We start from the raw sequence: 144,179 nt of genomic DNA, 5'->3' as shown, positions 1-144,179 counted from the left end.
GTTGACCTGCGCTGTCAGGGCTGAGCTATGACCGGCTCGTTAAGTTTCAGCCGGGCTTACGGGGCCTTCTCTGCTGATGCTTATCCCTTCTCAAGAAGACTGGGAGGGGGTATTCATCCATCTTTGGTCCTTGAGAAACTGTTATCCTTTATCTTATAGGATTAACGGGATTGCCTGGACTGGTGGTCTATGTGTTCAGAAGAGAGGAGGGGAAGAAAGCTGCCCTCTCACAGCCCAGGAAGATTATGGCTTACAATAAACATTTTTTTGACAGTTATAGTGTTAATAGAACAGCCTGTTTTTAGTGATATTAAATACCGTCACCTTCTCTGAGGAAATATACAATATACTATGGCTATTCTGTCCCAAACCAGTCACCATACATTATATGTATTTTGCATTATGTAACTATGTATATTATTTATTTGTTTATTTATTTATTATGAGCCCCCCATACCCACCCTTGTTAAATAAAAGCAATTGTGCATCCAAATATATGACAAACGCATTAGTCAAATCACTTTTACTTTGAACACTTTACTTTGTCTGTCAGAATTATTAAATTGTTACTTTATTGTTTTCTTCTTCTTCTGGCATGAAAGCATTAAGCAAAACGTTACATGTAAAAGTATAATTCCACCAGCAATACGGATCACATGGTTTTGTTTTAATGACAATAAGCCACCTTAAGAATATCAAGTTTCCCAGTCCAAAGTCGTGCCAATTTTGGTCTCATTGTGTTGCACAATAAACCTGCAAAATGATGCCTTTCATGGTGGCGTCAATAACAAAGCAGGATACTTTCCATTTTGAAGGTTTAACTATACAATCTTACACCCTCCAAACAACAAAGTGTTGTGTGTCGTATCATTAACACTCCTATACCACACATTTATCACCACAAGAAACAGAGCTGCTTCGATCCCTAACTTAACCCCATGTATAAAAAAGTCTAGAATAATACTGGAGGGTAGCCGAGTGGAAGCAGGTAAAAATAGTGACTGGATTTACAGTACACTTGAGGACCCCTTCCTCTTAGCGGGGATTAACAAGTTCCTGCTGTGATTGACTCTAATGGACCACTCGGCTGTGATCATTATGGTTGTGGTTGACTTGTGAAGAGGAAACAGCTCAAAGTTACTGACTTTTTAAACGCTCTCCCCTTTTCAAATGGCTCAGATCGTTTCAAATTTAATACACAATACGTTGTCTGCGTTTCCATATGGGGCATAAAACGTTCTTGTGATTCATTACCCAATCATGTGACATGCTTTTGTTTGCATTACAGGCCCAGACGTCCAAACCATATGTGCACAGTACTCTTTTATTAAGACATGCTGGCGTATTGGAACCTTAACCCAGATATGTCAGTTTGAACATCTAATACCCCTCCGTCGATCCTGTATGTGCCTAAGTTCCAAACTTGAGCAGTGCTTCACCTGTTGGGAGGTCTGCGCCCAAACCAGGGACTTTGTTTGATCTATCTCTAATAGTTACATAACAAACATAGAGCTTTACCCAGCCTGGGACAGCGTGCTTTGCGGAGGCCTTGCATTTGTTTGGGCAAGTGCAGCTGCTGCCCAACTAAGAGGTTAAGACTTTCCTCCAGGTCGTTTTTTTGCAACCTCATCCTGTTAAGGAAGTGAGAAGATAGGTTTTAGCTTCAAAGGATATTAATATGTCTTCAGCTTGGTTTATACAACATCTAAAGTGTCGTCTGGTGTTTAGAATGATATTGCTTAGAGGGTCAAATATCCTGTTGTTTCCAAGTGACAACTGATTGAGATTTGTTTGGGCTTTGTTCCACCTGGAATGCTATCAATTACATTATACTTTTGTTTTCTGATACTTTACTTTGTATTACTATACTATTGGTGAAGCATCTTAACTTGAATATGTTTTGCATGTATAATATGTTTCTTCAGTCCAGAATTTGACATCTTGTCAATAAATACGAATACTTCTAGATAGATAGATAGATATGTGTGTGTACGTGTTCTCCAGTACGATGATTTCTGTAACTTTTGTAATTCCTCCAAGAATAATCTAGGAGTTCGACTGTCAATGGTTTGTTTCATTGGTGCCACCTGAGTCAATCCTCAAGCCCTATAGACATGCTTCACTACCCAGCTCTTATGGCTTTTTAGGATTTCTGCCAAAATTGCCAACAGCAAACAAGACTGACTTAATAAAGAAACAAAATTCAACTAACTGTGCCAGTTATTTAGACAGTTCCCCAAGACAAAGTGTACTTCCATCAGAAATAAGTACAAAGTTGCTGAGCACATGCTTTTTATTGTTAAATATATAAAATAATGAATGGGAATTGAAACTGGGGCTTGAAAAATATGATATAGGCCTATATATAGGTTTAAATACAACTTTTGCCCCTCTGGTTGAAACTTCACAAGTAGGGCAGCAGCAACCTGAGAAAATATGCTGAAGAAGCATCTGGGAAAATCTTTTTAGCTACAATTACTGTCATTTGGGAATACAAGGAAGATCACTAAGTAATATAATTAAAGAGAACTTCAAAAGGGTGGCAGTAGAAGTTCCTGCAGTGTCAGGCACTGACTCACATTATACCGCAGAGCACACTGTAAGACTGGTACAGGACAAGCACGGCTTATTAAAGGCCACAGATTATTATGTTGACTACCTTGGAATGAAAGAACGTGTTGTGTATGTGTTGTGGATAACCTGATGGTAACCGACAAATACAAGCACATCATTACTTTAATGAACCGCTAAACTGTGATTACATCATGGTGTTGATAATAGTGGTAGTAGCCTAAATCTTATATTCATTTATGCAAGTCAATGGGGCTGACTTTTTTGCTGCACTGATGATTTAATTGTGTTACACGTTAATTTACAAATATTATTCAATATAACTTTTAGTCACCATTTTAAACTTTTTAAGCCGTTCTGTGTACAACTGTCTAGAGAGAAAAAAAGTAATTATCCCTGCAGCTGCACCCTGTCTCTCTGTGTCAAGTGTGTGCAGATCCTATCATCCTATCCGGCAGCTGTGACTGCAGACAGTAAAGAGTTCAAATGGTTTTATTTGCCTTTTTACTTTGGACATTGCTGTGAGGAAATGACTCTGTTGGTCATTATAAACAAAGTCGTCCGAGGGCGGGAGACTGATGGCGGCAGAGATATGGAAAATGTTGGGAGAGTCTTTTACTCATCAAACTGAGAGAGCAGGTCTCTTTATCTCGCTGTTTCCAAGGCTGGTGCTGTGGCGAGCCATGTGCTTGATAAGAGAGTCCTTTGGTGCTGTAGTTCACAACAGAGAAGATGGCATGTCAAATAGAAGACCATTCAAAGTAGATAATTATTAAATTGCAGAGCAGATTGTTCACTCTTCACTGGTGTCCTCAAAAGGAGACATTGAAAAAGTTGCTACCAGACCAACACCTTTCATTTGTGTACAGAACTTGTTACATTTGGTTATAGTCCACACCTGCAAAGTTGAATTCATTGTTGACGTTGCGATGAGTGGTGAAATATGGTTGCATTCGTTTTAACGCCTTGCCTTTTAATTTGCTCATCTTTTAGTACTGTGTGAATAGGAGGTCATCCTTTCCTTTATCCATTCGGACGGATTGTCTCTTCTCTAAGTTGGTGGGTGGCAGCAGGTAGCAGACCTGTTTATCTGAAAGTCTGGGCGGGGGTCATTACCTTGCAGGCTGCGTTGCCTCCTCTAACTCAGGAAAGTCAGAGGTCAAAGGGAGGGTTTAATTCTTTGTTCTGTCTGAGCCAGACAAAGATTGAAGGATATACGTTAGCCAGTATGGCAAAGGGTAAAGGTCATTACATGTCTACCTGATGGAATTTCCCTTAACCATGAGCCCAAGACACTGACTACTCTGACATGTTTAATACATACAACACATGAGATTTTTGTCAGACACTATATATTCTGTAAGATTTGTTTTTTCTTTACAAATACCAAGATGGGTATACAGAAGACTTGCAGGCTTTAATTAACTTCAGCCCATTTTGAAATGTTATGACACAAAACAGTGTTATTGGCCTTGTTGAACTCATAGGGAGTTACAGGGAGTGCAGGGAGTCTTTAGAAGTCATTACTGCATTTGACACCTATAAATGGCCACACAGGACACGTAGTGTGGCCCCGTTAATCAACTGAGTGTGTGAAGGATTGCAGAACAGATCCAATTTCACTCTTGGACAATGGGAACCTGAAGGAGGTGAAGATTATCTGCCTACAGACTGGTATCGCAGTCAACATCAAAGTGCGTTCCACCTGTGTGCTTACGCTGCCGGTGATGTGAAAGAGCGAACATGGGAAACAGGGCTGTTCTGACACAGCTGGCATTGTAAGGCTCAGACACATGAGCACACGAGTTGTCATGTCTGAAGGTGTAATCAGCTTAATGAGTTTAGCAAAAGATTGGATGAAACGGCCAATCTGGATAGGATAGACATTAAAACGATTGTTTTATTGTAAGATTTCAGTGGCTGCAGCTGCTCAACACATTATCTGTCTTTCACTGTGATGATTGCCCTAAAATACTCTGTTACCTCTGGAAAATCCCACAGTAGTAATCTATTACTGCTTATGAAACACATATAAAACAGTTACTAACATCCTGGCAGTAACAGGAACAATTTCACTTTTTGACCCATCAGCCAAAGAGAAACTGGGCTAATTCACTCTAATTAGTCATCCCCTGGTAGTCAGAAGGGGTGGGTGATACCTACTTCCTCTTGCGGTCACAAATTCTAATTAATTGTGGATTACTTTGGTAGAAGTCGGGCTATAGGCAGCGTACCTGGTCAAAAGTTTTTAATCAGATGGAGCGGATTAAACAACACTGCACCTTCTGTGCATTTCGCTTTCTGCTGAACCCAGCAAATGTATTATAGAATTGCCTCAGTCCACATTCAGCAGGGGTCTGGTTCAGTCTTTGTATTGACATTCCTGCGCTGTGACTAAAAGAGGAGGGGAGAACTGAGAAGGCCATTGTGCCCCGAACAGACTCACTGCACCAATATACTTAATTGAAGTATAGCACCAGAACTGGATACTGGCGATTTGGAGATAATAGCACAAGCAATTTAGCAAAACAATGTCTTGGGATAAGTGATATACACACAGGGAATTCCTACATATACATCTGAATAAGGATGCCAGTGCAAAGGGGTCAAGAGTCTAAATTGATTTAATTAGCTGCTCCTGCTGTTTCAAAACCAGTAGTGGTTTGTTTAAATTGTCCTTGTCAACTGGTAAAATGCCAGAAATGTGGTAAAAATATGCCAGGGGATCTCTATTACATACAAGGAGTGTGTGATGAATTTACACAATTAATCAGCCATTCCAGACTTCTCAGCTAAATGATTGTATACGATCATGATGTTAAATTGCTAAAGAATAGCAAAGAGTAGTTTATTTAAAAAGTCTGCAGGCAATTTTGGAAGTGACGTGGCTTTTTTTATCTTGATATATATTTTTCCTTTTGTCAGTTGACTGCATTTATGACTTGTTCAACTGATGTGGAGAAGTTGGGGGAAGTTTCTTAATTTAATTTAAATATTGGAAACACTTGCTGTCTATTTATCATTGCCTATGTTTTCCTTCAAGCTACTATAGGAAACCAGGCTGATAAGAAAATATTTATATGGGATGTATTGCTTACATTTTTACATATTATTAATATTACAACACATTGTATGGTATACATATAACATTGTACATACAATTCTAATCTAAGCACATTTTTATGTGAATATGTTGAGTCACTGTTTGTTAAAATACTGGGTTTAAACATATGTTGTAGTATTGTGTGGATTTTTACTCGTGTTTATCTTCAAGTTGATTTTGAGTACTACACAAAAACCCTTAATTAAAGTGAATTTTAATGTTAAGACAGTACTGAACGTAATGTCCTTTGACTTTATCAGTCATCATAAAATCATACAATGCAGCCCTTACTCCCACAAACATTTCATTGCAGGTCAGTCAAATTCTATCAATGCCCCAAGGGACGTCTCTAATTAATCATATCCAACTGTCACTTTGAACTACTTCCTCAGCCTGTTATGATTAGTAGCTGAATACTGAATTACATTACATTACACATAATAAGCTAGTAATCAGTTCTAACAAAAAAAAGTCTTTTCACTTTTCATGGATATTCATGGAAACAAGATCATCTTCCTCAAAGTTTGTTTTTCCAGCTTTTGAGTAAATAATTCCTTCAAAATTAATACCATGTTTTAAGGCAAAGATGAAAAAAACTCATCAGGGATAATATACTGAAATGTATCCATTCCAGCAGTTTACCAAAGGTGGTGGCACAGGTTATGGTATTTAATAAACCAGACAAGGTTCAGATTTATTACACACCTACGTCAGTCTCCTTGAGGAGAAAGCACACACTGCTGCTACTCTTTTGATTTTCATTGTACCGTGCCGTCCAACCCACTTAGGTCACATGACCAACCAATATTGTATGCAAACAAACTCATACAGTACCCACACAAACCAATATTGTACGCACACAAACTACTATCGTTTGCAAGCAAATCTATACTGTATGCACACAAACCAATATAGTACACACAAACTAATATACTATTAACACAAACCTTTAAAGTTTATACTTGGGAACCAATGTATTTTATTGTCCTTACATTGTTCTTTCAGCACTGCAACAGATGGTATTGAAGTGGAGTTTATTTACTGTGAAGATGGATCGAAGGCTCAAAAGGTTATATTAAATATTTACAATCCATGGTATTAGAAGAGAAACAAATAATAATAAATCCAAAAACACAATCCAGAATTAGAAAGGCAAAGACACAATACCTTGTGCACGTTTCAAATAAAGGTACAAACACAATTCCAGTCCCACTTTGCAGGAAATATGTAAATTGTTGCTTTGAGAAGATAGAAGACAAAGCAGCATGTTAGTATGTAATTCCTGCCATATTGTGTGCAACTGTGACTTTACAAAACCTGTCTTTTAATCATAGGACCAGGCTAAGAGGCTGCTGAGGATGCCTCCCCACTGAGAAGCCTGGGGACACCTGCACAAAAAACCCTGTAATCAGGGATGGGTTAACTGCGGCCCTCAAGAGATATGAGATATCTTCGCTTTCACTCCACCTCAGCTAAACTTCCTTTAAGGAATTATTTACTTAATTGGTCGAATCTGACCATTCTTAAAGGTTTTAAGCACTTACGAATTGAAAGGCATCTATAAAACCTGAAGGATTCCACCTTCAATCAATAGATTACCCATGCATGCCTTTAATTCAACTTCTGTTTGCTTCAGGCTTCAATGAAGTTAAAGCACAGATTATCTACCTGCTCTATAAACACTAGAGCAATGTGGCATTCATGCTTTTTTCTTTTTCATAAATTCCCCTCCAAGAAACACATAGTCCATGGTGTCAATATAGCTTCTTGGCCACCAGTGATTGATTGGAATGGAGTTCAAGTTATTTTTTATCCCAGTGGGCTTTGTTTCTTCACCTCAAACTTCATACCATTTGGAAACACCGTAGTTTATCACAAAATGTGTTGATAAGAAACATAATTTGGTAATTCCATATTGAACTCAGCGTAAACTCTCATCTGTGAATTATTTTGTTTTATGGCTTGTCTCACCCCATTCACAGCAACTCAGTTAATGATTTTACTCTTTTAAATGCTGATGATATTCAAAATTGAATGGACGCCATTTTTCAGCTCACTTCAGTATTAAAGCAAAAGTGTCGTTTACTTCTTTTGTGTTTCTTTAACAAATAAAAAAAGCAGTTAAATATTTAAAGCCTGTATTTTTAGTGGTCCTTGTAATGAAACCAGTGATGCACATGAATGAACTAATGGTTCTCAAAACATGGTACTTACAAGGAATAAAGCAGGCCAGTTAGTTTGTATAAGCTGACAATGCAATGCTTTCCCCTATCAATAGACTTTCACCAAATCTGAATGCCTATTAGCACTAAACCGTAATCCTTTGCTTTTTCTTAATCTAAAAAGCCATTGTGAAAGCATTTGGTTTGTAGCTGCTCGGGCTTCTCCGGGTTGTGTTAGACCTCTGTCCTGATGATTGGAAGTTTCTTTCATGGTTAATTCCAGAGTGCGGCATTATCCTGTTTTCTCATTTACCCCGAAAAACTCCTTTGTGGTTGCATTCTTCTCTCCTTAAAAAATTGCCCCCTTGTTCACAGAACAGGCTGCACATGTCACATTTTTAGGTGATAATTAAATGAGAGTTTTAACGAAGAAGCAAAACAAAAACAAAGACTCAAAGGGGGAGGTCAAAGGGTGTCCGTTGGTTTTCATTTCCACTTTGAGAAACTCTAGATACAGAATACCTCTGTTACATTGTATATCAGAAGTTCTCAAAAAGCATACCTTCCAATCCACTGCAATTGTTTGTTCGGAACAGCTGCTTCCCCAAATTGATAGTTTATCCACTCCATTACTCTGTCAAGCTGATAGGTAAAGCAAAGTTTGGCAATGATATGGATTGGTTTTGTGTAACCCTGCAGTCTCCGTATATCAAATGTTAGCATGTAAGTGTTCATGTCTATCTAGGCACCATTGGAGCTAGATTTGAAAAGTTTATTTTGTGAGGGATTGAAACATCTGGAAATGATAAATCTTTGATCAAAATATATAAATACATTAATAATTCCTCTATACTTGCAATGCACACCTGGAATTTAAATAATGTATGGGCAGAAAATACACAACTGGGTTCAGAAATTGTCCTGGAAAGGCAGGGGAGAGCAAACAAGGTTCAAAAAAGGTCTGCACTCAGTGTGACATCGAAACAGAGAGTGAAGCTCCCAAAGGCTGGGAAAGATATTAAACACAATGTAAAACTTCCTCCATTAATCATCTCTGATCATCATGTGGTTTTCTGACTAATTATTCATGCAGCATGGGACTGGTAGTAGTTAAGTTGACCTAATTACCCCTGCTTTTTTTCTTCTATGTACAATATTTTCTTCCTAATATAAAGAAAAAACAGATGGGGGTTGAATTAGAACAGCTATGTTACATTCTGTTCCTTGAGGGGAAGAATATGTCTTGTTTCTTTCCTGTAAACGACCAAACTGAACTAATTATTTGCTTAATAATCGTATTTCTGCATTTTTCCCAGGTCTTAAGTCGTTTACACTTTAAAGAAAACAAATAAACTCGCAGGACTGTTTTTCCCCCTGGGACCAGACCTTCACACTTCCCGACTAAAGCAAAAATATGAAGTGGAATTCTGAAGGAACTGCTTGAACCACTTTGCTTTCTGTAGGGTTGCTATCTCTTCAATTAATGTCGTTGTTGTTAAAGTAAGTCATCATAGTAGCTGTAGTACTAACTGTAATAGTGATGGTCTCCTTCTAATTATAGAATGCTATATCTCTGTAATGGTAGGTGGTAGGGGGGCAGATAGGCTGAGTATGGTGCTGGGAATGTCAAGGTCTGGGGGGTAATCCATGTCTGCTCTCATGGCGTGCTGTTCCATTTGATTCTTTAAATACTGAAATTGTTAACATGTTAATCAATGAATGCCATAGCCTGATGTACCATCTAATGTAGTCTGATTTGTATGAATGTAGTATGTTGCACAGAAAGATAACTTTTCACCTGCATAAACAATCAATGCACAAATATGGTATATTCATGAATTCATATATTATATAATGATATATATACATGGACTGATCCTGTTCCTCTATCTTATTTTAAGACTGTGAACAGGTATCGCAGTTCTTGGATGTTGGCCTGAAGCCGGTTCATGCTACGACGATGAATGTAAGTAAAAACAACAGGACTGAAGAGTTGCTTTCTTAGGAAAATCCACCGGCCACTAGGCAGGCCTCCTTTTCTGACATCAATGAGCTGCACAGCCTGGGAAGTTTTGCATGTGAGCTTCCCAAAGTCATTAGAGGAAGGCTTGAAAAGACTGTCACCAGGAAAGAGATAAGCTGTGAGAAGCAGAGTAATAAGAGGTGAATAATAGGTCTTCTGTGGAGAGCCACCAAGGACACAGATGGACGGATTAAAGATAGCTGAAAGGAGAAAGTCAATAGATCTTGAGAAAATATTAACTCTGGCACATACTGGACTTATCAGTGCTCTACAACCCGTTCCTTAACCTGCCGGCCACCGCTTTTGAGAAACTCACCTTGGCTCACAACTAGGGTTTGCTGGGTGCTATAGGGAACCCAAAGGCATATTCCCCTTTTCCTCACACCTTGCCATATTTAGGAATAGTGCTTATATTCCCAGATTGTAAATGATTAATCAAAAACTTTTTAATTTGCAAAATGATAAATTGTTTTTGTGTTTTTTTTTTTTGTCTTTTGTTTACATTTGTAATCATTAAACACTCCACATAGCTCAGTGACTACAAGACAGATTACTCGCAGAGTGTGCGGACTTTGGTTAATGCGTTTGATCAATTTTTCCCAAGAACAAAGAACACATTTAAAAGAATTCTGCACTTTTTGTAATGTGACAATCGAATAGGAGTACATTTAAAACTGTTTAAGTAGTTTAGTTTACTTCTTTATTGCTGTAAACATCTGTAGAAGTGTTTTTAAGGAGCTTTCGATGTTTCTAATACTGCATCCCTGCCTCTAATGATAAAAGTGTATTAATGCATCACTTATTATGACTGACATACATTGTTTAATCACCAGTGTAAGAGCATTTGACTTAAATATGTGTGTGTGTGCGTGTATGTGTGTCTTGGGGGTGGCGGCAACCGAATCGGGTGATATAGGCAGTTAGGCAAGGCAAGGCTGAGTTCCTTCCTATAGGTTACTTTAGATAAGATCTTATTCAGATAGTTGTCCTCCACATCCTGGTTCTTTTCCAGACTGTGTAAATGGAATTCTTTTACATGCAAATCCCCCCTCCAGGGCAGGAACCACAGGCCTGGCTGTTTACTAGCCCGACTGCATGCACAGGCCCAAGCAATAGTGAACATGGCTTTCAATATAAAATTGATGTTACACCCTTATCAAAATTAGTACTTAATCTGCAGCTTGAAGGCTTTGTGTGAGGAAATCTTCTTTTATATTTGAATATATAAGAAACCCTGGCACCGGAGATGGTGTACGCTTTTTAGATTTGGGTTTTTAATCCTGTGCTCTATTTTTTTAACCTTCAAATTTTCATGTTGATTTTTATTTGAATTTGCCGCCTTAGTGAAAATCTGGCATACGTTTGAAAAGGAGATATGCTCTTAACTTTATCGCAATCTGTGCGCCGTGTAATTTATACTGCTTTGAACAAACAGGAATAATATAATGCGGCCTGACTTAAATATTCAACCAGTAGTCAAGTTGATCAAGGGGTCTTCAGTCATCAATCTTCACATTCTCTTTCCACCAGTGTTTAATTTTACAGCATAACTGTGTCGAGCTTCAGCAGAGTGTAGGCCTGATGTGTCACTGCTATTAACAATCACACTAAACTTGATCATACTGGAAACCTGAGGAAAATGTCACATAGGGACACAACACAGTTCCCATAGTAGTATCTACTGTCCAGGAAATTGCCAATAGTTTGGTTTATATAATTGGACCACTTGTTGCAATTGCTCTAGTAGTGTTGTGATTTTAATATTGTATTTCATAACCATGTGAAATGCACATGTAGGCTTCAAAATAATTTTTATTGAAAGAAACTGTTTCCCATGAACTCATCCGTGACAGTAACAATTAAACCAGCTCTGTATTACTGTGTAGTAATTGACATGTGTTCTGCACAGGTGACAACATTTTTTTAATGTAACCAATGTCATGGCTACAGGCATGCTGTTTGTTCATCTCCATGGGGAAGTCAATAAACAGGAAGTCATTGATGCTCATTTCCTTCTTTAGTGCTTCAGAATTGCCATATAATTGCCTGTTGTATGTTTGAAATGTATTAATTTTGTAACCCATGCAACTCACGTCTGGTAGCTGCAAAGGGTTTTGAATATATTCCGTTCTTGACCAAAAAAATATTATTTTAAAACGTTGCACACATATACACAGAAATACTTGCATACATCCTTCTAAATCAAAGGGACAAGTAGAAATAAAAGGTTCCACTTGGATACTTTAAATTCTGATTGATAATTGAATGCAACTGAGAAAAATGTTAGAGAAAGTGTACCCCTCAGTATCAGTGAGTTTTTTAATTCGAGCTATGATTAACTTTGCAACTTTGCAACACACTGCACCGAACACATTATGTTCAGAATAATATAATTGATCTGTTTTTTAGTAATTTCAGCTGCATGCCAGCAGCTCCTTTTTCCCACTGTTTTTCTAATTCTGTACCATTGAGTAAGATGTTCACTGAAAACCGAACACATGATTTTCACTGATCAAACCAAGGAATGTGATTGTTGTTACAAATTTATATCTGTTCCAAATCATATATAGGGAAACTAAGCACATATGGTAGGTCATTATGAACAGCACAGTTGTCTCCCTTTCACCGATACAATTGCTACTATCTATTTAAAAACTTTTCACTGACATTTTTCCCCCCAAATGAAATAGAGTGAGAAGAAAATTTGGTAAGTAAAGATTTTGTCAGTAAAGGAACCTTGCAGACACTCTTCGGGGGGTAATTTTGAAGTTATTCATTTTCTGGGAGTACTGGTCTTGAACAGGGGATTCATTGTTATGTCCGGAACCAATTGCAGGCGATAATGTTCACTTATAATATTATATTCTCTTAGAGTGAAAGTTATTTTTCTTTAAATCGTTCTAGTGAATCTTTGGTTGGAATTTTATATGTTCATGCGAACCGACACAAAGTCAAATTCCATTGCGTGGAATCAGTCCCCTATTGTTCATTTGTTTTTTACACTTTTTGAAAAACTCTTGAATGTAGATGCAGGTAATTTAGCAATAGATGATAAATGTTGTTTTTTGCTTCCACAATGGAGTCCACCTAGTGTTTGTTTGCTGGATTTCTTTCCAATTCAGCTTCCGATTACTTATAATTATCAATTTCACAGAAGATGAGGTCTAAATAATCAAACAATTTAAGTTGAAAAGCTTCAGCTTCTAATAATGAAATGCAAGGTGAGTTGAATTGACATCCAGACAACACTGGGCTACTGGGGATGGGGGCTGATTAATATTGCTGTGATACAATCAATACTCATAATTGGATTTAATTAAAAAGCATCACAAATACCACCAACAGCAGTACTCTCTGAAATATACTTCCCTGTAGTTAAAGGACTTCTATAATGCATGTTTGCGTTGTTTTATTAGATTTAGATGACTGTTAACCATCTGCAAGCCTTGGATTCATCTACAGTACATTCAGATGGTACCTTATCTGATTGAGGAAATTAGATTTTGTTTCGGGGGAGGGGGCCAGGAGGCAGTAACCCTAAATGCAACAAATAGGAGCCCATTTGTGAAGACATTAAAGAAAAACTGTCAGAGATAAATGGCCAAGTAATTAAGTCATTCCCCTCAATGCATACTATCTAAATCAATTTCCGATCTAACTGCAATATTGCTTCCCTTAATGTGAACCACATTTGCAGACATCCACTGCAGTAATGCCTGTTTTAATACGAACCAGACATGTGGCCTTCCACTCAGGTGGGCCTGTTCACATTAGCCATGCAGGCTGCGCAAACTCACAAGGGTCTCCAATCATGATGTCATGACACAAATGCGACTGCCATGGTATTGTTCGGAACCTAACAGCGCCTCGACGCCGGGTATGAATATGCCGCGGCCTGTTCTCACTCAAACAAGGCTCGAGTTCATTTGTGGCCTTTGTTGCAGCCGAGTCGATTGTTCTGCTACACAGGGACGGGGTGGTATGGTGAGCCAAAGCCTTGCTCTTACGCCACGGGAATCCCAACCTTCAATCTGGCTCTTGTGAAAGCTGCCTGCAGCGGACATAGTTCGCTTCTTAAAAAACGTCAGTACAATACGGCTCTTTGCACAAAAAATGATAGGCAGAGTGGTGAATGGGCTTGAAGACTGAATAGCCATCTCGTCGAAAAGAAGAAAGGGTGGTCCCTGGAAGTCAGGCTAGTGCTGCATGGACAGGGCGCTGCCAGGAACCACAGCCAGCCTGTCACATATAACAATAACTTACTTTTTTTCAATCCACTTGATTATGAGGCTCAGGTTTTAAACATAACCACCTCTGACACGTTATTCTTAATTTTTCTTTGATCTCCGACTAAACTGTTTTGTGATTCTCCTAATATATGACGCTAGACCTGATTTTCAAGAGAGAAACTGAATGTTGAGAAACATAAATTTTGGCGCCATTGTATTTTTTCATCATGCAGACAAATGTTCACTGACATTATTATAGGGCTCGGGAAGTGCAGGGTTTGATATTAAGACCTTAATTTGTGATAATTTTTATGTGAACCTATTGGATTTAGACAAACACTTCTGTTCTGTGCTTTTTAATCCAGGTTCATCCTTATATTGTGTTGATCATATTCACAGTTAGTAATCTGTATTTCATTTTTTATTTTATAACACTAATATGGTCTCTTGTTGAATGGCTTTATGAGTTACAAGTTGCCTATCCCAATGCAAGACTTAAACCCACCCAGCAGGGGCAAATTTAAAACAAATGAATTGACGCTGGGTTTGCATCTGGTACAAGGACTAATCCTTAATTAAACAAAACGCTACCATCACGTATAAGGACTGGATTTTGTGATTGACGGGTGAGACAAAGTTGTGGCCTTAATGTTAGAGACAACAGCTCAGGGTGAAAGTAGTCCTGTTTCTTAAATATTTGAAAGCATCTGTGATACAAAATGAGTCTTATATGGTTATACAATAGATTTCAACAGTTTCTATGCGGTTCGGTAATAGGCTTATATCATAAATGCATCTCTGTTAGGTTATACAATAGAAATAAACAGATTAAAAAGTGGGCACAACCCGCCAGCTCTCCCATAGACATTCCACAGTAGCAGTTTAATTCCCCTTTAGAACTTTCAGGGCCTCAGTGGGGGTTCCTGATAGGTTCTCAGAATCTGCACAATGATGTCATCACTTGCCCCTCCACTGCTATGTCACCCTCCTTTGGGATATTCATGCTGTGCCAGAAAGCCCACTCGTCTTAAAGCCATGTTTGAGGTACAAATTGTGTGTTATTTCCTTCTCCTCATTGTGTAAACAGAAGGCTGTGAAACAACATGCCTCGTTGGGAAGCGGATTTTCTCTCAGATGTCATCGTTTTGCGATCCTGCTCTTTGAACGTTCTGCCCAGTGGCAGTACTGTCACTGCCTGTTGTTATTGCTCTAGCCTTTGATCAAACACATCTGCAGAGCCTCTTCGTTCCACAATTACCTATCCACCTTTTCATACTGTAAAACTGTGTTATTGTTATTATTTTAAATCAGAGGATTTTAGATATGGGTGGTATTGTGTCAGACTCTTAGAAAGCTCTTGTGCTAGGGCAGTATTTGCCACACATTTCTTCAGATGGATTAAATCATTGTTAACTGTTCGGAAAGAGAAAGCAGCAATAGAGATAGACAGAAAAGCACTGGCATTAAGGGTGGATAATATGATATCTCATTACTGTTGTTTTGATTTCCTATTCCTACACAAAAAAACAATACAATTAGTGCAACATTGTGTTGAAATGAGAGCTAACCAAATCCGTTCTATTGAGTACCACTTCAACATGTGAGATCGGTAGCCTGAGGGAAATATGTACAGATAAAGCTCTGCTCAGGTAGAAGCCTAATTTGTAAGACAGGAAAACACTTTTTATTGTGTCCACCTAACTTGAAAAGGCAAATTAGCAACTCAGTTCCAGAGATCCATTCAAGAACGTCTTGAAAATAATATTTATACATTTTCTGCTACTTTTAAATGTGTGAACATTTTGCCAAATACATTCTCCACTCTTGTTGTTAGTTATTTGTCAGTAGGTGCTTAGTGTGTCTCAGAACAAAACACACTGATATGGTCTGTCATCCCATGAACTCATCGCAATTCTGGGGTTTCACCGCTGCCTCTTTTGTGTCATACTGTGTCAGACCTGACATGCTCATTAACTTTGAGGAAGCGAGAAACAAGAAGAAGCTTTTATCATGTTTTTATTGAATTCTCATTGAGGACATGAAAGGAGCTCCCCTTTCACAGGAGACGCTTTAAAGCTGAGGTTCTGAGATCTGCGTCACTCTGGTTTGGTTTGATGTTTTTATCTAGCTTGGTGCTGCTCCCTAGTCATGTTGTCCAGGTGTGGGGTTTTCCCTGCTGGAAACTGAGTTCATACCAGGAGATAGAAATGGTAGCATGCATGGCTATTTTGAATTGAACTCTGTTGTTCAGTGTTTACAACTGTTGTTGCTTTCAACTAACAACAAAGATATTAACAAACACAGGCCTGTACATTCGTATTTTTGTATTTCACACATTAGAGATAAAATATGAAGCTTTCTCCTTACATTACCAAAGACTTTGTATTATGGACAGTGTTTAAGGATCAGAAAACTGACAGCAAGTATAATATGAAGTAGAGATAGACTGCACATCATAAATACAAAATATGTCTCATGTTAGTTTGATTGAGTTTGCCTAGTTTTTGACACTGTTGACTCCTTACCTCCCTTACTAACCTTGGGATCCCTGACACTGCTCTTGCCTGTTTCTCCATCATAATTCATCCTGTACCCCAATGATCTGTGACCCTCTCTTAATCTATCTCTGCACCCCCTCTCTGGGCTTCTCATATGATTGATATGTTAAGATCTTCTTCTCCTTTCCCCACCTGACCCCCACATCCCCTTCCACACCTTTCCCTCTCTGTCTGCTACCTCCTCCTGGAGGCATTGCATCATCTCATACTAAGCGTTTTTGGATCTCTCCTTCTCCATTCCCCTAGAATCCACCACACTCTCGCTCTCTAAAGCTAAGAGTCTTGGAGTCACCTTTGACCCCTTGCTCTCCTACTCCAATCTAATGCACCTTCTTGAGCAACACATTACCCTTCCTTAACAGCTACTCCACAGCTCCTTGTTCAGACTTTCCTGCCTAGACTACTTGTTCTCAAGAGCCCACACAGTCTCCAGTCTCACCCCTAAGTGGTGTCATGTACATGAATGCATAAATGACCTCCTGGGTCTGTATATAATCCTCAAAACAAGGACAAAGGACTGGGTTTTACAGAATGGTGTTAAACTATTGTCATGGGTTATAAAATAATCCAAACATAAACAATGAACTGAAACGTTTTCAAAACCGTAGGAAATGTATTTGTTTTGTCCTTTTCAGGGAGAACCTTTGTATATTTTGGGAGAATATTGAATATGAATCACCAATGGGCTAATTTCAAAGTTTATTAAGACAAAGTTGATACATTTATTTCCCTAATATGTATTGTGAGAGCTTCCACGCATACTCCGTGACAACAGGTCTGCTTCGGGGAACATTCAATCTATGTTTTGAATTTGTATGACACACGTTAGATGAGAAAAGCACCCAGTGTGATTGGAGAAATGTTTAACACTCATTGGTGGCTTAAGGGATAATCCTGTGGCCAGGAATGGGTTTTGTCTGATGGCTCAGTCTGTGGCTGCTGGAGGTGGTAGAGGTGAAGCTAATGTTGCACTCACTCTTTTTTAAGCCTCACTGAGAACGATGTCAAGATAAAGGCTGGTATCACCTTACTTGTTTTACTTTGCAGGTACAAAATGGTTCTTAGTCAAGGTCCACATGGATATGTTGTGACATGTGGCAGAACTAAACTTTTTTCTGTCCATAAAAATGAACTGTTGCGAAATATAAATGTATTAAAAACAATGATCTAATACGGTATTTAAATGTTGAATTATATTATCCAAAGCAAACTCAGTAGAAATAGTAGTAGTGATACTCAGATGTATTAGTGTTTTGTATATATATTTATGGAGAAATGTTAGTTTAATTATTTCCTTTTACATATACGGTACCTAATAGAATCAAAATAAGTTTGATGACTAGCATGTGAAAATGTTCATGTGTTCTGACGCTCTCAACACTTCCATAAGTGAGGTTCCTTCAGAAAAACATTTCAGCTGAACCAACATAAATCTGTGGGGATTTCAGACAGTTCTCTATTTCTCATTTGTCCTAAGGGGCTTTTATCCAGACGCAATACTATGAGTCAAATATTAGCCCGGCACTTTGTAAATAGTGACTTCATGGATGATGAAATGTCTCACACATCAGAATATGGAAAAAAAAATATGGAAAATGGTTGGACTTTCCCAAGGTGGTAAAGCAAATGCAAATTAATAAGGGAGGTAGGTATGTATGTATGTTTATTAGAGCTACAGTCACATACATACATACATCTTATTGTCTATAGAAAAAAAGTAATCTGAAAAACTAAAAATGAGTCAAACGCAATTCAAACTACTCGTCTCTTTCATGAGTAAATAGTTTACCAACTTTGGAAAAGTGTGATGTCAGGTTGCTGTTGTACTATAATCCCTCCACACCATGTCAATGTTGAAGAGCAACTCTCCCCCTTTGTTACCCCAACTTGATTTCCATCTATAGGGAAAGAATAATTCAATACGGTTTTTTTTTTAATTATGATTTCCTCATCTTCATGTTGAGTCTTAAAATATATAAGATAACAATTATGATCACAGGCTTTAGTGACATGTTGGACTCACTGTCTTATTAGCTAGGCCTACAATAAGTAGTGCAATGTGAAATAAATGTCACTGGCAAAGATGATGCTTCGCAATAAAAAGCTTTAAATCATTATTTGTAGCTGTGTTTGTTCTTCATGTTTATATTTTTTTCATAATTGTTACATTTAGCTAAATAAGTAATCAGCTGATTTCAATTTTTATAAAGGACAACTTATTTTTGTATTAATTTTCAAACCAATACTTTATTTTCAAAGAGGACCCAATTATATCAACAGTCACATCGAAAAAATGCTCTTGGATTCACATGAGACCCAGATGAAAGGCCCCTGGAGCAAGTTCTCTATTCGAACTGGCTGGAGTTGCCCTTAGATCTGTAACTTGTTTTAGATGTAGAACGTTGGCCTTTTGTAGCAATTAAAATATATACACGCAAGAGGCTTCAAGGACTGGTTTTGATAGTGCTTTTATTACGGATTATATTAAGAAGTTGGCCACTGTCTTTAAACAGTACGGCATAGATAGTACGGAAATTATACAAATGTTTTAATTTATGTATTACTTAAATTTAAAATATAATAAATCGAAGGTTTTATCAAAATATCAGAATTCACAATTAGTGTGTTTATACAGAGAGCTTGTTAATATAGAAACGTACATAGATATATAAATAAGTAAACTATTACATTGACTATTTTCTACATCAAGCATAGACTTGACATTTAAATCAGTATTTCTATAGTTTAAGGATTATGTGTGACTCAAGGCTCAGTTGAGGGCAGACTTTACCCACATGCTAAAGCTTCCCTGCATCATTTTTTACTGTATATGCCAAGTATGAATTGAATAACTGAAGACTTAGCATTGAACTGTTGTCAGATCTCAAGAGTCGCTGCAGCTAAAAGTTCACAGCTGCTAATAACACAAATACACAACAGCTGTTTCTTGGTGCCAGGCATGGCATTTGTCACCACAGGATTTCTCATAATACATGCGAGCACGAAAACACAAAACCCTCTTAATGAAAAGGTCACACAATTTATTTTGTAGTACACTGTAAAATAATTGGTCATTTGTAATACTGTGTGCACATATCGGTCACCCAGCTGCAAAATAAACATGCTGTTTTCTGACAAATGTATCTTTAAAAACAATAATCAACATCACATTTAAGTCTTTGCAATTCATATATAAAGTAGTGACAATGAATTTGTAGCTTAAGTTAGATACAGCGCCTATAATCCAACATGAATACTTGATGTTAAAAGTTTTACAGTAAGATCCAACATTTAAATCTTTAAAAAGCTATACATTTTAGTTTAAATCACGACAGCTTGATAAAATATATTCAGTGTTAGGCATGAAAGGATAAGCAGTTGAAGCTAAAATGGAAAGGAACAAACACAGACAAGAGGGGAAAATGACATAAACTGTGGTGTGCCACTACCAACATTTATTTTACTTTTAATTTGTCTTTGTCTATAAATGTCTTTGTTTTGGTGTTGCACAAATTCTAAGCAACTGATACTAAAAAAAATTCAAAATGGCAGTTCCTCAGTTCCTGGAAAGGGGATGATTCCTCTTGTTGCATCTGGACACAATTAAAATATGAGATTTCTGTATTTTTCAACCAAGACACCCAAACCCCACAATAAACACTGATCAATACATTTGACGCAACAGTAGCTGGGAAGGCACTGGTGAATGAGGGTTGCAGGTATCTCAGGGATATCTTTAGGGCTACATTATCTAAAACTGTTCACCCAATCAAAGTAACCCTTCAAGGGCATGTGCTTTTGCAGGGCGTGATCGGGGGCTCGAAATGCTATAATGCAGCTGCTACTTGCCTTATGTTTCTCTATGAAACCTGATAATGCACAAAGTCAGGAGCACTTAGATATATCATATGGCCAACAACCTGCTGGGTGTGCATGCACAGGGAACGGGACTATGCCATACATGCATTTTTTTTGGATTTGGGCCATTATTACAGGACGGTGCAAATGTGATACACATCTCTGAACCGTGCGGAGATATTATGTTTATTTTAGTTATTAAAAATAAATGATTGTGAAACGTCTGTTGCTTGAGCATCCTCTTTGGAAGGTGTCTATAGTGTGAGATTATTAGAATTAGAATAATTCATTATTAGGATTCTTCTGTCTATTCACACTAACGTAGCTGGCATTTCATTTGCCATGCATTCCGATTTTAGCAGGGCTTGACTACAGCTTGACTATAAATCACTTAATTTCTTAAAGCATACAAGTCCTTTTCCCATCAACCCCTTTGAGTCTAGGGACTACAATTATTATTTCAATGTTTTTCAGGTAAATTAAAAAGAGCTGGCATCGTGGAAAGTTCATACACTGTAAACTGATGCCTGTTGTAAAAAAAGGCAGAGGGTCCCTCCTTGTTTTGGTGACAATAAAAACATTTTCATGTGGTGTCAGCAGGATTTAACTTAGTATAAGCATGAGGTGCTAAAGGTCTATCATAGTTCTTCTTTTAAATTCAGTTCTGCACTTATGGAGAAAAACTGCCATTTAAAGGAGCAGTTCTTTCCTTTTGTAGAAGTGTTCTGTACAAGACCTCTATTATTTGGATTGTAGAGCGAATTATTTGTTTTTGACAGTTTTCCTTTCCTTCACTGAAATGAAAAGCTGGCATTCAGACACACAATTGCATTTGGCATTGAAGCGATGTATTGTATTGTACTGTATGTATTCTTGGACCAATACAAGTATATTTTGTAGTATACTACTTTACAGTTTATTACTTTAAAAACATATGAGGATGTCCTATTGTAATATTTTGTTTATAGAGGAGTACACTTCTGATACAAATACAGTTTCCTGTTATAAAGCTATGCTTGTCAAAACCCTCCTTTCCTCAGAAACAAAGAGAACATAAACCTTCCTCTGTTTCACAATGTACCTGGATAGCAGGCATCAGAATTGTGACAATACTTGGTGACACTTCTGAGAAGTGCTTTGACAGCATTTAAAGCTGTCCTTTGGCAGGTCTCCAAGACACTGCTGACAATAAGTTTTCCCAGTGAATAGCAAGAGAGATGACAGATTATTGTGCTTCAGATGCTTTGGAATTCGAAGCTTCAAATACACTGCACCGAAGTCTGAACAAGCTTAGTGCGTAATCTGGAGCACAAGCTGACACAAGTCCCACTTGGCTGTGCTTCATAATTTCAAGTACATGAGCACAATTCAATCTTGGATGAGTTCATCCACTCTCAGCTCCGATTTTAAAGGTTCAGCTTGGTAAGAGCGTTAGTCTGGCCTGTGACAGACAAAGATGGCCATTTAACAACCATTTCCCAAAGCTTGTTTTGCCTCTGCCTTTGTTTTTCTTCCCCGTTATTTATAAATTCACAGCTTTTCAGGTCCCTATGAATAAAACACTCTCGATGTCAAGGAAAACAGGAGCTGTGGATGTGTTGCAGAATATTTAAAACACATTTATGCTTCTCTCAGAGATGATCCTTAGCTCACAGCCCTGTATTCACTTGGCTGTACAATTGTGTCCCAATAGAAGACATTTGTGAGCATTAAAGCACACGTCTACTTCATACTACTTCTGTGTGCCACACTGCAGCAATATATCCTGCTACCCAGGAGACAACATTAAACCACTCATTTGCGGACAGACAACAAAAGTCAGGGCACGGTAGAAAAAAATAATGTGTCCAAATATACACCAGCTTTGATGTGGTCTCTCACAAGTCTGTATCCAAAAAGAAGTGGTTCATCCCATCTGAAATATGCCTTCTAAAAGGAATAGTTTATATTAAATGCATTTTCTTGTTTATTGAATGTCTTACTCCTTTCATGTGTGATAGCACATTTTCTGCATGATTCTTACTTGTGGTTTTCCCCTGAATTGTTATATGCCATGCTAATTTACTATTCCAACAACAACAACAACAAAGGCTTTTGAAAGTCCATTCAGAGGTAAAGGAAAGCAAACAATAAAGGGAAATAGATCAGGGACCATTAGTGTGCAAAGCAAGGTGATTTGATTCCACCTGACATGTTTACAGAAAGCTTTGAGATGTTTTAATAGGTTGGGAATCTGCATTGGGAATCGATTAGTAGCATGAAAAAATAAATATCTAAGCAGCAATAATAATGAGAAGAACCAGAATGCATCAACGGAAATAGATGTGATCGTAAGGGATAAGATAAAAGTACATTTTTGATACTTATGATTACTTCAAACATGGAAAAAACTGTGGTTTACTATTGAGGTTTTTCCAATGTAGAAAGGATACAGATAAAGAAGCCAATTTGACCTCACCCAATTCACACAGGGTTTGCAGGGCATGCAGATGCTTGCCAGGCTTAATCTTATGATGTGGATATCTCTATATATTGCGCAGGAGCTCGTAATGGTTTCTGACCTGTAGGTTAACTCTTCGGTTACAGATTGATTGGGATGCTGGCTGTTTGCTGCAGTCCAGTGCACTGTCCTGCGATCTTGTGTCAGTCATGGCAGAGGACAAGAGGATTGCATTGGGTCACTAATCACTGCCTGACAAGATAGGTAACATGTGGAACTCATAGAAACACACAGTAGTTTGTTGATGTAATTAGCATACAATCTGTCAAGAAATTATCTCCATATGTAAACAATTTATTGAGTGTGATCCTGAGCTTCAGTGTTCGTCACAGAATTAATTTCAGAATCTGGAGGCTAAAAACCTGCAATTTTGCTAATGGATCAAATAAAATGAGCACACCAGCGCCACCTATGTTAATGTGGTCCACAGCTCCGACTGCAGTTCACTGGCATATCACCCTGTTCCACAATGGGGAATACATGTGAAACCACAAATCTATATAAAACAGTCCCAGGAATACAGAGCAGGGTGAACAAGGCAAAAATGAAAGTTTTCCTTGTGTGAAAATGATACAAGAGCGAAGATCGCAGAAGCAGAGGAACATATTTGTATTGAACAAAAGTATAACCTCTAGTGCTATATTGCTCAGTTTTGTTAAATCTTTGTCAGTTTACCTCAGGACTACTCGATTTTTGCCACTGTAACTGGAATTATAAGCAGTACTTGTAGTCCAGTGTTGGAGTCGGGAAATATTTGCTCAGGTCTTTTTGAGCCTTTAGCACTTGGAAACAAAAGTCCAGCCATCAGGATTATTTGTTTAACTGTGTTTAAACAATGTACTGTATAGTCAAGCAATTCCGTCATCTCACTGCTTGGTAGTTTTCATTTCTCAACACTTCTGGATGACAAACAAATGGTATGCATCCTTAACTGTGTGCATTCTTCTGTTTCAATCAGGACTTTTTCCAATAGGCAGTTAAAAATCAGGACTTGGGGGATCTCCTGACCAGTTTGAGTTTTCTCCTGGGAATTTCTCATATCACCATCCAGTTTTCAGGCTAGCATCTTCATTTCCCACAACACTTTACTGAAGGTATTCCTTAATTGTCCAAACTGTGCATTTTTTAATGCAAGATGAAGGGCTCTAAAGTCAGTCAGTCACACAACTGATAATCCAAAGCATTACATTTTACAGAACATATAATTAATGTTGCAACTGTATTCTTATTTTAGAGTTTATTGTAAGAGATTTCCTCAATCCATTCTTTTTAGCACGCATGCATGTATACACACACACACACCTTGCACTTTCCTAAAGCTGTCACTAAGCAAATAAGGTAGGGATTCACCTACCTGCATAAACTATGTAAAATAAATACGCAGTGTAAATATGTCTAACTGAAAATCCCTGAAACTTGATCCCTCCCTCCCTTCTCTGCCAGAACCACACGTGTCCATCAAAGCATCAACATAAAATGTGAGAAAACAAAAGTACATGAATCGAGATGATGGATTTGTTTTCTCGCTCTTCCATCCTGCACAAGCATTGTCCACTAGACACTGTCCAGCTCTCCTCCTCTTTACTAAGCAGCACACTAGTAAGAACAGGGAAACAAATCCCTGCCACACCTGCCCTTTGTTTACGTGGCTGTGATTAGCTGCAGGTGGGTCCCCTCTCCCCTGCAGCTGGGTGCTGTGGTTGACACACACAAAGGTTGCAGTCAGGAACACAGACCACTAAATACTCAATTTACTGTCATTTAAATAGTGATGCACTGACAGAGGGGTTATTTTTAAACCATCCAAGGAGTAATTGTACTTATTCACGCACACACCAACACACACACACACACACATATATATACACTCACCTAAACAACCATGGTTGTTGGTGCCAGACAGGCCGGTCTGAGTATTTCACAATCTGCTCAGTTACTGGGATTTTCACGCACAACTAGGGTTTACAAAGAATGGTGTGAAAAGGGAAAAACATCCAGTATGCGGCAGTCCTGTGGGCGAAAATGCCTTGTTGATGCTAGAGGTCAGAGGAGAATGGGCCGACTGATTCAAGCTGATAGAAGAGCAACTTTGACTGAAATAACCACTCGTTACAACCGAGGTATGCAGCAAAGCATTTGTGAAGCCACAACACGTACAACCTTGAGGCGGATGGGCTACAACAGCAGAAGACCCCACCGGGTACCACTCATCTCCACTACAAATAGGAAAAAGAGGCTACAATTTGCACAAGCTCACCAAAATTGGACAGTTGAAGACTGGAAAAATGTTGCCTGGTCTGATGAGTCTCGATTTCTGTTGAGACATTCAGATGGTAGAGTCAGAATTTGGCGTAAACAGAATGAGAACATGGATCCATCATGCCTTGTAACCACTGTGCAGGCTGGTGGTGGTGGTGTAATGGTGTGGAGGATGTTTTCTTGGCACACTTTAGGCCCCTTTAGGCTCCTCTGACCTCTAGCATCAACAAGGCATTTTTGCCCACAGGACTGCCGCATACTGGATGTTTTTCCCTTTTCACACCATTCTTTGTAAACCCTAGAAATGGTTGTGCGTGAAAATCCCAGTAACTGAGCAGATTGTGAAATACTCAGACCGGCCCGTCTGGCACCAACAACCATGCCACGCTCAAAATTGCTTAAATCACCTTTCTTTCCCATTCAGACATTCAGTTTGGAGTTCAGGAGATTGTGTTGACCAGGACCACACCCCTAAATGCATTGAAGCAACTGCCATGTGATTGGTTGGTTAGATAATTGCATTAATGAGAAATTGAACAGGTGTTCCTAATAATCCTCTAGGTGAGTGTGTATATGTGTATATATATATATCTCACCACTCCTAGTTACTAAATATCTGGACACCTTAAATATAAATTCAATATTAATAATATGCCTATTACTAATATTTTGTGTGAGTCTTAAGCACACTTGCATGTGACTATTGAAAATCATTGTTTGTTAGTGCTTGAATTATGTCCAACAAACTATTCTTTAAAAAATAATGAAATTATCAATTGCTCAAGTCCATAAAATCAAAGTTAGAGGAAATTATTATTGGCAATTTATGGTTCAGAAAACGTAATTTTAAGTTGTGTAAGTATGGACAACAAGAGCATCATACTAAATTTCTCCATTTAACATTTAGCAATTATTTTAGAATGAATTGCTTAATCAAGCAGAAATATAGTAAATGAGATTGAATATTTAAAGTCTTGAATGGGACATTATTATTGGTGTTGCTGCATTATCAAAATAAATATATAATTAATAACTGCAGAATTAAAAGGGAATCTTTAAGATGATGGTATGATCCGAAATGAATGCAGGGCACAGAAGATGGCATCACCAATTATTTGATTAACTATCTCTGAATAACACCATAGGGAAGCCCCACATAAGGGACCAGAATATAGAGAGATATTTAAGAATAAAAGAAAAAAAGAAACTGCACTGCTTCAGTCCACTTTGATGCATTTTGATCAGTCTAGAAAATAGATTTGTTACTGCTGGTTACTAAAAATATAACAGCCCATTTCATATTTTACATGCTGTAAAATTGAGAAACGCAGAGGTGATTAGGTCATTGTAATTTAATATGGAAGTGTTGATGTGTTTTTTTACATGAGACTTGACAATGGTTTATTTAGGCTCGGTTATTCTTTTGCATAAACCTGCGACCTCTGTTTATAGTGCAATATGTTAATTGTCCGACACAAAAAGCAAAACAAAAACAACAAGAATATTTCACGTCACGTTCATGCGTAAGTCATACAGTTGCATTTCTTGGATACATTTAACAACATATTTAAACGGTTAGGTACACAACATATTTTAATCCTTTCTATTAGTTTAAAATAGTATTGTATGGCCTTATTGTTGTTAAAGTTACCTACCCAGTCAAGAAGCAACAGGTGCACTACAGAAAGCGCACCAGATACAATAACTAGGTATGAATATCCATATGAAACAGATTCTCCTTACAAGAACTATAATCACCATCATCATCCCCAAGTACTAGAAGCAGCAGCTGCATTGAGTTGCATAATAACAGATATAGCTTTGGAAACCGACGGGGGGGGGGGGGACACATCTGAGCCTGGAAAAGAGGTTTTCCGGTGAGGTAATGCCGAATCTAATGAGTTTACTTCTGCACCAGATAGGGGGCACAATCATTTGACACTTGCATGCATTGCAATGGAAACAAAAGCCAGGGGGGGGGGGATCTGGGCACCCTTAAGTGATTTACACCGTGGCACAGTGTCGAGACGCACCAGCAGATTCAATACAAACGGGGGGTGGGGGGGGGGAGTGTGGATTGAAGAGGCTTCTTTTGCATCACGCCAGACGGGAAACGACGGGATCCCGGGAAAGACCAGCGCTGCAGCGTGTGCAGACGACCAGGACACCTTAGCTGCGGAATCGCACGCACACTTAAGCAGATGCCCGCGCAGTAAAGCGAGATATAGTAACGGATTGCAGTTGCATGCGTGAAAACACCAGACTCCCATCTCACAGCCCCACGGACACCACAGTGCTGGCGATATAGTAACACGCCAACTTCATGGCCACCTTGAGCCCCAGCAAGACTGCAACAGTAACAGTCGCGCTGCGCTGCCGGCGGCGGGGAAGACACCCGACCCGCCCGTGATTGGCCGCCCGGGCCGGGGGCGGCGCCAGCGTTTGATGTTGGCTCGGGGCTGCGGGGCTGCTGCATGGACGCTCAGGAGCAGCTCAGCTGGCACCGATCCCGTCCGCTACAAGTAGCTCCCACAGGCACCGACTCTTTGGGAATGTATAGCAAAGAGTAGTTTGTTGTTTTCTTTCCTTTTTCCCGTTTTTGTGGTCTTCCCCCCCCTTTCTCAAGATCTCGGGTGCCGCGATGAGGGGATTGCACTGCCCGAGACTAGTGCTGCAGAGAGCCGCCGCGGAGCCGACGACCTGCCGCCGCCGCCGCCGCTGCTGACAAGCCGGGAGAGGAGGAGGGGGAGAGAGAGGGAGAGAGGGTACTTCCCTGGAGACGGGAGAGGCAGGAAAGAAAAGCGGTGCTTCTTCGCAGAGGAAACCATGCAGCTTGCAGTCCGGCTGGTTGCTCTACTGTGTCACCTCTCCGCGCTCATTGGGACTTCACTGCAGTACCGGTTGCATCCCAAACAAGGTGAATGTCTTGGGGATTGGGGTGGGGGGGTGCACGGTTTGAGCAGAGTGTTGGATTTTGTTTGGGGGGTTGGTGGTGGTGGTGGTGGTGGTGGGGGGGCAATGGCGCTGAGTGGAAAGTTGAGAATTAAAATAATGTGCACATACCACCATTGCACATGGTTAAAGTCATGCATACACCCATTCCGCTCTGGTTCAAATGCATGCAGTCCTTGGTGTGTCACGCGTGGTGCAAACACAGGTCCGCACACACTCGAGTCCTGTCCCATTGATGTGGATTGTGCTCGTCACTCTTTCGCAGAGACCTTCATCAAGCAGCTGTCATCCTACGAGATCATCACGCCTGTCCGTGTGAATGGGTTTGGAGAGACCTTTCCCCACACGCTGCACTACAGGCGGAGGCGCAGGAGTGCGGGCGCAGAGCCCTGGGGCTCCCGGGCGCACTACAGGATTGATGCTTTTGGGCAGCGCTTCCACCTCAACCTCACCGCCGACTGCGGATTCATCTCGCCTTCCTACGTGGTGACACACTTAGGGGAGAGCCGCGGCAACTCGTCGGAGACATATGAGGACACTGCTGATGTCAGGCACTGCTTCTTCCGAGGGCACGTCAATGCTCAGGATGCACACACTGCCGTCTTTAGCCTATGCACTGGCCTTGTGAGTAACTTTTGATTATGTTTGACACAGGGCAGTGGCTGCATGACAGATGGTCAAAATGTTATACTAACCATGTTAACTGGAATGGACATCTAGGGTGTGCTGGCTTTGCATGCTTCAGGCACCTGGAAGCAGATGGTTAAGGCCATTTCATGTGTGCAATGGTGCCTTAATGGGAAGCCAACACCAATCCTACTCTTAGCACCCATATTAAACTAAACTCTACATATTTCAGTATCACCCATTCATTACTAAAGTTTTAAGCACGCTACACATGCATTCATTGGTAACTCAGAATCTTTCACTTGTTCTTAGTTTGTTTGGATACTGATAGCAGCATAGACTAGAAAAGAAATAGGGGATCTCATCTGGTTATTTTCCCTGTGAATATTATAAAGTATCAATGGCTCGTGTAAAACCCCACGTGGAAGTGCAGCACTGTATTGTGCAGGTCAGATAAGACTATTGAGACAAGGTCACACACAGCAAGTTGACCTCGACCACATTGTCTAATGTATGCCCTCCTACTGGCTCGGAAATGTTTAGAAAACACCTTAGCCTTGTTGAACAGAATATTCCAAATCAACACAACCCACTATGTAATACTTGTTCAGATATATGTGGTTTGCAGTAATGTGAAAGTTGTACAGAGCAAACAGTGTTTGACTACAGACGGTTTGGGTTTCCCTGTCTTGGTGAACATATGAATCCATAGTAATCTGCATTTGAGATGTGCTGTATAGTTTGTATTCAGTCTGGGCTGGGTGGCAGTGTCCATTTCCAACACACATTTGTATTTTTGTTAGATTTTGGTATATTGTATACCAAGGACTATCTTATTTTGATTTCTTATAACACCCTGATTATAAATTCATTTTATCATATATATTTCATGATTGGTTATTCTCTAACCTGATGACCTAGATTTTGTTGTTGCTCATCAGACTCAAGTTACTCCCATTTGACATTTCTCCACACCACAAAAACACAACACAGTTTGGTGGATTTGGGTGCTTTTTGATGGTATCCAAAAAAAAACCCTGCAGTGTTACAGTTTAGAGCATTACAAGAGTGCAGTAATATAACCAGGAGATTAGGCTGCTGTATTACAGGTACAGTCTGAACAGATGTGTCTTGAGTAATCACACCAAAAGTGGTCAGGGACTGTGTGGTCTTGACCTTAGTGGGAGGGTCGTTCCACCACTTAATGGCGTGGGTGGAAAAGGAGGAAGGGGAGCAGAGAGGGGGTACAGTGAGTCTTCTGGCACAGGAGGACTGTGGAGGTCTGGAGGGAGTGTAAGGAGAGATGAGGGTGTGTAGGTAGCTCAGTACAGTCTGGGCAAAAGACAACAGTAAGAGTTAGACAAGGAATCTTCTGCTGCTTTACATACTATATGTATTGATTGGAAGGAATAATTATCTAATACTACAACAGTACAACAGCTATACAAGATGCTGATTAAAATAAACAGGCAATGAATATCATAAAGCTTATTATGTCATCTAATTGGCAGCTCCAAACAATAATTGCCTTATGTTTATAGTAAATATTATTAAATAAACACCATCACAAAAAAGCACCTAATAAACTTTAAATTGACAGCCTTACTACAGATGAAATGTACAGTAGTTTATTTATTTTGTTATATATGTTAATGTAGTGAATACACTGCTAGACAAAAGTAGGGAATATCATATTTCAAAATTACACATAAATAGAGCTGGGGTGTAATTGTGGGATGAAATAGACATATCAGGTTGTCTTCACATCGAAGGGTTTGGGTTCAGTGGAAAATGACAGGATTTCTGCCTAAGCTGTCAGTGTACTACTTTCATCCAGCCAATACCTTTATTAGTGTTTAATTGTTGTTTTAAAAAATAAAAGACCAGGTATTGGAAATGCATTTAGTTCCTTTTGCTGTCGAGACAATGTAACATTTAGGGCAAATTAACAGGTACAGATCCATTGGAAAACTCCACTGTGCCAGGGCCTGATGGCAAACAGCCACACACTGCAGTGTGTTAAAGTTGGTGGTCAATGTCTTATGGCTTCAATGACAGTAGAGCTGAGATGCTTGAGAAGTTGAACCCAATGTCAGTGATGATTGCCAGTCACTAGGGCACTGTGTCAGAGGTAGAAAAATGCAACACAAACTGAGAAATCACTCACATGTTGGAGATCTCAGATCCCATTGGCCTCAAGTTGTGCTACACAAGCTTGAATAGATTGGTTTAAATGACTTGAAGTATTGTCCATAGTCCATTGCTCACAAGTTATCAGAAGAGCCTTGATGTCACTGTCAATCTTGTTGTTGTATTAGACAGACAGCATTATCCAGGGTGACTTAGAGTTGTTACTATATATCACATTATTTTTTATATACAATACTCCTTTATCCAGCTATGGTTTTACTGGGATTTAACTCTTTACCCTCCACTCAGGAATCCAGAGCCATACCCACTACTCCTCATTGCTGCTTTGCTGTGAAGCCATTACTGATGCCATTTGAAAAAAAATGACTTTCACCCTGCTAGTGCTACTGATGTCATTGGGCCCCAGAGGTCGTGTAAACGAATGCTGGCAATTTGAAAAGGTCGTGTTTTTACTTCCGAGGACACATGGAAATGTGGCGTTTCAGCACCCATAGCAGAACAGCAGCCGTAGACTTAAGAGTTTTATTTGTCATGTTCTACAGCGTCGGGAAGGACTTGACAAAAATATTAAAGATGATGAGTATAATTATTCAGTATTAATTCAATTTTCTATATCATTAAACAGATTAAACACATTTTCGTATTCAGCTGGGTTGAATTTCCCATATGAGCTCACTGCAGCTTAAACAACATTAAGTATTGTTTGTATTCATTTTGTAGTTTTTGTCATCATGTGTTTCGCCTTCCCCTGCTTATGCTGTTTAGAAGGGAGGGTCACATCGAGTGCACGGCGCTGCCATCTGCTCAGATGCACTCGAGGTGGTTTGTGTACATTGGCCTTCTTACCTTGAATCATCTCCTCTTGAGAAGAGAAGCTAGAAAGAGGTCAAGGAGCAAGTCACCCATTACAAGAAGCAGCCACATTAATTGAGTTACTGCATCAATTAATGTAAGGTTTTTATTAACATTTATCAGACCAGGGACAGGCATTGCTTGAAAAAAACAAACTTCTTCATATCATTGTAAAACTATGCATTGGTTTGTTACCATGAGAGATTTCTGAGGGGTCTGAACACACTTTTTAATTTATTGCTACATTTATTTTTATTGGCAAATAAAACCTCATGGTATAGAAACCTGTTTTCCTCCCTATTAATGCATGTTGTCTCTGAGCAGGACACTTGTACTAAATTGTGGCGAAGACTATGTTGATCCAACGTATTGCATTTTACTGTAAGGACGCATAAAGCACAGTAGGAGGAATTTTCTTAATAGAATGAGAACATTCTTCCCTTAAAAGAAAGTCTGACTCAAGTCAATTAGTTGTAGTTCATATAGTGGAATGAATGTTAATCCTGTTTGTGAGACAGTGAGTATCCTTTGACATTAATTTTAAATAAATATATATTCTCCACATGCTAGGAATCATACTATTTGTTAAGTAAGGGCTAGGCTTCATTGTGATTCCCGATAGTGAGAGGCCGTGATGGAAAAATGAAAAAAGTTTACAAGATTATACAGGTGGTGATGTTTTTCTTCCAGCAAGCAATAACTCTTTTTATTGTTTTCACTCAAAAAAGGAGCAAAGATACACACTACCTGAAATAGTTATGGAAACACCCAAACAAACAACATTCCTGCTTGCTATTTCCCATTCAAGCACTCATTTACCGTACATTCACTTTTTAGCATTTTTGTCTGGTGCTGAGTGAACCCATGCTGAACTAGGCAGCTTTATGATGGATTTGACTGACAGATCAATATTTGCATTTTCCCGACAGCAGTCAGCCCATTTCACAGTCTGAGTGTTCACTCTGGATGACTTCATACTTTTATGAATGCATGTTTCATGCTGGACATTACATGCTTCTTCCTCAAGTTCAACATAGTTAGGAAACTATGAGTAAATAAAACAAAGTTCAAGATTTTTAACAATACAAACACCATTATCTACTGTGTTATAATAATCCCTCAGCTGGATGGAAAGTACTACTGGCATGGCATGTCAGCCTGCACTTACATGGAACGGTCCAACACCAAATATTGAAAGAACTGCTTTGTTTGATACCTCCCTATGAGAAAGTCCTCACTGCTGTCAGAAAAGCTTAAGTCTATTTGTGTAAGTGGCTGCTGTTTGAAAGAGTCAAGTTGAGTGGTATCCTTGGGCTGAAGGACTTTTCTTGTGCAACTTCTTCTTATTTTTGTACAAATTTAAATATAAATATATACCCAGTTATTTTAATGTATTAACAAAACCGCACAGGTAGGTAATTCAGTGTTTTGTTAGATGTCACCTCACTCAACAGGGACAGGTTTAGATACGTCATTGTGTGCTGTCATTTAGGCAGGCAGTCAACAGTCAGTCAGCCCATCAAACAAATCAGCTCCTCATTTAACAGAAAATATTTGAGGAAAAAAGTAAAATAAATAAAACTACTGACACATATTGATACATTTATTTAAATCTATGTTTTGTTGTATAGTCTTGACTTTATATAATTATTTTCACTATTAATTCTGATTTAGGGTTTGTTATGACATTCAGTTTTAGGTAGGTCTTCTCAAGCCTGTCCTAAGTTAAAGACACTTTTTAGTTTTGTTTCGTTTGAATGGTGAAAACAAATATTTGCCAGTGAACTTACCATTACCTCTAATGGCTAATTCGTTCATGAATGGTTTTTACTTTGTAGTATGTGTTCACTGTATACAGGATCAAGTGTGTCTTATCATTATTTTACACATGTTCATTTGTATTTTGGCCCCAGCTTCTTCTTTTGTAAATGACAGTTCGTTGCCTAGTGGTTATGCTCACCTTCAAAGAGAAACATAACAACTTAACAATAGAGTATATTTACATTGGACAAATCTGCAGTGGGAAACACTCCAATTTGCGAAACCGGGCTTTTGCTAATTAGGGATTGGGATTTATATATAATTCTTCAGCAGGCGGATGTTTTTCCGATTCTTGAGCTCCCGTGTCTTGTTTGAATACGTTCTTCTGAGTCTTTTTTGTGTAGTTAAGATGCATAACCTGACAGGTTATTTATAAAGGGTGAGCTCTGAATGGGGCAGTAGAGCTTATGAAAGCCTTGTCAATGGGTGTGGAGATTTGGAATGGATGAAGACTTTACAGTTGATCAGCAGCCGTGGGGAACACAGCGCTGGGTATTGTACAGAGTTTGGCCGTCACAATTCAATTCACTCTACTCCAAAATGTCTGCCCTCGTGCTCTGTATTTTCAGTACAGGGGTGTGTGGCCTCCCATAGTTTGCCCTTTGACCCTTCACAGAAAAAAAAATAGAACAGGGTATGTGTCACATACATGATACGTGGTAACAAAGCAATAATGGAACAGAAAACCCAAAACACTAGTACACATATCTGTCATACAGGTTAAATTATAGCTATTGGTGAATAGTCAAATGAGACTAGTGAACAAATAAAGGCAAACGTATTGAACATTGTTTCCCTTCAATCATTTTATCTTAAAGCTGGAAGCAAATGATAAATGGATTGCTACTAGATTGTGCTTACTTTCAGACTTTCAAGAAAACATTATTATATATTATAGAGAAGTCTATTATTTTAATGTCAGAATTCCCACATACCTCCTCTTCATAAAGCTGGTTTGTCACGTGGGATATGGTGGAAATAGGCACTGTTCATTAATTTATAGCCATGTAAGAGTGGCAAGTTAAATTTGGTTATCTAATGCCAATGTCACCTGGCTGCAAGAGTCTCAGAGCACCTGGTTGCTAAATTAGGAGTCTTTCCAAGAAGTGTTTGAACTCCAGGAACAGAATATTATAAGTACAGTTTATAATTAATGGTCTGCATCTCATTCATGTCCAGAGAGTGTTCACCTCAGGTTAAATTTAGTTTCAGGTACTTTCTTTTGGTCCTCCTGACCCACATCTAACATAGTGTCCTGGTCTCAGAGAAACGTGAATCCTTAATATAGGTTTAATGGATACTTTTTAACTTGCCGCAAAACCACAGTCCAGTGGCTTGTAATCACAATTTTGTGGATGTCAACCTCCTTCTGTATGATTTAAATTGATTAATTAAAAAGCCAGAAATTACACACTCTCTCCTGAGTGTTTAGCAGAGGTGCAAAAATCACAAGAAAAGTCCAGTACAGTGTAAGTAAAATAAAAGAATGACGACACATTCAGATATATTTTTGTTTCCCTTTGAGAACATGAAATATTTTTTCTTGCTGTCCTCTTAATTCACATTTTTTCAAAGTACTAGCATCCAATATTAATCTGCTCGACAGTCAAGTAAAGCTAAAAAAAACAGATTATCTATTTTGATGAAGGAATGGAAACTTCATGCACATGTTCCGTCAATAGGTTAAATGAGGTAAAATGTATTGCTTTACATTTTGGATTCAGTAAAAACTGAAAGTGGCATTCCAAAACTGGTGTCACACCTTTCTGGTCTGGTGGGGCCCAGTGGCAACTTTACCCACACAAATATAAGGGTTTTATTCACGTCTTTGTAATGTTTACTTTTGTTGTATGCCTTCAGCCTCAATTGAATTAAATCTGAGGGAAAACAACTACGCACCAGCCTATCTATATATTTTTTTCTGTCATATCAGGTGTATGTTTACTCATGTTGCTTAAGCAGTTCATAGATATTTCGGCGACCTTGTAGTAGATCTGAGCCTCTTAAATCAATAGAAAATGACGCTACCTAGTATTTAACATACTTGCAGATAGTACTGTAATAAAACAAGTCATTACAAGAGATATATGGGTTTGTGTAACATATAACCTCTTTTTAATAAAGCTATTTTCCTTCATTAAGTACATTTTAATAAGCCACATAAAGTATTTTAAAACTCCAACACCTAAACTCGCTGTCTTATGAACACTGAATCGAGCGGTTCGTGTATTTTTTTCTTTTACAGAGATGTTGGTTTTGAAAGAAGGTTGACAGGTTCCTGTTTCTTCCCTCGCAGGTTGGGACATTTCGAACCCACGATGGGGAATATTTTTTGGAGCCTCTGATGAACTCGGGCGAAGAGGAGTATGAGGATGAGCACAAAAAGCCTCACCTAATGTACAGACATGAAGCCAAGAGGGAGAAACCAATCACAGGCAAGTCTAAACCATGTGCAGCGTCAGGTAAGACTGTTTGTCTTGGAAAATGTCTGAAAGTCACATTCCACTTGCTAGTTCTCTCAGTAAAACATTATTTTGGTTCCTTTTTTTTAATTAATAACATTTGCTATGAATGGAGAAGGTTCAGGCAATTTTGTTAATGGGAGTAGTTAGTACCATTTAATTCATGAACTGTTCAAATGAATTGAATGCCCCCTTTTAATCAACATCTACAACAACTTGACCTCTTAATGAGAGAAAATCAGTCCTGAGTTGTCTGTCAAGAAGAATTACAGTGAAATCAAACAGGATTAGGCTATAGATCCACTGTCATCTAGCTTGTTTTTTATTATATTTTATTTTTTACATTCTCTAAGTAGGTGCCTAGTCTTACCTGAATATGTATCTTTGAAAATGTATACTTTTGTATACCAGGAATTAATATGCTTGAAATATACAGCAGATTGCAGAGTCCTACTCTCCGCTTTTGCGAGTGATTTACTGCTCTCCATCAGTAGAAGTATTTCCAACAACACGCTATTATACCATCATGTCTTTCGTTATTAGCTGAACTGTTAATCATTCCTTTGCAGTTCCTTAGCAGTACAATGCAATGCAGCTGTTTTGAATTACATATAATGATATAATGCAAATGATACAATAAATACAATTTATTGCTGTTTTTTTCCTAATTGTCTGAGGTAATTGAAGGGGCATGGATATAATTTGAAAAGAGTGCTAGTAGACTGATTCTACTATGTACTGAATCTGTTCTGAATGATATACTGTAATTTTCTCTAGAACACATACAGGTCGCTTTTACAGTTGAAACAAGTTTCCCATAATTGGAACAAATGCATTTTAACCAGCTAGGATTATTTAAAATAACCAAGAAAAGTTGCAAGACCTTTTAGATCCGGACACAAAATCATGTATGTAACTTTTAATATATAAGAAACTATAATGCTAATGAATAACATAAATGCTTTTGGGAACCATCACATGAACATTTCCAAGCATTTGTAATCTGGTGGCGTCTCACTTGGAATATCCAGACAATGTGTAAATGAATGGCTTTTAAGGTTGTATAAACATATTTGGTTAAATGGGCTTTTGGAGTAATTTATTTGCATTTGGGATTGTTAGCATTCCCCTCCATGTATAGCAGTAGGCCACAAAGAGAATTCCCACCCTGCAAAGGTCACTGTGGCAAAAACGCCAAAGATCACCAGAAGTAATCTTAGTGGGCGGCCTTTGTGCAGATACCATAAATCTCTAATCAGTGGGGTGCTTGATGTATTAGTTTGTGTGAATTCGTCACCATGCATTGTTACCTGGCAATGGCAGAAGTCAGCAATAAGGGTTGGAGGGCTGAAGTGACCGTTTTAGTCCTGGCAGAGTTTCCAGAGACTATGCGAGTGAAAGAGTTTCCCAAAGGACATGGTCCTGCTTGTGGAGTAAGAGTTCAGTAAAATGTCATTGCCAAGTTCAACAGACTGAAATAGTTGTGTGAAGGCAGTTTAGTTTAGTAAAACTGAAATTGGAGATGGGCTACTACGCCTCAGCGGTTTCTTTTTTAATTCATTGAAGAGGTTATGATAATAATGAAAAAGAAGACACCTGCAGCCATCATCAAAGCACAAAACACAGACAATGAAGCAGGATTAAAAGGGATTGAGCCGGAGTAGTAGGTGTCCAAAACTATGGTTCCCAACTCCATCAGATACCATCTGTTTTCAGTAGTAATGATAAAGAGGCCCCTTTGAAGGGGAGGCCTGTGTAGCACTCCACTTAACCCTCAGCTATTATGACAGGGCCATGCAAGAAGTGTTTTTCTCCATCCAGCTTGACACAAGAGGACTAAAGCTCTCTCTACAACGTGTTGTGTTTCTAAAATACACGGCTGCTCCAGTAAAGAAAAGAAAAAGGAATGTTATTGTAAGTCTTGGTGTTTTTCTGTCGTGGTTAAACAACTGAAGCTGAAGTTTAGTGCACTCTAACAGTTTTTATTAAGCAGTTTGCCAGGGCGTGTCCATAAAAAAAATCACTTCTCTTGTAATATGTCTACTACTCAGTCAAGCATTTAAAACGAGCGATACACCAATTCTACCTAGAACAAATCCTCATAAAAGCATATGCCAGATAAATAGGTTTGTGTGCCATTGTCTTTGAGTTTAAGGTTACTGTCCATGGATGAAGTTGTTCCCTCAGGCAGAACTTAATTAGAAGCCAGCCTGCTCAGCCACTACTACAGAGGTGTGTTGCAGTTTTTCTGTAGGTTTAGTTCTGGTGTAAGCAGGTATATTGTGGTGCTTCTTGAAAAGTACATAATGACCTTACACCCAAAGTCATGCAATGCGTGGTTGCATACTGTACATAGGCAACGTTTCTCGTAATCTTTTGGAAATCGGCTCCATGCACGAGTCTTAACTTTTTTCCCTCTGAGGCTATTGGAGCAGGGTCTCTCTTTCCTGTGGTCACTCTCTTTTTAATTACTGCACCTGGTAGTCTGTCAGGCAGATTGCTCGCCTTAGATCTTTTTGATCATGACTCACAGCCCTTCCCCCCCTACCCAAACTTTTCAGACCATGACAAGCACCACTGTGATGCCGTGTTATCTGACCATGGAGCTGCTTGGAAATGCAATCCATACACAGCACGCTTGGCCTGCTTGGGTTTGCCGAAATATGGAACTGTTTTGTAGCACTTTAATTGCTGCAAATCAAAACGGTTTATACAGTATTTGGCCACCATCAGGGCAACACAGCAGGTTTGATAGTTCAGAGCTGCAGGAAGCTCTCTGTGTTTTCATAAAGGATTTTATACTTGTTAAAGATAAAAGCCAGGCTTCGGTCTAGACCTGAGTTTCCTCTGCCACCCTTCGGGCCAGGTAGATGGGGTAAGAGGTCCTGCCCAAAAACTAGGGTTTCCCTGGAGCGCCCTGCCAGTGTGCATTACTCCCCACCGGAGGGACCACCCTGGGAGATGAGAGGGTAATTTAGCCCCTTGCGTATTCAGTCCAGGGAGAGTTTAAGCAAACACTGCCAGTTGCAGGGAATCCCGCCAAACTGTGTGAACATTTTTATAATGTGAACCTAAGTCCACGAAGGACCACCAAGATGACTTTGCTTGTAACCTTAGCAGGGTAAAGAAAAGTGAATAATTATGTAGTGTAAATTTCATTAACAAAATCCCATAAAGCCTTAATAACGTACTATCAATGAATACAGAACCTGAAACGGAGGCAGATAGGAGCTTTCCCCTGTATTCAGCCGGTTTCCTTCCTGACGAGGTATAAAGTGTTCTTTGTGGAGGTCAATGATCTCATAGCACTTGCTCTCCACTCTTTATGTGAGACTGAAAGAGAAGTCTTGTCTCATATTGAAGTTGGTAGGTTCAGTTCGATTGCAAAGGATGTTGCAGGCAGTTCCATCCGGCCAACAGTCCCAATTTGTCAGATACATGAGAATGCCTTCAACTAACAAGCCCCGAGACTATAAACACGGCAGATTTAAATGCTGTTTGTTTTGAGACTTTATTCAGTCAGACTGTTTTCTGTGCCATGTACTTGAGGGAAACATGATTGAAACAAGTGAAGAAAGCAATCTGTATTCTCAAATGGTCCTGCAAAAGACAGTCAGCATGTGTTATCATCAAGAAAAATCTCCAGCATGAGATAAAGCTTAGGTCAAAATGCATTGGGTCATGTTACAAAGGATTACGCTTATGTGTATCTGACTTAAATTAAACACATATTTTTTTTTGCAGCTTAAATTCCTTGAGGATTGACTCTTTGTAAAACAATGTATTAACTATATCTTCTTGTCTGTGCTTCTAGGCATTTAAACAATATACACATTCGACTGAAGCTCAATAACAACACCAATACAGAGTATAATTATATAGCTATTTAATATTTTATGTGCTGATTACTACTAAATTAACACTTCTATTAAAATTAGTTATTAGATTAGAAATTAGAAAATTGTAATGAGACACAACATTAGAGAAACAATGTAGTTAGTTGTGGATACATTGTAATGTCCAATAGATCCTTGAACATTGCTAGTTTAACTACAGTTGACTGTCATGTTATTTAGTTCAAATATGTTTCTGTGTTTTTGTTTTTGGGGGCGGTGTGGCTAATATACATATCAGTTTAAGATGGTATGCCTACATAACTAGAATCCCGCCTACATTTACTCAAATGAGGCTCAGCTGATATTAGATCCTCCAGCAACTAGGGTTCATGAACACTCAAACAGAGGTCTTGATTGTTTCTTGCTGTCTTTATATTCTGTCCCTATTTTAAAGATGGAAAATAAATATTATTCAGCATCTTGGGAAAAAAATGAATCAATAAGGACATTTAGGACTATTCCCTCTGAAGATCTCACACTCGCACATGCTACTATGAGTGTCAGTATGTTTCAAATTGGCTAATGAACATTTAGTTCAGTTGTACCTTCAACTGCATGGAAAGGTTAACAGTAAATGTTTGTCCCCTTATGGAGACATTACTGAATGTTTGTAATTATTATTATTACTATTATTAATACTACCATTAGGTAGTTTTCCATAAAGGTCAAAAAGAGGTCATTCCCTGTCACAGATACAGGTATTTTTGAAAGGAATCCAGAATATTTTGAGGAAGCATAAGACAGACAAAATGCTTTAAAGAGAATTTGAAAGAGATGAAACATACCTTCCTGCTGTTAACACAAAATCTGCCTGCATATACCATTAATCTCGTAGTACAGGGGAGGGTATGTGGTTGTTCAGGCATGAGAGATTTGAATACAGTGGAATTTCTCTGTTCTTATTATTAGTCTGTTTGCTATTTTGGCTTTCTTACATACAGATGCTTTAGACTGACTGAGTTTGTCACTCAGAATTTCAACAGCCAGACAGACGAAGGCTAAATGTGTATTTACTTGATTGTGTTAACATAAGGACATTAAGTATTGCGTTTGAAAAGTCAAACATGTTTAGTCTAGCGGTGCAGTTCTGACGTTCTGTGTTCAACCTGTTGTTGTTTTACTTTTATATTATATCCCTGAGGATAGTTATAATGGTGTACATGGGGAGTCAGGAAGTTGTGAACCTGAGACGGCAGGAAACATCAGAGGCCATTGCTGCCGCAGACACTTATAGTCAAGTCACAATATTGCAGATTGCTTTGTTCCTTATTTATGCCTCCTCTTTATATGGTAGACCTTAACTGATACTGAAAGATTGTGCTATCATCCTGTGTTTAAAAGTACAGAACACTTTCAACTCTCACTCCAAAATGTATTTTGCCTTGCTGTTCTCCATCGGCAAAAATAATAATTAATGGCAGCATGAAATGTCTAATCATGAATACAACATGCAACTGTGTTTTGACCTTTAAATACTCAAGTCTGACTTAAGTCATAACATAGGGGCTGTTAATGGTAATCTTAGTGGTTATCTTGAGGCTTGCATATTAATCTATCTCTTATACAGTATTCAAGAGAGTCAAAGGAATGGGGGCTCTCCTGGATGAGGGTGCCTTGCTTTCTGTCGTTTGTAAATGAGTTTGTATTGAAAATGTATTGAACTTCTGTTACATTTCAGACCCATTGAAGAGTCTTTTAGAGTTGTGTACAAAGGTTTACAGGAATACAAATCTGTCATATCAAGCATATATGACCTGTGCCATCCCCTAGGATATCATGCTTAGCTTACATTAACAATGATAAAATGTATGTATTTCCTGGACATGCCGCATAATAAGCACTGCTAAAGATAATAAATTCTACACATACATTCCTTCAAAAAACACAACTTGACTCCTGTCAAAATGAAATGCCCTGGCATTTGTGATACTAAACACTGAACACAGAGCCAAGAATAGCCCATGGCATACACAGGGACACTTTGAGACCAAAGTTTAATTTGGATTCTAGTAGCCTTGAATACATAAAACTATGAGAGGATTGCTCCAGCTGAAATTGTTTGTTTGCGGCTGATCCTGTATAAGATATGACTTCTTTTACACAGGCCTCTTTCCTTATCTGTCTACTGACTTAATGCCTGCCAGAACCGTGAACGATTATTGAAAGCTTGTTTTGTCATGCCGTCTTACTAATAATCCTGTTCATTTTTTATTTTTTCCTCCCAATCTGTCATTTGAACTAGGCTTAGTTACAGGTGTTTGGTGTTGTGTTTTGATTAAAGGGGAGGCACCAATATATTGTTTTTCAGGGCTTTGATTTTCCCCTCATAAGTGTTCGCATTGGCAGCTTCGGGGAATCCACTATGCTGTGTGTGAGGCATCTATTTTTATTATGCTTGGTCTCTGTCTGGGCATCCTAATTCACACAGAGATAAATGACTCCATTACCAGATCCAGCTTAGCAAGAAGGAGACATGGAAGGTGTTGATTAGTGAGGAACAAATACCAGTAATCCAAACCAGCACTGTACTCTTCCATCAACTGTGCCAATGTCATCACCCGCACATAGTTTGAGGTCGCATTCATAAACTAGTATGGTGGAAAAATGTACTCAAATGTGGTGTCTGAGTTTAATTTAACTCCCCAAATTAGGCATATTAGTATCCTATCACAGTATTCTGTGAAATACTGACCTTATGCTGTACAATTAGAAAGACAAACGTAGAGATAACCGCGAAGGACATCCAGCTCTTACATCACTGTTTATAGCAAAAGAAAAAGAAAAAAATAAATCAAAACCAAAACAAAGTTATTAACATTTATTTGAATTCAGCTGGAAAATATACATGGATAATAACAGGTCGGTATTTGTGTACAAACTATAGTCTTTACAATGGCAGAATCCAAAGACTGTACCTACAGTTTTTGTTCCAGGTGGTAATGATAAAAGATTGATTTTCTTTTATTTTTTCCTTGACTAGATTCGTGAATACTGAGAACCTTTGTGAGTCTGATTAGAGGTAGATTCATTAGTGGGATTGCCTTTGGGTTTGGAGTTAGTCACACACATATTCCAGGATGAAAGTTTTCAATCAATTCTTAATCACATGAATCACCGTGAAAAGCATGTCGTAAAGAGAAGGTCAGCACATTACAACAATCTGTAGTGTTGTAAAGGACAAACGTTTACTCAGTCCATGATCTGCAAAAAGTGGGTAGACAAAACATTTCTGTCACACTTTTACAAATGCGGTTTCAAATCATGTAAGGAAATATATAGTTGTTTTAATTGAACAGAAACGTTGTTTTGTGTGACTAATTAGTATGTTAATTAAAGCACAACATTCGATCAAAACGTTTATTAATATATGAATGTTTATGTAAGCTTGGTTATGTTTCAGATTTGTATTAAAGGCTAACATTTTAAGAATATGTTATCATAAGAAGCAGATTAATTTGGGGCAGAATTACCTATGCTTGATGCAAAGTATGCGGCCGATTTTATTGGCACCCTAGTGGCAAAGTGCTTTATTCTCAGGAGGCTATTGTGGTTAAAGAATGTTAATTAATTCAATAAATAAATAGATGTTGCCTATTATTCTTTTTGGCATGTATATGTTTACGTATATAAAAAGTATATTAGAAAATACAACTTTTTGTGTGCCTCATGTTTTAAATTAATCTACCAAGTAGCTTAAAAAAACGACATCTAGCATCAAAACTGCATAACAGATTAATAACTACATTTATCAAATTAATCTTGGTGTGAAGCCCTCTTGCCATTCTCACAGTATAAGTAGCAGCTAATGCCTCTCTGAAGGGGATTTAAATGTAAGGAGATTTAAAACGTTTATGGTTAATCTGGCATGATTTAAATAATGGCATTGCAATGACAGCTAAAGAAAAATTGTTCATGCCACAAAACCCTTCCACCCTGCAGAGATCTGCTTTGAATCCTTATTTCATTGCCACCCACATGAAATAAAACATTGCTTTCCAGAGCACTATTCAGTGTACTGTGATATATAAGAAAGGAATAATCTTATAATGCAATGTTATCAGTATGGGCTTTTCTCTTACTGGTGTAACTGTATTAGTGTTTTACTATTTTGAACATGTTAAAAAGCAAATTAACAATAAACACATCACACAAGGAGACCAGATGTTTTTAGTATGGATTTACACTTAGTGCTATGACATTTTTCTGAACCTTTTTTCATCATTAACTTACAAACTGTTGCATGTTTTACTGTATGCACTTTTTTCCTGTCTTGAACATATTGAAAAAATATACTAATAATAAAATAACTGCTGCATTAGTCTCAATGGGATGACCATACATGCTTTAACGTCACCTCATCTTACAACATCTACAGTCTTCTTTGTATAGAAGCCAGAAAGATGGACATTGGGGTCCCAGTAACTGTGGTACGAGTGTTGTTACAAAAAAATACTTCGCACCATAACTCTTGTGATGTTTAAACTCCTCTCGCTTCCGTTTTAGCCATATTAATCATTTATAAGATGTGAAAAATTCATTGACCTTCTGGGAATGCTAGGTTTTAGGGGGATTGTGTCTAGCAGCACAAAAGCAACAAAACTGCTGCTAATCAAGGACAAAGCTTGTGTGAATGCATACTGTAAATCGACATGTGGCTTTCAATGGTCTGACACTTCAGTCTGCCTCTTGCTCTGCCAGGCCAGGTGTCCATTCACACACGCTTATTATTAATCTGCAGAATACGCTGACCCTGACCCTATCAATAAAACCCTAATTTGAAATCCTCAAATTGAACCCTAAAACAAATTTCAGTCTTGTTATCCTCCCTCCCCCTCTTTTTGAATAACTGTACTGCAGTTATAGAAAACCTTTTCTTTTCCCCATGATTCTTTTAGGGCGCCGTGTGTCTCGAATGATTTCAAAAGCACGTCACACATCAGCAAAGGTACCAGCTGTGTCTGACAATGAGGGCATTGCTTGAATAATTGTAGTTTTCTCTTCAAGCGAATTAAACCGGACACTGTGTATCAGCCCATGGTTTCCGAACTGTATACAGTACATAATTGATGCTCTCATTAATTTCTTACTGGTGTAACACTGTGGGAGGTTAACATGGTGCTGGGCTCGCTTGATAGGCGGCGGTCTTAAGGACATTTACACACAAGGAGGGGAATACAAAAAGGGGAAGTGTGGAGTGTGGTGGAAAACCCTAGCTCTCATTCGAGTCTACCTCCATGTCTTCTCAGTTCCTCTCTAAAAACAAACACTAAACAAACAAGCTATACAAAAATGGGGAAATCGCTGTCCGTAATCATAAACCAAACCCATAGCCAAAGGTCTGTCACCGTATGTCAACCCCAAGTGCACTCTTTGGGTTTAAACCCCCACTAGCTCCTTACTTTCCCCACAGATAAGGGTGTGCTGGCTCTTCTTTAATGTGGATCAGTGAAAACACTCATGGGAGCTCCGCAGGTCAGGTGCTCCCATGCTGTATCACCCCCCCAGGGATTATGGGTGGGGCGGTGGCTCTTGGGATGGCCGGTCCTCGCCCCCCTAGCACTGCGTCACATTCATTATTAGTGCCTTTGTATTGCTTGTAATTTGTGTTGCACTGTAAACACAAATAGTGTATAATCACTGTAATGTAATTATCTTGCTCCTCTATATTTAATTGATAAAGTATAGTGACTTGTCTTGGTAGAACTAATCACTAGCTAAAAGATTTAGCTGTTATAAGAATTTTACATATTTGTCTATTGGTTCAATATTGATTATAATGCTAGCTATACTGTTGAATATAACTATAATATATAATAAGCTGAAGGATCAATGCTTCCCCCTTTTTACAATATGTAGTTTGCAAATAGTATGAATCTAACCTAACATTTTTACTGGATGAGCCTCACCTTAATTTCCACTGTTGTTAATTACATTTTAAATGGCCAATGCTTGCATGTTTTTTCAGTCCTGCATCTTATACAAATACATATCAACTCTTTCATTTCAAAGGATCTGAGAGATTTTGGAATAGCTGATATTTAAGATGAAAATTGAAACTGGGCCACGCCTCTAGCACTAATGCACGGTGGTTTATCAGTGTATAATGACAGGGAGGGTAAGCTGTAAATTGTGTTTTGCAACACATGCTCTAACCACAGACTTGACATTATCCCTCTAACTCCAGAGTCTACAATTTTGATAGTAATAAAATATAAACCTACCAAAAGTCGAAGCCTAATAAAACTTACACATTCATGAATGAGCCTTTGCATCATTGATTTAAGATGCAGTAGATCTCCATTAAAACCTGGATACTGTTTGTAATATTATTTTAAGTAAGGTCCGTATGTATGGACACTCTTCGGCATTCACTTTGATAGTGTCATTGGTGTTGCTTTCTGCAGGCAAAAGACAGTGCTGTGACCTCCGTATCTAAGCCACTGTTAGATGGGTGTGGTGGTGAAGGGAGGGATGTATTTAAAAACATCTCAAATTAAAAACATCTTATTAAATAATTATACATACTGATGTACACAACCATGGATACGTGTTTACGGTCTTCAGGTTCGATTTTGTATGTAGTAAAATTATAAGCATTTTGTTGATTGTATACCTTATAACTGACACTGCCGCCATCTAATGGTGCACCCTAATATTTTCTTTCCCTCTGTAATGACTCAGAAATATGCACTGTTGTTGTCTAGCTTAGCCTATATAAAATTATTATTGGGGAGTTTCAGTTTGACCTCATGTAGTATTCGCCATGTTCATTATGTGTTAGAAATGTGAAGCTTCTAAAAACGTGTTTAAAGAAATGCAGCATGTATAGTGTCATTTGGACAGAGTTGGACAGAGTCCTGTAAATAATGACTCTCAAATAGGCTGAATCACATTGTTTAATTTCCTCCCCACCACATTGGATGTCAGAAGTTAGCATGTAAGATGTGCTGACATTAACCAAAAACAAGTGAGAAAGATATCACAGGAACAGACCGCAAATATTAATTGTTCTTTACGTGTATGAATGATGATTCACATAAGATATTAACTCTCTCCACTTTGTATGACAGTAACTTTCCATCCTAGTAAATCTCCTACCAATTGCATAGGTTTATAACGTCGTGTTCAGACACTGTTGTGAGTGTAATAGCTAGGCGTTACAAAGCAGAAAAAAACATCAGTGAAACAGGTCATAAAAGAGTTCAGATTATGTGCAGTGTTTTAACATGACAGGTTCATTGTCTGTAGTCTTTGGAATGTTTTGGAACAAAAAGATGAAAACTGTTAGCCTTAGTTATAAAGGTATTAATGTGGGCTTATGGGTATAATTAAACCTTTATGATTCTGTTCTAGATTATTGTTTTATTCTGTTGTCTCCTTGACAACAATGTTTACCTTTTGGAGATAAATTGTTCAAAAAGTAGTGCATTATAGTAGGATAATGCATTAAAGTTCATAATATATAAATAAAGTACTGCTTAGTGTGAATGGAAATCTGGCAAAATACTAACTGCTCTGGAGGCTGCTACATCGTTAATTGCCATATAAAAGGTGCATTAATCCTATGGAGCAAACTTCAAGGACCTGTGATCTTAAATCCTTGAGTAATGAAACGCATTATTTAAAAAAAAATTGTGTGTTTGTGTTTTTAATTTAATGTAATCATGGCAGTGCTGCAATTATTTGGTTTACAAATATATCAAAAGCATCTTTATACATGAAGAGCTTGATTTTTCAGTGAAAATCTTTTACATACCCTTAAGTCATGGGCCTGTAAGTTCTTATTTGCTCGGCATCAATGGTGAGTGTTGGTATGAGAGGGACACATTTTTCCGGGGTGTGAAATGTCAAAAAACACCCCACCTACAGTACAGTACATGAATGCATTGGCATTTGGAGGGGAAAAAAGTCCTTTGTTAAACTGTCAGTGAGTGAATGGGTTTTCATATTATTTGTAAGAATGCATCTGATTACATTGTACATGAAGCATTCTGAGTAGACCAAAGATTATGGTTGTTTTTATTAATTACAAACTAACACACAGAATAGCACCCTTTCATAAGCTAATATGTTTATGCCACATTCCTTTGTTGTAGGTATTAGAATCCTGTTTTGTTAAACTGCCCGTACGCTTTCTTCTCCTCAGTTCTGGTGAGTTTTTTGTGTGTGTATTCACAGATAAACAGTTCAAAAAGCATATCACGCTACAGAGAAACAACAGTTTGGGAGAAGATCTGCATTTGGTGCGAGAAGCCGTGCAGTTGGATCAGTCGGCCAGCCGTTCTGCCGACGGCCATAACGGAACCCTGTCCCGGCGCAAGAGGTTCTTGTCCTACCCCCGGTTTGTTGAAGTGATGGTGACTGCTGACGCTAAAATGGTTCAGCACCACGGAGGCAACTTGGAGCATTACATCCTAACAATTATGTCAGTAGTAAGTAAAATTATCATTTTTTTACGATGCATGTCAATGTACTTTATTTATAACAAGACATAGTTTAGATACAGTTGACTAACTTAGTTTTTATATAGAGTGCTTTGAATTCCCAAGCCATGGGTAGTTGAGAAAGTGTTAATCAATTTGTGAAAATGTTTTTTGCCTCCATTAGTATAGTACATGTAGGAATGTTTATGTTCTTCTGCAAATCAATCTTGGTCCTTCAGAGCTACCAGTTCTTTTATTTTGCAGGCCACCATTGCTCTCAATAAGTCAAAATTGGCTAAATTGGTCCACGTCAGCTCTTTACATGCTGTAGATATTGATGATCTGCAGTTACCTATAATTCATAAGATGTGCAGGTCCCTGGCTTTCCATGCCCAGGCATGCATATCACCATTCTGCTCTCCATTGCATGCAGAATTAATCATTTGTGGAAGTGATTAATAATTAGAAAGCCTTTTAGTTTGTACCGCCCTATCTCAGGAGCACAAAACAAGAACAGAGAAAGCTTAGCTATTTTTGCTTTCAGTGGTCTAAAAGGTTTTATTAATTAGTTGAAAAGTTTTTTTTGTGATTTTCCACTATATTCTTTAATGATTGACAGCTGCATGTTGGTGTTTCAGTAATAATTACCTCCCCTGCATTATAGAAAGCGGGGTGACAACACAAAAATAAGAAAACCAGTTGACTTCGGCTAAAATGCATTCGTATCATTTAGGAGGCACCGCAGCTGTCAATATGACGAATTTCAAAAGCCGAGTGTCAAGAGCTCATAACTCAGAGACAAACCTAATTGTTTTCCAGGGCAGAGATTGCCTTGCTATAGTGGGGAGCTCCTAATCAGAGTGTGTTAAAACATGAAGCCGGAATTTAATTTGTTTACTATTAACACAGTGCATTGTGAGCTCAAACTGTTTAGTGTATTAGGAGCCATTATAGATGTTACCAGCGGTGACATGATGATTTATATCAGCTTCATTTCCCACAGAGTGCCTTTCTGAGTGGCCTCCGTAACAGAATCTCCCTTAGAGGCGTAACAACCAATTGTTTATAGTCTGCTAATTAGTTCCTGTCAGAAAGGTGAAAATGCCTAGAGGCACCAAATGACCAGTAAACCTGGGTTAAAGAAAATATATTGATTGGACAGTGTGTGTTTTTTTTTGTTTTTTTTTTGTATGTGATGCAGTTTGTTTAAGTTAGTTTGCAGTATCTAATTATAATGAAGCCGTGACAGTACTCTATAAAGTAACTGGATTTTTGTTGTCCTTTATTGAGTGGGTATATTAATTCATGTCACATCAGTTTAGCATTTAGACAACTAGTGGGTGATCCCTTGCCTTTTCCTGAAATATTTCCTTTCCTTTCCTGTAAAAACAGTTGGTGGCTGTGTTTTACTGCAGTGGGTGTATTGTGAGTTCAGATCCGAGAGCGCTTAGCTGTTCAAACCACTGTTTCACCAACAAGCACAATGACATTTGATTTAGATTTCTTCTTTTTTTCTCCATTCAGGAAATTATATATTTTTATCCATTTCCATGAATGAATTGCTTTGTGCATCCATATCAGATTCTACATAGCTGTACTCATGGACAAATGGTAATACTACTTCCAAAAATGTACACTTATTTTTTGGAGATTTGTAAGGTCTTCAGGTCTTTTTTATTTGTTAAAAGACTGTAGAATGTATAAACCTTATTGTTTTACATTAAAAGGAAACATTGCGTGTCTTGTCTTTGACTTTCTTCGTACAGGTGGCTGCTATCTACAGAGACCCAAGTGTTGGCAATCTTATTAATATCATGATTGTGAAATTAGTGGTTGTGCATCATGAGCAGGTAAGATCCCGGTAAATGTGCTTCACCTCCTTTCACAATAAAACACAAAAATACCTGGTCGTTGCCACTGTCTTTCTCTGACCTGCCTTCTGCCTGTGTACCTTTTGAATAGGAAGGACCGTCTGTCAATTTTAATGCTGCTACTACCCTGCACAATTTCTGTGTGTGGCAACAGACACAAAATATTCAGGATGACAGCCACCCTTTGCACCACGATACCGCCGTTCTCATTACCAGGTACTGCACTGGGCAGCCCAATTATTATTATTTTTATTATTATTATTTGTAGTAAGTAAGGTGTATCAAAGCCAAAATGTTTGTGCTGTGATGATTTAAGTAGAGGCTTTATGCCTTTGACAGCAATATTCTTCTGCAAGTTATTCACTAACGAAAAGGGAGTAAGAGAATTATCACTGGACTGAATTATATCTGTAACTATACCATAGAAATGTCACATTTATGTTTTTGCAGGGAAGACATCTGCCGAGCAAAAGACAAGTGTGACACCTTGGGTGAGCTGATTTAATTATATGCTGAATATTTGTGCAATGGCCATCTCTGAAGAGTGTTATCCACATAAATTGGTTTAAACCATGTGAACAGCTGGTTTGCGCCCCACTTTCTTGGCAGAGTTTGATTTTAAATTAAATTTACTTGGAGGAAAATGATGTAAAATAATATTCCGTGAGATTCTGGATTGTGTGAGTGAATACCACGATTGAGCATATGTCATTTTGCGGATGTTTTAAAACTTTATTAGATTGTGTTATGTCTGAACTTTGTTTTTGTTTTTCACAATCGCTTTCTAATACTTTTTCAGGTTTAGCTGAGCTGGGGACAATGTGCGACGCATACCGGAGCTGCTCCATCAGTGAGGAGAATGGCCTCAGCGCCGCCTTCACCATCGCGCATGAGCTCGGCCATGTGTAAGTATTCCCAAGGCTGTGTAAGTTAAGACACAAAAGCCTTTTTATGTACCAGCATGTCCAGGTGCAAAACTTAATAATAAAAAAAATCCAATAACCTGCCAGGCTCTACGTAGATTCCCCCTAAATTCTCCTTGGTGCTGAATTAACCCTTGTTAAACATTGACAGCTGGTGAACAAAGGTGATGGTGGAGTTGTGAACTCTGGTTTCTGTGTCTGTTGGCCAGGAATTCTGATTTTTTTTTAAGTTTTCCTGTGCAATCATTAGGGTTATTGGTGGTGATGTGACGGAAGGACTGGCTGGTGTCACTGGGACAGCTGTTTGTGGAAATGTCCTCTGTGGTAAACAATCCTCTCGGTGGTATCTCGTGTGTTTCTGCTTTTCACCCTGAGGTTAAGGTGAATTACAAGAGCAAGTTGTGAGGAACAGCAGTTATAGACTCCAAACTGGATTGTGAAAGAGTGATACAGTCATTGTGATTGAAGGAACAATTTATATATTGTGACCTATGTCCAGTAAGAAATTATGCTAATCTGTAATTTGTTGAAATTACTTTAAGCAAACTTTGATTTAACAAATTCTGAATAGAACATACAGACGGGTAACAAATTAAAGGTAAAACCTGAATAAATGAGTGGAGGAACATAATGAATGCAGATGCCTCCAAACCGGTGTACTGCATGATACAATTCAGCAATTAACATTCTATCATGCTCTGTGGCATGTATAAAAATGCTGAGCAGGCCCAGTTGACCTCGATTATTGATCAAGATGGCAAGAGGAAAGGATCTAAGTGACTTTGAAAGAGGGGTCATTATTAGGACACGAATGGAAGGAGTTCAGTCACAAAGATGCTCAACTGGCTCGTGTTCTGGACAAGTGGGCGAGTGCATGCGTGGGACACCAAGAGAACGGGACAGGACTGACTGCTTGACCCCTACAGTGAGGGGGTCCGGAGGCTCTTTTATGCTGCGGGGGGCATTTTTCTGGCATTGTTTGGGTCCACTTGTCCCCTTAGAGGGAAGGGTCACTGCAAATCATGACAAAGTTATTCTGAGTGATCACCTTTATCCTATGGGGACACATTTCTATCCTGATGGGAGTGGTCTCTTCCAGGATGACAATGCCCCATCCACAGGGCACGAGGGCTCACTGAATGGTCTGATGAGTATGAAAATGATGTGAATCATATGCTATGGCCTTCGCAGTCACCAGACACCTATGGGAGATTTTGGACAGACGTGTTAGACTGCGCTCTCCACCACCTTTATCAACACACCAAATGAGGGAATATCTTTTGGAAGAATGGTGTTCATCCCTCCAGTAGAGTTCAGAGACTCGTACAATCTGTGCCAAGAGCATTGAAGCTGTTCTGGGGCTCGTGGTGCCCAACACCTTACTGAGGCACTTTATGTTGATTTTTTCCTTTAATTTGTCACCCGTCTGTATATCATAGTAGATGGAAGTGTAGTCATTTTTGAGGACAATAATATGATGCTTTTAGAATAATCCTGTTTCTCCAGTGATCTGTATAGTGGTGCTCCAATACATGCTTTAAAACAAGTCTGTAACCCTGCATATTTGTAAATAACTTTTCGGTGAACAGAGTGAGCTGTGAAAATGTTGCCCTGTGAAATACAAATGACTGCAACACCTGATTAAATACTTTTAAGGGGGTTATCTGTCCTTCAGATGAAATGTAATTCGATAGTTTTAAATTAAGAACCGCCACAATCTGGCTGCACACTAAAGAGAAGCTGTGTCAGAGAGGAGATAGGAATGACAGTCATTCTTATCCCCCTCATTCCAGCACAAACAAGACCCCAGCTGTAACATTCACTTCAGCCGCAGCACGGAAACATCTCACAACTGATGTAGGTTGTTGGTTGTAAAGTTCATTCAGTGGAATGGGAAAAAATAAACCCTCCAGTGTTACAGAATGCAATAGACATTGTTTTGCTCTAAGGCGCGTCATGACATAAAAATGTTTATGAAATACATTATGCAGTTGTCATAATTGAAACATTTAAGATCATTGATTGTTGTTGAATTTCACATGAAGTGAGTGGGATACCATTAGCAATTTCTTTCCAAATGTGTGCAGTTGATTAAAACCTTGAAATGCTCGAAGCTACAGAGAGTGTCAGGCCTATTTTCATGTTGGTTCTTCACATGTATTTCAGTAAAAAGTATGTAAATATACCTTTGTTAACCTTTCCTTCCTGTGCTTTAAAATGCTGCTATTCTAAGGCACACTATTGACTTTACATTGAAAGACTTTTGTCTTGAGAAGGCAAACCAAACACGTACAAACCCTAAACAACTTAGCTTCTGAATACACACACTCATGCTCGGGGGTATGGAAGGGGAGTTACTACCCGAGGCAATAAAATTAATTAAAAGGCCCCAGTAATTGCACTGGCTTTAGCTTAGTTGGACTCACCCCAGCCTAAAAGAGAAAAGCACTTTTTTTGGTTTATGGTTTATGGTATTTTACAATCACCAGAGATCAAATTCCTGGACGTTTTTACCATTCCACTGACAAAAGCTGTTATCATTCACATTAATCAGTACTTGTCCGATGCTTAGTCTGGGCAGCAGGCACTGAGGAAGCCCCCCGAAGTGTGTCTGTTGGCCGTGGTCTGTAATGTAACTAATGAAAGTTGTAGCGCAATGACAACCGTGGCTGAGCATGTATGAGATAATTATTCATTAATTTGTTTCAGGACTTAGCACTATGTTTCTCTAATTTCAGTGCTGGGTTTCTCCTTACCAATCCAATAGATTTCTATACCTAGTCATTCATTTTTAAAAGGTGCACTGCTTTATATTGTGTGTAATACCAACAGCAGTACTGCACACTGTGATAATTGACTTGAGGTTGTGGTTGTATGTGTGAGGAAATTAGTCTTGTAACGGGTGTAATTCATAGTGGAAACCCCCTCCATGTTACACTTGGGACACTACCCTCCTCCATCCTAAATTGTTGCTCACACTGAACCCCAAAGACCAATCCACCACCAACGGCCCTGTTAATAATGAACAGAACATAAAAAATATTGGCGTTGAGCTGTGTTTCTTTGAACGTGTAGCGGAGTGGGGGAGCTGAGCAAGATTAATGGGCCATGCTTTCCGAATCTGTCTCAGGAATTCCCATTTCTCCTTCTGGAGGTATCAACAGTATTTTCGGAGAACAGGTGAACTGAGACAGAAATCTGCAATCTGATACTCGCTGTTGTAACAGTCAGCGCACTCACTGTTGCGTGATATCTGCTGTATGGTTCACCAGTCTTTTTTTGTATTTGCTTCTATTCAAGATATTTATGACTATAGTCTTTGGCATAAACAGCAGTGAACATAAACTGTACCCATAATGGATTTTCAATTATACTTTAAATGCAGGTGACTCTTAATTGTTTGTTACATGTATTATATAGAGTCGATCTATGAACCAAATGCAACCAACCATCCACATTTCTTTACTTTATTTACGTCCTTTTTAAAATGGTATTTTAATAGCTGGTTTTCATTTTCGCCACAGATTCAACATGCCCCATGATGACAGTTTCAAGTGCCGAGAGGCTGGGATGAAACATCAGTTCCACGTCATGGCTCCGACTCTCAACTACGACACCAGCCCCTGGTCATGGTCCAAGTGTAGTCGCAAGTACATCACTGAATTCCTCGAGTAGGTATCCTTACCACATTACAAAGCTGTGGGCCATGTCCATAAATCATTAACCACAAGGCTCTTTTGGATGCGTTTTTTCAGTAATAAAAAAAAAAAACATGATCGCATTTTAAAGTATCATAAATCTTTTGGGATGCTAATTTGACAGTTAAAATGCTTTCAAATGTTTATTTTTGATTTTGTAAAATAACGAATAAATCTCCAAAGAGGTGCAGTAAACATAATGTGAACATTGACCTTCTCCTGATAGATACTTCTGCTGTTAATCTTAACCTCTAAATAAATTAAACAGACTTCTGGGAAATATTGGCACATTAGCCCTCCTTATTTATTTATACATTGTGTTTTATTATTGAAATGGTGAGACAGTGAAGCTTTGTACTAAATGTGCCTGCCTGATGTTTGAAGAATTAGTCAAGCAATTCCTATTCTTTAATCTCATATTGTTGTGTTAGAAATATACATATTTATATATGTGTGTGTATTTCTTGTGTTAAGAGATGTCTTCCTCTAGCGACTCAAGCTGCTGTTCTTCCATGTTGCTATATTCAGTAGGGTGATGGTTGAGCTGCTGGACAAACAGTCATTGAGCCACTGCATACTTTCCCTGTAAAAATGGTATCTCAAGCAACCAGTCTTTCACTTGTTAGAAAGCCAAGTAGTGACCACCAGCCTCTCTGAAGGGTTTCCATTTAAGATGGGAAATGTCAGTTATAATTAGATTTTCCCTGGACGTGACCCTTTGATCTTTCCTCCCGCTTTGTTGATTGTGAACCTTTACAAGGCCGCCTTGTTGATGAGTGCATCTTGGGATCAGTGAATTCTGAACACGCTATATGGGTTTTAAGGTTATGTAGCCCCACGCATATTTTCCACTGCCTCTTCTAACTTGAGTTGTTTGATGAAAGATTTTGATGAAACATCTCAAAGTAAATCAAATAAAAGCAGTATCTTTTTAATTTCAGTTTTGAATCCACAGCTCTGAGAGAAAATGTAAATTGAACTTTCACACAATTGCTTGTGAATAAAACTCTGATTTGCCTAACAATGGCAATATTTATAAACATTCAGTGCTGAGGAACATACAGTAGAGAATGACGGCGTGGTGGGAAAGACTCATGAAAGAAAGCAGCCTACGGCTTTTGATGTCTATGTTTGTCTAACAATGAGGTGCATTGATCAGAACTGTACACTCTCAAGAGAGGTTACTTGGTCAAGTGCATCAGTGTTTTGACTGGCTATTCTTCATTAGAGCTGTGTAATATTTAACTTAGAACTTCCTTACAATTGTGGTTTAAATCAGATTCCTTTTAAATTGGCCTTTTCCATATTGTTTTTGGAATGTTTGTGCTTTAAAGGCTACGAAACATATGTCAAAGATTCTGTACTAGCTAGGATAATAAAATAATAGATTGTACAAACATTACATTATATATAACATAAACATTCATGTTACTAATAGCAAGTTGTTTGATGTGAATAATTCAAGATTAAAATATTAAGATAATTGCTATAAATTCAAATGATCAGAAAGAAAACATTCATCATTGCCTTTTGTAGGATTTTTGACAGGTAGTCTAACCTGTTTATATATTTTATATTTAAACCTTATAAACGAAGATTATGTGCAAAACATTAGTCTTCTGCCACCCACCAGTTTAAGTGTACACATGTATTTAAGCTATGTAATTACTACTGTCATAGGCCTATAATTGAACTCTTTAAAGTGTATGCTTTTACACAGAGAGCATTCAGTAAATTAAAGAAACTGCACAATCCCTCCATGCAATCAAAGTGTTCAGTCACTGTCAGAACTTAACTGAACTTTTCTTTTTTGACACCGCTTTTTCATTTCGTCTCTGCAAACATTAGGAGACTTCACACTATTTCGTAACGTTTGTACTGTATTTCCCATTTGTTGTCAATTAATGCTGCAGATAAATAAAACAGATTTTTCTGATATGAAGCTTTTAAGAACCTTTTTAGAAATGAGAAAATAAATCATACAAAATATATTTAATAGGGAAATAACTGGGAAGTTCAGACTACATTAAATACTTTTCATGTACACCCACATAATATATAATTTCCTAAAATACTACTAATAATAATGATAATGAAAAGTGATTCTGCACATTAAATAGTACAGAAATAAAGGGTAGAAAACAATAAACTCTTAAGACTGTTGCTGTGCCTGGATGCATGTGTAGTTCTAAAAAGTGAAGGATTCAATGTCATTACCATCTTCATAGGACAGCTATTATATCTTTTTTCATCAAATGTTGAAAGATGAACGTTTATGGTACTCATTATAATATGGCATCACATGTTGAAAGCTCAATGTCTCCTTTTTTCTTTAGAAATGTTAATAAGTATTTTTTTTTTCCTCTTACTGAATAAATTCACTTCTTTTAAATGCGAACGCCGGTGACAGCCAGGTGCAAGTTCTGGAACACGGCCAGCCGGGATAGAATGCTGCGGCCTGAACTTCTTTGGTTTCCTACGGCTCCATAACTGCGAGCGCGCTGCAGAAACACACCATCACAAAGTCACCGTTCCTTTGTCATAGCCATCCTGTTTTAATAATAGACCCATAAAGTTTAGTTAGCCTTTGATTAGCTGATGACACACTGGTGAAAGATATTCAATATGTGGCCTATAGCAGATTTGTTACTGCAGTGACAGACTGTGATTCATACCTTTCATCATTTCTCCTTGTTTTTATTGTTCATTCTAAGAGGGACTGGTTCCATCTTTGTGGAAAATTAATTGTTTCTTAAAATGTCCCCCCCAAAAATAAAAGAAAAAAACACAGCAACCCACCAATAACCCTTGGTAATTATGTTTGCCGCAGACTCAATGCAGCTGGTATAAAACAGGTGTCTTTTGTCTTGGCACATAAACGAATTGTAAAAGCTACAACAACATGTCATGTAATTATACATTATATAAAGTTTTGTTTGATGTTTTTTTCCCCCTATCGCGCTACGGTCTCTAAAGAAAGGGCTTTTGATCGGCCATATTTTTATTTTATTAGTGTGTTGTGTGTGCGGCAACATTTCCGTAAGAGTGAATAAATAGTCTGGAAACTGAGGGATTTATTCCTTGCAAAAATAAAGTAGTTTGTTGAAAAGCCTGGCTATGCTTAGATTGTTTTGTGTTTCCAAGCTAGGTGTGGCAGTAAGCCAGACTTGCTTTGTAGAACCCAGTGTAACAGACCTGACTGACTGGTACAATAAATAACCTACAGTTTTGTCAGATAAACTCAGCTGTGTACTTCTCGCATTTTACAGCCTCTGAATAGACGTTTTCCTCTAAAACCATCAAGTCAAAAGTGTAGATTTGACTGAGATCTGAGGTTTAGGTGGTTGTGTTCCCTTCCACACAACCTTGATTTGTTGGCAAGAATCAGCCAGAGTACTCAGACCCACAATCAGGGTTCCATGTGGAGCAACCAGAAAATAACTTCCTTAAGGAAATAAAAGGGCTTAATTAATAGAAACCTGGCCAATTATTCTTTGTCATTTATAGCTGCTGTTACGAAGCAATGATTGCAGTTGGGTTATTTTGATTTTGAAGTGGAAATAAATTAATGAATAGATTGTTTGATACGTTTTCAGATACTTTTTAAACCTTAAAATGTAAAATAATATTACAATAGGCAACTGATTCAGTAGGAAACTGAGTCAAATACAATACATAATTTAATACAAAAAAATAAGATCTCTCAGCTGTTTATAATATGCATAGTTATTCATTGTTTCTTAATTGACTCCCATGTATATTATGGTATTTGTTCTCCTTTTCTTTTGTGCACAAGCTGAATATACAGAGCTGAAGTAGAGGTAGGGACAGGCCAAAGTATATAAATTGTACATGCCTAAGATCAGAGTGCTTTATCTGTGGGTTGATTCACTTCCACTGTGTTCATCCCACCTCTCGGCTCAGTTTGTGCTCAGAAGTGATATTGTTTTACTGAAAAATATTGTTCACTTTTTTTTGTTCAAGCAGAGCAAGCACAGCAGGTTGGAAATTGAATAATATTTCACACACACCACTAAACTCTTTCATGAACTCATTCATAAGACAAGTATTTCACAAGTTTTATTTCATCTTGCTTTTTTGTGTTTTCTATTGGTTAGTTAAAACCCTGTTTAAAAATAAAAATAAATTGAGCATTATAAGGAAACTGATTTGATTTGGCCTGAGACTTAAGTTTGCCAAAAACTTCAGCTCAATATGTATAAATACATCCGCTTTTTAAGAATGACTTGGTAAAACAGTACTTCACTAAGTAAGGCTCCTTGACCTTAAGACATTCTACTTCCCAAGCTAAGTTTCAGCCAGGTGTACATCAACACATTAACACATGTACAGAATCCAATACCCTACAGAGAATACATTGAAAATAACCAAATCTGTATTATACTGCTTCCTTCAGCTGTTTGGATCAAGCCCACACTCACATCCTAGTCTGTAATCATTTGTTGTTGAAATGTACAGAGCAAATGGGTGCATTGATAATTGATTTAGGATGCATACTTATAATCTGCATTCTGAATTGATTAATAGCAACTAATTGTCTGTGTTGGCTTTTAGCACTGGCTATGGAGAGTGTCTTCTCGATGAGCCTGTCAGCAGAACATACCAGCTCCCGTCACAGCTCCCCGGACAGCTGTACAACGCCAACCGGCAGTGTGAGCTCATGTTTGGACCAGGATCTCAAGTTTGCCCCTACATGGTATTAAGGTTTCCACCTTCCAGTACCATACCATTTCACAAAATGTAGAATAAGCAAAACATGCAAGCTCAACAGGTACGGTGGGAGTTCAACAGAAAAGGAAGTTAGTAAGACACCTGCTTTTCATAAGATTGTGGGTTTGTGCCAAACTTGGCATGTGTGCCTGTGGCATGATTTGATTAATATAGAACTTTCTTCACTCCCTGATAAAGAAATGCTGTATTTTCCTCTGAAGTTGAGTCAGCTGTCAAGCTCTATACATTACACTGCCCTTTTCAATTTAATAAGCTTGATTTTTCCACTACAGGAGAAATGCCAGCATTACAGGTATGGTGCAGCTGGCTATTTGCCTGCACGTTATATCCACAGGGAAATTAATTTGCTTGTCTTTGCGACTTAAAGATTTCCTAACCCTATATTTCACAGATGGTTAAGGTGATGTGTTTGTGGTGGACTAAATTGCTTGTGATTTATTTTACTTTGGGAAAATGAGCTGAAGGTTGATTCCTTCAGTCTACGGACCGATCCATCTTACTGTGAATGTCGAGGCCCCTGACAACTTCAAAACCTGTAAAGCGGTTTCTTAAATATCATTGTGGCTCGTTTTTAACTAGCTGTTTGGATTAAGTGCGGATAATTAAAGGGGGGACGGCTGCCAAGTTGGCATTAAAAGTTTGTATTTGATTTCTGGCAGGCTTACCGTCCAAGTTCATGATGTTTTTCAGAAGGAAAATAGAAAAAGAATGAATCAAGTTCTCTTCAGAGCTGAACATTTCTTACAGTGTATGAAATGCCACTTAGTTAGTATCCACAATATGGACGCTTTGTAAAGGTGGTTTTGGTTTATCCCTGATTTCAATGGCTTTCTTTTCACAGAAACAGTGCAAGCGGTTGTGGTGCACAAGTGCGGAAGGAGATCACAAGGGCTGCCGTACCCAGCACATGCCACTGGCTGATGGTACGGACTGTGGACACAGAATGGTAGGACCTACAGTGGAATACAAATGAGGTCATGCTATGCTGTGTACATGACTCTAATGGTCTTCAAAGGCCAATATTTTAATTGTGTTGGTTTGTAATAACCAACATTTAAGGAGCTTTAGAAAAATAGTTGTTGCTGTGTCTGCCTGACCTAGATTAATGAAGTGGAAGACTGTTCTGTGCAGTTCTTTAAGTATGCTATTGAATAAGGGGTGGTTGAATAATTGTTGAATATAAAATCAGGAATGGGCCATGCACATGCTATAGAAATTGTTCACCAGACACCAGCAAAGCTAATTGTATTTCCTGAAAGTAAGCATATGTACTTCTTCCCAGAGAAAACGGTTATTTTGTTAACCTTCAGTGATGCAGTCATAACAGTACTTTTTTGGATTTGGTTTGTTAGATATGGTGAACACATACTGTGATGCCCACAGCAGCAGGGGTGTCGCAAGGGGGTAGGCATCCTAGGCAGTTGCCTGGGGCCCCGGGCTGAGGGGGGGCCCCCAAATGTGAACCCCCCCCCCGCTCACACGGGAGAACTCCGCCACCCCCCACATACCCTAGAATCACCTCTGCATAGCAGTATGATGTTGGGTGTACATGGGCTTTGATTTTCCACATTAGAACCAGTTATCTTTCAATTCAAGAATTTCAAAGTAGGAGGGTTTTAAAGGTTTTTAAAATGTTTTTACAAGGTTTTGCGATTCTAATCAGAGGTTTTATAAGTCGCCCTGGACAAGTGCGTCTGCTAAGAAATAAATAATAATAAAATAATAATAATAAATAAAGGACAGAGAGACTTTTTGCTCATGATTGGCTAGGTCCACCTGAACGGCAAAAAGAGGGGGAGCTTCTCCACACAGCCTACAAACAGGAAACAGGAAGGGCTGTTTGTGTGACGTGTGGAGCGGCCTATAGGCAGCTTTGATAGAACAAATGTGTTTGTTGGGGTTCCACGGCCACAGGCTTAAGCCCCTCCCCCTTTGCGTAGCACTTTGTTTTTCAGATAACCCGGGTTATTGCAACCCTATCGTCATACTATCCTATTGTTAGACCAGTGCTTAAGGACCAGGGCTTTTGCACGTAGATTCCCAGTTCACATCTTGGCTCTGCAACTGATTCACTGCCCTGTGCTGCCCTGAGAAAAAATCTTAATGTGTTCTGCCTCTGGATGAGACGTGACTCCATGGTCCATTTGCAAATGACCAAGCAGCAGGTGTTGTTGTTGTTGATGAACAATTTCACCCCTTGGCTCTGCAACATGATCTGGAGAAAAACAGTTAGTTACATTTTACTGAGCAAATTGGTGTTCTAACTTAAGCAGTGGATCAGCCATGAAAACAGAGCATAATTAATCTGGGAACTGTTTTTTCAGAGCATATGTTGTAGTTGTAAGCGTTCACACCCTTCATTTGAAATCATAATTAAACTATACTAATTGTAGTATGAACACCGATTCCACCTAGAGAAAACTGTATTCATTCCAGTTGCTTAAACTGAGTAAAGACAGTGTGTAAACATTTACTTTTTAGACTTCCGCTCTGTTGATTTATATGTTAATGGTTTAATCAGCTTGAATCTTTAAAGGTCTCTCCGGGACTCTGTGAAGCTCAGACAATGCATGATGCAACTATAAGAAAGTGCGAAGAGAGACGGAGGCGAAACCTAGTCACCTTCCTCTGAACCCTTGACCTTGACCTCTTTAAAAATAAGGTTGATAGGGTCAGTGGTTAGGGAGGGTAATGGAGCTCAAGGCTCTTAGACAAAGGCCACACTCCAGTGATTCAGCAGAAATGGATATTTCACTTAACCCTTTCCCTCAACTCATTTTTCTATTTATGACAAAAGGACATCGTTCCTTCGACTATATACGTCAAATCAAAGCCTTGTGCAGGCTCTTCTCAGTGGTTATTAAAGCAAATATCCTCTAACAATTCAAATTAAAAGTCATCCTCTGGGAAAGACAAACAAAAAGTAAAAAACTATGAGCAAAATCATGTTATACAGTATTATACAGTGTCCTTCAACACTGTATGTCAAAATTGGTGTTTGTTCAAGGAAGTAAATTATGTAACATTTTGCTATCTTTGTTTTTAGTTCTGAGGATTTCATGTCATTTTAATCTAACATTTTAGAGGAGGCTCACCTGCCTCCACCATCATAATTTATGTAGAGGGGTTTAGTGTGTATCGCTTTAAGACTGCAGTCAGGAGCTTTTCAGTGTTGTTTGCATTTCATTATCACACTCAGCGCTGTCTGCACAGAGCCTGATGATTTTAAGGTGATTTAAGTCTCTCAGGCTGAAGTAATGGGATTTAATTAGTAATGGGCTTTATTAGAAGCACATAGGTGTCTGAATATGTATTATTAGTATCAGTGAGGAATAACAGATTAAAATGACCTTCTGTAGCCTCCCCAATCTATTTCTGAAACATAACAAGAATTGCCCCATGAAATCAAGTCTACACTTTAAAGCATTTTAACAGAACCTGTCATTATTAATTGTTTGCTACGCACTTCCAAGTTATTACTAGGAAATATTGTCTGCCATATATATAATTTTTTTCTTAATTAGGTACCACATTTCTAAAGGATTGCTATTTGCAGATGACTTGTGCAACTTTTTATTTCCAGTTTCCTGAGTTTGGTATTCTTGAAGGTTAATCTAATGCGTCATGTAATGTTTGTTTGAAATGACTCCTTAACAGACCGTAGAATTGAATTGTGTACAATGAAAAACAAAGCTTTTCAGTAATACAGTAATACTTTTGAAAGATGTATTTTGGTGTTTGCCACCTTTCTAGTTTTCAGTCGTAGTCAATAGCACAGACACTTGTACTATATATGAGTATGCATATTCATGATATGAATATAATGGCATTTCAGATGGATACAAAAAATGTAGGTGTTCAGATACCTTTAAAAATAGGTAGAAATATGGAAATTAGCTTCTTGTATGCAGCACTGCTTAGATAATAATTCTGTCATGAAATAAAAACATAATGTAAATGGTCCTGATATATATTCATTATTGTGTGAAAACCCAACCAGTACACTACATTTAAATATCTTTCAGTGGAGAAGGGGAAGCATACCTTATGTTATTTCATCCTGTTTCTATTCTGTAAAACAAAATCTAAACAAATCAAACGAGAACACTTAAAAAAAAGTGAAATGTTTATCCCAGGAAGTAAAACCCAGAAAGAAATCTTATCACTGAGAAGAATCACAGTGTAGCGTTATTTGCACTTTTTGATGAACAACAGTCACGTTTTATCAGACATATAAACTTGTCACATAGTCATCTGTGCTTTTGTCATCCCACACACTGAGCTGTGTCCTAATGAGGGCATCCCATCCCTTGTTGTCTATAAATACCTCCCTCCTTCTCCGGTTTTCAAAGCCTTTGTGAGACTTTGGGAACGACGAGGCATGATAAATCCAGTCTCTTTCATCCAACCCACTATAGTTTTCCAAAGACATTTATTGGCCCATTTAGCACCTAAAGATGTTTTGGTGGAGTACGTGTATGTACTGTATTAATAATATATGCATACCTATATGTGCTAATATGTATTCTTTTTGCTAAGCAGTGAGTCATGGGTAGTGTTTGCAAAAATAAAATGCAAACAAATCACAATTAAATGTTGTGCTTCACATACATTTATATGGTTTATTTCAATGCTCAAACCTTACAAAGTTATGTATTTATTTTGTATTGTTAGCTTTATGACTCTCTAAACCTTTTAGATTGCTTGGCGATACTTCCAGTACAGCTTTAAAATCTTGATCTGCATTTTATCCTTGCTGATCTGGAACATGAGCTACAGTAAAGTGGTTTGGAATTGGTAGATAGATTGGTTGATTAACACTAATTGGAAAGTGGAATACTTTTAGTCACAGGATCACATGTGGACATGAAAAAGATTATGAGGATTTCCAAGGCCTAGGGTGAAAAAAATCATGCATGGAGTGCATGGAGGGACAGTTTCCAAAAATATAGACCTACTTTTTTATTTTAAGCAAGTGAGCCAGTAATAATTATGTAGTTTTAGATATTTTTTTCTTGTATACTGTCCAGGTGATTATCAGAGACTCTACTATGCTCACATGTCAGACATATAGAGATCTTTAAGTCCTGAAAAAGATTGGCCAGCTGTAAACAATTTCTGGCTCTCTGTATCAGTCAGTCTGTTTTGGCTGCGGTTTCTGGCTTGTAGTGAGGAGGCCCTGTGGTTCTGGAGATTGGAGGTAAGGATTGAAGATTGCAGTTTATTATTGCAAACCATTTTATGTGAAGACTTTACAGAAATATTCGTTTCTTGTTTCTGTGAGATATGTTTAACACAGGCATCACTGCTACTTTAGTGTGATTGGAATGAAACTGGAGCAAATTAACTCCAAGACTCCCTTCAGCCACAACATCTTAGTAGTGGGACGAACAGGCATGACCACACTGTCGTTGTGTCTTGGGTCACATAGAGTGATGATCATTGACAAGCATGTGGAAATTGCCTACATTTAAAATGTGTTCACTCCATTTTAATGTGAGTCAAGACTTTTATTATACGTGTCATTATCTGAATGGATATAATTTTTATGCTGTGGTTTTCTGAACATGTGTTCGGTCTTACTGAAATCTCAGAGCTCTGAGATTAGTGTGATTTGGTTGCTGTATTTTATAATTGAAAACACTAACTTCAGAAAACCTTTCAACACAATTGAGTTGATTTGGGGATGTGAGATCATCTCCCTACTGTGATAATCCTGGTGTTACCTACTCTGGATTTCCACTGCATTTCCTTTACAGATAATTTGTGCTGTGTTCTCATTTGGGGATGCTACTGTACTCATTCCACAGACCATGAGTCAGAAAATAAAATTTAAAATGCCTTTTGGTGGCTAATTTAAACATAAACCAAGGAAAAAAGCAATATAGTTGAATACACAACACCTGTATGGTACAGTATTTCCGAGTGTTTCCCATAGCTCTTCCTGATTTACGAAAAAATGTTCCTGACTTTTTTTATTCACGCACAGAGCAAGAGAACATTGACAGAATGTTGTCTTGACAAGACTTTATTCTTATTAAGGGTTCAGTAACCTAGTAAGCCTTGTCTTTTTCTGTGAAATGAGTGGGTAAGAGGATTGCTCAGCTGTACAATTATACCTGAACTTCAGAGAGAAGTTGCCTTTGGTGTTCTGAAGTCAAGCATAACATTACATAAATAGATGTCAGTCTCTGAACTGAAGAATGTGACCTATTGGGAACATATATCTCGTTTTTTGTTTGTGTTTTGAACGTGTTGCTAATATATCCAGTTGTCACTCATAATAAACATGGTCCTGCTATGTCCCCAACATCTCTTACTCTCTCTCTCTCTCACAGTCTTTTCTGATATGTGGTTGCATTTATATACAGTGCCTATAGAAAATCTACACCCCCTTTTACCTTTTTAAAGATATATATATATATATATATATATATATATATATATATATATATATAGTGTGTGTGTGTGTTTGATCTCCACATCCTACCACACAACTTACAAGTGAAAATATTATTCTAGAAATTTGTAGAAAATGTATTAAAAATAAATAAATCAAATATAATATATAACTGAAATAGCTTGGTTGGTTGGTTAGATAAGTGTCCACCCTCCTTGTAATAACAATCCTAAATTACCTCAGGGGTAAGCAGTCGCCTTCAAAATCACAAACCAAGTTAACTGCCCTCCACCTGTGTTAAACTGTAGTGATTCACGTGATTTTAGGATACATTCAGCAGTTCCTGTAGGTTCCCTGTTTGGTGCTACAGTGCATTTCAAAGCAACGACTCAACCATGAGCAGCTTTCAAAAGAACTCTTAGATAAAGTTGTTGAAAGGCACAGATCAGGGGATGGGTATAAGAAAAATATCAAAGGCCTTGAATATCCTTTGGAGCACAGTCTAGACAATGATTATGAAGTGGAAGGCCAAGACCAAGACCCTGCCTAGATCAGACCGTCCCTCCAAACTGGATGGCTAAGCAAGAAGGAAACTGATTTTGCAGGAGCTACAGCCTTCTATGGCCAAGACTGCTCAAAATGTGCATGGGACAATATTCTAAGCACTCCACAAATCTGGTCTGAATGCTAGGGTGGCAAGACGGAAGCCATTACTCAAGAAAGCCCGCTTGAAACATTCAATAGATTCTGTAGCCATGTGACAAATATTTTGTGGTCTGACAGAACTAAAAGAAATTGACATTTTTGGCCTAAATGCAAAGAGTTATGTTTCCCACAAACTGAACACAGCACATCACCCAAAAGAACACCATCCCTACTGTGAATCATAGTGGTGGCAGCAACATGTTAGTGATGTTTCTCAACAGCAGGGACTGGGGCACTACGTAAAGTAGAAAAGTCCTTGAGGAAAACCTGCTGTGCTCTGCAAGAAAACTGTTATTGCTGCCAAAGGTGCTTCCATCAAGTATTAACTCAGGGGGTGGGGACTTATCTACTTATGATATTTCAGTTTTGTATTTTTAATATATTGGTGTTTCATTTTAAAAATAATTTTATATTATTGTATTAATTAATGGATACATAGAACCTATGCCTAATTTAAGTTAAGAAGCACAAAGGAGTACAGTAGAAATGTTCTCTGGTATTTTGTGAAGAGTGAGATTCTTAATTGATTGTGCATTTCCAATGTAACAGATTGGTATGTTTGCATTCATATTAACAGAACCTTGTGCCAGAGAGTGAACTTCACACCCCTCCAAAATGCATGAACAGAATTATTGTCTGTATATGTATACAACATTGGCCACATTCAAGCTAAACAGTGCAATATTCAGTCAAATACTGAATAGCTTTACTCATCGCATTAATAATTAATAATTAATAATAATAATATTATTATTATTATTATTATTATTATTATTATTATTATTATTATACAATTATTAAATTTGTCAGTGTCATCTGCCCACATGGCCTCATTTCTGTTTGCCCACACTCCAGTCTATAAAGTGCTTCCACAGGCACCCAGGTCAACATGTGAGCATTGCTTCACTCTCCGTGTGCTCCAGGTCTCCCAGAGCAGACACTCACGTTTACCCATGACTGTGAAAGCAAACAACACCTACTATCATGGGAGATTTCTCCTTATATACAGCAACATAAGTATCCATCTTCACACTCAATTCACAACAACTGAAACATAGCAAAGCTGTCACGTGTGTATTACATTTTTCAGTCCGAACTATTATAATATCAAATACAATTGTCCGCGAAAATGACTACTTGACTTCTGGTCCCTGCAATCTTTCCTGCCGACTCACAGTTTAGCATCTCACTTATTTTTCAGACTGCTTTTTAGGTGTATTGGAAAAAATTATGTCAGTTGAAAAATGATGATATAATTGATTTCATGCCTAGTATCCTTTTGCTATAGTAGTAGATTTCAGCTGTAGCTCAAATTGAAACTGACAGCCACTCCTTTGATTTCAATGCTATACCAATGCCATACTATTCCTCGTACAATATTATCTTGTAGTGAGAATTCAAGCATATGAGATCAAACCCTATGAATGTATTATGACAGTATTAGAAATAAAGAGTTTGAGGTTATTACAGCCCATATGCCTTTATTTTTGGTAGATGTATGATATGTTTTGTACAAGTGAAATATCCTTGCAATATTAGAGGTTTTAAGCTTTACATAGCAGGTGCTGACAATCTTTGGAAAGGGTATACACTTGCAGAATATTATTAATGTTTCTGGGCAAGTATGGGTGGGATTTCCTGCTTTAACTTTTGCCATTTTAAGTCTTACAACACATCATTTAGAGAATTATACACTGCAAATACACATGCACCTTTTGTCAGAAATAGCAAATGAGAAGCACATGTTCACGACAGCTGGGGGATTTTTCTCTCACTAGACCTTGATACGTCTGAGTGCATTTTCAATTAGGAGAGCGTCTCGAGACTTTCTAGGAAAAGCTTGTTTTGTTTTTTTAGGGAATTTTACCAATCTTTCTGGTCATCCGTTTTCCCAGATCTATATTTATATTCCCTTGAGATCAATGGAGATTAAACATGCTCTCACTATGAGCACAATTGCTCCACATACCTGGCAGATGTGTCTTGTTTTTGACTTCACCTTCTCGACGAGCAGCGGTCAGTGGAATGTGCGGAGGGGTGATATCCTGATTAATACAGTTGTCTATTCCCCTTCAAAATGTGGGATGGAAACAGGCTTTTACTTTGACTGACAGCAAGTCACTCGTGTTTGACAGTCATTCAGGTCGTGTGGAGAAGTACCCAGGTGGTCTCATTTTGTTTCCTAGTGGACAGGAATCCAAATTACAGGACCACCCTGTATAGCTTCCACTGACTGGCAACCAACTTAACTCCCTCAGTGAGACGGCAAAAAGTCAGGAGTCAAAAAAAAGCTGATGTAGGTGAGAGGGGACAGAGAGAGCCCACAATGAGGAAATAATCCTGTTTTGTCCGTTCACTGCTTTGCCTGCTGTGTGCCATTGTCTTGCTTCTCTAGGGCTGACAAATTGAAAAGCCTGTTTGGTACTTTTTACAACTGCAACGGAGAAATGAAAAGAAACTAAGAGAAAAGTGTTTCAATGTACTGTGTTAATAGAGAGGGGAAAATGAAATAAAAGCCTAGTTTTCTACAGTATTTACCATTTCCTTTTTGTCTTGCACCTGCAGACTCTTTTCTCACCCCCTACGCCCTTCAGAATGTCCCTTAAGTCATTTTGTTTACCTAACCTGGGCAGGAAATGATCAGCTCAAATTGGGGGGGGGGGGCATAATTGAAGGGAGTCACAGAGGACTCCGAGATGGCAAAACTAATTTAATTCTCTCAAAATTGCAAACTCACCTCCCACCCTCCTTAAGAAAATAAACTTTACATTTGTTTATGAAACCGTAAAGGCGGTTAACACCTGCTTGCCATTGGAAAGAACCCTTTCATTACTCGAGAAGCAACTTTACTGAGCTCTTTATTTGCCGTGTGTACTCATGTCACAGCTGTTTGCCCACGGCCTTCATGTTCATAAAATGGCAGGAACATGTAAAAGCCCCACATCAAAAATGGGTAAAATTGTACATTTATTTTGTGGCCTTACTAACAGGATCACGGATATTATAACCAAAAATGTCCCTATCTAATTCAAGCCAGGGATTTTATAAATCATTTTCTTAATGTTACTGTACGTCTCATGTTTAAGTATATTTTTTTTATTTGTCTTAATTAAGTTCCTCAATATGAAGCTTTGAGGAATATTTCATATAAGAAAATAAGAAAGTTTACAAATGAGAGGAGGCCATTCGACCCATCGTGCTCGTTTGTTGTCTATTAATAACTAAGTGATCCAAGGATCCTATCCAGTCTGTTTTTAAATGTTCCCACATTTTCAGGTTCAGCCACATTGCTGGGGAGTTTGTTCAGATTGTGACACCTCTCTGTGTGAAGAAGTGTCTCCTGTTTTCCGTCTTAAATGCCTTGAAGCCCAATTTCCATTTGTGTCCCCGGGTCCATGTGTCCCTGGTGATCTGGAAAAGCTCCTATGTTGTATAATTCATTGCCAGATTTAAGGACATATTAATAAAATATTCAAATAAATTACTGTATAACCAATTTCCTATAGATGTGCTGATGGCAGTAATATATATTTTTTAATCTGTTCACAATATATTGGATTTTTGAAGTGAGATATCTTGGAATCATTGCTGTCTCAGTTCTTGAAGGCTTTGGATAACATCTGGAGCAACTGCCCTCTCACGTATTAGCGGTTTCATGGTTATAGCATGATTCTCTTACTTCACTGACAGGAGGTCGCGCAGCTGCTAAACAAGACCCGTACTGCTAGAGAAGCTGACAGGGTGTATGTTTCACGGTTAACTGTTGCTATGGAAGCAAAGTCAAGTAGGGGCTGAAATGAAAAAAAAGTTTAACAATAAACCACGTTAAAGTATTAACTAGTACGTTTTACCCTGCAGGTCTTTGCTGTGCCTTTCATGCCTTCGTATTTCATGGCTCTCTCTGTTAGATTGAATATCAAATTAAATTAAGACTACCTAAGTGTAACACAAGGTTCTTGTGTGTGATTAAAAGTTATGTGGAAATTTGGAAATTATACTCACGCGAAAATAGATGAATTGGTCATTTTTAATAAAAAAAGATTTATGTAATTTGATTCTATTTCATTTGTGGATTTCCCTGTTGTAAAAACCGACTGCACCTTTTTTGCTAATTAATACCTGTACAAAATTGAATTTAATTACTCAGCCATGATGCAGTAGAAGCTGGATTTAAATTGATTTTTAAATGGGCAGCTCATAGAATGTCAAATAATACTGAAAGGCAGACATGAACACATTTAAAGGAAGATTGTATTTTTTTTTTATCTACTTTCTTGAAATTCTTGAATGGATGCCGTTTTCAATACAACTGTGTGCTTTTGCTTGTTTCTTGCATTATATTAAACTAATGGTTCCCCATCTAGCAAGCATGAAGTGCAGGGTAGTGGGAAGATTGAACACCTTTGTGTCATGGTGTGTTATATTAATAGATGTATGGGCCGTCAACAGAAAGTGGCATCAGGGCCTCCAGTATGCTGTTGTCTAAATAAATTTCACAGTTTGTGCTGTCTGTTGTTGTCGTTTTTTGTGAAGGACACTAACGAACTTATATATATCACATCACTTTCTGTGTAGTCCATTAACAGCAGAGTTACCTGTTGACTGTACGTTGCTGCTCATTCATCCCCACTAGATGCAGAAAATACTACTGCTGCTGCCCGCCACCGTACCGCTGAACTAAGAAGTCAAAAGTGTAATTTAAACTCAATAGTGACAGAGCAAATCATGTACAGATTGTTCATTTTCAGAACAACGCTGGCCCATGTGAATGTGCATTATGAATTCCTCGTGCTCCGTGGTAATGCGAAACGGAATACAGAATTATGGAACATCATTTTATTAACCAGAACAACAGAAATACATTTGTTAAATCCTGAGTGGGACTGAATCAATCTTGCTGCTTACTATACTTCAACTGCATACCCTAGCTAATGATATGCCCCAGCTGTAGTGTTTTTAACACTTCTGAGAGAGAGAGAGAGAGAAGGAAACTACATCGAATCAGGTATGTGGATCATGATGTAATTGTAACTGGAGCATCCATCTGCTCTGGGAAAGCGAGTGTTGTTCTCCGTGTTGTGTTGCGTGTGACAGGTTCAAAAGTACAGGCCATCTGCTTCTGATAAAGGCCTAATAGTGACTTCATTTTTTAATGCCCAATGATGTGTAACGTGTCATTCATTCCTTTGCTTTTTATGAGCTCTTTATAAGCATGGCTGAGTGGAATCCCCTGGGCTTTCAGACCGAAACCTCAAATTGTCAATCAAACCTCCCCCAAAACCGTAACTTCAAATTGTCAGTCGAATCTCCTCTGAGACCAAGTTTAAGAAAAATTAAGTTATCAGCATTTAAACTACTGGCCAGTTATATAATCTGTTGAGAGACAAATACCTTGGTAAAAAGAAACATTGTGCCTCTTCAGTACTGCTTGGTTAGACAATATCATATAATTACCCAGTACCTGATGTTCTGCTAACTTATTCGGTCTTTATATGGTCACTTTAATGGAGTGGTCTGATTGAATGCTTCAGGATTCAGGCTAGAAACCTGTCAGATCGTTCTCTATCACCGATGAGTTTTGCATTAGCTTCTGGGTGACAGAACTAACTCACAAGGGTAACAGCAGAAACAATGTTACAATCGGATAATTCTATATTATACATTTCTCTGGTTACAATATCATTCCTGTAGAAAGGTCTGTCACGTGTGTTCTAATGTTACCCTATCATTGTTTAATCACTCAATTTCTGTACTCAGATAATGGGGTACAGTTTATGCCAGAATCAATTATGTCCTGCATTTCAGTAAGAAAACACCCAGGGATTTATGCAGTTCATTCTTTGGTTTCTGATGGTTATTTATTGGTATTTGACTAAATGTATGCATAAATATAGCCAACTTTCCAGCTGTTTTAATTGTGCATCTGCTCCATGGTAGATAACAACACAGAATAAGCCATTGTTGTCTTTAGTGAATCTATTTTGCTCAGTTCATTACAGAGCATGAGGTCTTTCTAATACATCTTCACACCCCTTAAAGTAAAAAGGCGAGGTGCCAGCTAATATATTTGAACTTAAAACCCACCTCAAAGTGATTGTTTGTTTTTCTATGCAGCACTGTCGACACGGCAAATGTGTGAACAAAGAAATGGAGATGCGCCCAGTGCACGGGGAGTGGGGGCCGTGGGGGCCATACAGTGCCTGCTCCAGATCCTGTGGGGGGGGGATTAGAAGCGCAGCCAGAGACTGCAATAAACCTGAGTGAGTGCCTTTTAAGCATCCAGTTTCTTATTAGTTATGATTTTGCATGCCTTCCCCCTACTCCCTTCTTCTATAGGAAATGTAATTGTTCTCTAAAGCTAAGCCAAGATTGTGTGAAAGCAAAGAGAAAACAGATCTTAACCCTTTATTGTCCCTATTATATTGTATATGACTAAATTATGAATGAATAGATCAAGCTTGTGAGTTAAAAAGGTGTATAACGGAAAGAAAACAGATTAAATATATATAATTAAATCCACACTATAGTTAAAGATTTAGGGAAGATTGAAAGAGTGAAAACACAATCATTATCATGAACTGCTTATTTCTGAAGGAGATTTTAATTTCCACTAATGAAGGAGATAATTTCTTTAGGCCCAGAAATGGTGGGAAGTTCTGTGTTGGGCGGAGAATGAAATTTCGATCCTGTAATACTGAGCCGTGTCCCAAAGGAAGGAAGGACTTCCGAGAGGATCAGTGCTCTCAGTTTGATGGCAAACATTTTAACATCAACGGTCTACCTCCTACTGTCCGCTGGATTCCCAAGTATAGTGGTAGTAAGTATGGAAATACTGATCTTCCTAAAACTATTGCTCTGTTTCACTGACTTTACTGAGTCTATTTTTTTTAAAGCATAAAAATACTAAGAAATACTTACTCCCATAACAGATTGTTTTTGTTCTTGACTATTGGGCAGCTAACTCAACCAAACTGTGACTGGAGTTACATGTTAGCATGTTTAAGGGGGTGTTATTTGGAAATGAGATCAGAGATTTTTGAAGAATGAGAAATAGAGAGAGAGAGAGAGAGAGAAGGGGAGGGAGAGAGAGAGATTATGTGTACCACTAGGACTAGTATATCCTACGGCCTGTATTAAAAGCCATTACTGTGGTTACAGATTTGTTTAGAATAGACCGCTTACACTTCCAACAGTGATGTGTAGAAAAAACAGGGAGTAAATGGTCTTTTTTCATTTTCTTCTAGCTATTAGTTAGTCAGTGATCAGTAATTTGAATCAATATTTGTATATGTGTGAATATCAATATCATGGATTTGTGTGCTTCGATTAGTAGTAGTGCAATAGTAGTATTGTAGTAGTAGTTGTAGTAATGAACAATACCTTTAATGAGCACTGTGGCTTTCCTTTGTAGTTCTAATGAAGGATCGATGTAAGCTTTTCTGCAGAGTTTCTGGGACAACGGCTTACTATCAGCTGAAGGACCGTGTGGTTGATGGAACGCAGTGCGGACCAGAGACACATGACATCTGTGTACAGGGCCTCTGCAGGGTACTGATAAACCATACAACTGTCTGAACACTCAAACGAACAGACCTCCTTTATTTATACACACAGATATTGTCTTTCCACGATGTTTACTGTTGTCTAATGTCATTTTTGGGTGATACTTGTAGGAACACTAGTAAAAACAAATATTTAAATCTTAATATCAATTTTAAATGCATTAAAATAAATGTCTAAAGTGTTTTAAGTCTATGCATTTATTTATATAATTCATGTATTTGTTTGTTTACTTTTTAGCAAGCCGGTTGTGACCATGTGCTGAATTCCAAGGCAAGACGAGATAAATGTGGAGTGTGTGGCGGTGATAACTCATCGTGCAAAACTTTAGCTGGTACCTTCAACAATGCTCAGTATGGTAGGTGTGGTTGTGTAGAGCAGAATACATGTTTCCATATGTTCACACCCTGAAAGGCAAATAGACATAGAGAATATTTAATTCATTACTGTAGTAAGGTGTGCTATATCTAGAAGCAAATCAAGTCAAATAATTAGATATGAAATTCCTTTTACACTCACTTCCCAGTTTGATTGGGTGTTTTAACATTTGTTTACTAGTGGAGAATCTGTTTTTCTGTCTTGTCTAGTCCTTTAGGCAACCAACTGAAAAATAACTTTACCCTAATTTCCATGACAGCATACTGGTACAAAACCAGTGTCTTAGTTCGGTTTCCCACACACCACAGCACACCGCTTCCCTGCTCCTTTACTTGTAATCTGAGAAATTGGACGTTAACTACAACTGTCAAGTCCTGTAAACATTTATGGGCGACCAGTGTAGGTTGTCTCTCGGCAACCCTACTAATGGAGAAACTGGCTTGGCATCAGTCCTTTGTAAGCTACACCACAGACATGTCTCTAGACTGTTTTCAGTTTATCGCTGTCCTTCTATCACCTGATCACACCAAAACACTTTAGCGGATGAAATTGTCCTTGGGCATTTTGTGGGTCTGGAAGAGCAAACCACATTTTTGGAAGGGTAACTAGATAAGGCAAGCAATTACATTTTCTCGTCAGTGTAAATTAATGAGCAAGCCCCTTGTACCTGATAAGGGGTGCCCCCGAGGCTCAAATGTAAATTGCTTCAGTATTCCGGTTATTTTTGCAGCGAATGCAAAGTATCTCTTGTACCCATTTGAGGTAATCTCAAAATCCCAGGACGGCAGGCTTGACTGAAACTAGATCTAGAAGAAGTAACTCTCAAAGATCGTTGCGTTAGTATTTTGTGGTTGTGTTAAATGATGTGTGTGGTCATTGACAACAAATGGAGTTTCCAATCCTGCTGGATGCTAAGTGGGGTTGTTCTGTGGGTGATTATTGCTGTGGCTTTTTAGTTCACTTATTACAAGTACTTATGTACTATACTGTCCTTACTTGTTAGTGCAGAGCATTTAACATTGTACTTTGAAGGTACTTTACGAGTCTTTGAAATTCATTTAATTACCAATGCCAAATTGTTACTTGAGCACTGAGGGTAAGTGGAATTTGTCATGCTATACGTTGGTGTATATTTTTATTATTATTAATATTCATGAAAATAAGGGAATGTGTAATCTAAGAACATAAAATAAATACAAGCACCCCAATTTAAATGGTAGATTGAAAAGTAGATTGTTACACTGAGATCAATGATAAAAAACACTTTTTAAGGTGATTCAGTTCACAAAGCATTCACTCATTTTCCCCAGATGAAAATTACACAAAAAAAGTATTTTGCCTGGAGCTTAAAACAGCTGTTTCTGCTTTGAAGACACTTGTTTGTCCGATTTCATTCCCTCACATTGCTGTTTTCTATCTAATCTCTGGATGCTGTGTGTGTGGATTTTTAAAATAGTTAAGCATGAAACTGTGGTTATGAACATATTTCTGGAAAATAGCTTCAGATTCATGTTTTCGATAAAACCCAAAACAAATACATTTAGTGACTGCAGACGTTTCCCCTGAGAGAACGTGAAGAAATGTGTTGCCTGCACACACAGAGCAGCTGTAATGAAGTGAAAGCTAGATTTATATCTATAAATGGTAAATATCTGTAAATTGAAAAAATAATTTATATCCTGTAGTTGATTCACGCTGACCAAGAAAAATAACCTTTACAAGTGCTGCCCCCGAGTGGCAGAATTAGTTACATATGTTTTTTTCTTGTTACCAGTCCTATCAGGGAGAAAAGCATGAAAACGCAACTAAAACGATTAGTGTAATTATATTGAATTGAATTGAAGCCCGCTAAGATTAATTTAGCCTACTGCCAACCCTGGAATGTAATGGTATTATTGGAGACCAGTATAATGTACCGCTATACATTTTAATCCATATGTTTGGACTGTTTCCAGAAGGGAGCTTGTGCCATTGCAGAGGCATTGAGGGAAGAGTTCATTTCTTGTGAAGCAAATGATGTAGATTCTTCATACCAAAGTGGAGAACAGATATTGAAAACATCGTAATCATGCAGATAATTGATCCATATTGAGATTCATTTACTTTTTTATTTAATTAAATTCTCCTATGTTATACTTCTTTTTCAGGTTATAATGTTATCGTGCGAATACCTGCAGGGGCAACGAACATTGACATACGACAACACAGCTACTCTGGAAAACCAGAGGACGACAACTACCTCGGTAAGAGTTGCTGACAAAAATAAGGAGCATCACCCCATAAAGGGCGCCTTCCATTTGACCTGATATTTTAATATTTGTTAAAGTTTCAATTTATGAGAACCATAACAAAGCCAAGCAAATCCCAGATCATTTATATACCATAAACAAAGATGGCTTCTACAATCTAGGATCAAACTTGTTAGATTCAGCACGACTATTGAAAGCATTAAATATTCTCTGTTTAAAGAAAGTTTGTCCCTGTGTCCGCTGTAAACCTGGTGTAATATAAGCCACAGTTGTCTGTATTTATATTGTGCCAGTTTTTCCCTGAACAGTTTTACAGCAATTCATAATGATGTCCCTCACCCCCTTTAAATGCCACCCACTCGTACTGCCAATTTCAATGCTTGTCCTAGTTTCGGGCCCTATAATGGGGAATGGGTTCTCCTGTTTCTATCAGTTCTAAGAATGACAGAACCCTCTTACATACAATTCAGGTTGTGTTTGAAATCATACTTCTTATAAAAGCTTTTACTTTTTCCTATAAAAAAAGTTTATACACTCCAAACAATTATTTTAATGTTTGACCTACGTTGAATTAAATGTATAATGTTTATTTGTTTTAATTTATTTGCCTTAGGGTCTCAGTTGGTCGTTAGCACCACATTCATGTTGTAAGTAGCTTCTCTTACGAAAAGCTTTTACAACAAAATGTTACAAAAACTAGGACGTCAGAAAAGCATTTAAATGAATGCAACGGACTAGTTAGTTGAGTCAGACAGTGCTGTACTGCTAGAGGTTAAGCAAAATAAAACATTGTCTTTGGGGTGGCGGGTGGTTGGGGGGAATTGATTGTTGTGGGAATAAAAAAATGTATTATTTGTACATTTCCTCTGGTTCAGTACTGGGTAAAGGAATCGAAGTGAGGCCAAGACCCATCTGGGTGTAAGAATAGAGACAGGTTAGATAAGCAAACCAAGTGTCACTGGCTAAGAAAGATGAATGAGTCTGAAATAGGTGATAATTAGAGACATGTGTTCCCGACAGAGATGAAAGGGGATAGGGGCCAAATGAGATGTATGGTGGTAGACACCCCTATGGGGAAATTTGTAAGCAGTGGTCGTGCAGTACACGATGTTTGGTTTTGCCGTTTGTCTCATCCTTCTCCCTGTATGAAATGGCTTTTACATTTTTAAAAGATTTTCCAAAGAGCAAATTAACTCTGCAGACACATATACATGTAATTGAAACGTACAGAATTTGTATCTGGTTTTATTGATGCTTTTAACTAAATTTTAATTTCATAAAGCTCTAAACAAATATATTGTTTAAGGTGGTTTTCAACTTTTAAATTATTTATTTGTAAATGTTTTAACTTTTTTATTTTTTACACGGAATTTGACAACGTGTAAATATTGTAGAAATATATTCTCTAAAGAACTTGCTGGTTCTGAATTCCCTAGTAGGCAACCTTTGGGCAAGTTGCCCAACTAATTAAATTACTATGAAATGGGCAGCCTGCCTACAATTAACCAACAGAGCAAAGAACGACAATTATGTCTGTAGATATATGCCACTATATAAATTAAGCATTTTACTCAGGAAAAACAGAAAACATTGTTTCGTACTGTAATGAAATTTATCTTTTGTCAATTACATTAAAAAAACAACAACAGAAAAACATAATACCAAATTCAGACCCCGTGTTAACACAATATCTTGCCACTATGATGCCATTGATTATACTAATCAATCGGCATCCTGTATTCTATATGACAATGCTATTAATTTTAATAAGGCTGGGTTATATACATTATAGTACATTCTTCAGTTACAAAATATTGAGTAAAGGAGACTTTTGTGGTTGCACCTACTTATTGCAAGGAAGTGTGTAGCAGAATCACATTAGTGTTGCACTGCGCCCTTTAGCCCACGTCATTGAAGTATTATGTATTTAAGCCTTGGTATAGTCATGTATTTCCACCATAATGTTTTCTTTTTGCTCAGCTATTAGAAAGGTCATGTTTGCTGAACTGATCAGTTAGCGGCAGGTCAACCTAGTCTGACACATATATAAGAGGAAACTTATTTAATTGAATAATTGGAAAATGCACATGCAAACTCCCAGAAGGCAATTGTTGCCAATCTGAAGTATAACTCACTGACAAATCACTGGGTGAGAATCATTACAAAAGCACATGTGTTTACATTATAGGTTTATTATTATACATTATACTCTTTGAAACTGTGGAATGAAACACTTATCCTTTTTATGTTTCTTTTCTTTCCCCACAGCATTATCTGACAGCCAATCCAATTTCATTTTGAATGGGAACTTTGTGGTGGCCATGTTTAAAAGGGAAATCGCTTTTCAGGGAACCACCATTGAGTACAGCGGCTCAGATACCAATGTGGAGCGCATTAACTGCACCGAGAGGATCGAGGATGAACTCGTTCTGCAGGTAAACCCTCTCATTCATCTTCTTGTCAGAGAAACCTTGAAGAAAACATGTTAGCTACCACCTTTTGGACTGGAGTGAATATTAATTTCCTTTACACAGTTTGCCTTGAATAACTTGCATATTTTCTTGACCTCACATTAACAAATTGTTCAATCATTCAACATAAATGCATTTTTTTCTTAAATATAAATGTCTTCCATTTGACAAGGTCTTATGCGTGGGAAATCTGTACAACCCAGATGTCCGGTACTCTTTTAACATCCCAATTGAGGAACGCAAGGAACAGTTTGTCTGGGATCCCTACGGCCCCTGGCAAGAATGCAGCAAAATGTGTCAAGGTACAAAACCATTAATTGTGTATGATTTTGTTGAACTACTTTTCTCTAAGTAGAAATGCAAGGTGTATTTTTGAATTTAATTTAAGTTAATGGCCGCATTAACGATTGAGTAACAGTAAGTAATTTGCAAATAAGTTAAATAATGGTCATTGTGTAGCTACTTCCCATGAAAATAATCCCCTCACGCAAATTATTTTAGATAGAGGTATACAAATATATTTGTTTCATCAAAGTAAATTAAACACATTCATCACAAAAAACTCCCATGTTCAAATAGTCTTGTCCACTCACATGATAAGCATATAGGGGTTGATGTACTGAAGGATCATGCATGTTTTAAGAGTTGTAAACCTGTCACAAAAGAGTCAGATATGTCAGGTGACATGCACCGAACTGGCACAGTGACAGTGATTTGGTTTTGTGGTCAAGCAGTTGTTGAATCATTAATTCTAAGCCTTTTTGCAAAAGCCACAAAAATGAGGTGGGTATTGTGCAAATTAAGTGTACCATTCATTACAATGAGAGGTACTAAAGCTGCCAGTCTTAGCCATACTTACAATTGCGTCAGTTAGTTAAGAACTGTGGAAACAGGCACAGACTCGCCAGCCACACAATTATTGAGCGACTGGACTTTCTACAGCTCGGGTTCTCAACCTTTCTTTTACTCATCTTAGTCTTTTTTTTACTCTACCTCTTCTCAAAAACAAAAAAGCAACCATTACAATGCCATTATACAAATAAACATTCTAGGAATTTGACTCCATGAACATTTGTCCTTTATTAGAATAAATATTCAATTAGATAGGCATCAGTATAAGTACTTTAGTTGATAAATGTTTAGCGAGTCGTATGAAGCCATAGTGTACCAGGCTTCAAATTGTCATAGCCAGTACATCACCACAGATGACACACCAAGGACTGTTGTTGTTCCAGCATAAGTAGATCCAAATACCAATATTTTACTTTATATTTCCTCATTTTTTGGATGAAAAGGATGACACTGCACAATAGCTCTGTCTTTTCTCACTCAATATTGTTCTAATAATAAACAAGAAGGAATCCTCTGCCATTTCAGTATCTGACCACATCAAACCTGCCAGCATTTGGATTTTACAGGAAAAACAACCCTGGACAGAATAATTTTCTATCAAGATTATTATTAAACCTAGATACTCTATATACTACACACTATTATTATTATTATTTTTATTTCTTGGCAGACGCCCTTATCCAGGGCGACTTACAACATAAGTCCTATACAAAGTGCAAAAATACAGTTAAGTACAAGGCATCAAATTTATATTAAACAGAGCAATTCAAAATATAATACATTTTACAACTTCCAATTTGTAAACACAATTTACACTATACATTTTAAAACTATTGGGTCAGATCTACCTTTCCATATATGTGCTGTCATTGCACTAGATTAATACCTTTAAGAATAGTTACATGAAATTGTTATGTGACATTTTGCCCCAACTCTCAACTTTATTTGTGGATTGAACAGTCAGTAACATAATGTGCCATGTAAAATATGAGTAGAAAATCTACTGTGAAGGAGTGCCTTGTAATTTAAAGGCCAGTAGAAGTCTGAGTGAGTTACTCTTGTTCTTCAGACACTCCCTCTTTGAAAAACTAGCAGTGACCTCAGCTTCACTTGCAGTGTAAAAATCAGCACCTTTGTGATTTTTTGAGCTAGTTCCAAGAGTGAAAGAGAGCCCCCTGCTGACCCAGCAACACCACATCCTGCAACATCTGGATTCCCTTGGACACAACCCATCGCGTTCTCTCCAGGTCCATCCTAGCCTTGCTTCTGCGGCCTGTGGAGTTGACATTATAAGGTCACTTTTTCGCTGACCCTTAACTCATAGACGGGATTCTCGAGACAACGATAATTGTGTTTACTGTATTCTCTGAAGGACAGGAAGGCTCCTCCACAAAAACAACCCACAAAGGCCAGAGGTCAGGGAGGATTGAAACCTCTACCAGGTTTTAGACATCGAAAGCAGTACTAAAAGCAGAGTAATTACTTTACTTTAAATTGACTGTGCAATGTTAAGCTGTGCAGTATCGGAGGAAATGTGATAATGTTTGGCTTGTGAGGAGCTGAGTGTTTCTTCTCATTTGAAGGTGAGCGGAAGCAGAAGGCTGTCTGTGTGCGCAAGAGTGATCATCTTGTGGTGTCCGATCAGCGCTGTGAGCATCTGTCCCGGTTGAGTCTTGCCACAGAGCCCTGTAACACAGATTGCGAATTGAGGTAAATACTTTCAATGACCGCATTGTGCATCTCTTTCTTTTTCCTATGAAGACTGGCTAATACGAGATAAAATTAAAAACACATTCCAATCTAAATGTGTTATCCTCTACAAGAAATGTAACAATAAAATGAGCATTCCCAGAATTCATCTCTCTTACACAATATTACATCTCTCATGTTTTCCTGGACTGTCAGCTTACAACACAGAGCTGGCAGCTCTGTCAGCTTGCCTGCAGTCTTGGGGTTTTGCTCCATGATCTCCCTGTACATTTAGCAGTGCCAAAGCATGTCAGACCACCATCTGGGAAGCTGCATATCCACACATTTGTATTCTATGAACAGAATGACCCCAAACATACTTCAAAGACATGCTGAACTGCCTTAACTCATTGTGCTAGTGATGTGCTCTATTAAATGTGCCTGCTTTTGTAGACGGTCCGAAGTGTCTCCTGGAGAATCCCAATACTTAAGGCAGGACCTTCAACGACCACCAACTTTCACCATCAGTGTGCATATTATAACACTGTTATTGTACTAACTTTCAATGTGTAGGTTTCTGGTTCCATGTATCCTGTGTCCTATCCGGGATATAGACTGCATTCTTTTGCTTGTTCACCCAAATCATGAACATGTTTTTTAATGTGTAGACTCACCTGTAGGTCTCTTGGAGTCTGTGGCGTGCTGCCGAGGATGGTAGTTGTTTTGTGTCGGTCCCCTCCCAAGCAGGGCTGAAAGAAACGTGTCAGTCCTGTCTCCAACATGTTTATTTGCAAGACAGTTTTTATGTGGTATTTCCGTTCTGGATGCCATGTGCTACTGTGGTAGAGCGAGTACTGCCTTTCTTTTGGCATTCATTTCGTGGCTGCAGTGCTCTGTTACCTTGCTGTAAATATACTACAGTAGCTTACCATTGTGTTTTTGCAGAAGCCTATAGTTTTATCGTTACAGTATTGTATTACAGCAACATGCCTGGCCTGCTTATATTTCCTATAGCTGTTTTGTTTCAGTTGTTCATGAAATAGACTCTGATTTTCGGGTGGAAAAATAGATAAGCTCTGCAACATTCAATGACTTATTCAGCTCACAAAAGATTTAAATGTCTGTTTTGACACGTTCCAGACAATTCCTTCATTGGGATAGATATTTACTTAATCCCTGACAGTTGTTAAGACTTTTTTCTTCAAATGAACTCTTTGTTTCATGTACCTCAGGGAACTTGCAAAGTGGTGCCAGCTTTAATCTGTTTCAATGTAAGTAATTTACCATGGGGTGTAACTGTTTTGCAATGGAAAAAAAAACATTATATCAGCATTTTTATTTTCAGTCTTAAGAAATAACTCTTCGCTATTGCTATTTCATTGCTCGGACGATGTGGGAGGATTCTGATTGCTTCATCTACAGATGATCTGTTTTGTTGTTGGTTGTTTTTGTATTTCTAGATGGCATGTGGCGGGAAAGAGTGAATGCTCAGCTAAGTGTGGCCCTGGCTACAGGACTCAGGATGTACATTGCATGAAATACAGCACACTGAAAGGCCAGAGCGATCGAGTTGAAAGCCGGTTCTGCAGTGACCAGTCCAAGCCTCAAGTCAGAGAGTCGTGCCACGGAGACTGCCATCTGAAGAGTTGGCACTACTCCGCCTGGTCAGAGGTGATGCTGTTGTTCTTGATGGATTTTTACAGATTTTGTAGCAATAACTAATAAGCAATCCTATACTTAGGACATTTTCAATTAGATCTGTTATTGGATTACTTGCTTTATTTAATTATATTCGCCCCAACCTGACTTCAAAGATTTAATCAATACTGTGAAACTATACCTCCATTACTTTACAGTTAGGCTGTTGTTATATGCTATACAATAACGGCAACAATGGTGTCGATTTTCAGTGCTCTAAGAGCTGTGGCAGAGGCACCAGGACCAGAGACTCGTACTGCATGAACAACCTGGGCCGGCGCCTCATTGACAGAGAGTGTAATGAATACCAGAGAGTGCTGTCTGAGAGCTGCAACGATATCTCTTGTCCAGATTGGGCTTCTAGTGAATGGAGTGAGGTGAGAGTTTCTGTAGATCTGCCATGCTGTATCTGTAGACATGTATTTATGTACTTTGGTAACAGAACTGCTGAAGTTAATTCCACCTTAATGTAAGCCTTTTCCTTTTAAATGGAGCTGTTTGAGTGGAAGCAGGGTGGGGGAGGCTGGGCAGGTAGTAGGCAACGTCATTTGGGGTTTTGTGGAGTCTGGTGTCGTATCAATCTTCATTACTGTGCGTCTGACCACAAATATGCAATTTAAGCTTTTGTCAAACACGAAGAGGGTCATTATGGGGACGGGAATGCATTCAGGCCCACCTTTCCAGTGCCCCCGTGCTCTCTGAGTGGACGTGTCTCTTTGTTGTGCTTGCAGTGCCTTGTGACATGTGGGAAGGGCACGAGACACCGTCAAGTCTGGTGTCGTCTGAACGAAGAACGATTGAGCGATCATTTCTGTAACCCGAACGCCAAGCCCCAAGCCGTGGGGGCCTGTGAACTGCCTGAGTGTGCCTCCTGGCAGGTCGGGGTCTGGGGGATGGTGAGTCCATAAACAATCCCTGTCAGCGGATCGCCCGGAGGACCGCGGGTCATTTGAGATGCATGGGCCTGACCTGTAGCATCCGGACAACACTTGCCGTACTAAGGATGTGTGGCATTTTGTGGCTTTGTTAAGTCAGCTATAAAACCAGTTTACAGATGTACCCCTGAGCTATATAAAAGTATACCACTTGTCTGGACATTTGTAGACCTTAAACAACCCTCATAATTACAAACGTTTGTCCCGTTTTCAATTCTTAAGTATACTTAAAGTCCTAAGAAACTTTCTAAGTAATTTTTTTACAATAAAGGAAATAAAAGATTGGTATTTGGCAAGTGGACATTTTTGTCTTTTTGGCTAAGAAGAGTGGGTTCAGTGGGTTGTGTTTAATGTAGTTTGAAAAGCATTCTTTATTATTTTTTTCAAATATGTATCCTACCTGATTTATACACATCCTCAAAGACAGTTTAGCATCTGGAAATAATCCCCATACCTGGTAAGGGAAACGATGGTTTATGTAGTATGAATTTGCAGATAAATTTAAATCATTAGTGTTTCGTTTTGTGTGTTGATAACGGCACTTGGAGTGTGTTTATGGAGTGTGTGCAGTTAAACACTGTGTTGCTCTGTGTTGCAGTGTGCTGTCAGCTGTGGACAGGGGTACCAGATGCGGGCTGTAAGGTGTGTAGCAGGAACCTATGGTGAAACATTAGATGACCGGGAGTGCAACGCGGCGGCCAGGCCAAGAGACAGCCAGGTGAGAGACAGTTTACACTCACTTTACACTCTCTTATTTAGATGGGGTCCCTGTGAATGTTCCTTATCTTAGTATCATGGTCAGTTTCCGTTCCATTGACAGTGACAGTCCAGATATTAAAAGGTTCTTGGGCTTTCCTTTGTGTGTGGGGTAATCAAAGTGTTGGGAAAGTTTGGGACGGAGCATTCATCTCTAACAATGAGATGAAACGCACCTGCGGAGTGTGTAAAGTTATTTTTCAGCTGACTGCATGGCAATTTGTTGGCTTGTAATCACGGTGATGGGAGTATTCGGTGCAGGAGCAGTGATCTCTTGCTCTTGTCTGAACAGGACTGTGAGATGCCTGCCTGTCCTGCATCCCCCCCTGTGTTCAGCACGGCCCACCCTGTGCCTCAGAGGGAGTTCATAACACAGTGGAGATATGGGTCCTGGACTCCGGTAAGTGTCTCACAAACATCAGTAGCAGATACAGTGTGGGATTTCATTGTTTTACACATATTTGACACGGATTATTTTAAAATACAGGGTTTCATTAAAATGAAATATGCTGTACTGTACTTTTCCTGTGCAGCTCATAATCTTGTGTCAACTCATTCACCTAATTTGCATATCCACAGGATGTAAAAGGTTAACGGAATATAACCTTTTGACCCGGTTGACATATAAAGGTGAAATTTAAGAATATAGTAAAGGACATACTTTTATTACACCTTGCTTTATCATAAGTATTAAAAAGTACAGAAAATATATTTTAAAAGCATGCCTGCAGTTTTATTTTTTGATTGTGTATGCAGCATACACTCTTGGAATTATAATAAATAAACATCTGTGTTCTTTAGAAGAGTTTGCAATGAAATTCAGTTAAAAAAGTTATTTTGAAATTCAGTCAAAACAAAAAGGTTAGACTTCTCTACCCCAGGCTATGCAAAGCCCTTGAAAGTTTCTGTAATCTTGTCAATCACCTTTCACTTAATATCCAGCAAGACTAAAGAGTTAAGTAATGTTAAGTAACTAAATAGCATTGTAAATGCTCATGTATGAAATCTATAGCCTTTGCTAGGAATATCACAATCTTAATTGAATGGATTAGTCAGCCGTGGTATAGCCTCGGCTTTTGATGTGAACTAATTGTTTTCTTTATTTCTTCTGGTAAAAAAATAAGCATTTTAAATACATGTATAAATCTTCTACAAAGCCATGTGGTTTGAGGTTTGTTAATCGTTGTCCGATGAGTTGGCACTGTGGAGTCAAATGGGTCTTCCGCTCACGCATAGGCCAGGAGACAGAAATCATATGAGGACAACGGGTTTCCTCCTGTCAGGAAACCAATCTATTTTTGTCAGTATTATTAGGTGTAAGCTTGTAAGTAGCTTATACATTATATTATTTATTCAGGAATACAATTGAATATAAATCTGAGAAAATATCTGGATGAGAGAAGTTACGTATTGTCCTTTGCAGATCTATGAGCAAGCATAAAGAAATTGAAAGTTCTTTTTGATCTGAGATGATAAGCTCCTGCTGAATACCCCGTAACATTTTATACTTGAGACCCTGAACCCGAAAGAGTAATTGCTATGCTAGAAATCAAAACTTGACATCGTGTTCATGAAGAACATTAGGTTTAAAATATGTATGTCTTTCAAAGGTCACAAGAGGTAGATTTCAGAATAATTGGTTGTAAGGATTTTGTGGCATTAAGTAACATTAAGTATCATGTCTGATAAATCTCAGAGTATGGCATAATGAAAATTATATACAGCTCTGGAAAAAATTAAGAGACCACTGCAAAATGATCAGTTTCTCTGGTTTTACTAGTTATAGGTATTTGTTTGGGTAAAATGAACATTTGTGCTTTATTCTATAAACTACTGACAACATTTGTACCAAATTCCAAATAATAATATTGTCATTTAAAGCATTTATTTGCAGAAAATGACAACTGGTCAAAATAACAAAAAAGATGCAGTTATCAGACCTCGAATAATGTAAAGAAAATCAATATTTGGGGGAATAACCCTGATGTTCAATCACAGCTGTCATGTGTCTTGGCATGCTCTCCACCAGTCTTTCACATTGATGTTGGGTGACTTTATGCCACTCCTGGCGCACACATTCAAGCAGCTCGGCTTTGTTTGATGGCTTGTGATCATCCATCTTCCTCTCGATCACATTCCAGAGGTTTTCAATGAGGTTCAGGTCTGGAAATTTGGGCTGGCCATGACACACCTTGATTGACCTGGCTGTGTGGCATGGAGCCTTGTCCTGCTGGAAAAATCAATCCTCAGAGTTGAGGAACATTGTCAGAGCAGAAGGAAGCAAGTTTTCTTCCAGGAGAACCTTGTATGTGGCTTGATTCATGCATCCTTCACAAAGACAAATCTGCCCGATTCCAGACTTGCTGAAGCACCCCCAGATCATCACCGATCCTCCACCAAATTTCACAGGGGGTGCGAGACACTGTGGCTTGTAGGCCTCTCCAGGTCTCCGTCTAACCATTAGATGACCAGGTGTTGGGCATAGCTAAAAACTGGACTTATCAGAGAAGATGACCTTACTCCAGTCCTCTACGGTCCAATCCTTATGGTCTTTTGCTAACCTCAGCCTGGCTCTTCTTTGCTTCTCACTGATGAAGGGCTTTTTTCTAGCTTTGCACGACTTCAGCCCTGCCCCTATGAGCCTGTTTCAAACCGTCCTCGCCGTGCACTTCACCCCAGCTGCCGTTTGCCATTCTTTTTGTAGGTCATCTGATGTCATCCTACAGTTGTTGAGTGACATTCGAATGAGCAGGCGGTCATCCTGGTCAGTGGAAGGTCGTTTTCGCCCTCTGCCGGTCTGTAGCTTTGTTGTCCCCAATGTCTGCTGCTTGACCTTGTTCTTATGAACTGCCGTCTTTGAATTTTTAAGGATGGAAGAAACCCGATGCTCAATGTATCCCTCTGCCAGTAAAGCCAGAATTGAACTCTTCTTTTCCTCACTCAAAACTTTCCTTTTCAACTCTTTTGGCATGGTCAATAGTTATTTTTTGATTCCAGTTACCTTTGAGGTACTACTAGCACTGTATTTGCCATCCAGCTGGTCCTATTGCAAGAGGATAGTGATGACCACAGCAGCGGTTTTTATACTTTTATACTCGTTAAATAAGATTTGGTTCAGGTGATCAACTAATCAGTAGCTCATTCACCAGAATTCAACAGACACTGGAATGGAATGGCTGCCATACATGTAGAGATGCTGATTTAAGAATAAAATGCAGTGGTCTCTTATTTTTTTCCCAGAGCTGTATGTATTACTGTTTTCTGTATGATGAATAAAAGTATAAAGATTGAACCTTAATTGAATGAATATGGAATTAAACACACGCAACTGAGAAACTCCAGTTGTTTTACCCTTGGTCTAGGCTTATGCAGTTTATGAGAACGATGTATTGATCTCCTTGGTTGTCAAAGATGCGCTAACTCTAGGAGTTTGCGGTGTCTGAGAGACATGAGAGCTGCGAACTCTTTTGAAGACCTAACCGTCCTGTGATGGCTCTGTGTTGCAGTGCTCCGTGTCCTGCGGGAAGGGGAAGAGGGCACGTTACGTCAGCTGCAGAGACGCACAGGGAGGCGTGGCGGACGAGTCGTACTGTGCCCATCTGCCCCGGCCCCCAGAGTCCTCCGCCTGCTTCAGCCCCTGTGGGCAGTGGCATGCTGGGGAGTGGTCACCTGTATGTATTACTATTCAGGACACAAAATAGATAGTTGTATTTGTATTTATAGTCTGTGGTCTACGATGTGTGCAGATGCTTTTGCTTACTTCATAGCATTGAGTGTTAAGTTTGTCAGTGTGTGTTGTTAATACATTTAATTTATTCCAACTTAAGGAGCCAACAATGCATATTTTTTCAACTACATTCAAAATGTATGTTGAAATTAAATGTATGTTCTACAATTTTTTTCAATATCGTTTTTGTCAGTGCTCTGTCACCTGTGGTCTTGGGAGAGCCACACGACAGGTTGTCTGCAGTAACTACCACCATCAGGTAGACGAAGGCTTCTGTGACCCGGACGATCGGCCCAGCACAGAGCAGGAGTGTACCACGGTGCCCTGTCCTTCGGTGTACCGTCTCCGGCCCAATAACCAGCCAAACACCCCCTTTGTAGACTACCAGAACCCCCACCTGGATTACAAACCGCCTAGCCATCCGGGCCACGATGACTGGAATGTGCCATCTGCGGACAACCAGTGGAGGACCGGGCCATGGGGAGCCGTACGTGAAATCACTGTTTATAAAATACTGTGGCATTGAAGGTTTTTTAACTTCTTAATTTGGTAATGCACATTCTTTTTACTTTGCAGAAAGTACATAGTAGACACTTTTGATTTTGCTTTATTTCTGAAATGATTTCAGTTAACTTTGGTGTGTAACCTTTTTCAAAAGGTGCTTTCTCTGCATTTTGCTTTCATAATGGTCTTTTGCATGCTTAGATTGTATGAAAACAAGTATTTGTATCTGCAAATGAGTGCTTTACTTTAGTGGTATTTTCCTTTGTGTTTCTTTAAAATTAAGTAAGTAGAAGACACATACCATTTTAGACACATACCATAGCCATTCACACAAAATCCAAATATTGTGAATTCAGCTGTTACAAATATACATTTTCAATATATATAGAGTAAGAATGTCTCGAACTTACAGTCATGTTTAAGTTATTAATTTGTTAAGAAAATCTCATTAATCTGTGTCATTGAACATGACTCCTATGGGTTTAAATAGACACCACCCTTAGAAACACAGTGTAGATGCCTTGTTGGCGATGGCAAAACAAGCCCTTGTCGCTGAGAGTGGGTGTGCTCTGTCGCTGCAGTGCTCCAGTACCTGTGCGGGAGGGTTTCAGAGGCGCGTGGTGGTGTGCCAGGACGGAGAAGGACGCACTGCCAGCCACTGTGAGGAGAGAGTGAAGCCAGCCGAGTCCAGAAGCTGTGACTCGGGACCATGTCCTCGCTGGAACTACGGGATCTGGGGAGAGGTGTGTACTGTGACAGAGCTCTGTTCCAGATACATTCGCCCGTATTCATCTTATTAACAATGTTTGGTTTTTGCTTCATAACTCTAAAAAGTAACGTACAGATGAGTGATTTATTTTGTCTTTAACCGTGTCTGGGGCCTTTGCCGTGCTGATTTAAGATGTTTGATGCTTAACAGTTAAAGACTTAACAGTTAACAGTTAGAGACTGACTGCACTAGATGAGTGAAAGTGTTATCTAGAGATTGTTCTAAGTATATAATTGTAATGGACTGTGTCAGAAAACAAAGCCCTTCGTCTGGAAAGGAAGTAATGGTGTTGAGCTTGGAATTTGCTGAATAGGTATTGTTTCTCTACTTAATCCCTCTCACTTACACATCATAAATGAATGCCCTTAAGCTTTCAGTTATATATTTCATAACTAAGAATCTAAGATATGCTCCACAGGCCTCGACTCTGATGAAGGTGAAATTCAGTTTGTACAAATAAAACTTCAAATAAAGGGCCCCGATCAAATGAAACCCATTGAGATGGAAACCGATCAACACATTTAAACCTAACTTTCCCAAAAAATTATGATAGTCTATTATGCACAATACATATTTTCCATTTTGTCTTTTTTCAATGTCATGAAGTTATGTCCTCTATCATGCTGAGTATAAAGTAAAACAAACAGTATTCAGTACTACAGGCATTCATGTTGACATGCTCTTGTGTCGCTTGTCTCCACAGTGCACCCAGACGTGTGGTGGGGGGACAAGAACAAGGCTAGTCGTTTGTCAGCTGTCTAACGGCCAAAGATTAAATGACCACAACTGCGATGTTTTGGATAAGCCACCTGACATGGAACAATGTAACATGCAGCCGTGTCCAGGTAGTGTTTCATGGCAACGAGGACCATGGAAGCCGGTACGATAGTATTCCTTTTCTCTTTATTACCATGCTGTTATGAATAAATATCAGTTGTGCTTAATTACAGGGAGTTTATTTCTGGTGAACCCGACAAATATGTTTCAGCATATCTCTGGGATATTGAAGTGAAGGCTAGGGGTTCACTCTGGCTCCAGCCCACCCAGGCTGAGTTCACAATTACATGGTGCTGATTAAAATGGTGCTCGCAATTTGGAAATTATTAGAAACATATGTATGAAATCCCAAGTAAGGGCTTGGAATTTCAGACTATGAATTAGTATGGTTGCAATGTTTGATAATATCTTAGCAAACGAATAATTACAATTATATTTATTTAATATGTGAAACATGAATTGTTGTATTTAATGTGTTCGCCCTGTAATCAACACAAGTGTATATTTGTGTATAAGAGAATTAATATTATTGCCTTTAAAAACAGCAACAAATGATCACAATTATTTGTATATTGTATTTTATCTGTGTACAGTTTTATATTATTTTAAGTTCAGGTGTTAACGCTATTATATTAATATTTAAAATCATGTACTGATGCTCTCAGTCAGACCTCTTGCTTCTCTTCATAAATTATGAAAATTTGTACAGAGGAAAATATTTTTAAGGCAGCAACAAAACTTTTCTTAACATATTTGTAAAAATAGTAAGATATTTTTATAAGCCATTCACACAGCCAGTCTTTTTTTTTTTAACATTTTACAGAGTTTTATACAGATCATGTATCATCTATTTACTTATATGTTTAGATTTGTAAACCACGATATTGGACAATGTAATTAGACATGTTATGCTGTTGAAACGGTTACACATGTTATTTCTCCTTACAAAATAGTATTACATTTGGTGAATTCTAGACAAATAAATGGAGGGAAAGGTTCTTCAATGGTACATTATACACTACCGGTCAAAAGTTTTAGAACACCCCCATTTTTCCAGTTTTTATCAAAATGTAAGCAGTTCATGTCCAGTGAATAACCTGAAATGGTACAAAGGTAAGCGGTAAACCAGAAGTTTAAAAAAAAAAAAAAAAAGGTTAGGTTACCAAAAACTGAAAAATAATGTACGTTTCAGAGTTATATACTGTTTACTACACCCTCTTAAGCATTATTTGTCAGTGTTACACGCAGCTCCTGTGCATAGAAGGTACACTGTATTCCCACAATGCGCACATCGTTTGAAAGCTTATTCTCTCGGGTACCAGCTCACATACATACGATTTACAGTTTCCGTGTCACCCGCTGTCTTTCAGAGCCCGGGGGGTAAACTTGCAGTCTGCTCCGGGGGGATCTCATTCAGACGGTCACAGATCACTCAGTTTTGATCGGATTTCTTTGCAAATAGGCTTGTTTTGTTCAGAACAACCTAACGAATAATTCAGTATATATTATTTGATGTTTTATCAAACACAGGGAAGTTCAGATCCAATTATATAAAATCATTGTGTATTAGTACACTGTAAACACAGTTTTCCAAATTGACATTTTGAGCTCTCTACAGGTGGGTGTTGCCTCTACCAAAACGTGGATGTTCTTGTTTTGATCAGTAGACTGTCTGGTTCCAGAATATGTCATAATAATCAATGTTTTCTGAGATTTTTTATTCCTACTCAGACCAAGTATACAACAACCCCCCTATTTCAGAATGCAGAGGGGGGGGGGTTGTGTAAATGCAGGGAGGGTATAAAAAACAATGTTAACCATGATGCTTCATATCGTCTTTATTGGGATACCAAACACTTGGCAAACACAACAGTAAAGAGTACACATGGGATTAAAGAGAAGAACACAGATTTGGTGCCATTTTTAAGGTTACCAGAATGGTTTGTTAGCTTAAGGGGTTATATTGTATTAAACATGATTTATCTTTTATCTCCAATTGTATATTTTTCCTATGCTTTAATTTCAGAGTACATTGAGACATTAAACTGCGTAAATTAAAAAACAAACTTGAAAAATGGAGGTGTTCTAAAACTTTTGACTGGTAGTGTATGTAGCACTATTTGAATCATATAAAATACTTTTCAGACAGATTACAGACTGATGTAGCAATGTTTTAATTTTGTATTTTTACTGCTCTTAGGTATTATGTAGAAAAGAAAAAAGAAAAATAATATTTAATTAAATATATTGTATTATTCGTTGTGCTAGTTTTCTGAAGTAGCAGTTGTCAGTCAAAAAACGACAGCTGATGAACTAAGGGAACTGGATCCAAGATGCTTAATCGGTGGTAAACATTTATTTGTGGAAAAACTTAAATATATCTTTGCACAGAAAACTGCTTTAATTTCAAATTTCACAAGGGCAGATATACAAAGAAAGCCCTGTCACAGGGCAATTATACCATTACATATATATATATATATATATATATATATATATATATATATATATATATATATATATATATATATATATATATATATGTTATGTAATGATTTTGGTACAGTTAAAAAAGTAAACATTATGTCATTTTGATATATGCTGATAAAGAGAGCTGCAATAAACCAATTTAAATTGCTGTTGTGACACCTTAGAGATATAGCCAGTGTGTGAACTTTGCAGCATTTCCCTGAATAAATAGCAGTGGCTGACATGTTGTTCACCGGATGTGTGTAGTGTATTACTGGACCCCCATCAAATTAAACAGGATATACAACTTTGTTTTGTTTATAAACATACTTTCTGTAGTATTTGTAGCAGTAGGTAGATCACATTGATAATGTTCTTAAATAAAGGTCAAAGACAGAGCACAGACACAGTTGAAAACCAAGTGAAAGTGAAGTGAAAGACTTAAGTAGCTCTTCTCTTTACTATTAAAGACTGTGGCATGCAAACCATGCCACAAAGTTTAAAGTTGTGAATAGGTGTCTACCCAAATGTGGGCGTTGACCACAGGATATATACATGGACACACTGCAACTAAGAGAGACTCTCCTAAGAGGTTTATGCATTTAAATCCATCGGCAGTGTTCAAACTAAACATGGTAGCCTGCTGTTGTAAATGTCCTTGTGGGCTGTGGCAGGGCGTCCTCAGAGGTGGCAGTGAATTCGCTGGTGTGCTGCTGGGATCAGTTCAGGGGCAACTAGCACACAGCAGTGGCAGGTCAAATGGAGGCGTCTAGCCTATCAGCACACATTTTAATAATTTCATGAACAGTACAGCCCAGTCTGTGCACTTGAATTGCCAATGTAGTCACTCAAGGCCTTCTTTTAGATCTGTAAAAGTGGTGTCAGGAAAGTGGTGTCAAGATTTCATTGCAAATCTTAATATTTCTGAATATTAATTATAACTAAGTCCCCCCCAAGAACTCCACACATTCTTTATTGTTATATTTACTATGAAAAACATCACTAAATTCTAAAGTAATTATTTTACTGTTGGTATAAGAACTTATAAGAACAATAGAATATTCTACGTCATGGTGCCAAAGTTTTCAAGTTCTTTTAAACTCCATATTGTTTCAGTGAACATACATACATACATACATACATACATACATACATACATACATACATACATACATACATACATACAGTGCTTAGACCCTACATAATTCCATTGTTTATTTTACCAAATATATTTGCAGGATCCATTTTTAGAAGTAATAATATTATTATTGATGACCTTTTGATTTTACATAATACACAGTAACCAAAACGTGGGTATCTACTCTAGTTTGCGGAAATAATGATTTGATTATTGTAAAATAATAATAATAATAATAATTCAGAAATACATACATTTTGTTTTTCAGTTTAAGAAGATATACTATTGATCACAGTAGAGTCATGGGGACACTTTCAGAATTTTACTTGCTCTTAAACTGAAAGATGTTAATGAATACATTAAGTATTAAATACAATTACAAATAAATACTTATCCAAACAAATATTTTTAATTGCCTGTGAAAGGTAATAGAGCAGGTCTCAATGTAAGAGCAGTGGGTTGCCTTATGTAAACATCAATGTTTTTCTATTTCAAGGCGAAAGGTGTTCTGGTCTTAACCGAACCATATAATCGCCCCATTTTTCTCAGTTTCTCTTACTTCAAATGGTCCTGAACAGTTGATTTTCCTTTAGTGCATGAACACAAGATTGCAGGGACTGTAGAACAATTTTCCAGCATGATATTATTACAGAATATGGGGGTATGTTTAGCTTGATTCTTGTTTATAACTGTAGAGATGATTTGACCTATCATACATATTTGGAAGCTAGTAAAATAATTATACCATCATGAAGACATTTTACAAGAACTCATGCCGTTGTGTGCCCAAAGGGAAGCAATGAATGAAGAGCCCTTTTATTTTCTATATGTGTGTGCGTTTTCTGGGGGTTTTGTGACACTTCTCTGTGGTTGTCACATATTTCTTCTCCTGCTTCCATTCCTGCAATTGATTTATTTGATCGCAGACTCGCACAATTCTGGAGGGTCTGATAAACAACTGATCATAATTACAAAAACTTGACCAGGTGCTTTTTGTGGCCTCAAAACTGCCTAGTTAACTGAAACACACAAATACCTCTTGTTGTGACATTGTAGTCATTTGTTGCTGTTTCATGTGCATTTTTCCTCACTGGCCTCATATTTTACAATATGTCTGAAGGATTTTTCTAATTAAATTGTTTTAATGTGTTTACAACAGATGATTGTCATGGGAAGCCACTAATTTATGTGTGTCATGTACATTTTCTGTCCTTGTTGCTTTTAGTCTGTCTTTTGTCATAAATCAAGCTTACCAGTGCCTGTGGTTATTCTTTTTCATTCTTATTTCCCCAACGCTTTATTTTTAAACCCTCATGGCTCCTCGAGTGCAATCTGTCTATACCAGCCGTGGCTCATCGTTTGTACTGGAAGTGCTCAGTAAATATGGCAGGAAATTGCTTTAATTTTGTAAAATGTATTTATTTTCATCTGCTTCCAGTGGATTTATATATTTATTTAATGGAAAAACAAAACACTTAACAATGTTTAAATAGCTTTTCCCCCTGTAAAATATTAAAGAAACATAAAGGCTATAGATTTTGTGTTGTTTTTCATGCAGTGTCCCTGCGGAACAAACCCCCTTCTTGGCATCTATTTTCATATTCCTGTTCCAAATATAAATATCTTATAAAAATTTTATCCACAATATTTTTAGAATAAAGCATCACATTTGTTTATTATTTATTTTAAACAATGGTTTAATTATAACAAATCTATATGCATGTCTAGAATACACAGGGTTTAACTTTAACAGAAATTTGGATCACATTCAAGCTGAAGAGAGGCTGAGGTCTTTGCTTAGGAGTTAGTTCTCATGCAGGGGAAGAGTCGAGTATAAAGCAAATAGATTTTGTAAGAGAACAACCTTTCAAGAAACTACTGCAAAATCTGCATGCTAGACCTCCTTCTCTTTCTCTTTGCTGCTTTAAAATATGTCCCTGTTGAGGCACAAAAGCAGAGAGTTAGTGATGTTTAGAAGAAGGTACGGCCCTGTTTAAGACTCATTGTATTGGAGACCTTGAGGATCTGTTTCCTAAACATGGAATATAATAAATAGACATCTGATAGCCAAGCCATGTTTTGCCTCCATGTCAGAATGTGAGGTGCACACATACATACTACATTTGTACAGATTATAGAAACGTATAACTGTATCCCTATATATGAAACTCAGACAATGGAGTAATAAGGCGTACAACATGGAATTCAAGGATATCATGTGTGCGCAATGCCTTTAACTTGTTTAGTCCCGAATCCTACTGCAGAGTGCTTTGTGCTTTAAAACAATAGAAAATAGCCCTGACTATAATTATATTTACATTACACTCTGCCCCTTTCGACTGATAAGGCCTGGAGTTGGGAAATGTAAATAGTTTGAGGCGCTGCAGTAGATAAGCTGAATATCAGAAACTAGGTTATTGAAAAGAAAACGTGATGATTCATTATAAAAGCCTCATAAGTTATTACCTGTAGCATAAGGTTATTAAACAAGTAATACCAAACCTACTGAGTATCTTAAAAGCATCACCTTACTATAACATTCAAAATCTGACATTGTCTTGACATGCAAGGGAATACAGGGGAAGAGTAAACCTGAATCCGGAGTGAATGTTTTATGACACAGATTCTCTCTGGTGTGCTATTACGGGTCCCTAAATCTCAAGTAGTGGACAATTATTGTAAAACTGAAAGCCTCTTAAACAGAGAGGGGGAACGATTTGTGGAACCTGCTCCACAGAACGAACGATAGTCCACTCGCTCCATGTTTAGAGCATGCATGATTTCCATTTTCATGAACTAGCACCATTTTGTGTAAAATGGTTGTCATCATTATTGTGTGCACACCTTCATGTCTTGACAGAAGAGAACAATTACATGTTACACTAGATGTTCTGAAAAATGCAGAGGGAAGAATTGAGAACCAACCAGGATAAAGAATGTTATATTCTGTCAAGTTAGCAGCCAAGAGGCGGAGCGTTAATATTAAGCCAAAAGAATGGGTTGTACATTTACCCTAGATAACGGGCATTATTATAGTTATGTTTATAATGGTATGTAAATTATGTTTACAGTTGACGTGCTTACAATTCTATTAACTTAATATAATGAATAGCATAATAGGAGTGTATTTAACTAAGAAATATATCTATTGTTTTTAAATTTAGTTCAAATTAGCACTGTATTGCCAAAAGGAAAATCCCATGCTTTCTTATAAGCGTAGCCCAGCTTTTTAAAAGTAAGGGAACAATTTAATTCCAGTGTTAAAATGTAGTTTTTAAAATGGACAGGTTAAATTGCACATTTTTATCTCTAATGTTTTATCTGTTTCTTTTGTAAACCTCCTGAGAAAGCATACCTTGTCACAATCAGAATTTGGCCTAGGGTGCTATATCTGTTTACAGTTTCAGTAATAAGCTTAACTTTCATGCACTTTGGCAAACAACTAAAAAACTGTTGCTTTAACAATAAAAATAATTGGTATCAATCAATGCTGGCAAGCTCTTGTTATTCCAGCACTATACAAATAAAAGTAGTTTAACATTGGCATAAAGGAAAAACGTTTTGTTAATATATGATTATGTTTCTCCTGTCGTTTTGAGCCTCCTAGAATTAATAGTATCTGCCTTATGTTGTTTTTTCTGAGTTAGTTTACTGAGATAATAGCCTACATATGTGCATCTACCTTCACCCCCTGCCCGTGTGCTGAATGGTATTTTTCTCAGCTTTGCTACCATGACACTCTTGTTGTTTACTTGTTTATTTCATTCGGTGTCTTGCGTGGCAGAATTTGAAAGCACTTACCTCTGGGTTATTAAATGTTTTCCACATGAGAGGTTAGGCGGGTGTCGTCCTGTCTCTCGGCAAGCTGTTTCTCGTGCATTCAGTCAGGCTCCCGGGAGGTTACCTGGAACCTTTTTTCTTATTAACCAACCGGCAACTGATCAATTGTGTATTACACAGAGAGCCATCTGCGTGTTTTATTGTGAGGCCTGTATATACATATGTTTAAATATGCATTGTACCTCTTTTTGCTAGAGAATAGATTACTTGTGTCAAAAATAATCCCTTACTATATGCCCTAGGAAATATGATATTTAGTGAGATACTTGGTATAATGTAGGTATTTTGTTTTTCATATGGTTCTTGAATGTGCCTCACTGAACTGATAGATTGGTTTATTTTGTATAATTTGTTCTTGTAATGCATTCAATAGTGCTGGCAGGTATGATCTTTAAAATGATATTTTCTCACTTGTCAGATACTGGTTATCTGTTCTTTCCATCTTTCTGGAGTGGTTATATTTAGAGTGCATGAGTGTGATACATCAAAGCTGAAAGCTGTGTAAAAGGTTATTAAATGTCCAACCATTCTGCAGAGAAATGTAGATATTTTGAATGTGTTACTTAAAATCACATGGTAGAGAAGTTATAGAGCCAATTACACAGAAAAAGATCATTCACCAGAGTGTAGCACATCTGAAAAATATGAGACAGCTTATTTATTCAGTAGATGGAAAAAAGTTAAACAAGCAAAATGTTCTTATACAAAAACAATTGTCATCATCTGATGTCATATCGTCCATTAATATCTGGAGATATGTATGTTAATGGTACTGTATTTTCACACCAGCCTGCAGAAGAAGAGGTATTTACATTTTAACCAGATGTATCCCCACAGACTTGACACTTGGCTGAATGTGTGCTAATGCATACATTTGATAAAGATTAAGCATTTCCATGTGATGTGTTTTATTCTGAGACATTCTAGGCCTGGATACGTTTTTGAAACATCCTGTTATATAAAAAATGCATTTGTCAGGTGGCTTAGACTGAATATGACAATGTCTCATGGAACATATTTCTCTTTTTATTTAGTTTTGTTTCATGTGATTTATGGTCTTTATTTTTAGTTAGAAATTAATAATAATGTTACTTGACGTGACTAAATGTAATTGTTCTGAGTGTATATGTGAGGGAGGACTATAGCTACACATCTTTACTATTTTTGGTTTGTTTGTTTATTCATCAAAAAGTCTCAGTCAAAGTGAGAAATTCTGTAATGTAGTAATGTAACATGATAATAAGGGTACACAGAGTCCTTTGTGTCTTTATTCCTTTTGTAATTAATTAAATAATGGGAATATTTAAAAAAACTGTTAAAATCATAGACAATATAGACAAATATATAGACACACACACACACATATATTATGTCATGCACTTTCCTTTTACCTCATGTGTATAGAGACCTCTTCAGGTGCTTGTACTTATAGTTTTGTTAAACAAGAAAAATAAAAGTTCTGCAAAAATATCTACAGGGAATCTCTAAAAACACAAAGAAAGAGACGTGGAACAAGTACATATTTTACTTTAATTGAAATGTGTTCTACAACTCTGTGAAAAGAACAAAACATTTCACTTAATTAAATTACTTTCATTGTGTCAACACATAGTTTTTTTCTGTATTTTTTTGTTTTGTTTTGTTTTTTAAAGATTAACAGTTGAAAGCTCAGGCCCAAAACAGTTAAAGTAAAGGCATCTGTTTAATAGACTTGCAATTCATAATCAAATAGGTCTAGACCTTGGTCAGAGTTAAAGGCTTCAGAACATCTCACTTCTTTAGTTTCTCACCTGTTTCTGCAAACCAACCAGAGTTCCAGTCAGTCTGATTCGTTGAGAAAGTCTCAGCATACGTCTGAAATGCTACAAAGGATTTCCTAACATCATGCATTCGGACAAATCAGATCCACATGCAGAATATACAGACGTACTATACTTGAGGCATAATTATGCCCTCGGCCTTTCCAAGTAAAGTTTTCAGCATGTTTAATCTCTAGAAGGTCATGTGGTCCTGACATCATTCAGTTAGTGTTTCATGATCCACTCCATATGCACGCTCCCAAAGAATTAGCATAATCTCTGAAGTTACTGAATTATTTGCATATTGGAAGAAATTTAACAAATGGATTAATTAATTGGAACTAAATCTAAAAATAGAGTTGCTACAGTTGTTTTTATTTTATTTTGTCCATAACAGATATACTGATCAATGACCAACCACTGATACTAGTCACACTGAAAGACACTGTTCAACTTAATTGTTACTTTTGTATTCTCCATTGTGTTAGCATTGATCTGAGGGAACTGATATACCAGGAGGTGCTTTTTGAAATAATGTTTACATTTGAAGTTCAGAGAGTACAGAGGAGCTTGCAGATATTTTAAACGCTACAACTGGCAAGCAAACAAATATAAGTGGAGATGTAATTAAATGGTATACCTACTATATACACTTGACATGCAATTGATGCATACCAACTTACACATGATCTTGTACACAATATGTGAATTTGAACAACTTTTGCCCAATACAGCACGTGTAATGACTTACAACTGTATTCCATAAGTATTTGCCATATCATTGTAATGAGTTCTGACTCCGTAAGTGTTTTGCTCTGTATTAGTAACCGCAATTGAAGTTCACTTTAATTAGAATTACTTTGTATAAATAACAACAACAAGAAAAAGCTTTAGCAAATGCCACAAAGAGGAGCCTTCAATGTAGAAATGTGGGGGGAAAACTCACAGTTTAGGCAGATACTTGTTCACAGGCAATCCAGCTGTGAGTCGATGCCAGGCTTAAAATCGGAAAAGACTGGCTACAATCTGGAAACACTTAGCGAGGTTTTCCCTGAGAATGTGGAGGATCAGGAAAGTGGCTTATTAAAGACAGCTCTGCTGTGTTGTTGGGTTTGGTTGATAGTTAAATCTAAATGTATTACAGATCAGTGTTTTATTACATAACAAATATGCTGAAGGTGCTATGAACACTTTAAATATAAATTGTTCTTTGTTTATTATAGTCAAGGGTTTCTGTCATTTCCTGAGCTGCTCTATGAGGCTCTAAACACCTTTTGCAATGTAAATGTTAGTCTTCTCTAGAGGGCCTGGTGCTGGAAGCTTTTCTATTGTCTGCCATGAAGAATAGTAGGTTACTAGTTGTTGTATTATGATGATTTTGATTAAACTGTGTGGACAGTCGCAAATAATATGTATATTAATCAGTTATTCATTTAGTTTAATATGAATGTTAAAATTAAACATGTTTCTTTTTTAATGAATTTTCCTATGATCATTGCATTCCAAAGAATGAACTGGAATGTTGTTCCGTTGCTTTGAAGTTGTTCAGTGCATCCAAATATAAAAACACTGCACGTTTAATCAAACAAAAAACAGCTAAGCTATCATCCACACATCATTTGTGGAATGCTGACATTGTGGAACTGAAAGGTAGATTATACAAGTACCATAACCATGTTTGTTTCTTTAAGATTATTTAACTTTGCCTAGTCTTTATAGTCTGTATAAAAGGCTTGGTCTGTTTTCACTTGAATTCGGAATGGAGAGGACTAGTTCTGGTCCACAGATGTACAGGGAAGGAGATGTCTGCACTTCTGGATGATGCTAAATATTGAATTATTTCTGAAGAAGTAGGCTGGTCATGATTGAAGATGGCATGATTTTAAAGTTCTGGTGTTGTGTACCGTATCTGACGATGTACTACTTGTAGTACTTCTCAATGTGTTTTTCTGTTTTTGTGTTTCAAGATTAGTTCCCCCCCTATGAATTTCTATTGTAAACAGGAAAACTATTTTGTGATTGATTTATAAGTCATTGATACTAATGTTAGCTCATTTGCAATTATATAAAATGATTCGCCTAACTTATTTTGACATTTGGTTGGCACTGACATTAAAGTAATCAGCACTAACACATGAAATACAATTTATTTGATAACTGTAATGGAAAAAGTAGACACCAGCAATCAATTTTGTCCGATATTCATTTTAAATATGGGGTAGCAGACACAAACTGAGCATTTAGAAGCATTTTTTTCTTTAGATCAATCATGAATCGTGCGGTTGCATTTCTTTTTCTATGCCTTGGGTATTTTAGAAGAAAAGGGGGAGTGTTGATGAGTTTAACACTCCTTTCATTCTGTTTCTAAAGTTCAAGGATCTAACAAGACACATTGTCTGTGCTTGGGATGTTCAGGATAACTAGGTTAATGAAATGTTTTTATTTTTGATTAAACCTGTGAAATCAACCCCAGGAATAAACTGGAGGAGTCATTTTAATCTCTGTTATTGACCATGAGGTCTGAAGGGGACATAAAAAGGATCTAGTGGCCCCACTGAAATAATAAAAACAAACTCGTTCAGGTGTTATAGTGGTGTCCAGATGTGAGCGTGTAGAAATTCAACTACACTTTACTCTGCAAAGGGTGTCAAGAAATGTAATGTCACAATCTGTATCTTTGATATTGACAACGAGATTGAAGTGCAGTAAGAGATTTCTGAATTTCTGATCATGATTTATAATAATTGAAAAGTTTAAGAAGAATCATTGTGTGAATCAATAAAGCAAAGCACGTCTCAAATTATGAGTCTTCATTTTAGTTACAAACATTGAGGCCATCATCCTGTGTTGTTAGACTGTGAATATTAAAAATGATGGAAGTATTGATCATAATGTTATCTGAACCACACTGACTCACAGATACCTTTAATGTACTTATGAAAGGAAATTGTGTATATGTGAAATGTGTCTGTTTCACTCACTAATATCCAAAAAAGTAAGTTTGACTGTCATGCTGGTTTTTTATACAATAATTTAGTTTGAAGACTGTTTCTTACTATTCCGTAATCGTATACATATTTACATATTAGAATTATGAGTAATTACTTTTAGGATTCTACTACACAACGCCTCACTAATATTATTGCTTAATGTGTTGAAACCAAAAAAAAAGATGAATACTGATTATAAATAAGGAAAGATGTAGTAAAATAAATAGACATAAATTATGTTTAGTACTGTGTATATGTAGGCTACTCATATATATATAAATATATATATATATAGTTTTGATTGTCTGTTGCTGGCTCATATGCACACCTCCCTACCCCCTTGAGTCTGAACGTCAAGTGCTGTTTCTCTAGGGGAGCTTTAATTCAGTGATTAAGAGGCAGGAAAATGTTAGGAATACTTCTCCCTGACTGGCAGGCCAGAGAGTCACTTAATTGCTACCATGTGGCTCATCTGATGAACGTCTTTGCCTGGGGTGCAGAATGAGTGGACTTGGAACTGACAAGCATGAATCGTATGTTGTGCTACTAGCCAGCTGTGGTTGAGAGTCCCTCTAAAAAGAGCATTGAACAGAATGGGTGGAGTGGGATCTACTTGGTGTGTCGTGTAAAAGTGATCCCTGTGACATGGTGGATTTACACCTCACTAACATTATCAGCAGGCAGCCACAGTTCTTCCACTACGGGCAAAGAGCAGTGGCGAGTTGCATCACATAGTTTGATTAATTCAGACAACCATATTAAAGGAGAAACCTACTCACGATTATAAATATGAATCCGAACACATTGTGTAAAAAGTTGCAACAGTATTTGTTTGGTTCCATGTTGATTCAGTATTACTTTGCTGTGAAAACTCTATTGAAAAGCTTTTGGAAAAACTAATCTGAATCTCATTTTAGCCCTCAAGGCATGTTTATTGGACTAACTTTGTGTTGCTTAGATGAAAGTACCAGCAGAACTATTCCGTTTTTTAAGCGTAATTCTTTAGTATTTACAAAATGTGTCCTCTGCCGTCTTTGAATGGGTCTTTTATAATCGGCATAATGGGAAGAAAAAACACAAGATGGAAAACCCATTAACCATTATTTAGATTTTGTTTTTGCCATGAAATTATTTAGGTTAGAATGCCCACACAAAAAAAATCTTAATCCATGACTAAGTAAAATTTGGGAATGTTCTGGCATTCTGTATGACTTAAATAATATGTCTGTAGAATACTGTATTCTGTCTGGGATATATGTTTATTTCACTTACCAACTGTTCCCACAATGTCCAAGTGTTGTTTTGACTCGGCTCTTCATGGAACTTGATCCCCTAAAAAGGGGGCTATTTTGCATGCATCATTTGTCATGTTTGTCATGGAGGTGGCTAGTGAATACATTTTTGTATTTAATGGCAGTTTCCTTTGTTAACATCCTTTCCCTATTTTCGTTTAATAACTTGATTAACTGGCTACCACTTTTACACAATGTTTGCCATAATTAACTTTGAAGTGATGCATTGTGGGAGATATAGCCCATATGCACTTGACGTACATCCACCTTACTTGCACAACTTAGTTACTAATGCTGGTACTTGTTATATTTAACACAGGCAGCAGAGAATGTATAGATCAAATAGGAAAATCAAGATTTTTGTTTTAAGGCGCTTACACTTACAAATTATTATTCAGCTTTTCTTCTCTGGAATTTTATTCAAATCCAGATGTTACCCAATTGGTTTGTTCACTTACCTCTACCTGTGTGTAGCCAGAACTAAATCAGTGTGGTATTTTGACCTATTTTAAAAGTAATGCAGAACAATAACATTTGATACATAATTATTCTTTAATACAATATTTTTTTTTTTTGTTCTGTTGTACTTGACTTCCCCTTCAACCCTTTCACTACTTCTTTAAATATATGGTATGATAAAACTCATTTTTTCTGAAATCCACTTTGATTGTGAATGAACTGTGTAAGAGAGGACACCATACGCTTAATATTACCATCAATTTTCTTGCGGAGTAACATGATTGGAATTCAACCTTGGCAACTTCCAGTTTCAGAGATATGGTACTTGTTATATTATGTGAATCAAGGATACCATGCTTGATATTACATTGGAAATCTTTCAGTTCTGTATCGGTCATTGTTAGCAATTACAAATTAAAAGCTGTATTTACCATAGTTGGGCAGCTCTGCTTTTCTCTAAATCCTTTGTAATTGGGACATAGAAAGAAGAAAAAACCTTTTGGGAGAGCTGTTGTGAGCACAGCCAAATGCAGTAGATATGAAATAAATGATATGCTCTGTGACTAGATTTCAATTAACCCTCTGGATTTCTGTTCCTGGAATTAAAAACAGTTCCAGATTTGTTATTTCTTTCACGGACACGGTTGCAATTCAGATGTGCTTTCAGACATGTTTAGAAGATGCCAGGAGAGCACTTTTATCATTCGGAGTAAGAGAAACATGATCTCGAGTCTGAACATTTGCTGCAGAGTCACAGAAGAATGCCTTGGCTGAACTTGAAAGGCCATTTTCCTCAAGTAAGACTAACAGAGCCTGTGCTGCTGCAGCACATGCAGGCACATTGTTCCTTTTAAGTTTTCCATTCAGCGGTCTGGTTTCCTTTCTGTCCCTTTATACACTCTTTTATTGTTTTGCTTCCCTCGTTTCACTTACCTGCCTGCAGCAGCAAGAAATAAAATATCGGCGCTCCACAAAATCTCAGCTTTATGGGTTCTCAGCCAGGCTCCAGCCTGTGTGAGCTCTGTGTCCCACGCCAGACTTTAATATACTGTTAAACACACAGAAAACACTAGTTAATACTGCAAACGAAACAAGTCCCAAACCCTCAGCAGGGCTGCTTAGATCTTAGTTACAACTGGTATTTTATGCTTTGGCATTCATTATTTTCGTACAGTAGTTACTGTCATGGATCAGCTGGCGTTTGTCTGCCTCTGGATTTGTTGCACAGCGTCACCCACATTTGTGTACAATTCGACTTTGTCAGCAGCACTTCTTCTTGTCAGTGTAATGTTTTTAAAAACCTTCAGTGGACATTTAGTGGACCATCAGTGTATTCCTCTTTTTTCTAAAGAAATGTGCAGTTGTACATCTTCTACTCAAATAATAAAACAAAGTTGAAAGTTGAATCATCTTTATAGCTGATTTGATGATAAGTTTTGTTTTTTTATCGCTTTCGTTTTCATTTGTGTTTTAATTTGTGACATTATTTTCCCTATCTAGACGGTTTGGCTAAAGGACAAGGGTAAAATGGCATTTTTTTTCAATTGTGCCTGAAGAACTTGGTATCTCCATACAGTTATATGACCTTATATAATAATAGATATTATTTCCAGATGAGTAGTTGCAGGTTCTACAAGACTTAACCTGCCTGGTCATGTTGAATGGATTGTAGCTACAACCTGGGAGGGCTGTGTGGTTAGAAAGGGATTGCTTTTAGTTTGTATATCCTGTTTTATGTATCTCATAAGGATTCTTTTCAGTTCCATTTATTTAGCTTTGTTTTTTTAGATATTTGGCACACACCTCACCCCCCCACCACACACACACACACGAACACGCAAACACAAACAAATATATTTTTAAGTAATGCATTGTGTGTCACAGAATATATAGGGAAACAACACATTAGTCCTTTTATTGGTTTGGTGAGTTGGTGAGGAATGCCATACTGCATGTAATTTTTTTATATTTAAGTATAGTTTCTCTTTTCTTTTTCTATTTTTAATGTATGGCCTTCATAGTCCTGTCAAAAGTGGTTATATTTAAAATAAAATAGTAACATTACAATTCCACAGCTTACTAAATCAAATTGGAGATTTTAGGTAACATTTCAGTCCCAACAAAAATTGACAAACACTCCACGGTGTCTGTTTGTTTTGTAAATTAATGGCATGCAACTTAACAGACCTCTTTTATTTGCTGTATCCCCTTTTTCCTCATTACACTACATAACTCATGCTTTTTATAATCCCACAGAACATATGCAGAACATTATTTCTCGGCTGAAATTAATACCTGATCATTAACTGTTCATACAAGGCTTCTTGGACATTTTTGTGTGTGCATTGAAATCAGAGTCTTACCTTGCCTGGTGAATATCAGGTTTTCTGTTAAGGGGTTGCGTTCCCCAGAAGGAGAACTGGTGGCCGTTGCTCCTCCTGGAGACGAAGTTGTCCTCTGAGCCCATTTGCTGTGCCAGTCTTCTGCTCTAGAGATTAACAGCTCTGATTAACTAATGGCTGACAGATGAGTGTTTTTTTGAGAGGGAGGAGCAAGTTTCCCTATAATATGTCTTCTTCCACTGTAAGCAGCAAATATAGTTGAGGAAAGGAGCACCAGGCGTATGGCTATGATTTTCTTGAAACTGGGGAAAAAAGGATAGGTTTTTTTTATGGAAAGGAGGAGTTTCTTTTCCCAGGTTGCTTTCCTTTTTAATTTCGTCTGAAGTGCCATGACCGAAGTGTTATCATTTGCCCGAGTGCAGAAGCTTTTTAGTATCTGCACCTTTTTAAGATCAGACGTTATCAGAGGCGTCCTTTGATGTTCTCAGACTCCTGACCTCAGCCCTGTGTTTAAAATGCCTCGATAATTACAATGTTTACGAAATGTTTATGGAGTGTCAAACAGAGTCGAATCCTTTTTTCTAAAAATGTGTTCACCGGTCTGCCAAAAAAACAACATTTCGGTCGTGTTTTTTTACAACCCCTGGGTTTTAAATGTCATATTTTCAACATCATAAGAGTGAATCTGCACCACCCATTCATTTGTGAACATTTTAATGTTTGTTTTTTCTCCACAAATTATATTTAAGGAGGCTTATCATTAAACATAATTAATAGTGCTTCAACATGCAGAAAAATACACAAACAAAAAGCATAAAGCGTATGACACATTGTAGACAACAATTGCTTGATTGGTTTTAAAGTGAATCATGATGCCCTTGAACCTAAGCTACCTTGAGAATAAAAAATAAACATGAATCCACAAGGATGTTTTGAAACAAGAATTGTTTTTTATACAATGAGAGCTGAACACGCAGGTTTTTTTGTGTTATATAATATTCTGAGATCACACTGAAGAAACAATGCAATATTATGTTTATCATCTGGGCTGGAAAATATGCTTTAACAAAACGGGGCTTTAACCATTTTGCATATTTTATACAAATAACCCATTCTGAGTCCCACACGTAGCTCTGACAGGCTCACTTGTAGGCCACTTATAATCAGTTGCTTTCTAATTGCTTCCCCGACACACAACATTTCTAAATGATGAGGGCATTCTGGAGTCCGGCCTCAGAAAAAGATGTCCATAAAAAGTTTAGATGTTTCTCAGCAGGTTTTCTGTTTTTGTTCATTCAATTCTGCTCTTTAACTTTCTAAACACATTATGAGCAACTTATTGAGACCAGATGATTTCTGGTCTCATGCATGCATGGGTGATAATGGGAGTGTTCTTCTCAAACCCAGTCTCTCTCTCTCTCTTTCTCACAACTACATTTTCTGTTAATAGGATCTGGAGGGGATTGAAACCATATTGTATTTAACCTTGTTACTGTGGTGCTGGTGACAACTGATCCGTTTTGGAGTAAAATGTTGATCAACTTTAAGCAGATTCTTAGTGATACTGTATGTGTGACTTCCTTTTAAACAGTTTTAGGAATCCGTCACATACTGAAGCCTTGTATGTCACATGCGGCTTTTAACTTTGTAACTAAGCTCACCATAATAAGAAAAGTGAAATACATGAAACAAAAATAGAAGCCAAGCAAAACCTGTTTTTATGTATTTCATTCTTTCATTTAGTGTTCAGTGAGCTGTGGAAAAGGAACCAAACACCGTGATGTTTTCTGCGTTGACCAAGACCAAACCCAAGTAGAAGAACAACACTGCGATCTTCTGCCCAAACCTCGGATTCACAAGTCCTGTCGGTCAAGGAGATGCCCCAGCTGGAAAGCAAACAAATGGAAGGAGGTATGCATTGTTTTCTCAGATATCAGACATGTCACCACATTTTTATAAGGAAGTGAATGAAATGTATTAAGATGCCCAGAGTCATGTATTCACCTCTGAATAACTACGTAGATGAACATGTATGCATTGAGTTGATCTCCAATACAGACTAATGGTAAGGTCCAGCCAGGCAACTGGCCAACTCTGAGAGCTATTTTATCATTTCAAAGACCTGTTCCCGAGATCCCTTGAAACCAAAACACGGTAACCTGAGTTTCAACATCTGTGCTCAGCCCCTCTGTGATGTGAAACACAATATGGACCCAAGATGATTGCTTGTGTTCCTCACCAGTTTGTTGTGGAACATATTATCTGCAGATGTCACAGAAATCACCTTGAGACGTATAATGTGCTTTCTCTGTACTACCAAATCACATAAAAGTAAGACCAGGGTCTTGTCCGCAAGCCATCTGGGGTTGGTTTACCACACTAATGTTGAAGCTATTTCTCCAGCATTGCACCTGCACCATGTATGTGCTGTCTGGTGTAGAAAAATGTGCATGTATTGTCTGCCCCTGCATTTAGCCATATGTATGGTATGGAACATTCCTTAGATCTTTTCTTCACTTCCTTGTCTTTCTTGTGTCACAAACAAACATATATCTAGCTTGTTTGCCATAGTATACAAACATCTGTGTTTTATACACCATATGCTAGAAACATATGAAGTATAATATGTAAAGGAAATAGTAGTATCTGTGTTCTTAGGCTGTACAATACCATCCTACTTCCTGTCTACAGAACACTGGGAGATAAAACTGAATGTACATGTTTGGTTTCCTTTTGTTTACACTTTGAGGTATTGAAGTCAGATTCAGACTGAAATCTTTTGTATTATTTTCAATCTATACAACTGCTGCTGAGTTACACACAGGAAGCCCTGAATGCTTTGAATGGACTTTAGTTACAATTACAAAGGGATGAAAATATTAACTGATTCAAGAAGGATGATTTAAAAGAGGAAAATTCTAAAGAGTTCATGGCTTTTGATCAATTAAATCTTTGCATATTATCATATGCAGGTAAGATTAAATGAAAAGGATTCAAAGAAAGATTAAAGGTTGTATATACCAGTATCTGATGTGAAAATATAAGACAACAGATCAGCTTAAAAAACCAAATGTCAATTGCTTTTGTTTCAGCACATCAAAGCCATTAAAACCTTGTGAACAGCACTGAAATCTATGTGTTTGAGTTTATTGCGGATTTAAAATCAAACTTGTAACTGGCAAGACAAGAAAAGTCTTTATCTAAACCAAATCAGAGATCATTTCTTCTACAATTAAAAAAATATACTGGCATTTTATGTAAATGATACAATGTGTTCTATAAATCTGGTTCTTTTGTTTCCAGCACAGTTTATATAGAAACCAGCTAATTGTGTATAGAAACATTTTGGCATTTAAAATACTGTTTTTCATATATCATAATGCATACATCCATAATATACATTGGGGTATATAAGGCCGAATATATGTGTATTTCAAATATTTTAATAGTTTAATTCACGGGAACTCTGATTAGATGAATCTCAAGACATTTCAAATGTGTCTATTTTATGAGATTGTAACACTTATCATGTAGTCTTAAAATTCAGTTTGTCCTCTCAGTAAACCGTAAAGCACATTAAGTTAAGGGGGAGGGGAGATTTCTCAATAGCATTACATAATAAATTACAATAAAAACAATATGACAATAGGTTTTCCCCAATTAAATAACTAGTAAGATATTTGACCTGTAGACCTCGAATCATTACAATAGATGACACAGTAACAAGTTAAAAAGATATAAACAACTCTTTATTATAAAACAAAGGTACACTGACTGTGCTAAACTATTGAAATAATACATTAAACAAAAGGGATAATAGTAACTTTCTATAAATTGCAATATTTCTCGAGTTCACGAATAACACAAATGGAATGTTCAGATACCAATCGGAATATCCTAATAGGTTGGCCACTGTGGTCAGGAGTTTGAGAAAGATGCAGACAGGGACTCAAGGAGCGTATCTGCACTGTGAGGAGTGAATGTCTGGTGATGCCGCGTTGCTGCAGGGTGATTGACACCTTCCAGAACAGAATCGTAGATTTCAATTGTGAGCTGCATGAAGTCCCATGTGTTCAGTCTTTCTTTATGGTAGGAAGGCTGATCTTGTACCTTGTCGTTTCTGTCTGCAGTGCTCACTGTCATGTGGGGTTGGGATTCAGCAAAGGGAGGTCTACTGCAGGATGAAGGGTACGGGCAGAGTGGCCGAAGGGCTGTGTAACCCACTCAGCCGGCCCACCAGCACACAGCAGTGCAGCTCCTCTGACTGTCTCCATTACCAGTGGGTAGCAGATGAATGGCAAGATGTGAGTACCTCCGGGAATGGCTTGAACTCAGAACATTTGCATTTAATTCCGCCCGACCCCTTTGTTGGGGTTTCTCTAAGCAGACATCAAATAGCGACTTGCCTGCATCACAGTAGGTCTTGTCTACAGGCATTTGAGGTGTTGCCAAAATCAAATGTGTGATTTAAATGTCATATAATGCTGCCAGTTAGGGTATTTAATCAGCAAAAGGGCTTGGCATGAAAATAAAGAGATTTTAGAGTTTACACATAGGTGATTGGGTATTTAATGGATGTTTATATGTCTCGTAGATTGTCTAACACATTAAAATATATGTATTTTCATATTTGGAATAAGTGATTATTTTACTGTTTAACCTGTATAACTGTTGCTAGTAATGTGTGTGTGTGTTGAGTTTTGCAGTTTTACCAGCATGTTGTTCATACTTTTTTATCACACTCACAAAGGTGGTGGACGCATTTTAGTATAAAAGTATAATCAACCGTCAAATGACTATCCTATGACTTATACTATACCACATTGAATTACTGTTCAGTGCAATGCGAGCTGCGGTGAAGGAACGAGGAACCGAAAACTCTCTTGTGTGGATCAAGCAATGAACCCGGTTAATGAGAGACACTGCAACTCTTCATCCAAACCAGCAGCTTCCCAGACATGCAAGACTGTCCCTTGTGAATACATCTGGATCACAGGAGACTGGTCACAGGTATGTCACATTCTTTCTATTTTGTTGTGCTTTATTATTACTTTAGTTACTGGAATGTATTTATTGTAGTTGGTGACAAAGGTCATTCTGTACACCTGCAGTGTTCAACAAGCTGTGGACCTGGATTTCAACAGCGGATGATTTCCTGCTCAGAGGTGCACTCGTCCCAGGACCTCTACTCATACACCCCCCAGTCTTTGCCCCATGCCGAGTGTCCACAGCCCTATCCCCCCGAGAGGCAGGACTGTAATATAAGCGAGTGTCCTCCTGTAGCTGCCTGGAAAGTCAGACCCTGGAGTAAGGTGTGTGTAAATGTCTGAGAACCACTGCTGAGAAGGACACAAGAACATCATGGCCCAAAGCACAGCATTCTCCAGTTTAAGTGAAGGACAGACACTTTATTAATCTAATCACTGTTTTGACTGTAGCGTTGAACATTTTTTTTGTTAAAAGGTCTAAAATGACAGCTGAATTACCACGTGGGGCTTTTTTAGCAGTCTGCTATCCTGCTGAGGTTTATCGGTTTGATTAGATCCAAAATAAATGTACTGTGTTTGTGAGACTGGTTTTGTTTTGTCTATTCTGCCTCACAGTGCTCTCTGACTTGTGGAGCCGGGGTGATGGAGAGAAGAGTGGAGTGCCTGACCTCAAAGGATCAACCGTCAAAAAGTTGTCGCCAAATTGAGAAGCCAGAATCCCATGCTGCCTGTCAAGAGAGAGAGTGTAAGGCTGATTAGCAGTTCTTAGAGAAGGAACTTGCTTATCCCTTCCCATAACCTCCAACAAATAAATACATAAACAAGCCATATAGGCAAAACGATGCTGTTCTACTATCATTTTAATTGTGACACAAATCTGCAAAGTAAACTTAAATAATGACACTTAAATATTGTTCACACCTTACTGGTTACCCAGAGTCGTATCAGAGTCATCTTTACAATTTATTGGGGAATTTTGTAATGAAATAGGGCTCGTTACAAAATCTGGAACCTATGGAAATTGATAGGCATTCAGACTTGCACTTGCATCTAAATGTATTCACCATCTCCAGTCAACAGGTAACAACGGATATGTTTGATGGTGTATCACTGAAATATTTAGTTTGTTGCCCAACAATCTTAACTAGACATTGTGTTACTCAAGTTAAGATGTCTGTCATAAGCTGTCTGTAAGTCCTGATCATCCAACCAGAGTATATTTTTGCCTCTTGCAATCTTCTTTTTCACTCTGTCAGGCTGTGTATATTCTGTAATTTTTCATTGAGGCGACTGACTGGACCCACACATCAAAACCTCTTGTTCCGTTGTCTGTTTGAAGTTATTAAGGTTCTGTTTTATATTATTTTATTATATGAAATTTCATTTAATTTTGTATTTTATGTATTTGCAATGTATGATATTATTTTTGGGATCTGATAGATTATACATAATCTTTCATCCCTTTTCTGTAATTGTGACCACCGGTGTACCTTAAGCTTACGTTTCCAGTAACAGGAATTAATAGAAAATTATATGTAAAGAGTTTTTTTCACTGAATCAAAATTCTCTGAAACTGTCTGCAGATATTTCCAGATTTCTGAGAAAATGTAATGGTAACCTTCACTTTTGACCTGAAACACAATACATCTGTTGTGCCAAGGTTTTGCAAATATCCCTTCCAGATGATAAAAGTCCAAATGTTTTGAGATAGACATTTTCTTTAGAGCAGTATGCGATATTACCCTTAGCCAAGTTTGGTTATTGTAAAACTGAACATTTTATGTCAACAGCACAAATGAAATTGCTTGTTCGCTGGCCAAAAAAATAATACTAATCAGCAAACTGTAACCACCTTTCCACATCTCATCCCCCTGTGATACATGGAGAATAAGGGGATGAAAACATTTTCTTTTAAGGAAATATTCCTCACCAAAGGACCAAATAATAATAACGGAAGTATTAAATAGAAGAAGCTACATCATATAATCAAATCCAGGCCCAGGTCTTGGAAGAAGGTATTCGTAAGGGTTCATGTCTAAAACAAATAGAAAGAAGTGAAAGATTATTCAGTAAAAACATGTTTGTGTTGTGTATATGTCTAGGTGAACTGTTCACAAGCTGCAGAGAGGTGCAGATTAAAGAAGAATTCAGAAAAGATGGGGAATATTTTCTCCGTATTAAAAACAAAATTCTCCAGGTAAGTGATACAACATTATTTTAGTTATGGTTCCACTATATTTTATATTATGAATGCTATAAAACATTTGCCATGTTTTTCAGATCTACTGTGCTGATATGCAAACCAGTTATCCAAAAGAATATGTGTCCTTACGTAGCGGTCAGACGGACAACTTTTCAGAAGTATATGGATACAGGTATGTCATAAGCAGCTTCATATCATAATAACCAACATTATGTTCAGTTAAATAACATTCATCAACAGAATATACATACACAAATATTAGCTATGCAAACGAAAATGGCCAAGGAAGAGAGAGGAAAAACACTTCAAGAAGACAAACTGATTAACTAAATCAGTACATCATCTTTTGTAGACAACAATTCCACATTAACTTTTTCCATGGCTTCAGCTCATTACAATGTTACAAATCAATATGTTTTGCATCAGAAGTATGCAATTATAATATTGGTTGCATTTCTTTTGATGAAGGTAATACATTTTCTTCAATGTTCATAGTCAGTTCTTCCTGCTTAAACCATATTGAAATAGAACTACAGCTCTGGAAAAAATTGAGACCAATGCATTTATTTCTTAAATCAGCATCTCTACATGTATGGCAGCCATTCCATTCCAGTGTCTGTTGAATTCCAACATAGGCACAGCTCATTCTACTGAATAACTATTGACCATACCAAAAGAGTTGAAAAGGAAAGTTCTGAGTGAGTAAAAGAAGGGTTGAGTTTTGGCTTTACTGGCAGAGGGATACAGTTAGCGTCTGGTTGCTTCCATCCTTAAAATTTCAAAGACGGCAGTTCATAAGAACAAGGTCAAGCAGCAGACATTGGGGACAACAAAGCTACAGACCGGCAGAGGGCGAAAACAACCTTCCACTGACCAGGATGACTGCCAAGTCATTCGAATGTCACTCAACAACTGTAGGATGACATCAGATGACCTACAAAAAGAATGGCAAACGGCAGCTGGGGTGAAGTGCACGGCCACGTACAAGGTTGACCTGGAAGAAAACTTGCTTCCTTCTGCTCTGACAATGTTCCCCAACTCTGAGGATTGATTTTTCCAGCAGGACAAGGCTCCATGCCACACAGCCAGGTCAATCAAGGTGTGTCATGGCCAGCCCAAATTTCCAGACCTGAACCTCATTGAAAACCTCTGGAATGTGATTGAGAGGAAGATGGATGATCACAAGCCATCAAACAAAGCCGAGCTGCTTGAATGTGTGCGCCAGGAGTGGCATAAAGTCACCCAACATCAATGTGAAAGACTGGTGGAGAGCATGCCAAGACACATGACAGCTGTGATTGAACATCAGGGTTATTCCCCCAAATATTGATTTCTGAATCTCTTCCTAAGTTAAGTCATTAGTATTGTGTATATGTTGTGTATTGTGAATATTAACTTATTTTCTTTGCATTATTCGAGGTCTGACAACACTGCATCTTGTTTGTTATTTTGACAAGTTGTCATTTTCTACAAATGCAAATGCTCTAAATGAAAATATTTGTATTTGGAATTTGAGAGAAATGTTGTCAATATTTTATAGAATAAAACAAAAATGTTCATTTTACCCAAACACATACCTATAAATAGTAAAACCAGAGAAACTGATCATTTTGCAGTGGTCTCTTAATTTTTTCCAGAGCTGTATAGTTTAGTAGACCTCACTAGTAACTCACTGTCCCCTCGGTAGGTTGCAGAACCCATTTGAGTGCCCTTTCAATGGAAGCAGAAGACAAGATTGCTTTTGCAGAAACGACTATCCGGCGGCTGGATACACACTTTTTCACAAGGTCCGACTGGACGTCAGCGCCATGCGGATAATAAGTACGTAAGCTATCAAACCGTAGGGGGCTGTTTCAAGGATGGAATCAATTTTTTATTTTTTTTTCTCTGATTTATTGCTGAATTAATCTTTACTGTTGGTTCTGCTACAATTACTTCTCACTCAGGGGTAAATGTGAAGTACTTTTTGATACTTTATACATTTCTATTTGATACAACACAGAAGACGGGTCACAATTCTGATAGAGGTAAGTTGTCATTTTTAAAGCCGTTGCTACGTTGCCAAGTAAGCATCAGTTTTACCAGCAGCCCCATAACACACTTGCAGAGGTCATCTAAACACATTAAACACCAGAAACCATGGCAATCTTTCTCAGGTTGTAGGGTAGAGCCATCCCTGGTTTACTTCATCTTGAACAAGGGGCCTTACAATTGTCAGAAGTCCTGCCATTATGGATTGCAATGCTTTTACCCCCATTTAGTTATGTACTAAGATGGAGAGTTATTATTGCTCTGAGAAGACCCCGATAACAGTAATGGAAAAAATATCTAAAATGCATAATCTGCTGCTTCATATCTGGAATGTGGTTCAGTCAATTCCTTGATGTGGTTATGAAGATATGCATAAATCCTGGGGCTGTCTCTTATGAAAACAGCCCATATGTTTCAGGTACTGTATATATATTATTTATTGTGCCTCTCGAGAACATGTTTGATGTTCATTACAGGGGAATTAATCACAGTAATGCCGAATGGCTCAGATTAAAGAACACAATGCAGAGTTGGTGATGTTCAGAGCAGCAGATTAATATGAATAGGGGAAAGTTGCTGTTTTTTTTAGTGTGAACATACTTTTATATAATTAGTTATTTTTTATCAGGGCTTACTTTCCCCTTAGACAGTCTGTGTACTTTGTCTCCCTAGAGATCCTGAAGGAGATGATACAGAGCTGATTGCATCAGATCCTCCACATTGCCCTTTATTATAACATTTCTGTACTGACTTAAGTTTAAGAAATTATGCATGACACAAAACATAATATTTCACAATTTACAGTGTGAATGGTATTCCTGAGTTCCTCCAGAAAAGCTTTCCCTGTAGCAGAGCACTGCGATCTATAGCATTCGTCAGCCTGAGACGGCATATGTTTGCAGCGAAAGAGCACAGAGACAGTATGGTACTCGTTTGTGTTTTTGTAGGTAAAAAATGATAATGACTTCAAGATGTTTTGAAGACTATGCAGTTCAGCAGTTCCAGGAAAATGGTTGAGCATTCTAATGTGCTTGAAGGTCATTCTAGTTATTAAAGAATAAGAAAATATTGCATTGTCTTGCAGGATAATATTAACAATTTAATATGACAAAATGTAATCAATTGCTTATTTATAAGTACATATAATTAGCCTTCTAGTATATTATGAGACTTCAATAATGAATAGTATTTTCACAACTAAAGGCAAGTTTTAATAAACTTGTGCATTGAACATTAACCAGATACACATGGCAAATTTGTATTATTTATTTAATAGAGCTATTGTTGTAGTATTCTTCAATATCTTATACATCTACCATAAAAAAAACTTCAAAGTTTAGTTATTTGAATATATACATCCCTTTTCAGAGTCTTATATTTAAATGTAAAATTCAAATGTAACGAATTTACTGATAATCCAATCACTCTCCTGGGATTGCTACCATTGTTTTAGTAGTGTGTGTCTATGTTTTTCTTCATTGTAAACATCCCGGCCAACCTTAACCAATTGAAAGCTTGAAGTCCACCACCAAGATCTCTTCAAGATGTTCATAGATTGTGGATATATGCACCAAGGTGTGTCCTCTGATCAAAACCAGAAAAGTGAAAAAACTACAAGGCTTGGTTTCTCCACTCCATTCCTTACGGATGTGTCTATAGCTTTTGGAAAACAGATTCAGGACTTAGTAGTTATTTTCTCTTTAAATATACACGTTTATGATTTTACTGGACACTGCTAGGATGTCCGAACAAACTCTCCATAGTGAACTGTGATGTTCTTCCACATCAACAAAGATGTGTGTTTCTCTTCCAGCAACAGACCTCCTCTTTACTCAAACTCTCCTGGGGAGGGCAGTGCCTTTCGCCACAGCAGGGGACTGCTACAGTGCTGCTAAATGCCCACAGGTATGAAACTGGGAAACGTATATCTTTTCATTTGATTTTCCGCGAAGGTCAAACGTCTCTTCAATTTGTAATTTCCATATGTGTCACCCAATAAATCTGGAAACACTGACTTCATATTTGAGTGGTATAGTTTGGGGGTAAAAGTGAAGTATGTAAAACAATAAAATGTGGGTTTATGTATCTATTTAATTATATTTGATTTATTATAAATGTGTCCCCAAATATTTTTTCAAGACTTTGCCAATCTTAGTGACAAATGTGTTTATATAAAAAAAAAAGTCTGTTCATAATTAAAAAGAGGGGGAAAAGAAACAGTATTAGTAAGTTTAGGAATATATCACTCCAGTAATGCAAAAGAAAATGTATTTCCCCCAGTAAATGCTTTTATTTTCAAAGAGGATGAAAAAGTGGAAACCTCATGTGTTACCAATTTCCTTGGATCACTGGATAAACAAGTCTGTCTTTTCATATGTAGGTCAGCTTGTTTCATACACCACCTAGGTTGTGTTGCCAGAGGGCACAGAGGTTGTCCTCTTTACAAATGCTGCACTCAAGTATGTGTTGTTGTTAATATGTGTGTATCAAAATAATTTTAACAATATTAAACAGTTACAGAAAACTTTTGAGTATAAAGAGCTAACATATGGTTTGTTGTTATATGTGATACATACTTCGATAGATAGAGGAATACATTATTTTCATTATCAGAATCACACAACTGGCTTCTCCAACTTGGCTGTAATGCATACATGTATGAAAAGATAACATTCTTCTGGAATCAAATGAATGATGTTGACAGACATCAACCCAATGAAACTGTCACAAACCGAGCCACTTCTATATCGGCGAATAAGTTAAGTTAGAGAATACATTATATTTCAATACCTATTCAATGTTGATGGACATTTAGGTACAGGCTGGCCATTTTAAACAGTTCTATGAGTTTATCTAAGTAACCAGGGATGACAGCTATTGTACTCCTTGTCAGACATGCCAATGGATCAGTCATTTGTAGAGAGCAGAAACTTACATTTGAAAGAATGAAGCAGTTGAACAGCAGTACTTTCCTGTTGTCTGTCTGGCCAAGGTCCTTCTTGGCCAAGGCCCATTGATATTACAATTTTCTTCAGAATCAGGTCATTCACAGCTCTGTGTAGCTTCTGAGATGTTCAAAAGTAGAATGAATAGATTAATACTGCACAAAAGGAACTATAAAAGTATGTGCTAGTGTTTAGTTTGGATGTAGAAAATAAAGCTTTCCAACATGATGGTGAAACATCCTATTTAAGATGGAATTTGTGTCTCTTTTCAATATTTCTAGAATGGAAATTGCATATTATATTTCCTCTTCTCAGACTTTTTCTGCTATACCCAACCTAAACTTAATCTAATATATTTATCTAGTTTTATGTTCGATGACTGTCAATATTTTTGCGTAACTTTGTATATATTATGTTTTTTCTTTAGCCATAGAAGGTCAAATCCAGTCTTTCTTTTTACAGGGTCAGTTCAGCATCAACCTCACAGGCACTGGACTGAAGGTGGCTGAATCAACAAAGTGGGTAGCACAGGGTAATTATGCCACAGTCAAAGTACACAGATCACAGGTAAGCAACCCACATTAACAGTGTTCCTTATTTATGCTTTTTTGCGAATATAGGCTTTTATGTAACACTGTAAAGACCAGTCTATATCAATCAAAGCCTGTGTCATCGAAAAGAATAGTGAGCATTTGAGATTGAAGTAAAAGAAGTATGGTGGTGCAGTGGATTTGTTAAATTTGATCAACTGGGTAATGAATATGCATCATGTCAAAAGTTTGAATTACAAAAGATAATGTATTTGATGGAAATTGCCAAATCCTTTTTTAAATTGATTGTTCTATTTGCATTGTTATTTTTACACAAAAGTTCCAATAGTTGAAGAAACTAATGTTGTAGCTGCTTGACGTTTGCAATGTTTATTTGAGATTCATCCAAGAAGAATCTGACTGCACATGATGCTCGTTACATTTCTGTTTGCTCTGTCTTGTAGGATGGTGCTAGAATCTATGGCCGATGTGGAGGCTACTGTGGGAAATGTGTTCCTCACACACACTCTGGTCTGCTCGTCCAAGTCCTGTGAAGTTCAGTCTGAAGTAAAACTAATCAAAGAATTCTATGAGAACGTAATCAGATTCGTCTGCAAAGACACTGTCCTGATCATATTGCATCATTGCACTTGCTGGTGCCTTTAAGGTGTGCCTCATTGTAACACATTCATATGAAGATGGGCCCACTTTGTTTTACCCCTTTAATACTGTTAGCAATTAAAAATTCTATCATGTCTAGGAATACAAATACTACTGACTCATATTCACTTAAAAAGCTACCCTATTGCAGAAAGATGAGGGTTAAGACAATGGGTAAAGCTTGAAAGGCAAGAGATTATTATGGGGCATTCAAGATCCCAAAGATGTATCATTCTTAAAGGGGAAGAAAACTCACTAAAAATACAGATGTTGACCTCAGCTGTGTATCATGTTGGACAGAATTCAGCAAACAGCTCTGTACAAAGAAAATTACATTAAGAGCATTTTCAAATCTTGGGAAATGTTTGATAGTATTATTTAAATATACCATTGAACTAAAAGCAAACCTACATTTCTAAACTTAAAAACAATTTTCACAAATTGTTGTGTAGAAATAGTGGCAAATCCATGAAAAAATCAATCCATGATAATTCTTGGTATAAGAATAAGGCATAGTGGAGGTTCAGTCTTCGTGAAAGTGAGAGGTTAACAAGACCTTTTAGTGAGGCTTCCCCATAATGATGTCATAAGGATGAAAACTGAAGAGTCAGGGAGACTGATAGTGGAAACCACACCATCCATGTGTGTGATTTTCACATCTTCACTTTTCTTTCACAAGAATGATCTTAATCTCTCCAGATTACTTTTAGAGTTCTTGATAAAACTAAATAGATCATGGAACAAAGCTTATTACATAACATTTACTTTAAATGTTTAAAACAGTGTTTAATTTGAAGTGATACTGTACATCAATGTTATGTACATCAAGAAGCTAGCTGCAGTGCACTATATAGGAAAGTATAAGACAGTTTAAGGAAACAAAATGTATGTGTATATATTTTTAGTTTTAATTCATTTTCATTCATTTTTGCTATGTTGTGTTAACAATCTTACTTGTTTTCTAATAATGGGTGCTACTCCTGAATACCATTCTTTATGGGATCAAATATTATACCAAAGGTAAATGGGCACATGCAGAGCTCAGTCGTGTGGAGTTAGATGGGATACTGCATTTTGTTACCGTTAGCAGGTGTGCTTTATTGGGCGAAATAAAGTCACAATAACATACCTAGTATTATCCAGCTAAGTGTACCTGGTAATAAAACAATGATTTTGTAATCAAAGGAGGGGCAACTTTTGTTAAAGGATAACTAGTTAGAAAGTATAAATGAAAACAATACAATAGCATGCTTTAAATAGGAGCTTTACATCAAGGGTGAGAGCCAAAATCCTACACACACATTGTATTTTCACTGAGCCCAATCCTTCAGTTCTACCATCATGAAAAATAATCTTGTCTAGGTAACCTCCTAAATTAAAATCATCAGAGCCTCTTGTGTATGGCATCCATGAGAAGTAGGTATACAGAGAAGCAGCAAGACCCCAGTTGTATGACACTGAATTCATTTTGAGCAGGTTTCCAGGGGCCACAACTATTTAACGTACTACTACTGTACCTCAGAGATCAAATTGTTCTAATTTCAAAGGAAATTGTACTCTGGTTTACACATGAGAGTAAACAATTATGAGAAAGGCCTATTCACCCCAAAACTGTGCAGTCAAAGCAATGTGCAACAAAATTAAAAACAAATGGACAGCTAAATAGTAAAATAACTGGAAACAAGGCAAACAACACTTTACAGATTAGACTGAATTTGCTTTGGTACTGTTTCCTGTGTAAGTTAGCATCCCAGTAATAAACTGTCAAGTTTTCTGACGCATTAATCCATTGCATAAAACAATTGAACCAAAATGAAGATGAAGAAAATGAAGAAAGATGTAGTCATGCACACTGTATGAAAGTGCCCTATCTGAATGAAAAGGGAACTGTTAAACTGAACATTTGGAAGTACTTTCTGGGAAATTATAAGCATGCAGACCTGCATTTTTCTGTTAGTTATACCATATTTTCTCTGTTGCAGACAGCTGCCAACGTTCCCGGGATTTATAAAGGTCTGCCGTTCACTGGTGCATCAGCAGCCACGGTAGTCCTACTTGTTTATATACTGTTATAATTTAAAACATTAAGACCACCTGAAGCCTGTTTTAAATAAGCGTACGTATTGTCACATTATTTACCACATCATGTTTTGGGTGAAAAGGCCTCTATAACTAATGATCACTGAAAATGAAAAATGGATTTAAAAAAAGTTAGAACACAAAGGACTTGACGTTCAAGCAATCCTCGCCATTACATGAAATAAGTCAATAAAATAAATAAATCAATTAAATAAGTTAATTTTCCATCTAATTGATCATGTGTTGCCTCTCATCAGACGAATTAGGTGTACATTTCTTCTGCTAAATGCCACCTCATGATTTTGACTTAAATAGATGGTAACTTGCTGTGGTGGATGAAAAATAAGGGCCAGATTAAAACAAAAGTTTGACCCACCTGCTAATAGAAAACTACAGAACTGTACTCAGTTGCGACTTCATTTTTAGTAAGATGCCACTTTCTTCTAATCATAAATGTAACCGCTATGATGTGCAGATTTGTAGTTTTCTATTAGCGGGTGGGTCAAAGTTTAGATTTAATCCAACCCAAAAGTTGAATAGACGGTCCCAGAAAATAGAGGAACACAGAATCACACAGACAACACTTACTGTGCAGTATTACATGATGCACATTAAATATGAAGCATATATTTTATAAAGTACGTCTTAAAAAATATTTGTATCTTTATTGCAGCCATTTCAAATTATTGTGTTACCATTGCCTTGTTTTTGAGTGAGTAGTCTGCCTAAAAGAGACTAAAACACAATCATTAGCTCTTACCTGCCTTTTTAAAAATAATTTGTTAACTTTCCAATAAGCTTGATTTTGTCAGCTATGGATGCTTCATAGGAACTAATATTTACACTGCTGGGTTACAGGTGCATACCAACCCTACCTCTCACAAGCATGTATATAAAAAATATGTATTTCATTTTGATGTAAGATATTTATGTTTGATTATATTTATTCTTTGATGTTATGTAGATACACTCATTGTTGACTACTACCAGCTAAGAAGTCATTATATTATTTTAAGGTGCTTAAAAAGTGTTACATTTTGTTTGTAGGATCATTGTAACCACTAAACACAAAATATCATCTTTTTTGTATGGTGCATTTAACTACTGAAATTACCTCTAATTGGGAGAAAGAAAACTGTAGCCTACCATGAAGATGTTTTATTGGGATTTGTATTCACAGAACCTCAAATATTTCGAATTTAATTCTTAGATTATTTTAAAAATCACACTTTACACCCAATTTTCTCACTGAACAAGATATTTTCAGATTCTCTCCTTAATGTACAATGAATGTTTAGCTTTAACCAAAGTTTCCAGGTTGTGAATTAAAAAGCTTGTCTAAAAAGCAGCTACTGTATTTTTTTTGAGACACTAGAGCATCCCTGATCCAATTCAGTGAGCAGCTATATTACCTTTTACTATCATGCTTTTGTGATAGACAATTCTACCTATTGAGATCTGTATCAGAAATGAAAGGAGTACTTGATGCACTGTGTGCCTTAAATTTTGTAGAAAGGTGAACTTGGAATACTCTTTATCTACATTTCTTTGTTTTTATTGTGATTATAATTATTATTAACAATAACATTTTGTAACTTATGAAATATTTATGTTTTTTATAATTCATACTTGAAGTGTATACTGTGTTTATATGAAATGGGCATTTTGTTTATATATATAATGTGTATATATATGTATATATACATTATATATATTTGTATGTATGAAATACCATGAGGTGCTTTTTGCTATGTTATACCCAAAGAAAACACATGATTGTTGAAAAAGGAATCACTTGCCTTATACGTACTTTATATTAAATCATTTTGGTGCTAATTTGACAATTGCTGTAAAGAAATGTTACAGATGTGTTAGGTCTGGTTGCTGTACTAACAGTAATGTAAAAACAAAAAAACACATAATAAAAATGTTTTTTTATGCCAAATATAACTTGCATTTTTTCTTTCTAATTTAAATTCAGTACAAAATATCAGATTATGTTCAGTATTAAAACCACAAAAACAGAACATGCTTGTATTACCAAGTCTTTCAAGTATATTAGGAAGCAATTAGATAAGTAATACAGTGTGTTGATGCTGTATATTTGTAACACAATAATATGAGGAGCTTCAACTCCAACATTCACAAAGTTTGGAGTGCATGACGTTTCGAAATCTTTAGAAGTTTTTGAACTGCCTTATAGAAACTTGTTTAGACTTGTTTATGACTGTCCGACTTTACATATTACAGTGACCGGATACCAAAGTCATGAGTTTCGATCGATCCGGCAGCCCTATTAGTTTGATCACACTGTACATTCCCTTGACAAATGTATTCAGATACTCAAAGTCCTACTATTTAATTTAGTTTAATGACAGGGACTACATCATTAGACAATTTCTCCAAGGGAGAAGTATTTGGCAATGATTTTCTTCTTTCTGACAAATGATAAGTTTAAGGTATTTAGAAGATATTTCTGTTTTGTCTAAATGTGACTCAATAATACCTTTCAATGTTGTATTATTCAAATTAATCAAATGCACTGTTTACAAGGGTTTAACAATCATAACCCTCAAACAACAACAACAAATAAAATAATATTAAGATATTGCATGTCCTTTAGCTGCAGTAAACCGCAACACTACAGTTCACACACAATTGTCCTGCCTTCATTAAGTCAACACTGCTTATTGTCATGATTGTATTGGGGTTTGATCAGATAGATACTTGTTTTATTCTTGGAAAAGAATGCAACACTATTTCCTCCATGAAGAATATGTAATGCATTCAATTAATTTGGCACAGAATTACAAAAAAAAAAAACATTTTGTACTATAATCTGGCCCAGAATGTCCCATAACATTGTGATTCTTTCATTAATAATTGGATTAGTTTCAGATTTAGTCTCATTGCCTCCAGATGTCTATGTGGTCAAATAATTCTTAGTATTTAGTAGAGCAGTTATTTCTTACTATAGAGTTGAAGATTAATCATTGAGGAGAGAACTAAAGTTACTACTCGCTGTAATACTAATTTAGTGGTCTTGATATAATTTTGTGTTGATTTTAAACCATTTAGAATCACTTCTGTAAGTATTTTGTAACTTTGTTCAGAACTATTTCAATACCAGGTGAGTATTTACTAATTCCTCAAGTGTAAATACAATAATTTCTATAATTTAATTTCGCTGCAAATGCACTACAGGGCTGTGAGAGACCACCTTGGGTTTTATGGTGAAATAGCACCTCAACGGGTGGAAGTCAGGGCCACTTTTATTAAGGTGTATTGCCTACACGATAAGTTGTATTTCACTGAAATGCACTTTGCTTTTCAAGACTAAATTTCTTGTTAAACATCAAAAAGAATAAAGTGCAGAAATGTCATCTCTTATACAATTAGAGACACCTTAAACATTAAATATTAACTTGAATCACATACGTCAGGGTTAGACACACAATTATCTTTACAGTGGAAAAAAAAAAAAATCAGATCACTCGAACTGTAAAATCACAACGAGTCGTGGTGGGTCAGATATTTCAGAAAACATGTACTTAACAAGTTTCAGATCAGGGGAACTAAGCATTTAGATCCCCTTCTGGTCGCAGACTCCATACAGGATGCAAAATGTTTCCCGGAGGGATTATTTTATGGTCGCACCCCACTGAGTCCCAGGTGTACAAATAATAGGCTGATGTGTCTTGTGAATATTTAAGTCAATGCCAAGACACCGTGCTTTGTTTTTAAGCCAATGCATGTGCTTTAAATATGCCTTAATTTTTGGTCTAAAAAAATCTTAGTCTTTCTTAAACATACATACTGAAATGTATTATATTTGTTCTTGTCCTCAAATCTAATATTGGGCAACAATTACTTGTAAAGTCTATTATTTAGGTTTGCTTACATTTAAAACTAATGGAGGCATTACATTAAGTGAATGTATTGCAGCAATTCTGTACTTTCTGTATATGAAGAATATAACTATGTTTTTTCAAAATTGCCAGATATTCATTTTAAAAATACCATATTTAGAGTTTTGCAATTATCATCCACTTTTGTTTATGAGGTATTTTTTAAACAATGATTTTATTTTTTACAAGAATATAAATATCAGTTTTCTGGTTTGGAGTATGTGGTATTTGTTTAATGTTTACTTTATGTTTTGTCGGAAAGCACATTGTACCTCTGAACTAACCCAAAGTCATATTGTCTCCAGGTTAAGGGAGTCGCTGTATAGTTTATACAGGCCTTTATAGAAACTGTATAACTTTATAGCAAGCCCCACGTCTGCTGTTGTGTGTCATATATTTCTTTTTGCTTGTGCTCAGTGAGATTATACTGAGGTCTTCAACTGCACACTGCTAAGGTAGTGAACACTGCCATCTGCTGGAGGCAACTGTACATTAAGGCATCTTAAGGCAACTTCAGCTTCTGTTGCTGTATTCAGTCTTTTTACACCTTTGGATCACAGGAAAACCTCCGATTACTGAAACATAAACGTCCTGAAGTCTATCTGCAATGGTAGCTGCTCATTGACCTGTCTGAACTCTTCAATGTAGAGTGAAACAGTATAAAAGTATACATTTTAACACGAAAGAATACATTTCCTATTGAAAACAAAATATCTGTGTTTATTTTGGTGTGTGTTTATATGAGTGTGTTTGAAGTTGTGTGTGTGTGTGTGTGTATACGCACACTCAATCTAAAGCAATAAAGTCTGTTTTCACCACTAGATGGTGCTAATGTATTACATTTATATTTTATTTACAATCTGAAAATAATCCACACATTATTTTCTGTTCATTAGAAATCAATATAAAGCATGTATACTGTGTAAATTAAACTCATATTTTTGTCATTTTGTGGTGCCTTGTTGCATGGAAAAACTGTTCCAAATGGGAGAGAATTTACACGGCATGGTATGAATTAATATATTGTCATTTGATTAAAGCAGCCTATATAGTATTATATTTAGTTTTTATTATATATTTGTAGTGCAAACATAACATAAATATTTCATAAAAGAATAACTTGACTCCTGATTCGGAAGGTCTGAAGCAGAACCAGATTAAATTCTGTTTCTAATTTTATTGGCTGTCCCAACAGGTTTATTCTATTCTCGCTAGGTGTCATGTCTAACATTTGCAAGCTTTGCATATAAATTCATTTTCCAGTTCTGGAGTTCTCAAGTCTGAAGTCATCACCCGTTCTACGCTTTATAGAAATATGTTTGTCAAACCACATTGACATTTTAAGAATTGGCCCAATGTACAATTAATGAACATTTCAGGTTTCCCCTCACATATGAAATACACAACAGGACATTATAGTGTTGCCAATATCAAATAATCCTTATATTCTGATGTAATACATGTATTAAGCCTATAATTCGACCACAGAAATCAACTGCTTTCTGTGCAGTCGGACCTGTATTGCAGGAGAAATGAAACAGTGCTCCTCTTGTCATGAATCAAAGGGAATTCATGAAGTCATTAAGGGTGGGTCTGCACCAAATTACACAGCTGTCTTCCTTTTTAATACACCTATTGTCCAAACTCACATTGTTATGACATCATTGGAGTGCACATCCTGTTGCCAGATATATCCATGATCTTCCTTTGCTTTATTGGGTTCTTGATTATGTATTATGAGGCAACATTTATGATTCTGCCAAGCCAGTGGACAGATCTGAGCAGTCAACCATCACAGCCTGCGATCTGAAATTCAGATGTTCTCTGTTGATGTGCTATTATTATAAACAATGTTCAGATTATGCCTCAGGGGGGATGTTGTTGTCCTGTATTATTGTTTGAATGACACTGTGTCTATTAAGTGGGAATGCGTTCTTAAAATAGTGTCTTAGTTTACATGGTTAATGTGGATCGAAGGTCAGATTGCAAAATGTATATTTCATTGTTCATTTCTACATATGCTAAAACAACAAAAACATAATAATATAAAGTATGTGCAATATAGCAAAGCAAAAGGTTGCTAATTTTCCACATTCATTTCCTGTTTTAGCATGAAGGGGGAAAAACTGAATCTTTTGCGGTATTTTTAATATGCAGATTATCATAAATCATGTTGTTTGTTCATAAAGTACATTTAATTCGATTTTTGAAACGCTTTACAACTGCAGTACAGCTGATATGTTGCAGCTGCTTTAAAAGTAGTGTAATCATTTTGGTATCCGTCTACTTAAATCACTGTGTGGGGTAAGACAGATTTTACAATTTATTACATTAGGTTTGTTTTACGTAGAGCATAGTGTAGGAAGTGTACTTTCTAAGCAGTCCTTTTTTCATTGTTTTGTCTAAAAACAACAAATAAGAAAGATTATGGGGGAAAAAGACTGAGTGATTAGCCAACTACCACAAATGCACGCCTCAACACAGGGCACTGAACCCATCTCTCCAGCATGTGCTGCTTATGATGTAATATTCATATCTTAAAGACCCTGTAGCACACAGATATGGGTACCAATATGGAAAGAAAGATCAGAAGATCCAAATGATTCACACATTATGTCCAAAGCACTTTTACAAAGGGAAATCTGATCAGAAAGCGTGCTGATGCCTTCCCTGATTTGATTAGATGTTTTAAATACAAAAGAAAAGAAAAAAGGGTTAGTGAAGATATTTATTTCCTTACTGAGCATGTAGCTCGACTACTTCTCTTCCTTCCAAACTCACATTTTTCCTGTCAGATCAGCTGCCCCAGTGTAATGTACAGTGACAGCACTCGATTGCGAGTATTTACATACAGATGGCCATGGGCTGGGGCAGGCATGGAGATGTAGTGCTCTCCAATCTCAGTGATTTCATGAAAATGACAGTGCCTTGGTCTGCTCTCTTGCAGTCCTAATGAATGTGTAGTGTAATGGAGAGGTGAGCTGGGATTAAGTGCTTGCAATTGAAGGAGACAAAAATAGTCCATGTAAAGAACTGATATGGAAAGAGCTCAATTATTGTGGTTGACAAAAAGGGCAATTGAGCTTCGAATTAAAAGTAATTTAAATAAGCAAATGTTTCATGGAGACTTTAGCGTCCTAAGACTATTCAATATATATAGTGACACCGTGTGTGGTTGGACATAGCATCTGGGGCTCAGGAAACAGTAGGCAGATGTACGGTGCAAAAAGACGTGCTTTTAGTATATTTACAGTGCGCAGTGATCAAAATAAACAGACAGACAAAAACCCCAAACAAAATCCTAGCTCCTCTCGAGCCGAAACTAAACATATAACAGATCCCTAACTAAACAAGTAACTAATTTAAGATGAACACTCAACAAGCAGCAACGAAGTCCAACTCACAGTCCGTAGTCCAAATCCAAGTTCATAAACAAAGTCCAGGCACTGTATTCAGTTTTCTTATTTCTCTCTCTCTCTCTCTCTAAGGGAGGCACGGAGGGAACAGCAGGTCAGGTCATATCACCGCACCGCCCAGCATGGCATTACAATATGTATAGACACATCAACTAATTCTATAGAGTGTTGAGTGATGTGTGTGTGTGTGGGTTTTATATACATTACAGCAGTAAAGTATTTATTTTGTATGTGTATGTTTACCTTGCGCCCCTCCAGTCCTGTTTAAAACCGTGGCACTCAAGACAGTAGCAAACAGAAACATTGTGTAGCACGAAGTAAGAAATTATATCTCAATGGAAGTTATTTCTTTAACTTTTCTGTTTTGCCTTTAATTAGAGAAAGATAAAAATGAATCAGTCCACATGTGTGAAGGTTAATTATTGCCCCTCAGCAATAATTCTGTGTGGAACAAACAGGGACCACATCTTTAATCACTTTCCTAATGTGAAAAACAATGCAATGAATAGACTAAATGTGACTCTCTTCACAGCAATGTGTAATTAAACCTAAAAAAAACTAAAAGAACATTAACACCAAAGTTTAACAAAAGTGTCATTGCTGATTCATTTCCCAATTGCCTGGCTTACTGCTTTTTTAACATAGTGGGTCTTTTTACTTTTTTCCCCCTCTGATTGCACATCTGAAAGAAAATTCACAATTAGTTGTGTAAGCAAAAATTGTCCTCATTACTTGTTACTAATATCCCAAGTCTGAGTAAGCAAACTACAGTACATTTCCACCATAACTCTAAGATATTATTCGGTACCAGAAGCCGCTTCATATAAACATAGGTATTCATTCATTGCTAAGGTAAACACTGAGCTAATTGGCCGCGTCGTCTTTAAGCTCTCGCCTCTTTCCTGCTGCACAACACTTTCACTTCTTGATTGCTAAACTGAAATAAATAGGTTTGCAGCTTTCCAAGCCAAAGCCGTCTTTGTTCAATTATATTATCACTCTGTATAACAGATTCCACTCATAGGTGTGGCTCTAATGGGAGGTTGCTCTTCCCCAGTAAAATTCAATAATAAACAATTATAAAGAGTGGAAAAAAAAAAAGATGCTGCTATACTCCGGGGTTACTGGTGGAAATATTCGAGAAGAAATCGCAATAATAGCCCGGGAGAATAATGCGACGATGCATGTATACACGTGTATATACACTCACCTAAAGGATTATTAGGAACACCTGTTCAATTTCTCATTAATGCAATTATCTAACCAACCAATCACATGCCAGTTGCTTCAATGCATTTAGGGGTGTGGTCCTGGTCAAGACAATCTCCTGAACTCCAAACTGAATGTCTGAATGGGAAAGAAAGGTGATTTAAGCAATTTTGAGCGTGGCATGGTTGTTGGTGCCAGACGGGCCGGTCTGAGTATTTCACAATCTGCTCAGTTACTGGGATTTTCACGCACAACCATTTCTAGGGTTTACAAAGAATGGTGTGAAAAGGGAAAAACATCCAGTATGCGGCAGTCCTGTGGGCGAAAATGCCTTGTTGATGCTAGAGGTCAGAGGAGAATGGGCCGACTGATTCAAGCTGATAGAAGAGCAACTTTGACTGAAATAACCACTCGTTACAACCGAGGTATGCAGCAAAGCATTTGTGAAGCCACAACACGTACAACCTTGAGGCGGATGGGCTACAACAGCAGAAGACCCCACCGGGTACCACTCATCTCCACTACAAATAGGAAAAAGAGGCTACAATTTGCACAAGCTCACCAAAATTGGACAGTTGAAGACTGGAAAAATGTTGCCTGGTCTGATGAGTCTCGATTTCTGTTGAGACATTCAGATGGTAGAGTCAGAATTTGGCGTAAACAGAATGAGAACATGGATCCATCATGCCTTGTTACCACTGTGCAGGCTGGTGGTGGTGGTGTAATGGTGTGGGGGATGTTTTCTTGGCACACTTTAGGCCCCTTAGTGCCAATTGGGCATCGTTTAAATGCCACGGCCTACCTGAGCATTGTTTCTGACCATGTCCATCCCTTTATGACCACCATGTACCCATCCTCTGATGGCTACTTCCAGCAGGATAATGCACCATGTCACAAAGGTCGAATCATTTCAAATTGGTTTCTTGAACATGACAATGAGTTCACTGTACTAAACTGGCCCCCACAGTCACCAGATCTCAACCCAATAGAGCATCTTTGGGATGTGGTGGAACGGGAGCTTCGTGCCCTGGATGTGCATCCCACAAATCTCCATCAACTGCAAGATGCTATCCTATCAATATGGGCCAACATTTCTAAAGAATGCTTTCAGCACCTTGTTGAATCAATGCCACGTAGAATTAAGGCAGTTCTGAAGGCGAAAGGGGGTCAAACACAGTATTAGTATGGTGTTCCTAATAATCCTTTAGGTGAGTGTATGTTACTACCTTATTTTTAAATGTGTTCTCAAATAATGTGTACATTTAGGAGTCTATGCTCAGTCGAATTTCAGGTTATGTTGCAAGCTTCTTAGGGGTATGTTTCTGGGGTGCTTTGTCAAACTTGTTCTTGCATTGGCGCAGTGTAGTCCAGTCCAAACATGACAGACAATGTTTATTTTCTCATCAGACATGGCCAAAACATGCTGGATAAACACATTTCGGCTGTGATTTAGGAATGACTGGTTATTTTGTGCCAGATAGCATTGCACAGTGAGAGTTCAGACTGGAACTGACTTTCTACATGTTTTCTTCTTCATATAATCTCTGAACACATTGAAAAGCCAGTTTAAACTGATTATGACAATTTCTACCTATACTATGAGTATTTATACCACTAGTACATATAGTCTGTCAGTTTGTAACAGTTCCCTAAAATAAATGGTATCATAGCTATGGTGTTTGCAATATTTTGTGATATTACAGCTGCATCCAATGTGTCTCAGAAAGTTAAAAAAACAGAATATTAGAATATATTTTCACATTGCATGTAATGCCTTGGCACTGTAACTTGTTAATCTGAACACTATGTAAGTATACACAAAATGTACAAACTTTAAAGCATACAATTATTACAATACAGGTACAATTATTATTATTATTATTATTATTATTATTATTATTATTATTATTATTATTATTATCATTATTATTATTCATAATCATCATCATAATCATTAGTGATTCAGATGCTGATATTGTGAGGTCATTATTAATTTAATTAGAAAAGCATTTAGTTAAAAAAGTAAACCGTTGCCACATTTTACATCAGATAGGTGCACAATTTTAGTTTTACACTGAAAGAGACTACAGATTTTAGTTTTTGAAAAGATCATAAATAAAACAGCGTCACATGTAATGCTGAAAAAAGAAACTGTACCGTCACACTAGAGGAAGGAGGGGAAACACCAAGCAGAAAGTGTAAAAATGGTAATAATAAGGGAGGCACAAAAAAAAAAAGCTCATTATTTTTAATGGTTTTACTTTCCAACAGAGTGCCCATATCTCAGCGCTTTAACATGCTGTTTTATTTCAGTTCATTACGGCACATTAAACTGTTCAGGAGAATGATGTCTTTGTTCTGCAGCAATGAAACTAACAAGAGGCCCACAGCCGCGGCCTGCTCAGACTGTTAATCACAACCGCCCGGCCAAGGTGATGATACAAAGAAGAACTTACTAAACTGTCAGCTTCACAAAAGAAGAGGAACAGTGGTACCTTTGAGTGCCTTACAGGACTTTGTTGAAAGAACCAATTAAGTCATGTGATGTATTAAAGGGCAGCCTTTTCCCCCCTTTGGTTTTAAGTTATTTTTCAGGCTTTTAACAACTCCAGACTGTACATTTCTCCCTGCTATTTGGAGACTTATTTCAATAAGTTAATTGTTTAGGATCGATGTAGCTGAAGCTTTTATTAGCTCGAAGTTGACCACATCACAAAGTCTGATTTCAAAAGTACATTCAGTGTCTGATCTCACACAGACGCGATGTGTTGAACGATTTCTTCTTGTCCAGGACTGATGACACTCATATGAGCTCGTGATCATGATCTTGTTCCACTGAGAAAAAGCTGAAAAAAAATCTTCCAGGAAGGAGATTTACTGAGGGACGTGCATATTGTGGAATAACAGGACGTGGTTCACAAGAACAACTCGCAGACAGGAACATGAAAATCACAGGCGATGACACAATATCAGGCGTAGAGGTTGCTGATTTATTCACACTGACTCACTTTGCCACCGATTACGATGCAGATGTCTATTGATTCATAATGACTCTCGAGTTGAAAGAACACTCAGGTTACTTGAGTTGAGCCGATTATTCCTTGTTGGGTTTTTTTCTGTAATTCTGTTTGCCTTTTTAAAAAAATGTATGCAGTGGACTCCTGTTATACTTTTGAACCGCATCAAATCTGAAATCACAAGCACGCTCTTGAGGGTATTACTTTCATATGATTTTGTACTGCAATATCACCCATTTTAGTAGCCTCGAACATTTTATTACAGACTGATCTATATTCTATTGCATGACATAAATCCCCTTTATGACCTCATGTTTGAGGTGATGTTGATATTAAAACGGACCTTTCACAATTGCGGGGAGACTAACCCACCCCTCATTTCCCCTTCTGCGTACATATTGTCAGTGCACACCTGCAGAATCATTCATATCAACAGAGGCCCCTCAGAAATGTTCAACAAGTTGCTACACAGTTCGGCCCTTTTCAGCTCCAACTCTTTCTCTCGATGTGGCAGCGCGCATTGTGAACAGGGCTTTCCAGTTCTAAAGAATAATGGAGAAAGGCTTTGAGCAGGACTAGAAGTACTTTAGTTGTATTATGAGTGGATTGAAATAAAAAAAAAAAACAGGTGGTCTAGGCCATAGGCTTTTTAACAAAAATGTAAGCAGGGACTGTGTTCTCTCCATCAGAAAAGATTATAAAATGCTCAGCTGGGTTCTCTGTTGTAAGTTGTACTGTCAACGTGCAGGTCTTGAAAAGCTGCTTCAGCTGTGGCCGAACAAAAGAGGGCAGTGTTGGATTTGCCTGTTTCAAAGCATGCAATCTTCTTTTTATATATGTAAGCTAAACAAATATCAAAAATGTTTAAATAAGATACAGTCTGCCAAAAGAGAAAAAAAGACATTCATGCATGTATGTATTTATTTATTCTCCCCTTGAAAAAGTGCCTATTATGTTTTTTTGAAGTTTAATTCAAATGTTCATGTTTCAAATGTAGCAATGAGGCCAGGCTCTTAACTTGTTTATTCCTGTTTATAGAGATCCAGTTTTCATTTACAAAACAAATAAATAAATCAAACAAGGATTTAGGATGTCCACATGTGATTCTTTTATGTATTTTCTCCGCCTTGGCTCAATTACTATTATTTGGGGATTTTCGAAGATGTTTTTGAAAGTGTTTACTGTTACATTGTCTGTTTTTCTTTGTACAAACGTGAGCAATGGAGACACACAACACACATCTGGATGCATCGAGCCAAACAAGTCTGCAACTTCAATTTAGGAGCATCAGGAACTCATTTCTGTCCTTTAACATCAATCCATAACCCCAGCTTTGACAAGTAACAGATCCATCCATCACTGTTTTGACAAGGGCACAAAGCAGTGGCATGGCATTGACACAGTCTCATTGTTTCAGGGTGAAGACATTACTGGACATGTTTTTCACTGTCTGCATGCTTGTGCCATTGGCTTTTCCTTTTCGGTACGACTTAAGATCATTAGCATTTGATTATTTAGCTTTTATTCATCTCAAATTAAAACTTAACCCTTTGGCTTTATTGGGCCCAAAAGAAAGTTACATTAATGACTATACTATGTAGAAAAAGCAGGCAAAGAACAAAGCCAGTCTTATAATTATCATAGTTGTAGTTGCTGAAGTTGTTTTTTCATAACCAAAGCTATTTTTGATGTAAATGGATGGTAGTTTAAGGATTTCCAAAGATAGCACTTATTCAGTGAATGATTAAGAGATTTATTTTAATATAATGAAACACATCACAACTGTTAAAAAATGAATCCTGCAGACTGTTGAGAACTGTACAATTATTTTTAGTACTTCAGTCAATTAAAATAGTTTGAGTAGCACAAATAAACAACCATAAGCAGCTGAGCTCAACAACCAGCTGTGTTCATCTGGGAACAGAATTCTTTCAATGTTTCTTTTATTTCACTAAATGATTTGTTGATTTCAAGCATCAAAACAACTCAGAGAAGTTGCATGGCATCAGATGAAGATAATATTACAAAGTCATTCGAACTCTTTCACTTCAAGAGGTTCAGATTAGAAGTAAGTTAGATGGGTGCTGATCCCCCTCCCCACCTCCCCGACCCTCCCGAGGGAAACTAGTTCACATGACAGAGCTGCCACACTATTCATCGGGCTCCCAGTGGGCGGCCCGGGCCTCAATGCCACGGTGCGCTCTGGTCAGGCTTGAAGTGTGCCTGCAGAGCCCAGAGCGGAAGCCGCGATGCTGTCTGCTGGCACGGTGACAATCTCATTGTCTCTAATCTTGCATGGGCCCTTGATTCAAAAACACTTCAAAAACAGCTGAACAGCTCCAATGCCATTCTTAACTTCTTTATTTCATTCACTTGTACTGTGCTACAGAGAAGCACGCCACTTTTAAATGTATTTTCTTGAACTTAACAGACAGGAATGAGGTGCTTTTCTTGAGCCACATATTAACATGAACTATTTCCGTATTTTTTTCTTCACTTAGCTAAAGAGAGCAATTCCTAATCTGAAATTTCCCCCCTTTGCTTTAAGCAAGGATTAAACAATTTGGGTGATATAAAAAGCCCAACATTGTTTTTCTAGGAGGGCAGTTAAACTGGGGAGAACATGCCTAATTGCTCTTCCAAGTGACACTTAATAGGAGGTTTTCCACCGCAGTACATTCTCAAAGAAAAACAACATCTTGAGCAGTAGGAGGTGACTTTAAAAGTGGCAATGTTATTCATATTCACAACATTGTAATTTGAACTGATTCATGCCTTCCTATGTGCCTTCAGTTACATTCTTCAGTGCAATTGGTTCGGGTTTGTACTTTTTTTTTATTAGAATTGTAAATTATCTTTTTTTTTTCTCCCCTGTAGAAAATCTGACAGGATATGCTGCCGGAAAACACAGTCTGGCTCACCTGATCCAGCCTCACACTAAGCCACGCAGGATGGTACAACTAATATCATTAGCACTGGAGTCCGAAACATCCTGTTCAAAATGGTGACATAAATAGTTCACATTAGTAAGGCCATTAAGATTCTGGCCTCGGGAAACCTTAATTAAATTTGGACTAGATTAATAATACCGGTGAATACGGAGATGTACATTAATCTGAGAACAGAAAGGAAAGCAAACATCAGTCTCTGCTGCTCTAGTTTTCTTTAACTAGCTTCTCGGGATGCAGGAATATGTTTTCTCAAGATGCTCCCCAGCGTCTCTCCTTGATAATCTCACTGGCACTTCTTCAATCTATTTTAGGACTTTTTCCACAGCATTGTTCTCACTTCAGATCGGGCCATGAATGCACAAAAAGCTCTTATTCTGAAACATAAGTCATTTCCAATGTATTATTTTATGATCTGCATGACAACATATCCCATTGTAACAGGATAACATTGAAGACATATTTAATTGTTTAAAATAACTTCCATGAACTAATAGAGCATGTGGCAGAATGCATTCCACATGGCTATGGAGAAGCTTAACTCTGTTCTAGTTGCCTTTGATAATACTGTGGTGATATGAAACTGCGATTACAAGGCCATCTTTATCGTAGTACTGGTAGCACTGGTGAAACAAATACGTAAAATACTTTTAATGACAAAGAAACACATCAATATATACGGTATAATAACAAAAATATATATGGTTGAATTATGAATATTTATATACAAATTAATTTAATGCAAAACCCATTAACAATATGTATAAATACACACATGGTGCTGAAGTGGCTCATCTGGCAAGACCTCTGTCTGGTGTTCAAGAAAGCAGGCCTTGCCACTTTCCGACTGTGGCTAATCGTCCTAATGCAGCGCAGTGAGCCAGGGATGGCGCTTGGCTCCGTCCCCAAGGGTAACCTTTGCTGTCTCCACGAAGACTGACTCCTTGTGACTCACTGGGCCACTAAAGGAACTCGCATTTTGAGCAGGAGCCATGTCTGTCCCCCTATTGCCTTTCAGTTTGAATCTCATAAAGGTGATTGATTGCTGGGTCTTGGATAGCGCTGTGTTTGTGCTGATTAAAATGACAGTGTAGTAGTGAGATGGCCGAGTAACTTAATGAATCCAAACTGGATAAAAAGAAACTGCAGCCTTACATCTGACTTCATGAATAATAGTAATGATAATTATCATGAGAAATAGTATTTCATCCATTTCATCCTCTTATGAAAGAGCCCAAAGCCCTACTATGAAATTATGATAACTTACAAATACAAGTACAGTCGAAGGACCATCCGTATCCATTACTGTGAGCTTGATTAAATTATAAAGTAAACAGCATGTCTCCTGCAGTTTTGTAAAGGTACATTCATGTCAAGAGTGGAGATCTTTCCCTTGATGTCTGAAGTTCAGAGAATGAAGACGGATTATTCATGTTTTGGAGGTTGTGCCCCGTAAGAATCAGAACTTTGTTTTTCTTTGGTTTCACTTCTGAACCGCTGCCAAACGGAGGCTAACATATATTCAGCCACAGCGTACGTTAAGTTTGCAAAAATATATTCTCAAGTTAATGGCAAACCAACAGTTATTATTTTTAAAGTCTGACATGCCTGGCAGAATTCACAAAATTAACTTAATGACCCTTTTTCAACATCCCAGCTCACACTGAGGGTACAATTACAATTGCCTCCAATGCCAAATAAACACTATAATCACTAGAAAGGAAACATAATACAAAAAAACGGCACCAATTATCCTTTTCATTTCCTTTACATGTTAGGCTTCTTGAAGCGTCAGGTTCTCCACAGTCAGAACTTTGCTTTTGCCATAAATTCATGTGAAGTACTTATTTCCTTTCACTGCTCCAGATGGTACTAAAATTCAGAATATCAGCCCCTCCAGCTGTATCTGACAGCAAATTAGCACTCGACTCGGGACCATTGTTGCTGAAGAGAAGAGAGCTGAGACTAGATCTGTTGTCCTCTTGATATCAATTATTTTCAGAAACATTATTTTTTTTAAGTTCTGAATTAAAGTGTCCCTTAAGAAACTTTCAAATGGTTGACCTTTTAGCTGTAATCATTGTTTTTTATTAAAACATTTTCAGCAGTGTGTTACTGAGTTGCTTGTCAACACCTCAGATGCTAACAGTAGTTACTATTATTCAAATGTTATGGTCAGTGGAGAAATGTTATCCCTATGCTTACGTATTAAGAATACAGCCATACAGTGGGTGGATGGCTGGTGTATTGTCCAAAAATTATGATCTAGGCAACATAAAGCACAAACAGGATATCTGAACTAGAGCCTGATGTGTAGCACTACCTTACACCAGTATTTTATAATGATTGTTTTGAGGGGATTAACATTGCCAACTCTGGGACCACGTGGATTTGATCCCTGTGCCTCCTCTGGTCTATGAATTACAAGCTGTGATTTTAATATGCATGTTGGTGTTTGTGTTCAGAGCACCATTTGCAGAAGACTATTTTGTGTGGCTCTCCGGCGGCTGGCATACTCAGCTGGCTGGGCCTGATTTCCCTAAGCTACATCACAGGAACCCCCGCTGGGCAGGTGTCTGGTGAGGTCAGGTCGAGATCGAGATGAGCGCTTTCCTTCTGTGATAAACAGCTCATTCACATCTGCTCAATAGGTTTATTGGGCAGAGGCATAATTTCCTTTATTGTTAGGAACAGATGACTCAACATGCATAAATGACATTTGAACATTTCAGAATATTAAAAACTTGTGTCCAACTCCTACTTTTTGTTGTACGTTTTTCCAGTACATTGTAGCAGGTTTATTTGTATTATTATTTGTATTATTATTATTATTATTATTATTATTATTATTATTATTATTATTATTACTGAGAAACATTGGAACTTTTCTTTCTGTAGACCTGAAGAAATATCAGTGAAAGGACAGAAAGACATTAAAAGTACTAAAACAAAAAAATTTAAGTATTGATTTGGTCCAGGTCTAGGGCATAATCATTGTGGTGGAAAATGAAGTAAAGCCATGGTTCAGGCAGGAAACTCACTTAATCACACACAGAAGGAATGCATAACACAATACTCTCCTTTGACAACAGGCTCCGGGTCCTGGAATCTGCCTTCATCAATTGCAGAGATGCTGCGGTCCACAGCTGATGTTTTCCCTTTACACACTCTCTCGATTTCAGTTTTTGCCCTTTCTACTGGCTCACCCTTTATCCTGTCTGCTGCTGTAGTGCTTTCTCGACTCTGTAGACAGATCACCTCAGGTAATACAATTTGTCTTGCATCAATCTTATTTTTATCGGTTATCGGTCTGTACTTCTAAAGTCCAGTGACCCTGCTGACCAAATGCCGAATTTAATGTCGCTTTTTGGGTTTACCATGACAGTTTGTGTGACATCTAGCCTGAAAGAAGGCCGGAATTAGACACTTATTTGGCATCATTTCTGATTTGGCAATCAGTACGGAGAAGCTGCTTTCTACCTACAACAGTTTAATCAGTGACTAGATTGGTCCTTTCTGGACCTGGATTTATTCCATAGTTATTTTTCCGGACATCGTCCCATGTCTTGTTTGATTTTTGCGTGGTTATTTTTGTCCACATTCTTCCATGGCTCGATACATCAACATCAGACCATGGATGACCTCGAGTGAACCTTTCTTTCTAACAATGTCAGTTTTTCTCTCCTCTAGACCTACAGGCTGAAATGAAAATCATTGCATTGCATATAGCAGGTGACTGGCTACATCTTTCCCCTAGTATACATTAAAAACAGTTGCTGCCAAGCATATTTCCTTCTCCTCATAGTATCATGTACACTAATGATTAAGGCATTATTTCCAGGGTCTAGGAGCTCTACCACAAATAGTTTATCCCCATCAGGTTTTTACTGGTCATGCAGCAATTGTACTCCAAGACCTTGCAGGGACACCATGGTCCTCAAACTGCGAGTCTTGGGAGTCCCTGCTTATTCTAGGCAGGCGGTGGACATACCACAGCCCCGCCTGCGTCTCTGGCCACTAAGATTGCTAACGTGCTCCATAAACCGTCTCTGGGCCATGGCTCACTCTGAGTCAACAATTGGCATTGTTGTAGTCATCTGGCCCCGGGGCGTTCGTATGCTCTGGTGGCTCTACTCTCTAAAACAAACATGCATACATTCATATTCCCAATGTAATTTTGTTAACCTACATTTTGACTTCCTCTGCTCTGTGCTGCCTCTCTGCCCAAAGCTTGATGCCAGTCAGGTATGCAAACGTTACCAAATTAACAGCAGGCAGTGAGTCCTTGAATGTGAGGCCCTTGAAAGGCTATGTTAAATTATTGTCACAATTATTGTAAAACTTGTGAAATGCATTTATAACGCAACACAAAACAGTTATTTGGCTGAGCAAAAATATACACTGCTTTGTCAATGCAGGCAGCTGCAGCCTATTCTCTATATTTAGATTCCAACTGTTAAGTGTGATATAAAGGGGGCAATTATGCTGCTACATGTGTGTTTCTCATAGAACTTTTTATGCTCCATTTCAATTCTAGATCTCAATTATTTTTTCTGAAGAAGTCTACTGCATATATATTCAGAAAAAGAACATCTCTTCTCAGCTGATGTAGTGTTGATGCAAAAATATAGTGTTTAACTATTGTGCATTGTGATTTACTGTGTTAGTTGTGCTGGTCTTTAAATTCAACTTATCTTTCAAGTTAGAGTATGTGAATGACTAATTTATATTGAACATTAAGAAGCGTGTGGAAAACAATTTGAGTTCATTCTCTCATTCCTCATATTGGTGTGGGATTTGTTTTCACACTGTGATTACACTCCTACTCCAATCTCTGTGTTAAAACAGTTTGTTAAGAAAAGTGTCATCTGAAAAATCATATTTGTTTTTAAGCGTAATGCTGAGAAAATTACCATTGTGTTGTATTCTTCCATTTCCATCATGTCATAGGTTACTTATTTACGTGCAGCCCTGTGTTGCAATCAACTGCCTGTGCATGAGTTACTGTAAATCTTCAAAAATTGAAAGAGGATTTTCAGCAGGATCACTAAACATAAGGGTCTTTTTATACCATTGTTTATTGCCATTCGTTTGTTTCTGCTGTAGACTTGCTGCTGAATGTATGTATCGGTCACTGTATGGACAAATGCCATGAGGAGATAAAAGAGTCTTAGAATAGGACTCCATCTGACTTAACTATCCCTCTGCCAGATGTGTCTTAGTGGAAGAAAATTGCTCGAGAGAATTATTGTTGTAATATCTTTAAGGTATGCAACGGAGCAATTTTCCACTCAGTAAACTACAACATTCAATTACACTGTATTCTGTAGTTATTACATTCAAATTACATTGCAATAGAGCTTAAATGTAGACAATATATGTACATGGTTTGGTAATATACGCAGAGGACAGTTTGGGTGGAAGATGAAATGTCATTTAGCCCTCTTCTTAATGGAGAACAAAGCCATCTTTCTGATCTGAGCTGCCATTGCACCAGCATCTGGGACATGTAGGCTTCCTTGAAAAGTTAAAATCAGATTCAGATTTTGTATTTAGGAAGACCCTATTTAAAATAATATTGTAACTAATCTGGTCACATAGCCACGGGAGCTTGTATCTATGTAGCTGTTTTTCTTCCAAACCGTTTACATCCACCACACTTGCACTAAGCTCTGAAACGAGCACCAACATTTATGAACATAACAGTGTGTATTATTCAGGGTAGGAAAAAATGTTTGAAAGCCTGTAAACCCCAAAATGCTGTTTGGCCATCATGTGATGGAAATGTAAAAATATTGAGTTTTGTGGGCGTTTAAAAGAGAAAAAAAAATCAGAGAAGGAACAGGCCTGTAAATGTGTTGGACTCCTGCCTCCTTCTGTAAGAGCACTGACAACATTCCTCTTTTGTATTCTTGTTATGCAATTATATGTTTGACGTGATGGATGTCCTTTATTTTGTCAGCATATGGCTGTTTAGGATCACTGCGTATTACAACCATACTGGGAATGGGAGCCAATGTTTCCTTTAAGTATGGATCCAGTACAGCCAGTTTCTAAAAACTGTCATTGTTTCCATGAGATTATTGACCCATTTTAAAGCCAAAAGAAAAATAAATCAAAAAGAATATGCCTGGTTGTCATGGAAACAAAATCACATTTGGTACATACACCAGTAAATTAAACATTTGTAAAAAAGAAAAATGCAACTGGTGTTTATAATCATAGGATTTGATCAGACGATCAGCAGATTTGTTCCCAATGAGATCTGTGCACATGTTTAATTGCATAATATCTTGCTTGACCTAAATATCTTCCCACATTCAGTTTTGCTGCCTGATGTGCAGTTCTCTCAGTGTCTTGGGACTTCTGCAGATACACAGATTCTCAGCCAGGTGAGAATGTCTTCTGTTTTGCATCATCTGCAAGTGGGTTGTCATTATTGCTCCAGAAGAGCTGCTACAAACTCGCCTCTTCAGGGACTATCTGAAATCAAAATGAAATAAGGTTTTGAGTGCATGAGAGACGCTCTTTGTGTTCTTTACTGGGATTCCATGTAGAGTTGCGCAACTCAGAGTTTGGGTTCAAACTACTTAAATCCAAGTTGCAGACTAAATTTGCAGGATGGTGTACCAGAAAGAAAAGGAATACTTTGAAGTGGATTTTGGAGAGAGATGCATCAAATTGATTAGCCTTTCTCTCACATTATTACTCAACAACCATGTAACTACCACTCAATGCATTTCAAATTTCAAATC

The 144,179-nt window shown here is 37.6% G+C and overlaps 1 protein-coding gene and 1 long non-coding RNA gene across 2 annotated transcripts; one reads left to right on the top strand and one right to left on the bottom strand.

The window, feature by feature from the left end:
• The first annotated feature begins 27,715 nt into the window (after window positions 1–27,715).
• On the top strand, window positions 27,716–124,876 carry LOC136771680 (A disintegrin and metalloproteinase with thrombospondin motifs 20). The gene is made up of 39 exons (XM_066724142.1): window positions 27,716–28,180; window positions 28,481–28,839; window positions 35,963–36,128; window positions 48,203–48,456; window positions 50,214–50,297; window positions 50,410–50,534; window positions 50,769–50,809; window positions 51,118–51,223; window positions 54,766–54,912; window positions 59,515–59,656; window positions 60,533–60,637; window positions 72,911–73,056; window positions 73,432–73,613; window positions 74,208–74,344; window positions 74,597–74,714; window positions 76,882–76,977; window positions 79,252–79,418; window positions 79,627–79,756; window positions 81,890–82,016; window positions 83,456–83,666; window positions 83,906–84,070; window positions 84,425–84,589; window positions 85,227–85,346; window positions 85,677–85,784; window positions 88,891–89,055; window positions 89,305–89,598; window positions 90,197–90,358; window positions 91,088–91,264; window positions 109,234–109,401; window positions 111,621–111,794; window positions 112,330–112,500; window positions 112,602–112,802; window positions 113,094–113,223; window positions 114,581–114,675; window positions 114,759–114,853; window positions 116,369–116,502; window positions 118,526–118,617; window positions 120,120–120,224; window positions 120,652–124,876. The coding sequence occupies exons 1-39, from the start codon at window positions 28,090–28,092 to the stop codon at window positions 120,739–120,741; spliced, it is 5,745 nt and encodes a 1,914-aa protein (XP_066580239.1). The 5' UTR covers window positions 27,716–28,089; the 3' UTR covers window positions 120,742–124,876.
• LOC136771681 (uncharacterized) lies at window positions 104,428–107,689 on the bottom strand. The gene is made up of 2 exons (XR_010822358.1): window positions 107,512–107,689; window positions 104,428–106,196 (listed from the first exon to the last, which is right to left on the bottom strand). It is a non-coding gene; the product is annotated as an uncharacterized LOC136771681 (long non-coding RNA).
• Window positions 124,877–144,179: the final 19,303 nt, after the last annotated feature.

The sequence above is a fragment of the Amia ocellicauda genome, chromosome 15 (assembly GCF_036373705.1).
Source record: "Amia ocellicauda isolate fAmiCal2 chromosome 15, fAmiCal2.hap1, whole genome shotgun sequence".
Taxonomy (NCBI): Eukaryota; Metazoa; Chordata; class Actinopteri; order Amiiformes; family Amiidae; genus Amia; species Amia ocellicauda.
This window is presented reverse-complemented; position numbering and strand designations above follow the sequence as displayed.

Excerpts from the sequence above, each read along its gene's own strand:
- LOC136771680 (XM_066724142.1), top strand. The coding sequence starts at position 28,090 with ATGCAGCTTGCAGTCCGGCTGGTTGCTCTACTGTGTCACCTCTCCGCG. Across the intron at positions 54,913-59,514 it reads TACATCACTGAATTCCTCGA|CACTGGCTATGGAGAGTGTC; the intron begins GTAGGTATCCTT and ends GTTGGCTTTTAG. Across the intron at positions 114,676-114,758 it reads TTAAAAACAAAATTCTCCAG|ATCTACTGTGCTGATATGCA; the intron begins GTAAGTGATACA and ends CATGTTTTTCAG.